Source organism: Abrus precatorius, unplaced genomic scaffold (genome assembly GCF_003935025.1).
Source record: "Abrus precatorius isolate BTA unplaced genomic scaffold, Abrus_2018 Scaffold2, whole genome shotgun sequence".
Taxonomy (NCBI): Eukaryota; Viridiplantae; Streptophyta; class Magnoliopsida; order Fabales; family Fabaceae; genus Abrus; species Abrus precatorius.
The window spans coordinates 11,657,465-11,801,643 of record NW_020874362.1 but is presented as its reverse complement, the minus strand read 5'-3'; the positions used below and the strand labels follow the sequence as shown (position 1 = coordinate 11,801,643).

The following is a 144,179-nucleotide window of genomic DNA, read 5'->3' as shown; positions in this document are numbered from 1 at the left end:
GAACTCACGTGTACTACAAAGGATCCAAGAGGCAAGTTTCAATCTTTCCTCATTTAGTGCTTGTAACCGAAAAGTCATTCATGTCCAGGGGAGGGAGAGAATCGAATTTGATAGCCTAGGATTCTAGCCCAAATTAACTATACTTAATGCAATTCCATTGTTCCAGGTTACCCTAAATAAATACAGCCGCCACCTGTTAGACTGCTATATTTTAAATTGGACCTTATTTAAAAACTTTCCTTTTATAGTGCAACCGAGAATTTAAGGCTACAACCCTTTTCTAGAAGAATAGACTTTCCATATTCTCGACACTTACACATAATTGTTACCCTATTCATTAATGCACCTTATGATTTTATTCAATACCCCTCTTTTAAATAAGGTAATCAGATTTTCGTTAATTGTTTATGCAGGAGAGAGAAAAAATGGCCATAATGGCCTAGATTTAGAGCATGAAACATTGCATTTAATGAGATTACTAATTCCCTGGTTACCCTAATTAGATACAGTCGTTTTCCTTTCCCTAGACTGCCGTTTTAGTGTGATAAATATTATAACCCCCTCATTAATGGTGCAGCCATGAATTAAAGGAAATTAGGAGCCCCAAAATTGTTTCCCCAAAACGTAACCTTTCCATATTCTCGTGCTCTTAATTAGTCAGCCACTAAAATTCAATTTGATATTTATTCCAATGACCATTTATTAGAGAATTAATCATGATTGATTACTTCCATGACCAACCCTTCATCTAACCGTTAACATACACCCAATTGCCTTAATTACGTTCCACTCACCTTTAATTCCCTCGAGGAAAACGTACGGACACACCCCAATCTTCTCCCCCCAATTGCCTTAATTGCTTTGCATTCATGGCTAATCATTACAAGATTATGTGCGTGTACTACCCTAAAAAGGCGTCACTTTATGGGTAATTCAAAGAGACATTGCATGTTTATTCTCTTCTCCAACAACCTAAACTACCACCCACATTTAAAACGTTGTACCTAGAATAAATGTTCTCTTTGGAACCGTACCACCATTAAACCCCACTTAAAAGACCTTTTCATTTACACAGCCACACAAGAGACACAGCCCTTTCAATTTCGTGGGATACGAAGGGTTTAAACCTAATCCCTCCACAAATCAAAACCCTAGCTGCCAATATCCTCTAAACGCTCACTCTTGACCAAGTCAAAACCCTAATTAGTCATTCCATTATGATTGTTGGCCTATGGAGGCATGTGAAGCATTAATGGCTTGCTTCTTTTACACTCTGAGCATTTAATGCTCTTGAAGGGACATTTCGCATGCACCTGCACCGTGAGGCACGACCTTTCAAAAATGAAGGGGAGGCAAAAGGGTGTTTCACTTAACCCTAAAACCATTCCTGTACAACCCTTCACCGCCAACCTCTGGGAAACAAATGGACATGAGGTTTAGGTTACACTATATAAGAACCCCTTCATTTCTCATGCGCCCCTTTTCCCTTCTCATTTTTCAAAACACTCTAAACCTCATCTCTCTTTTCTCTCTCAAAAGTTCTTTTTTTCCCCACACCAAACACTCTTCTTCACTCTCGTTCTCGTGAGCGTCACCACCCCCTTGAAGGTACGAAGAACCCTAGAGAGTTCCCAACACAGCTTGCACCCCTCTTCCAACGATTGTGCCGCCATCCAAGATTCAAGCTGTAGTTGAAGTTCTTACCAACATCGAGGCTAAACCTTCCACTTCTCATCTCTTTTTTGAACCAAAGAAGGTTAGGGGAGTTCTTGATTATGTGTGAATGAATGTGTTTGCTAATATGTGCGTGATCAAATGTGATGAATATTCTTCCCAATGAGATTAAAAGTTGCATGCAAATGACTTTCTCTTCATCTTCTAACTTCTTTGTTCGAACACTACAAAAAAATGGCATGTGGTAACTCGAATGGGTGTGGGTAAGTGAAATTACTGTTTGCATGTCAATGATATTGAAAACCTTACACGATTCTTTCTTGTTTGCCCTCACTACTAAATAAAGTTGGTAACTTTGATGAATATCCGATTGCATGTCGAAATAACTCTATGAGTCCTTGTGTTCTTTTCGGTTTTCATCGACCACCCTCTTTCCTTTTTGTTTTAACTGAAAAATTTCTCACCTTTTTCTCTCGGTTTGGTTTTGTATGAACAAGGAACCCTTTTTCTTAACATTGAAAGAATTCTCTTATTACCTAATCACTATTTTACAAAAGTTTTGTGGTAAAAATGAGTTGCATGTGTGATTAAATTTGCGGTTATTTCCACGATTCCTTGATGATCATTTTGTTTGCGAAGGTACGTTTTGACTATGACATTTTAAAGGGATTTTTTTAACTATCTCTATCTTCTCTCCTTTTTCTTTTATTCTTGGACCGTGGATGAATGGTTCTTCTTTTCTTTGAATATACTAGCTCTTATGAGCATGGACTTGGTTATGTGGTTTGTGACCTTTGGGAATTAAATGTGTGTTAAAAAATGGTGATGTGAGAATGCGGTTACGAAACTTTTTATGTGCATGATATGGAGGATGGAGAGTCGAGGTCACAGTCTAGCATAGCTGAGGGATGTGAGTTCGAGGGAAGGACCTTAGGGGTAGTGGAGGGGGGGTTGCCCCAATGGTGCAGAATAGCTCACCGCGGCCAGGACACGTCGCCATTGAAACCTCAGCTAATCCTGATACGAGCAAGCATTATCGAGGATCGTGGAAGGACTCGTTCTTGAGGGACCGAAGTGGTTAAATGGGAGAATATTCTCAACGGATTACATACAATGTGTGCTTGTAGGGAACAAGGGCCTCCGATCACCTTGACTAGAGGAATGGTGGGAACAAACTGAGGAAGTAGTGACGTTTTAAGCGTTAGTGTTTAAATTATGTTGCGATGAATCTCTATGACTCCGCCTGCATTTTGTAACTATTTATTGGACATTTTGTTATGACTGTGTGTTTATTGAAATGTGACTTCGTAAGTGCTTGATACTACTCTGATTTTCTTCCTTACTTAATATCTGATGACTGATTGTATTGGAGCTCACCCTTTCTGTTCGTGTTCCATTGTTGTGTGTTTGTGTGTATTGCATGAATGTATGACAGATGGACCCTCAGCGAGCAATGATATGGGGAGAGGATTTCAACAAGAAAGCAGTATGGAGATATAACCAGGCAATGCGTCATCTCGTATACCAGGGGATGGTCTCCCTGAACATGGGGCCTCTCACTGAAGGCGACTGTTACTTTTACAACTACTATTGCACTGAAAGTAAACTGACTAGCAAGTGTACTAGTGTTGTTGTAGCAAGTTATAAAAAATCTTAGAATCAAATTGAGTTCCAAGTATCGTCCTCAGGGAATAAAGTTTTCAATTACCACTTCACAAGATCACAATTAGTTGAGCTTTACAGATTTCAGATGGATTTGGTATGAATATATCAAAAACGAAATTAGAAAGTAAAACAGAACATTTAGTACAAAAGTGTATAGTAAACAGATATAGAAAGAGTAGTTAGGAAATTGTTTCACCAAAACTTCAACATTGAATCAATAAAGTTATGAACTTCCAAGCATTTAGATGGAATAACAATCAGTTTCACATTATATTAATCAAAGGACAATCCCTTGCTTCAATGAATCTAGCATCTAATCAAATCACTCTAATCCCTTAGATCTAATCCAATCAAATGCTGCATTAAGTTTGAGAAACCAAAAGATTGCAAGATTAAGATATCTTATCCCTAAGAAACCAATAACCTTGGCAATTAATTCAGATTTGAGAAACAAAGTCAATTCCCATTGATAAGAGTTCCTCTATGATTAGTTGATCAAATTTCTATTCAATCACTACTTTAACAGCAGAATCAATCACTCAATCCAATCCAAAACTCAAAGTTTAGATCCAAAATCAATTCAACATTTCCATTTCAGATTCACAATTCCTAACCATAAAGAGTTTAAGCAAACATTACAAAAAGAGAAGAGAAGAGGAGAAAAGAATAAACAAAGAAGAAACATCTTCAAGCCAATCTCCAATCTGATCCCTCAAGAAATGAAGCTTGGTGTTCGTCCTCAATCTCCCTCTCTAACTCTCTCAACAACAAAAACAAATGGAAAATGAAAAATGAATCAAAACTCCCTAAATTCCTGAGCTAACTGTCTTTTATAGAATTCCTGCTCTGCTGGCGTGATCATTTTTTCCAGCAATAGTAATCACGCAGAGGCTAAATCTTTATTTCCACTTGCGCGTGTTCACTTTTGCTGGTGATAGTGGCCACGCGCACTTCAAAGTATTCACTTTTGTTGAAAATAGTAGCCACGCAGAAGCTTCCCTTACTAATGTCATGCGCGTGTTCACTTTTGCTAGAAATAGTGAACACGCAGAAGCTACCTTCTTGCGCGTGTTAACTTTTGTGGATAATAGTGAACACGCGCAGCTACTCTTCTTGGAGGACTCTCTGGAACGCTCACTTTTTCCAGAAAAAGTGATTACGCAGAAGCTCTTCTCATTGCAACGTCTCTGGAATGATCACTTTTGCCAGCAAAAGTGATTACGCAGAAGCTCTTCTTCATTTTATGGTTCGGGAGTGATCACTTTCACCAGTGAAAGTGAATTATTAAAGAAGGGAAAGCTAGAGAATCTATTTTTCTCTTAAGGATGTCCAGAATGCATCCACTAATCAGTTCTCCTACATCTATATAAAAATCATTAACTATAGCATATAGGAGTTCAGCTCTCTTCACTGCTAAAGTGGAGCTATGCCTAATAGGCATGAATGAACTAAAAATAAAGGTGCTCCACACTTTTGCAAAGGGCAAAAGGTTCTTGGTTGTGATGCATTTGGGCTTTTCTGATAGATTCAACTCCCAAGTAGTCCCTGGTTTCCCAATCCTCTCAAGGACTTGAACATAGTCCTTATCTTCAGCATCCCTGAACACTTTAAAGTCTTGCTGCCGAGGTTGTTTTTGAGTCTTAATGTTGAGGACTCTATTGATGTTAGCAGCAGAAAAATCAACTGTTGTCCCCTTGACCATTGAATGATATTTAGGCAGCTGATCTCCCTTGAATCTCATGGCATTTGCACAAAATTCCTGTGTAATGTCTCTCTAGCCAATGCCAGCCATCATGCAGAATGATTCTCATTCTCTTTTCTGAATTTCCTCCTTATATTCTGGATAATGGTCTTCAGCTATCTCAATTGCTCTATCTTGGGCAATCTTTCTTCTCAAGATATTAGCTCTGAAATAATTCTCATGAGCTATGCTCCTGAACCTTGGATCATGTTGAGGATTTGGCCTTGATGAAGAAGCTACTGCTAATCTTCCTCTCTTTGTTCTAGGAGTACCTCTAGAAGAGCCAACTGGAGTGTTGTCTGATGTCCTTACCATTTTTTTAAAAATTTCCTGTATAAAAAGAATATTTCAATACACTGAAAGATATGAATGCAATGCAATAAAAATTTTGCAGGACATTTTCAATTTCAGAATAGCAGAATATGAACAATGCAGAACGTAAGAATATCATAACAATGTAGAATATGGTTCCTTAAAGCATTTAAACTCAGATATTAATGATTTTGAATGCAAAATGCTAGAGTTCAAGAGTTACATTTATGCAGAAATTTCTTTCAAACTATTTTTCACTTTAAGTCCTAAGGTTAATTCATGCAATCTGTCAATATAGGTTTCTTTCATATAAAAATCTATCAATTGAAGTGAGAAATACTCTACATTGCCTTGTAATTGCATATTCAGATTAGTTATTAACAAGAAAATTTCTATTTTTCCATTACTCAGTGTTTTCCACAATTCTGCAAAATGAAGAACCCTAATTTCTAAATCAGAGAAGTAGAATATTGACCTAGATTTGGAGAAATGTGTAGAATGAACTTCAATTGATTGCTTAGAAACAAATTTTGTTCAGCAAAAGGTCAGAAAGATCAAGAATTTGAGAAATGAGATGAAGAAATGAAGATTTGAGATTCTAAAAATGGCTCTGCGTGGTTCCTTTTATGCATTTTAATGGACACGCTTACTGCACGTGGCCACTTTTTCAGAAAAAATGGAAGTTGTAGAGATGATGCTGTGTGCGTGTCAACAGTGAACACTTTGAGGGTAAATAGCATACGCGTGTTCACTATTGCTAGAAATAGTGAACGTTCCAGAGGGCTTTGCATTGAGTAATTTGAAATGAATTGCGCGTGTTCACTTTTTCTAGAAAAAGTGATCACGCACAGGTAGTATCCTTCTGCTTGATTACTATTCCTAGAAAAAGTGGTAACGCGCATCAACCTTAACTTGTAACTACACATTACTGATAGCTCATATTTTGTTCCGACATTTTTAGTCTTATTGCATCCTTTGCATGTCTTTTCATTCCCTTATTTCTTCCATTTAATATGTTTTTGCATTTATCTTGATAATTAGGAATTTTCGTAAATACTATACTTTTGTTCATATTTTCTATTCTGACCTTTGGTTACTAATTTGACCATAAATTTTTTCCTGTAGATATCCTTTTTGGTTGATTCTTTTTGTATTGGATTCCTTACTTTTGGGGCTTTAATTTGGATATTTGGATCATGTTTTTGGAGTCCGAAGCTATTTTCTAGGAATTTTAGAAGTTTAGACTTTTAGTTGACTATTGTATAGTTTTTATTTTGCTTTTATTTTGCAGTTCTTTTGTATTTAATTTCGGCCTAACTTTGGCCCACTCGATTTTTGCTCTTTTAGAATTAGTATTTATAGAGGTCAGGGGCTGATTGGGAAGGACTTTTGATTCATTTTTTTCATTTTTCAGTTTGCAATACCTTTCCTGCTTCCAATAAAACCTCTCATTTTTTTTACCATTCTTCTTCTTTTCTTGCATTTTTCCATTCGAATTCGTATGCATTTGCAATTACAATTGAAAGACGTTTAAGATTCTACAAAGTCAAGATGATTTCTGCTATGTTCCCACTTCAATTTCACTGCCAAAGTCCAAATCGCATTTGTTCAAGATGTTTCTGATGCTCCGAGTTTATTTTCCGATCTCACATTTTTACGATTGTATAGAAGCATTGTTCGATTGAATTGTGCATTGTTCTTAATCGTATAACAATCAATTGATTAATTGTTTGTTGTGCAGAAGAGATTTAAACAAATTCAGTTTTCATTCAATCTTAGTTTTGGATTTTTGTGCTCTGGATTTCAATTTTAACTTTCGGTTCCAATTCTGTGCAATTTCATTTGTTGCATTTCAATTCTGTGCGATTTCGTTTTCTGTAATTTCATTTTCTGCATTTTAATTTTGCAATTCAGTTTTTGCATAATTGAGATTAGAGCAATGTGCATTTGCATCCTTGTGAGATATGACCTAGGGTTCTCCCTAAACTGCATGTTTTTGTGAGGAATTTAGTAGTTTTTGATACCACTGCGACATGGCTATCAAAATGGGCGCCATTGCTGGGGATGCATTTCGTATTGTTTTGATTTAATGGTGCATTGTGTTTTCTGTATTCTGTGTTTGTGTAGTTCAATTGTGAATTCTGTAAATTCTGTTTTCTGAATTCTGTAATTATGCATTGTAGTGTATTTAGTGTCTTGTGTCTAGTATAGTTCGTATGTATTTGGTTATGTTATACAATTGTAGTTCTGTGATTTGTGATTCATGAATTGTTCAGTTGCATATGATATGGTGTGTTCTGTTCTGCTTTGTTCTGCAATGGTGTGATTTGGTGTAATCTGTTATGATTCATGTTGCATGTGTTTGTATTGCATGATATATAGGTGTTGTGCTTCAATTCGTGTTTGAGTGTGTGACTAGGTTCAATAGATCTGTGATAGCATTTTGTGTAAGTTGCAGTTTAGTGTATGCATGCTGAAAACAGAGGACTAGTAGAAATCATGTTTGCCTTGCTGAATTGCTGAATTGCACTATTCTTGCACTATTCATCCACTATTCATCATATTTTGGAAAATCTCAAAAAAATAGTAAATGGTCGAATTTTGGCCTGAATTTTTATGTCCACATTACATTTAGTGTATATTAGTGTGTAGAGTTGGTAGAATTGAAAAATCATTTGTAGAGAAAGAGATACACCTTGGTGGTAAAGAAAAATTTTGTGCAACTTAAAAGTGTCATAACTTTTGCTAGGAGTGTCAGAATTTTTTCCACCACACATGACTTTGGGATAGAATAAAATTTCCTATTCACTGTAACCCGCTTTGCTGGTTGAGGTTTCCCCGATTTTCAAAAATCGCATGTCTTCTAAATTTTTTTTATTTTTAAGCATTTATTGACCTATTTTTCTTAACTTTAGGCTTCCAGTTTCCATATCAGATCAATTCAAAAAATTCTGAAGATTTTTGTGGTTTTATCCTATACCATTTGGGGATTTATCATGGTCTCACTTCAACCATTGCTTGTGTTTTGATGGTACTTGATGAATCCATATTTTTACTGATATTTTAGCATAATTCTAGCTCATTTAATAAGGAAAATATATGAAGAAAGCAAAAAAACTCAGAAAAAGAGAATGATTGAAAGTTTTATCTCAATTTGTAGTTATTTTTGCATTTGTAGAATTTATGCTTAGTTCTTAAGGAATTTATCTTGTTTTTGAAGGAATAATCTGAGCAAAAGTCATGGAAATGGATTATCAATGGAAAGGAAGAGGAAGAATGGCAATGTTGGACTCCAAAATACAAGAATTATGGGATGCAGCCTGGGCGTGATCACTATTGTTAGTGAAAGTGATCATTCCAGAGCCTAAAGGAGAAGAAGAGCCTGTGCGTAATCACTTTTATTTACAAGAGTGAGCATTGCCAGTGTGCATTATCACTTTCGCCAACGAAAGTGAGCGTTCCAGAGGCACTTGTATCAGGACAGCTTGCGCGTGGTTACTATTACTCATGAAAGTGATCATGCGCAACCCTCGACCTCCTGCGTTGCCACTCTTATGAATTAAAGTGAATGTTCCAGAGAAGCCTTCAACTCTGCAAGTTGCGCGTGGTTACTCTTGCTCTTGAAAGTGAACACGCGCACTACATAAAGCTTCTGCGTGGTTACTCTTGTGAAGAAAAGTGACAACGCGCAGAACTGGGGTTTCTATAAATACATGATTGAAGCGCGAAACTAGGGGTCTTTTGCTCATTTTCTGTTTTGTTAGTTAGATTCTCGTTGAGAGAGAGTGGAGAGAAGATTGGGGTCGAAGCTTGAAGCTCCAAGAAGAGGGATCGGATTGGAGCTCGTGGCCATGGCTGCTCTGCATTCTTCTTCATCTTCTTCTTTCTCTGTTTTTGTTGCAATGTGTGCTTAATTTCCCATAGTTAGGGGTTTATGGAACTCGAATTGATGTATTGATTCGACTTTATCTTCTGAACTTTAAGTTCTTAGATTAATTGAGTTGTTAATTGTGCTTTTCATGCAATCTTTGAATGGAAATTCATTTGATTAATCAAGAGGAATCTTTACCAATGGGAATTGGATTGTTTGCTCCGATCTGAATTGGCAACCAGAGTTTAGGGATTTCTTAGGGATAAGGAGACCTAATTCTGCAATCTTATAGTTCTAATTCTTAATGCAACCTAAAATTGAATCTCACCTAAGGGATTAGGGAGGTTTAGTGGATTGTTAGGGTCGATGAGTTAAGGAATTAACCTTTGGCTAGGTATATGTGAAACTGATTGTCAATTATTCAATTGCTTGAATGTTCAGAGGATTTAATTGGATTGATATTGATATTCTTGTGAAGTAAATTCCTAACTATTCTTCATTCCTATCTCATTTCATTACATACTCTATTTTTCTGCAAGTTCTTTACTTTAATTGCTTTTGTTTACTGTTGTTATATGTTACAAATCTCATTCCAAAATTCGTATGGCTCAAATGGTTATAATTCTGTGAAGTGGTACTTGAAACCTAAATTCCCTGTGGAGACGATATTCTGATCTTAAATTTACTCATCACTTGCTGCAATCCTAGTGCACTTGCTAGTGTTAGATTGCAAACAACAGTACTTGCTTTGTTAACTGATTATGTGCATTCAGGATTTGTGTGTTGTTTCTTGTGACCCTAACCTTGTATGACTAGATCTAATCCAGGCATACTGCATTCATTTGACCCTGAGATAGAGAGGACAAGATTGAAGCTTTTGAAATTGAGGAAAGAGCACAACACTACTCATAGTCAGTTTACTTCACAAACAAGCAACATGGCAAACAACCAAGAGAGAACCTTGAAGGAGCTTGCTGCCCCTGATGTTGGACATCAACCTTTATGCATTCAGATACCACAATTACAGGGGGGAGTAGCAAGTTATGAATTGAAGTTTGGTCTTATTCATTTACTTCCTAAATTTCATGGTCTTGCAGGAGAAGATCCACACAAGCATTTGATGGAATTCCATGTGGTGTGTTCTACCATGCGACCAGTGGATGTGCCAGAGGACTTTATCAAGATGAAGGCATTTCTATTTTCATTATGTGACATAGCCAAGGACTGGTTGTACCTGCAGCTAACTTCAATCTGTACATGGAGCGACATAAAGAGGCGATTTTTAGAAAAATTCTTCCCTACGTCCAGAACAACAGCAATAAGGAAGGAGATTAGTGGCATTAGACAGCTGCAAGGAGAGAGTTTATATGAGTACTGGGAGAGGTTCAACAAGTTGTGTTCGACCTGCCCAAACCATCAGATAAATGAGCAGTTTTTGATTCAATATTTCTATGAAGGATTGATGCCTATGGAGCGCAGCATGATTGATGCAGCTAGTGGAGGTGCTCTGATGGACAAGACTCCAGCAGCTGCAAGATATTTAATCTCTAACATGGCAGAAAATTCTCAGCAATTCAGTTCCAGAAATCTTACCACTAGAGATGTACATGAGGCATCCACAAGCAGCGTTGCTGCAGTTGATAACCAAAGGCTGGAAAACAAGCTTACAGAACTGACTTCTTTGGTGAGGCAATTAGCCATGGGCCAGGCAATTCCACAGATCCAGCAGACGTGTGGCATTTGTGCTGGTGACCATTATACTGATTCTTGCCCTCAGCTGCAGGAGACAGCCCAACCTTCTCATTTGGTAGCAGGCATACACCTTCCTTACCAGAGTCACCAGCAGTAACCTCAGCAATATAACCCTTTCTCCCCTACATACAATCCAGGGTGGAGAAGTCATCCCAATCTGAGGTATGGTCCTCCAGCACCACAGCAACAGCAGAAATATGTGTACCAGCAGCAGTCTGCACACCCTTTATACCACCAGCCACAACATCACCCTGTGCAGCAACAACAACCAAAGTATCTGCCTCCTCCTATGAGACAACAACAACAGCCTGCACAGTAAAATCAGACTCAACAACAACCTCCTCCACAGCCCAGCAGTAGTGGACCTTCTTTGGAGGAGTTGATGAGTCAAATGGCCACTCAAAGTCTGCAGTTTTAGCAGAACGTTTCAGCCACCATTCAGGACTTACATACCCAAATTGGGCAGCTGGCAACTTCAGTGAATAATTTACAACAGCAAGGGTCTGCAGCACTTCCTTCGCAGCCTATAGTTAATCCGAAAGGTAATGTAAGTGCTATTACTTTAAGAAGTGGCAAGGAACTGACCAATTATCCAATGCAGGCTAGTAAAAGTAGTGGAAGTGAAGAGGGAGTCCGAGATAATTTACCACATCACCAGATTCCCCTTCCTTTCCTAACCAGAGTTCCTCCACCAAAGAAAATAGAAATGGACCAAGAGTTGTTGGATACCTTCAAGAAGGTAGAGATTAATATTCAAGAAGGTAGAGATTAATATTCCTCTGCTGGATGCCATCAAACAGATATCTCGATATGCGAAATTCTTAAAGGAGCTCTGTACTTATAAGAGGAACTTAAAGAAGAGGAATGTCCAGCTAGTTTCATCCTTGTCCCAGTCTAGCCTTCCACAGAAATGTGGTGATCCAGGAACTTTCTCCATTCCCTGCACAATTGGAGAGTCCTCTTTTGCTAGTGCCTTGCTGGATTTGGGAGCTTCTATCAATGTTATGCCTTCAGCCGTATATAAGTTGTTGCATTTGGGAGACTTGAAACCAACCAACGTGATTATCCAGTTAGCAAACCGAACCACAGCTTAGCCCTTGGGAGTGCTCGAAGACGTGTTGGTAAAAGTTAAGCAATTGATTTTTTCGGCTGATTTTTACATTCTTGATATGCAAGATGAGAACTCGACCTTAATTTTGGGTAGACCATTCTTGATGACTGCGAAGACAAAGATTGATGTCCATACTGGCACACTGTCCATAGAGTTTGGAGATGACACAGTTCATTTCAATATCTTTGATGCCATGAGACATCCGACTGAGAGCCATTCGATGCTTTCTAAGTGTTCTGATTTTTCTGTTTTTCTTATTAATGTAGTAGATAGAAATTCTGATTTAGATTTTGATACAGTTCATGTAATTGATTCTGAATTTGATTCTGATTTTGATTCTAATATTGATATTGCTGTAGATTCAGATTTTGACTTGTCTCAGTTTTCAGACTTAGATTTAGATTTAGATGCTTTACCAGGATGCACCTGTGATAGTGGCATTTGTTCCATTTGTGCTGAGATTAATACTGCCATATCTTCTGCTGTTTTGCCTTCCATTGCAGGTACAGATCTAGATTCTGTGATATCCATGGCTGCTGCAGCCCCACAGTCTCCATTATCAGTTATAGAACAGCAGCCAAGTTCATTAGAGTTGAGCCCTCTGCCAAATCACCTTAAATATGCTTATCTAGATGCAGAGCAGCAGAGGTTTTCGGTAATTATATCCAGCAGCCTTCTGGAGGATCAGGAAGAGAAGTTGCTACAAGTCCTGAAGGTGCACAAGAAAGCCATCGGTTGGAGCTTGAGTGACATTCCTGGGATCAGTCCAGTTGTATGCATGCACAGGATTCACTTGGAGGATGAGTCTAGGCCAGTGAGGCAGCCCCAAAGAAGACTCAATCCTACCATTCTGGATATAGTGAAGAAGGAGGTGACCAAGCTATTGATGGCTGGGATCATCTACCCCATTTCTGACAGTACATGGGTGTCACCTGTCCAAGTGGTACCTAAGAAGTCTGGGATTACTATGGTGCAGAACCAGGAGAATGAGATGGTTGCCACCAGAGTCGCCAACAAATGGAGAGTGTGTATTGACTATAGGCGACTCAACTAGGCTACTAGAAAGGACCACTTCCCTCTCCCATTCATTGATCAGGTCATTGAGAGGTTAGCAGGTAAATCCCATTATTGTTTTCTGGATGGTTTCTCTGGCTACATGCAGATTCATATTGCTCTTGAGGACCAGCACAAGACCACTTTCACCTGTCCTTTTGGCACTTTTGTCTATAAAAGGATGCCATTCGGCCTAAGCAATGCACCTGCCACTTTTCAGAGGTGTATGTTAAGTGTTTTTTCTGATTTAATTGATAATTGCATGGAGGTGTTTATGGATGATTTTACTGTTTACAGTTCTTCATTTGATTCATGTCTGCATAGCTTAACCAGGGTGTTAGAGAGATGTGTTGAAACTAACCTCGTGCTGAATTATGAGAAATGCCATTTTATGGTAAAAGAAGGTGTAGTTTTAGGACATCTTATTTCTGAGAGGGGAATACAGGTTGATAAGGCGAAAATTGATGTTATTTCCTCTCTATCTTACCCTGCGTCTGTGCGGGAGGTGCGTTATTTCCTTGGACATGCAAGTTTTTACAGGCGATTTATCAGAGATTTTAGTACCATTGCACTGCCGCTGTCTAGTCTTCTGCAGAAAGACGTACCATTCTTATTCTCTAATTCGTGTAAGGAGGCTTTTGAGGAAAAGACTCACCACAGCACCTATCATGCAGCCACTAGATTGGGAGCTCCCTTTTGAGTTGATGTGTGACGCCTCTGACTATGCACTTGGAGCTGTTCTATCTCAGAGAGTCGGTAACTTTCCACATGTTATTGCCTATGCCTCTAGAACTCTCGATGCAGCCCAGATAAATTATACCACCACTGAGAAAGAGCTGCTGGCTATTGTTTTTGCACTAGATAAATTCTGTTCTTATTTGCTTGGCTCTAAAATTACTATCTTTACAGATCACGCTGCACTGAAATTCCTATTGAAGAAGCCGGATGCAAAACCTATGATTAGATGGATGCTTCTTCTGCAGGAATTTGATATTGAGATAAAAGACAAGAGTGGTATTCTGAATCAGGTTGTTGATCATTTGAGTCGTATTGAAGGGACTATAGACCCTTTACCTATTCATGATAGTTTTCCTGATGATTATTTATTTGCTCTGAACTCTATAGATTTTATTCCCTGGTTTGCTGATATTGTGAATTATTTGGTTACTTCTGTTGTACCTCCTGATGCATCTAGATCCCAGATCGATAAATTGAAAAGTAATGCTAAATATTATGTCTAGGATGATCCATATCTGTGGAAATTTTGTAATGACCAGGTCATCCGTCGATGTGTTCCTGACCACGAATTTCAGGACATTCTGTATTTTTGTCATGGCACATCTGTAGGAGGCCATTTTGGACTGCAGAGGACAGCCAGGAGAGTTTTGGACAGCGGATTCTATTGGCCTACCATTTTCCGAGATGTAGCCAGATTTTCTGAGAGCTGTGAGATATGCCAGAAGGCGGGAGGGACTATTACTAGGAGACATGAGATGCCTCAACAGCCCATTCTTTTCTGTGAGATCTTTGATGTTTGGGGCATCGATTTTATTTGTCCTTTTCCTGTTTCTGCTGGATACTCTTACATATTACTTGCTGTTGACTATGTGTCTAGATGGGTGAAGGCAAAGGCCACTAGAACTAATGATTCTAAAGTTGTTTCGAATTTTCTCCGTACTCATATTTTTTGCAGGTTCGGTGTGCCTAAGGCTGTCATCAGTGACCAGGGAAGTCATTTCTGTAACAGGACCATTGCAGCCTTGTTCCAGAAGTTTGGGGTTACACACAGAATTGCTACACCATATCATCCCCAAACTAATGGGTAAGCTGAGGTATTCAACAGGGAAGTCAAGCACCTGTTGCAGAAATTAGTGCACCCGAATAAGAAAGATTGGAGTAAGTTTCTGGATGATGCTCTCTAGGCTCAGAGGACAGCTTATCGGACACCATTAGGCATGTCTCCATTTCGAGTGGTGTTTGGTAAAGCATGCCACCTTCCGGTGGAAATTGAGCATCGATCATATTGGGCTGTGAAGAGTTGTAACATAGCACTTGAGCAGGCCAGAATTGAAAGGAAGCTCCAGCTTCAGGAGCTTGATGAAATACACCTGCAGGCCTATGAAAATTCTAGATTGTATAAAGAGAAAGTTAGGAGATTTCATGATACATATATTCTGAGGAAAGAGTTCTCTGTAGGCCAGAAAGTGTTATTGTTTAACTCTCGATTGAAATTGATTGCAGGTAAGCTTCGATCTAGATAGGATGGACCTTTTGTGATTACTCATGTTTTTCCCCATGGTGCAGTTGAGATTCAAGATGAAGCTACCAGCAGGACTTTTAAAGTCAATGGTCATCAACTGAAATTATTCCAGGAGAGTAGACCAGTGGAGCCGGCTCAGAACATAGTTGATCTATCCTTAGTGGAGCCTACTTTGCTGGAGGATATGTTTTCTTAGGCACTTGGAGTTTGGAGCATTGTGTTCTTTGATCTTTGTTTCTTTTCCTTATAGTTTCCTTTACTTTCTCATATATAGTTTTCATTCTATTCTTGGATTGTTTGCATGTTTTACATTTTATATTTCCTTTTCCCACATTGTGGACAATGTGTGTTTTAAGTGTGGGGGGACGGAGTAGTCCTTAGCATATTTTTCATTGGATTCCCTTGCTTTTAGAGACTTCATTCTTGTGAGCATCTTTTCATTTGCCATTCTTAGTTGGAAGTTTCATAACATCAAGTTGTGTTTCTTGCATTTTGAGTTTAGCTAGTTTTTCATGATGATTAGGTTGTGGATCATTAATTGGTAGAATACATGCCTTAGTGAGATTTGAGCTTATCTTCTTTCTTATGTGATTCACTCATGTTTGTAGGTATTTTAGAACTTGAATTGACTCTTTTTGATGTCATCTATTCACATGCACTTTTGATATGATTTAGGCCTTCTTTTGATTTTAGCCACTTGGCCAAATTGACTTACCTTGCATGTATTCCATTGGTTATCCCCTTTGAGCCTTATTGACCTTTTTCTTGATGATTTTGCAGCTCATTACAAGCCATGTAACTTGAAAAACCATGATGTGCCCAACCTTTGGGAATAGATGAGCTTTGGAATTGTTTTAGGAATTGGTTAAAAACAAGTGTGGGGGTGTTTTGTACATATTGCTTTGAGCATATTTTGATGCATTGTAGGTTGACTAGAAAAGTGGATTGTATAAAAATAGTGCAGTACTTACAAAGTAAAAAAAAATTTGAAAAAAAAGAGAGAGTAAAAGTACTATTCTATTTCTAGCTTTTGTACATGTGTTCTTGATTGTTGTGATGTGTTGCTGTTTTGCTTTTACTTGTTTTTAATCCATTCCCCATTGCTCTTCGTTTCTCTTTGGTTTTTAGCTTTGTTCATGATAAATGCTTTCTATACTTGATCCTACATTGTAATTCATGAATGATAATTGAGAGTTTTAAGCTATTCATTGATAAAATTTACTATTATTAATTTCATTTTATTTATATTTCAGGAAAAAGGATCAAGAAGTGAAAGCTTTAAAAGATATTGAGACTTGAAACACATAATGAAGCCAGAGATATACACGAGCAAGTACATGCCCATGTATATGAGCGTGTATCTCACTAGTCTCGTCAATTGAAGTGTATCATCAAAACCAGAGATGTACACGGCCAGATACATGGCCGTGTACATGAGCGTGTACTTTTATGGAAAGCTTTGAAGGGCGTCTATTAGAAAACAGAGATGTACACGGCCAAGTACATGGCTGTGTACTTGGGCGTGTACTTTTACGTGCGTCAGAAATTTAACTTTTGCGAGAAAATTAACCCTAGGATAATTCCTATAAAAGGAGAACTGAACTCAAACCTGGGGAGGCAGTTTTTGGAGACGAAAGACTCAGAGACGGCAAGAGGATGGGATTAAGCATTTTATTTCATCTCTTTTGTAATTTTAATTTGAAGATGTTTAGGTTCTAATTTTCCTTTGAGTATCTAGACGTAATGAATCCTAATTGACTAATTTTCTGGAATTCTTCTAATGCTATTTCATGTTCCTTTCTCTTGGGTTTAATTGAGTAGTATCAATTTTCTTCTATCTTGTTTTCTTGTTTGAATTTGAGTAAAATTCTTGCATGAATTTAACATTGCTCAATTAAAAAGACTTGAATGTATTTCAAGAGATAGAAAGACGTGAGTTTTCTGTATTAGGATTAACCCTAATTATGGAATTCATAATGAACTTAATGCAACCTAGGAGTATTAATTAAGGAAGAGATTCTGATTAATCAACTGAGGGTTAGGAATCATTATCCTTGAGAAAGGTATTGATTTAAATTAGAATTTCCTGCAGCGATAAGGGTTTGGAACTAAGTAGTTGAAGAAGAATTTCAGTTATTTGGACACTTAGGGGGATTTACAGTCTAGATACTTGCCTTTTTACATTGAATACCTTTAGTCATAATTTTCTATAATTTATTTTCACTAGAATATCTGTTCCTTTTAATTTATTATTCTTTTACTTTTAGCAATTTCATCAACAAGGTTTATTTTTCATATTTATTAACAATTACGCAATTAAGGAACAGTTTCTTAATAACAGTCCCTGTGGATACGACACTTGGTACTTTAATTTTAATTTTAATAATATTACTTCGACAACGGGTACACTTGCCCAGTGATCAGATTTTTACACACCAGTTCACTTTCTTACCTTTACCTTAGCCACATTACAAGCTTAATTAAAGTCCTATTGATCTTTGGTGCATGTGTTTTAAATGGTAGAAATTAGAGGTTCTTCAAGCTTATGGAATTACTTACTTTCATGATGTGCTTTGAGTGAAATTTCTTGCCTAGACACTTGAGAGATTAAGTGATACACATCTATGTGAGAATTCTATCAATTGTGATCCATAATTTGATTTGATTGAAACTCTTCTTTACTTTTAATGTTGGAGCATATTCTTGATTGTTTTGATTCTTCCATACTTTGATTGCTGGCTGATTTTTGTTGCTCACATTACTTACACTTTGGGAACCATTGAAAAATTTTGCTTTGTATTCATTTCATTTCATTTCTTTTCTTTTCTTTTGCTTGGGATTGCAAAAGCTTATATGTGGAGGTATTTGATAGCTCATATTTTGTTCCCACATTTTTAGTCTTATTGCATCCTTTGCATGTCTTTTCATTCCCTTATTTCTTCCATTTAATATGTTTTTGCATTTATCTTGATAATTAGGAATTTTCGTAAATACTATACTTTTGTTCATATTTTCTATTCTGACCTTTGTTTACTAATTTGACCATAACTTTTTCTGTAGATATCCTTTTTGGCTGATTCATTTTTCATTGGATTCCTTACTTCCGGGGCTTTAATTTGGATATTTGGATCATGCTGTTTGGAGTCCGAAGCTATTTTCTACAAATTTTAGAAGTTTAGACTTTTAGTTGACTATTGTATAGTTTTTATTTTCCTTTTATTTTGCAGTTCTTTTGTATTTAATTTCGGCCCAACTTTGGCCCACTCGATTTTTGCTCTTTTAGGAATAGTATTTATAGAGGTCAGGGGCTGATTGGGAAGAACTTTTGATTCATTTTTTCATTTTTCAGTTTGCAATACCTTTCCCGCTTCCAATAGAACCTCTCATTTTTTTTACTATTCTTCTTCTTTTCTTGCATTTTTCCATTCTGAATTTGTATGCCTTTGCAACTACAATTGAAAGACGTTTAAGATTCTACAAAGTCAAGATGATTTCTGCTACGTTCCCCTTTCAATTTCATTGCCAAAGTCCAGATCGGATTTGTTCAAGACGTTTTTGATGCTCCGAGTTGTTTTCCGATCTCACATTTTTACGATTGTATAGAAGCATTGTTCGATTGAATTGTGCATTGTTCTTAATCGTATAATAATCAATTGATTAATTGTTTGTTATGCAGAAGAGATTTAAACAAATTCAGTTTTCATTCAATCTTAGTTTTGGATTTTTGTGCTCTGGATTTCGATTTTAACTTTCGGTTCCAATTCTGTGCAATTTCGTTTGCTGCATTTCAATTCTCTGCGATTTCATTCTTTGTAATTTTGTTTTTTGCATTTCAATTCTCTGCGATTCCATTCTCTATAATTTTGTTTTCTGCATTTTAATTTTGCAATTCAGTTTCTGCATTTAAACCCCCAAACATACAACCTTTTATGCATAATTGAGATTAGAGCAATGTGCATTTGCATCCTTGTGAGATATAACCTAGGTTGCTCCCTGAACTGCATGTTTTTGTGAGGAATTTAGTAGTTTTTGATACCACTGCGACATGGCTATCACTTACATGACAGCAAATTCTATGTGTGGGAAGACCCATACTTGTTCAAAATTAGAGTAGATGGGTTACTTAGAAGGTGCATTCAACAAAGTGAGCAAGTTGAGATACTATGGCATTGTCACAATTCAGAATATGAAGGCCACCATGCAAGTTCAAGGACTGCTGCAAAAGTTTTGCAAGCAGGTTTCTTTTGGCCTACACTTACATGCAAGTTCAAAGCCAAGAGGTATGTGGAAAACTGTGATAAATGTCGAAGAACTGGAAATATCTCAAGAAGACATGAGCTGCCATTAACCAACATCCTAGAAGTGGAACTATTTGATGTATGGGGGATTGATTTCATGGGACCATTTCCCCCATCATTTTCACACGAATACATTCTAGTGGCAGTGGATTATGTGTCTAAATGGGTAGAAGTAATTCTCACCAGATCAAATGATGCAAAGGTATTGATTTCTTTTATAAGAAAGAACATTTTTTCAAGATTTGGTGTGCCTAGAGTGCTGATAAGTGATGGAGGTACTCACTTCTGCAACAAGTATCTTGAAGCTATATTAATGAAATATGGTGTGAAGCATAAGGTTGCTACTCCATACCATCCACAAACAAGTGGACAAGTGGAGGTTTCAAATAGAGAAATCAAGCAAATTCTAGGGAAAGCAGTGAATAGCTCAAGGAAGGATTGGTCAAAGAGGCTGGATGATTCATTGTGGGCATACAGAACTACTTTTAAAACTCCAATTGGTATGTCTTTATATCAGTTAGTATTTGGAAAAGCCTGCCACCTACCTCTAGAGCTGGAACATAGAGCATATTGGACTACAAAATGGCTTAACTTTGATCTGTCAAGTGCTGGAAGGAAGAGAGTTCTGCAGCTGCATGAATTGGAGGAATTCAGATAGCAAGCTTATGAGAATGCAAAGTTGTACAAAGAAAGAACTAAGAAAATCCATGACAAGTTCATTCTGCAAAAAGATTTCAGACTTGGCCAGCAAGTGTTGCTATTCAATTCAAGATTAAAATTGTTTCCAGGGAAACTGAAATCTAGATGGTCTAGACCATTTTTAATTAAGGAGACTTCTTCCTTTGGAGCAATTCTTATAGAAGATCAGAAAACAAGGAGGGAATTCAAGGTCAATGGCCAAAGATTGAAGATCTATCATGGAGAAGAGTTTGCAAGAAACATATCATGCTTGAAATTGGTTCCTCTTGAGTGAGGAACCACTAATGTCAAGCTAGTGACATTAAAGAAGCACTTTGTGAGAGGCAACTCACATTTCTAACCCAGTTTAAGCTTTCTATAGTATTTTTAGAATTCTGCATATTAATGTTCTGTAAATTTCTGCTATTCTGTAAAAACTCTGCACAAATACTGCTGAATCTGATTTTCTGAGGTGCATTTGGATGCTTAAATTGAGAATTGATGAGGTGAATGTGTAGTTAAGAGTTTAAGATTCTGCATAATCAAATTTTACCAATTTCTAGAAGTTTCTGCATAATGTATGTGAATATTCTGCTGAATCTGATTTTCTGAGGCACAATTGGGATACTTGAATGAGATTCAATGTTTAGAGTGTGTATTTGATGGATTCGAGAGTGAAAATTGAATTAATTGAGGTTTTATAGGTATTTGATTAATGAGAGGAGTCACTATTTTGCAGAAAATAAGCTACACAGAGAGTTCAATTTGGAAGATCCATGCTGGAACAATCACTTTTTCTGATAAAAGTAATCACGTAGAGACAGATGGGAAAACTAGCTCTCTGGATCGTTCCCTTTCATTGGCAAAAGTGACTATGCACAGGTAAGTAAACTTCCAATATTTCTGCGTTAGTACTTTTATTGAAAAAAGTTATCACTTTGCTGTGCGTTATCACTTTGCTCAATAATATTGATAACACGCGCCTCACTCTGAAAAATCCACTCTCTGAAACATTCACTCTTACGAATAATAGTGATTACGCTGGGAACAATTAATTTTACAACGTTCATTTTTGTTTAAAACTACATCTCTTTCTGAGTTTTCTCTGCAAATCTCACTCTCTGTGTGCGTCGACCTAGAATCAACCAGCATTTCTCATTCAATACTACATCTTCTTGCAAGGTACACTTACTCTCATCCCTCTGTAACTGTATTTAGGGTTTTCTCTGTTTGAAGTTTTTGGAAAATTGTGGAATGGGGTACTAAGGCACTGTAGGAACAATACACTGAAGAAGTCTTCCCTGTCATTTATTGAGCATTTGAATCTGCATTGTACATATTTGAATAAAATTTCTGCAGAAATTGGGATGACCTAAATAGAATTCAGTGAAAATGTTTGAACTAAGACTGTTGAATAAGATTAGCTGCAACCATACACTGCATGTAATACAATCGAATGTTTGGAAAATACCAGGACAATCAATTCTGCATTACTTTGATAAAATAACTTTTTACTGAGAATGATTGGGTTGCAAAATATGTTTGAAAATTAGTTGAAACTTGAAAATATTGCTCTACGCCACCCTAATTCTTTATGACAGTGAACACATCATGAATTTCCAAATTAGGAGTATCCAAATTTCTCTGAATGTGATGGATTAATGTTGTGCATCTGTATAATACATGTTCTGACAGCAGACTTAAATTAACACTCTGAGGCTATTTGGTTCAAAATAGAATGAATAATAATCTAAATACCTGTTCTCTGTCATGTATGTTAGTTTGATGAGATGGTTGAAATCGCATTGCACTATATGAACCAAATCTCTGCAGAATCTGAACCGATAGCAAATTTTTTTTCTGAAACTGTGGAATTGGAAATTAGAATACATAACTGTGCTGAAAGTGAGTTAGACATTAAATTGGGAATATCTGAAGTGCATACTTGATTGCAAAATAAATACAACCTGTGAATTTTTGCTGTCAGTACAGAATTGTTTTGAAAATCTGGTCAAGGCATGTAATAATCCTTCTGCGTTACCCTAATATTTTATAAGAGTGTGCACTCTGAAATTATACTCTTAAATTTTGCATGTTTTGACTAAGTTGTGCAATTGGGTGTTGGTATTTGAATGTGAATGATATTATTAGCATATTGCATGATGTGAAGTATTAGAAAATTTAAATTTCTGCAAACTGCTTGATTGCACTTTCTGCAGTATAGGATTATTCTATGGTTCTAAAATTTTAAACTAACAATTACTCCTTTCTTGCAGAAAAGTACAAAATGGTTAGGACTTCATTCAACACACCTGTAGGTCCTCCTAAGAAGAAGCAAGCTGCATCTTCTACCACTCCTAAGAAGAAGCGAGCTGCATCTTCCACAACTCCAACAAGAAGATCCAGCCGAAATCTCCAAGCTGCAGCATCAAAGAGGACCAGAACTGATGGTGTCTCAAGTTCCTCACCTATTGAGATCTCTGAACCCTCACCTTCTCCCTCACCTCAGACAAGATCCTCTACACCTGCATCTGAACCTTCACCTTCTCCACCACGTCAGACATGATCCCCTGCACCTTCACCTACACCATCACCCCCACCAAGAACAGCTGCACCCTCAGGATCTTCACCACCTGCCACACATGATCCCAGAATCAGAAGTTTGGCTCATGAAAACTTTTTTAGAGCCAATATTCTAAGAAGAAAAATTGTTCCTGACAGAGCATTCCAAATAGCTGGGAACAATTACCCTGAATTCAAGGTGGAAATCCAGAGAAGAGGCTGGGAATTCTTCTGTGCAACAACTGGCCTGGGTTGGAGGGAAATCACTCAGGAATTCTATGCCAATGCCATGAGGTTTAAAGGAAAAGGAATCCCTAAGTTCAGCTCCATGGTCAAAGGCATGAGGATTGACTTCTCACCAGCAAACATCAACAGGGTGCTGAAAATTAATTCTGCACAACATGCTACACAACTGGACTTCAAAACATTTAAGGAAAGTCCAGATATTGATTTTGTACAAATTCTGGAAAGGATTGGGAAACCAGGCACCAGATGGGAGCTTAACCAATCTAAGAAGCCAAAGCACATTGTCACCAAAAATCTTCTGCCCTTTGCAAAAGTATGGAGCATGTTTATCTTAAATTCTTTCATGCCTGTCAAACATAGCTACACACTAGCTGTCAAGAGAGCTGCTCTGCTTTTTGCCATAGTCTCCGACGTCTACATAGATGTGGGAGAAGTAATAAGTGAATGCATTTTGGGAATACTGAAGACAAAAAGGGATTCATTAGCCTTCCCTTCAGTAATTACATTACTTTGTGAAGACGCAAGAGTAGAGTTTGGTGATTACCAAGAGAAAATCAGAGTTGCACCATCCATTTCTGCAACTCTGATAAAAGAGACTTATGCAACTGTTTCTTGCACCTCTGCAGCCCCAATTCCTTCACAATTCAAGAAAGAGAAACCGATGATGATGAAGGACACTCTGAAACAGCTAGCTGAAGGGCAAAATCAATTGGCTGAAAGGCAGACTGAGCTGCACAATAGCCTCAAAGCTGGAGTTATGTTAATGGAATGTATTATGCTGAACATTGGTCAGAAATTGGGAATGACCAAAGATGAAATGTATCATACTCTAGACTTGGCAGAGAAGGCCCAGTGCCTTCATTCTTCTGTTTTCAAGAATATGCCAATATATAGAACCCACTTTCCTCAGACACCATTTGAAGAGGTAGTGGAAGAAGAAGAAGAAGAAGAAGAAGAAGAAGAATAAGGTTCTGAAGAGGAAAGCTCAGAGGAAGAAGATGCAACAGAAGACTAGTTTAGGAATTTATTTTCTGTTATTAGAAGTTTGTAAATTTCTGGTAGTTTTAAACTTTTTGGGTTGTAATCACTATTTGGTACAATTTGGGTTAAATTTCACTTACTTGTTCTGCATTTATATTAGTTTTCTAACTAATTACCTTTCTCTTGCTGCGAATTGATGGAATTCTGGTGTTTTTGTGCAGAGAATGACACACACACAACACACACACACATTGGATGGTGACTCTTGCACAAGCTGCCATGAAAGGGGGGTTTCATTCTCTACATCTTGTTCATATGTTAGCTTCACATTACACTGAATTGTTTTTGAAAAACACCAAAATACTAGAATAAATAATAAATTGCTGGCTGTGAATTCTATGTGAATTTCTTTTTAAGTTGTTTTTCCCATTCTCAAAATGAGATCACACTTGTATTTTCAAAAATGAGGCAGTTGCCACTAGGTGCATATATTTCTGAAAAGTGCATTGTGTTTTCATTATTCTATATGATCACTTATAAATACCTAGTGAGATTTGAGCTGTCTAATTCTTTTTCTTGTGTGATTAATCATATTTGACTACATTCTCTAGAACTTTCCCTTGTTCTTAATTGAATATGCATGTTACATTTTTCACCCACATGATAAAGGCCATGATTGATATCCTTAGTTAGCCTAAAATGCCTTCCTTTATGCTTATTTGCCCTAGTTCACCTCTTTGAGCTTAATATTCCTTTTTCTTGAATTAACTTCATTACAAGCCTTGCTGAAAAACCAATTTTACCATTAAAAAAAAAAAATCAGAGGCATTGTAAGTTTAATCAAGAATGAGTTTTAAAACTAAGTTTGGGGTAGCATCCACATTTTAATTACTTGAGGACAAGCAAATATATAAGTTTAGGGTAGGGGAATAACAGGCTATCTAAAGTCAGAAAAGCTATCTAAAGTCAGAAAATAAAAATACAGTGTTGCAAAAAAAAAAAAAAGAAATTATGCAGAAAAACTGGCTGCAGGAAATTCTGAAAAGTGAAAAAAATGGAGTATGATACATTCCCTTTTTCACATGGAGGTTCATTACCTCAAATCATAACAATTATAACATAATAATATAACATCAACATCTCGACATCACTGAATAATTCCATACGATAAAGTAGTGAAATAGTTAGCAACATAATCCAAAGTACTCAAATAAAACCACATAGTTGGAGGCATATAAAATAAAGTAATCTGACTCCCTAAGAGCAGTTCCCCTAATACAAAATCATCTCATCACCCAATCTCACAAAATATGGAGCATAATCTCCTATCGAGTCAGATTCCTCGAAAGAGGTAGGGGAAGAAGCTGTGGCAGCAATAGAAGGCTCTCCATCACTATCATCAATCCAACCAGCAGCGCGAGGAGGCAAACGGGAGGTGGCAAGAGGTGAATGAGGAGGTGGATAGGTAGGAGGTGGAGAGGAAGGTCTAGCCTCACACCTAACTGAGAATTCCACCACATGGACATCCTTCTCAACAGGTGCAGGTGCGGTCACAGGGGTAGGTGTATGGGGATTAACAAAGGTGGGTGATAGAGAAATGGGTGGAGCAGGGTAAGGTAACTGCGGGTCTCCAGGGGGTGCAGAAAAGATGATCTCAACAGGGGTATCAGCTACATACTCAGTGATTCATGAGCTTCCACTATACTTCCCATTAACGACGAGTGCGAAGCCATGGAAGATACTCTGATGGGTCGCGGCGTCGAACTCCCACATGTCTTCCTCAGACGGAAGGGCCATCACCCTCGTGCTGTGCCTGGCTATCTATAACATATAGAAAAGGGATACAAACAACACAAATCCAAGGGGTGAGTTCTCCAAACACAAACATCATATAATTGCCATACCCCAAGGAAGGCGGCATTTCAAGCGCAGGCAGATCAATCACCACAATTCATAGCAGTCTCAGAATAATCAGGGCATTCCATCATCATAGGACATATAGATATATATGGAAGAAATCGAATGAATACTCAATACTAGCACTCACAAGCAATTCCATAATCACAACCAATTCACTACCTAACAGTAATGCATATGATGCATGGATGCAAGTTTCAGCCTCACAGAGATATTCTCTCATGTTTCAACAATGTGTATATGAATGCATAGGGATCCCATCCTCTATGACTGGCGACTCTCTCAGTTGGTACCATAGAGTTCAACAATTGAGTCGGAAAGGCGATCGGAGGACTCCATTCCCTGCATCGTTCTGCACAACAGTATAAAATTTATACATACATCGGATGCGCTCAGCATCAAACACCAATGGTGTTTGGCCCCTCAGTGGGTCTCTTCGGGAATGGACCTCGACGACCATAGAATGCGCGGTCCTTGTCGGGTTTGGCTAAGGTCTGCAGGTGGATCATGACTCGGCCACAGGCGCGCCTCTTACCTGTTACCACTTGAGTCTCCAGATCCCCTTTCACCACCCCCTGTAGGTCAATCTCGGGACCGAACCAACGACACCTTCAAGCTATGCAGTTGTAAGTGCCTTCGAGTCGTTTCAAGCAATAAAATGATGCATGAGGTGGCATCTTTAGTCTTATTCAATAGTTTTCTCATTTTATCAAAATTAGCACAGCAGCATAGCATCGAATAAAATAGAACGATGCACAACACAAGCCAATGGCTTAGCAAACATGGATAGGTTCCATGAGCCTCATTAATCACATGGATAGATTCTATGGTATTTTAAACATTCTCGTGGATAGATTCCACAATCACAGTCATTCAAGTGCAGCAAAATACATTCCAATGTGGCAATCCATTCAATTCATTACTTATCATTCGAATCGAGTATAACTTTTTACTTTTACATTCTCGCTATTCAAGGTTCACCCTAAATGATTCCCCAATTGAATTAACCTCTAGCTCCATCTAAGTTTCCAATAATTTTCACTAAGTTCCACACTCACTTGGTTTCTTCTCTCGGTTGTTCACTCTCCAATTAATAAATTCCAACCAAACTTAAGCTCCCTCTAATCCTTTAATTAATTAGACTAATCCACATAAATTCTAAGTATTTTACCTCTCGGTTTTTCACACTCAATCAAAGAGAATTAGTCAATCTTACCTCCTTCTAATCCTTTAAACAATTCAAGCAAACTCACAACACTCTTAATCATCTCTCTTGGTTCTTCTTTCTTTCCTCACAATTCATACACTCCACCAACCATTCCACATTCTCGGTTTCATTACATAATTCACCTCATCCATTCATCAAGCCACAATTCAATCCCATTTCCAAGCCCCAAGGGCACAAGTTCATTATCATCATAGCACTTTTAATGTCAAGGTTGCACTTTTTCCACATTCATCAAATTTATCAAGATTTCATTCCATTGAGATGCAATGATGCATGATTGAACTATTAGGTGAGTTCATGGCACATTCATGACTCTTAGCACGCAATTCATATAATTTTCAGCCATGTATTAAACCATACAACCACTATTTCACTAACACATTTCAGCACACATGTCACTATTTTTCACGTAAGAAATACCAAGCATAGCTAGTAATATTTTCATATCATGCACACTTTTTCCAGCACCTCACACATAGGTAGAAATCAAAGTTTTCACATATCCTTGCCATGATAACACTTCACATCATACAGCAAAATGCACACCAACAAAACACAATTTCTTACCATGATTTTTCCAAACGTCTCTTTACACACATCAAGTAAACTTTCCTAAATTTCAGCCAAGTAAAAGTCTCTTTCTCCTTTGATCAAAACCTTATTTTAACTAAGGCATATAAGGAAATTTTTTATAAAAAGTTTTGGAATAATCTAGCCATTCCAAGGATAAAAACCGAGGCAAGCAAGGCCAAGTTTTGGTAACACATTTTCGTAAGACACTTGCCTTATGTTCACACATCATTTCCAAAGGTAATCACACCAAATTACAAGAGATAATCCACCTTTTGCTTAAAAAATAGCGTTCTGTCCAGCCACTAAATACCATTAAATTCCTCTAAATTTCTACACTTACACATTTTAGAATGAACATGCATTCACTTCCTAACATCATCCAAGTACCAATTTCATTAGATATGGAATTCAAGGAGAAAACACAAGGAACAAGGTTCAAATAGCCATGCAAGGTCACGACTTTACTATTCCAAAGAAAGGGTACATTTTAAACAAGAATGCAAGCACAAAGAGATCAAAACCGAGGCATCCACTATATGAAATCAACGTGCAAGGCCAACAAATGGAAACTTTTTGAAGATCTAACACATGCAAGAGGAAAAATCAAGACTTTCTAAATGGAAAACAACATGCAAGGGTTGCCATGGACGCACACACTTTCGAATCACCATTTCAAATATTGGAAGCATTCTAAATAAAATTTCAGCAAGGTACAAGTCAAAAACCGAGACAAGGTTCAAAGAGAAATGGGCATGCAATCATAAAAATCGTAACTTTTAAGGGTAAATTTACATGCAAGGGTAAAGACTAGGACTTTGAGGCAAGAAAATTCCAAAACCATCATGCAAGGATTCATTCACATCACCAAAGATTTCCAAGAGGCAAAGTATAGAGCTTTCATGGTACAATCACGAAAAACACAAAGAAAATGGCAAATAAATGGAAGCAAGGTGAGAACTCCCCCTTGCCTTGTTTTGGACGTGAAAAATGGATGAAGAAAAGGCTTGAACTCCAAGATCTTCAAGTGCAAAGCTGAATCCGAGAAAAGGTTGCACCAAAGACTCCAAAATTCTCCACCAAAAATGTCCTTTGAAACCACCAAACTCAAGGGAATGAAAAGATGAACTCTTGGACAAAACTCCCAAGGCTTGAACGAAAAAGAAAGGGAAAGGAATCTCGGCTTACCTTGAGAGATTTGCACGAAAATGGAGGAACTTGGAAGGGTTGGTCCTCTCGGTTTTTGCCTTGAGAAAAGGAAGGGAAAAGAGTGCTTGAGAGGATGGTGGCTCTCGGCTTAGTCTTTGAGAGAATGGGTGAGATTGAGAGAAAGTTGCATGTGTTTGGTGGTGTGATGGATGCAAAGTGAGGAAGAAGTGCTCATGGTTTTGGGTGGCCAATTGGGTTATCTTTGCTTGCTGAAATTGGTTTAGTGTGCTTCTAAATTTGCAGGTTTCCCATGGTGCAAAAGTGGACGTGAAGGGTGAGGGGTCCAAGGGAATATTGGGTGCAAACTTTCAAGGAGAATAGTAATTTAGGAACTTGTGAATATTTGAAACCATCCTCATGGATTCTAGCTCCCAAAAGCAAGGAGAAATGTGTTAATTTTGTGTGCAAAGTGACAAGAATCAAGCATGGAATTTTCGGCCAGCCAATGAAAACTAGGGATAGGATTCCATGAAGCTATGCACACAATTTTAACAAAATAAGGTTGAATGAACAAATTCGGCAAGAAACAAGTGTGGAATTTTTGGCTACCAAAAATGGAAATTGGCCTAGGTTAGTACAAGATCACGCACGCGGTTCAAGGGTTCAAACTTTTAGGTTGCATGGATTTTCTAAAGCTAAGATTGCATGCAATGTGATTGGTCGTCATAAATGTGACGAGACTTGGTACAAATTCTGAAAAAGGTAAAATTTATAATGGCGGCTCCTCAGAAAACACAAAAGAAAGTTTCAAATTTCAAGGCGTCCTCGAATCGGAAAACGAGACACTTGCATGAAATTCTATTGGCCAGAAATAGATTTTGGAAGATTCGGCGCAATGATTGCAGCGGCTCGGCACTGACTACGATGAAAAAGTGCAATCATTGCGACGGCTAAGTAATGATTATGGCGAAAAGTGCAATCATTACAGGATCCAAGTAATTATGGCAAAATCTAAGTAATCATTACTAACTTTGCACGTCTTTTGAGGCAAAAGTAACTTTTTTGAAAAGTAAAGGTAAAAACACTTTTTGGCATAATTTTCAAAGCGTTTTCTCAAAATTCACAACGGAACAAGATTAGGGATTATTGGACGATGTCGGGACCGAGTATCATGCATGCAGTCATTCTAAAATGCAGGGCTCTCTACGAATTGAGATGATCGATTCGAGTCTAATATCTAACTATCTATTCCGACAGTGGCAGGTCGGAACTACGAGAAATTCACGACTCTATCAGATAACAATTAGGCTACAAAAATCGGGGCGTTACAATACTCCCCTACTTAGAAAAATTTCGTCCTCGAAATTTCTAACCTGGTTCGAACAAATGCGGATAAGCTTCTCTCATGTCTGTTTCTCTTTCCCACGTAGCATCTCCTTCGTCAGCAGCATTCCAGTGTACTTCACCAATGGAATCTCTTTATTCCTAAGCTTCTTGATCTTCCGCTCACTAATTTGGTACGGTGCTACCTCGAAAGTCAGGTTCTCTTTCAAAGGAATTTGGTCAGGCACCACCACGTGCGAAGGGTCCGGAATGTACTTGCGTAGTTGTGATACGTGAAACACATCGTGAAGGTTGGATAGCTCTAAAGGCAGCGCGACTTGATAAGCTGAATTCCCAATCTTCTTCAAGATTTGATAGGGACCAATGAATTTTGGATGAAGTTTACGAGACTTTAGAGCTCTTCCAATGCCAGTAGTCGGACTCACTTTCAAAAATACATGGTCTCCTTCTTCAAATACCAGAGGTTTCCTCCTTTCATCATGGTAGCTCTTTTGCCGATCTTGAGCCATCTTCATCCTTTCTTGAATTTCCTTGATTTTCTTGGAGGTTTCTTGAATCTTATCGGGTCCAATAAGCAAGTTATCACCAGTTTCATACCAGCACAAGGGCGTTCTACATCGTCGTCCATACAGTGCTTCATATGGTGCCATGCCGATGCTCGAGTGATAACTATTATTGTATGTGAACTCGATCAACGGGAGGCGTTGATCCCACTGTCCGCCTTGTTCAAGCATACAAGTACGCAAAAGGTCTTCCAAAGTCTGGATGGTTCTCTCTGATTGTCCGTCGGTCTGCGGGTGATAAGTCGAACTAAGCTTCAATTTCGTTCCTAATGCTTGATGAAGACTCTGCCAGAACCTTGAAGTAAAATGAGGATCCCTATCCGATACGATACTTTCTGGCGCACCATGGAGTCTCACCACCTCCTTGATTTAGATTTGAGTCAATCATTCAAGAGAGTACTTTAAATTCACCGGAAGAAAATGAGCTGACTTGGTGAGTCGGTCCACTATTACCCACACAGCGTCACATCCAGCCTTAGTCTTTGGAAATCCGGAGGCAAAATCCATCGCAATGTCGCTCCACTTCCACTCGGGAATGCTCAATGGTTGCAATTGTCCAGCTGGTCGTTGATGTTCTATCTTCACTTTCTAACACGTCAGGCATGCAGCCACAAACTCTGCTACAGCCTTCTTCATTCCAGGCCACCTTCTGGCATATCTCACAGCTCTCAGACAATCTGGCTGCATCTCGGAAAATAGTAGGCCAATAGAATCCGCTGTCCAAAAATCTCCTGGCTGTCCTCTACTGTCCAAAATGGCCTCCTACAGATGTGCCATGACAAAAATACAGAATGTCCTGAAATTCGTGGTCAGGAACACATCGATGGATGACCTGATCATTACAAAATTTCCACAGATATGGATCATCCCAAACATAATTCACAATAGGAGGTACAACAGAAGTAACCAAATAATTCACTATATCAGCAAACCAGGGAATAGAGTCTATAGAGTTCAGAGTAAATAAATAATCATCAAGAAAACTATCATGAATAGGTAAAGGGTCTATAGTCCCTTCAATACGACTCAAATGATCAGCAACCTGATTCAGAACACCACTCTTGTCTTTTATCTCAATATCAAACTCCTACAGAAGAAGCATCCATCTAATCAATCTAGGTTTCGCATCTGGCTTCTTCAGTAGGAATTTCAGTGCAGCATGATCTGTAAAGACAGTTATCTTGGAACCAAGCAAATAAGAACAAAATTTATCTAATGCAAACACTATAGCCAGGAGTTATTTCTCAGTGGTGGTATAATTTATCTGGGCTGTATCGAGAGTTCTAGAGGCATAGGCAATAACATGAGGAAATTTACCGACTCTCTGAGATAGAACAGCTCCAAGTGCATAGTCAGAGGCGTCACACATCAACTCAAAGGGGAGCTCCTAATCTGGTGGCTGCATGATAGGTGCTGTGGTGAGTCTCCTCCTCAACTCCTCAAAAGCCTCCTTACACGAATCAGAGAATAAGAATGGTATGTCTTTCTGCAGAAGACTGGACAGCGGCAGTGCAATGGTACTGAAATCTCTGATAAATCGCCTGTAAAAACCTGCATGTCCAAGGAAAGAACGCACCTCCCGCACAGACGTGGGGTAAGATAGAGAGGAAATAACATCAATTTTCGCCTTATCAACCTGTATTCCCCTCTCAGAAATAAGATGTCCTAAAACTACACCTTCTTTTACCATAAAATGGCATTTCTCATAATTCAGCACGAGGTTAGTTTCAACATATCTCCCTAACATCCTGGTTAAGCTATGCAGACATGAATCAAATGAAGAACCGTAAACAGTAAAATCATCCATAAACACCATGCAATTATCAATTAAATCAGAAAAAACACTTAACATACACCTCTGAAAAGTGGCAGGTGCATTGCATAGGCCGAATGGCATCCTTTTATATGCAAAAGTGCCAAAAGGACAGGTGAAAGTGGTCTTGTGCTGGTCCTCAGGAGCAATATGAATCTGCATGTAGCCAGAGAAACCATCCAAATAAATGCAAAAACATATTAAATGGAAGAAATAAGGGAATGAAAAGACATGCAAAGGATGTAATAAAACTAAAAATGTGGGAACAAAATATGAGCTATCAGTAAGAACTTCTTCTTTTGCTGCCAAGTAAACCTCTTTGGAATGAATTGAGTGGCTTTAAAATTTGCAATGTCAGCAAACCAAGGCATGTTTTCCACTGCAAACAGCTTTTCATCTAGAAATTCTTCATTTATTTCTAATGATTTAGTGGTTAAACTCTCCAAAGGTAATCTGGATAGGTGGTCAATAACACTATTTTCTTTCCCTTTCTTGTCTTTGATCTCTAGCTCAAATTATTGGAGGAGTAGAATCCATCTTAATAATCTGAGCTTTGCATCCTATTTTGTCAAAAGATATTTAAGAGTAGCATGATCAGTGTATACAATCACTTTCGAACCCATTAAATATGATCTGAACTTATCAAAAGCATATACAACAGCTAAAAGTTCTTTTTCTGTTGTTGTGTAATTCACTTGTGCAGGATTTAACACTTTGCTTGAATAATAGATAGCATGTAATTTCCTATCTCTTCTTTGTCTTAACACAACACCCACTGCACTATCACTTGCATCACACATGAGTTCAAAAGGTAATTTCCAATCTGGTTTTGCAAGAATAGGTGCAGAAATCAGTTTCTCTTTTAAAATAGAAAATGCATGTAAAAAATTATCATCAAATATGAAATCTGCATCCTTTATAAGTAAATTACTCAAGGGTTTAGCAATCTTGGAAAAATCTTTTATGAATCTTCTATAAAAACCAGCATGTCCTAAAACACTTCTAACTCCCTTAACATTGATAGGTGGAGGCAATTTACTAATGACTTCTATCTTAGCTTGGTCCACCTCCATTCCTTTCTCTAAAATTTTGTGACCAAGGACAATGCCTTCTTGTACCATAAAATGGCACTTCTCCAAATTCAACACAAGGTTAGTGTCTTGACATCTCTGCAAAACAGTGGATAGATTAGCTAAACAATCATCAAAAGAATACCAAAAACAGAGAAATCATCCATGAATACCTCTATGATGTTTTCTTCCAAATTAGAAAAAATAGAAAGCATGCATCTTTGGAAAGTGGCAGGGGCATTACACAAACCAAATGACATTCTCCTATATGCAAAGACTCCAAATGGCCTCCCTGGGATCAAAGGAATGTTAGAATCCACTTCCATGTCCAAAATTACAAAATCTGCAAGAAAAATGAACTTATCAACTTTAACTAATAAATTTTCAACAACTCCATATGGATAAGTGTATGATCTATCAGCTAGTTGCAGTGTAATGTTGGTGGGCTTCACATCCTCTATGCCAAGTTTCTACAGAACAGCTAATGGCATCAGATTTATGCTTGCTCCCAAGTCACACAATGCTCTTCCCACAATGTAGTTTCCTATTTCACAAGAAATGCTAAATGATCCAGGATCTTTTAGCTTTTGAGGAAGCTTTCTCTTGAGAATGGCACTGCACTCCTTTGTCAAAGGTACTGTTTTATCATGCTCTAGCTTCATTTTTTTGGAAAGTAGTTCTTTCATAAACTTTGCATATGAAGGCATTTGCTCCAAAGCTTCTGCAAAAGGAATGTTAATTTGTAATTTCTTAAAGACATTCATAAACCTTTCAAATTGTTCCTCTTGTTTAGGATTTTGGATTCTTTGAGGATAAGGCAGCCTCTTGTATTTTTCTGGATCTATTGGCTTACAAGCTTCCTCAAAGAGTTGCTTTTTGGTTTTCCTCTTAGAATTCATAGGAACATCTACTTTTTCTTCTGAATGGTCTTTCTTCAATAGCTTAAAATTTCCTTGTTGCAGATCTTGTTCAATTTTTCTCTCTGCTGCATCATTTACTTTCTTTTCTGCTGGTTTAGGACTTGCAACTACAGCTCCACTCCTTATAGTTATGGCTTGACATTGCTCTTTAGGATTGATTACTGTATTGCTTGTAAATCTTCCTTCATCCCTGCTGGATAGTTGTTCAGCTAATTATTCGATTTGTGTTTCTAGTTTCTTCATGGAAGCTTCTTGGTTCTTGAAGCTTGTTTGAGTCACCTTCATGAATTGCAGCATAGTTTCTTCCATCTTAGTCAACCTCTCATTCATAGGCTTGGAAAATTTTTGATTTTCTTGAGGTTGAGTGGATGAATTCCTCTGAAAATAAGACTGTTATGTTGCTGGACCTGCATTAGAAAAAGGCAAATTTGAGTTAGAATTCTTTGCAGCAGAATATTGATTATTCCAATTAGAATACTGCTGAGTTCTATTATTCGAAAATTGAAATCCAGGGGGATATGATGGCTCTTGTCTCTGAAAATTATTCATATAATTCACTTGCTCTTATGGTTCACTTGTAGATGCCTCGCATGCACCATTTACATGGTTTCTGATGAGAACATGACCATGAGCAAGGGCAAGGATCCTCTTGAAGGACTTGGAGGACCTATGACAAGGGCTAGAGCAAGGAGAGCAAAGGAAGCTCTTCAACAAGTGTTGTCCATATTAATTGAATACAAGCCCAAGTTTCAAGGAGAAAAGACCAAGGTTGTGAATTACATCATGGCCCAAATGGAGGAGAACTAAGGCGCCACTTTGCTTCAGTTTTTAAGTTTTTAGTTTGTTTTAAATAATGGCCCAATCCTTTGTAAAGTTGGCTGACCAAATTATGTTTTGCGGTTAATCAACTAATGGGCTTTGGTTTGGTTTTATTTCAAGTTGTAATAAGGGCCCAATTGGCAACTTAGGCATCAGCCTTTGGGAGACCAAGAGGCGCATAACTAGTGGCTGTTGGGTGACTTTTTGGTTGCCACAATTTCAGTTACAATCAGCCATCAAGTAGTTTCATTTCCTAGCTTAGTGGATCAGTATCTAAGTGGAATATATTTTCCGTTACGGAACCTTTGTAATTCTGATGGTAAAGCTTCTATATAAGCTGAACCATTCTTATCAATAAGACAAGTTAAGTTTGATTCAGAAATATTAGAGTTTATCTCTTTTATCTTAGTGAGAGTGATTCTCCTAAGTTCTTGAGTGATTCAAGAACACCTTGGCTGTATCAAAGGGCTTTCACATCCCTTTGTGTGTTGCCTTCCTTGGAAAGAGTGATTCTTTCCTTCCCCCATTCAATTCTTCACCAAAATTCCAAAAAAACTCAAATCTGCCCAGAATTATCTCGTTATCATAACTCTCGTTCTACTCAGCCAAATTGAGTGATTCTTGAGCCTAAATTGAATTTCAGAACGAGAGCTTTCACCTCGTTTTGGAATCACCTCAATTGGAGTTCTATAACTCGAGATACCATCATTTCTAAAATTCTGTTCAGCCACCACCAAACCAACGTTTTTGCTTCCTTTTTCACTTATTTTAACACCATGGACCAACACCTAATTTGCCCAGAAATTCATCACTAAATTTTCAAATTTTTCTACAAGGTTCTAACCCTAAAGATCCTAAGTCATCCCTTGTGCAAATGGGGTTCATATCATTTGGTATCAGAGCTCCGGTTTAAGGGTTTGAATGTCAAATTGGTAACATCCTTCCTTCATTCTCTTTTTTCCAATTGATTACCTTATTGTTCATATTATTTGTGATTGTACTGAATCACTGCAAAAGTTAGGCCCTTGTGAAAATTCAAAAAAAAAATCGTATAAAACAACAAAAAAAAAAAGAAGAAAATTTTGGGCTGAATGATTCATGCTTTTCAACAATTTGTTATAAGGTAATATATTGGTGTTCTTAAAGGATTGTTGCTAATTCTCTTGTTTACCAATTTTCCTTTACCCCTTTGTTTTTGTGACTTGTTAGCCTTTTCTTTGTCTACCTAGCCTTACCTTGCACATATTGGTGGATTGTTCTTTGTTGTGGCCATAATATCTTGAATTGCCTAAGAACCCAAGGAGAATTTGAGTGGTAAAAGGAAAGAGTGTTTTCATTAGAGAAAAAGCCATAATTGTGTGATACACTTGAGTGTGGTGAGGTTTCAAATTCTACTTTCTATTTGCTTGTTACGTTTAAATTTGTTTGTTTGTGATGGCTGAAGGAAATCCTAATCAAGGAGGAGGACTTTCTCCTTTCCAAATGCAAGCCTTGACACAACATTTGGAGAGATTGATGAGGCAACAAAATGATGAGCTCCATTAAAGATTGGACCAATTGGAGAATAGAGGTCATGATGAAGAAGAAAGGAGGAGAAGAGGTAATGACGGTGCTCCTAGACAAAACCGAATTGATGGAGTCAAAATTTCTATTCCTCCATTCAAAGGAAGAAGTGACCCGGAAGCTTATTTGGAGTGGGAGATCAAAATAGAGCATATTTTCACTTGTAATACCTATGAAGAGGCCCAAAAGGTAAAGCTTGCAGCTATGGAGTTTTCTGATTACGCTCTTGTGTGGTGGAACAAATTGCAAAAAGAGAGAGCTAGGAATGAGGAGCCATTGGTGGATACATGGGTTGAAATGAAAAGGATCATGAGGAAGAGATATGTGCCGGCAAGCTATTCTAGGGACTTAAAATTCAAACTTCAAAAATTGTCCCAAGGTAGCAAAGGCATTGAGGAGTACTACAAGGAAATGGAGGTGCTCATGATTCAAGCCAAGATAGAAGAGGATGAGAAGGTAACTATGGCTAGATTTCTTAGTGGTTTGAATAATGATATTCGTGATATTGTTGAACTGCAGGAATTTGTTGAAATGGAGGACTTGCTTCACAAAGCAATCCAAGTGGAGCAACAATTGAAAAGGAAAGGTGTGGCCAAAAAGAGCTCCACTAATTTTGGTTTTTCTAGTTGGAAGGATAAGGGAAAAGGGGCTGCCACTTCTAGTGCAGCGCCTACACCAACAAAAACTCCTCTAAAAACTCAAGAGCAACCCTCTAAAAGGAGTCGGGATGTGAAGTGCTTTAAGTGCCAAGGCTTAGGACACTATGCATATGAGTGCCCTAACAAAAAAACCATGATTCTTAGAGATGGAGAGTATATAAGTGAGTCTGAAATTGAAGAGGGAGAGGAGAATGAGGACGTGGAGGAGGAGGTGGAGAAAACACCAGAGGGAGACTTGTTGATGATAAGGCGGTTACTTGGTAGCCAATTGAAGCCTTTGGAGGAGAGCCAAAGAGAAAACATCTTCCATACTAGATGTTTGATCAATGGTAAACTTTGCATGGTGATCATTGATGGAGGGAGTTGCACCAATGTGGCGAGTGCAAGACTTGTGTCTAAATTGAATTTAGTTACAAAGCCACATCCTAGGCCATATAGGCTTCAATGGCTTAGTGAGGATGGAGAGGTGCAAGTAAGGAAGCAAGTAGAGTTGGATATTTCCATTGGAAGATACAATGATAAGGTGCTTTGTGATGTTGTTCCTATGGAGGCCAGCCACTTACTCTTGGGGAGACCATGGCAATTTGATAAAAAAGCCAATCATGATGGTTTCACCAACAAAATCTCATTCATGCACCAAGACAAGAAGATAGTGCTCAAACCTTTGAGTCCGCAAGAGGTGTGTGAGGATAAAAGAAAAATGAGAGAAAATATTGTCCAAGAAAAGAAAGAAAAAGAAATCCAACCACTTGAGAGCTCAAAAAGTGAGGACAAAAAGAGAGAAAGACATGAGAGGAAAAAGAAGAGTGAAACACTTGAGGTGAAGGAGAGCTTTTTAGCTACAAAAAGTAAGGTCAAGAGGTTGTTTCTATCTAAACAGCCCCTATTTTTGTTAATTTGCAAAAACTATGTTTTGACCACTAACACTTTTGATAACCTTGATTTGCCTTCTAGAGTGAAGTCTCTTTTGCAGGAATTTGGAGATGTGTTTCCAACAAGTGTACCAAGTGGGTTGCCACCATTAAGAGGTATTGAGCATCAAATTGATCTCATTCCAGGAGCTTCTTTGTCTAATAGGCCAGCCTATAGAAGTAATCCTCAAGAGACCAAGGAGATCCAAAGACAAGTGGATGAACTCATTGGTAAGGGATGGGTAAGAGATAGCATGAGTCCTTGTGCTGTCCCGGTAATTTTGGTTCCTAAAAAGGATGGGACATAGCGCATGTGTTCTGATTGTAGAGCCCTTAATAACATCACCATTAAATATAGGCATCCTATACCTAGGCTTGATGATTTGCTTGATGAATTGCATGGTGCATGTTACTTCTCTAAAATTGATTTAAAAAGTGGATACAATCAAATTAGGGTTAGAGAAGGGGATGAATGGAAAACTGCTTTCAAAACAAAATATGGTTTGTATGAATGGTTGGTTATGCCTTTTGGCTTAACTAATGCTCCTAGCACTTTCATGAGATTAATGAACCATGTTTTGAGAAAATTCATAGGAAAATTTGTTGTGGTGTACTTTGATGATATTCTTATCTATAGCACTTCACTTGAATTGCATGTTGATCATCTAAAATCTGTCTTGTGTGTGCTTAGAGAAGAACAATTGTATGCCAATCTTGAAAAATGCATCTTTTGTACTAACCATGTTGTGTTTCTTGGTTTTGTTGTAAGTTCAAAAGGAGTACAAGTGGATGAGGAAAAGGTTAGGGCTATTCAAGAATGGCCTACACCTAAGTCTGTGACCGAAGTAAGAAGTTTCCATGGTTTAGCAAGTTTCTATAGGAGATTTGTGAAGGATTTTAGCACATTGGCAGCACCTCTCAATGAAGTGCTTAAGAAAAATGTTGGTTTCAAATAGGGAGAGAAACAAGAAGAAGCTTTCAAAGTTCTTAAGCAAAAGCTAACTAATGCCCCCATACTTGCTTTGCCAAACTTTCAAAAATCTTTTGAAATTGAGTGTGATGCTTCAAATGTTGGGATTGGGGCTGTGTTGTTGTAAGAAGGCCATCCAATTGCTTATTTTAGTGAAAAGCTAAGTGGTCCTACCCTTAACTATTCAACTTATGATAAAGAGTTGTATGCCTTAGTGAGAGCTTTGAAAACATGGCAACACTACCTTTATCCCAAGGAATTTGTCATTCATAGTGACCATGAGTCCCTCAAATATATCAAGGGACAAGGCAAGCTTAACAAAAGGCATGCCAAGTGGGTGGAATTTCTAGAGCAATTCCCTTATGTTATCAAACATAAAAGAGGAAAAGGTAACATTGTAGCTGATGCTCTTTCTCGGCGTCATGCTTTGCTTTCTATGCTTGAAACAAAATTGATTGGTCTTGAATGTTTGAAAAACATGTATGAAAGTGATGAAACTTTTGGTGAAATTTTTAAAAATTGCGAAAAATTTTCAGAAAATGGTTTCTTTAGACATGAAGGCTTTCTTTTCAAAGAAAACAAATTGTGTGTGCCTAAATGTTCTACAAGAAACTTGCTTGTTAGTGAAGCACATGAAGGAGGTTTAATGGGGCATTTTGGGGTCCAAAAGACTCTAAAAACATTACAAGAACATTTTTTTGGCCTCATTTGAAAAAGGATGTGCAGAAATTTTGTGAACATTGCATTGTTTGTAAAAAGGCAAAGTCAAAGGTAAAGCCTCATGGATTGTATACTCCATTGCCAATTTCGGAGTATCCTTGGATTGATTTATCCATGGATTTTGTTTTAGGGCTGCCAAACACAAGTAGTGGCAAAGATTCAATTTTTATGGTTGTTGATAGGTTTTCTAAAATGGCTCATTTTATTCCATGTGAAAAGGTGAATGATGCTTCTCATGTGGCTGATTTGTTTTTCAAGGAGATTGTGAGACTCCATGGTTTGCCAAGGAGCATTGTCAGTGATAGGGACTCTAAGTTCCTAAGCCATTTTTGGAGGACCTTGTGGGGCAAGTTGGGCACTAAATTGTTATTTTCAACCACTTGTCACCCACAAACCGATGGGCAAACGGAAGTTGTTAATAGGACGTTGGGAACATTGCTTAGGACAGTTTTAAGAAAGAACTTAAAGACTTGGGAAGTTTGTTTACCCCATGTTGAGTTTGCTTACAATAGGGCTGTTCATAGCACTACTAATTGTTCTCCTTTTGAGGTTGTTTATGGTTTTAACCCACTAACTCCTTTTGATCTTTTGCCTATGCCTAATGTTTCAGTTTTTAAGCATAAAGAAGGTCAAGCAAAGGCGGACTATGTGAAGAAGCTTCATGAAATAGTCAAAAATCAAATTGAGAGGAGAAATGAAAGCTATGCTAAACAAGCCAACAAAGGGAGAAAGAAGGTTATCTTCGAACCCGGAGATTGGGTTTGGGTGCACATGAGAAAGGAAAGGTTTCCGGAACAAAGGAAGTCAAAGCTTAAACCAAGGAGAGATGGTCAATTCCAAGTGCTTGAAAGAATCAATGACAATGCTTACAAAATTGAGCTGCCGAGTGAGTATAATGTTAGTTCCACCTTCAATGTGTCTGACTTATCTCTTTTTGATGTAGATGGAGAATCTGATTTGAGGACAAATCCTTCTCAAGAGGGAGAGAATGATGAGGACATGACCATGAGCAAGGGCAAGGATCCTCTTGAAGGACTTGGAGGACCTATGACAAGGGCTAGAGCAAGGAGAGCAAAGGAAGCTCTTCAACAAGTGTTGTCCATATTAATTGAATACAAGCCCAAGTTTCAAGGAGAAAAGACCAAGGTTGTGAATTGCATCATGGCCCAAATGGAGGAGAACTAAGGCGCCACTTTGCTTCAGTTTTTAAGTTTTTAGTTTGTTTTAAATAATGGCCCAATCCTTTGTAAATTTGGCTGACCAAATTATGTTTTGCGGTTAATCAACTAATGGGCTTTGGTTTGGTTTTATTTCAAGTTGTAATAAGGGCCCAATTGGCAACTTAGGCATCAGCCTTTGGGAGACCAAGAGGCGCATAGCTAATGGCTGTTGGGTGACTTTTTGGTTGCCACAATTTCAGTTACAATCAGCCATCAAGTAGTTTCATTTCCTAGCTTAGTGGATCATTATCTAAGTGGAATATATTTTCCGTTACGGAACCTTTGTAATTCTGATGGTAAAGCTTCTATATAAGCTGAACCATTCTTATCAATAAGACAAGTTAAGTTTGATTCAGAAATATTAGAGTTTATCTCTTTTATCTTAGTGAGAGTGATTCTCCTAAGTTCTTGAGTGATTCAAGAACACCTTGGCTGTATCAAAGGGCTTTCACATCCCTTTGTGTGTTGCCTTCCTTGGAAAGAGTGATTCTTTCCTTCCCCCATTCAATTCTTCACCAAAATTCCAAAAAAACTCAAATCTGCCCAGAATTATCTCGTTATCATAACTCTCGTTCTACTCAGCCAAATTGAGTGATTCTTGAGCCTAAATTGAATTTCAGAACAAGAGCTTTCACCTCGTTTTGGAATCACCTCAATTGGAGTTCTATAACTCGAGATACCGTCATTTCTAAAATTCTGTTCAGACACCACCAAACCAGCGTTTTTGCTTCCTTTTTCACTTATTTTAACACCATGGACCAACACCTAATTTGCCCAGAAATTCATCACTAAATTTTCAAATTTTTCTACAAGGTTCTAACCCTAAAGATCCTAAGTCAGCCCTTGTGCAAATGGGGTTCATATCAGTTTCCTCCACAAAAAGCACAACTTAGCTGACTGGTAGGCATACTCCCTGTTTGCAGATTGCTAATTTGTTGTGTTAAGGCAGCTAATTGTTCTGAAAACATTTGATTTTGTAGCTAATTTTGTGCAAGAAAAGTTTCCAGAACCTTAGCTTCATGACCAGAGTTTCTTCCTTGATTTCTTGAGTTTGAATTCTGATACATTGAAAATGCCATCATCTCAATAGTTCTCTGAGCTTCTTCCAAGGACTTTGTATTTAATGAACCTCCAGCAGCAGCATCAATCATTGTTCTTGTTGCTGCATTCATCCCATTATAAAAAGTTTCCATTTGCATCTAATTTGGGATACAATGATGTGGACACCTTCTAAGTAATTCTTTGTATCCTTCCCAAGCTTCATACAATGATTCTCCTTCTTGCTGCACAAAGGATGTAATTTCTCCTCTCAACTTAGCAGCTTTGGATGGAGGGAAGTACTTAGTTAGAAACTTATTCACAAGTTCTGTCCAGGTTGTGATGCTTCCTTGTGGTTGAGCTTGTAACCAAAATTCTTCTCTATCTCTCAAGGAAAAAGGAAATAGTCTCAATCTGATAGCTTCTTTACTAACTCCATTCATTCTTATGGTGTCACATAGCTGCAGAAAATTTGAAATATGTAAGTTAGGATCATCTGAATTTCCTCCATAAAACTGATCCTGTTGGACTAAATGTAGTAGGGCAGGTTTAATCTCAAAATGGTTGGCTTGAATAGTTGGCCTAATTATAGAAGAGTTAAAACCTTGCATGTTAGGAATAGCATAGTCCCCTAATGTTCTAATTCTGTTTTGCTCTGCCATTTCTATTGCTGGATTTGGTTGTCTCAAAGGTGTAGGTGTTCTTTTCACTCTAGGATTACTCTAAAATTCTAGAGAATGGACAGCTTCTAATTCACTATCACTCCCTATGACTTTTTCTGCTCTAGACTCTTTTCTCAATCTTCTCAAAGTTATGTCTATGTCAGGATCAAAGACCAGAATTGATTTATTCTTGTTTTTACCACGCATATACAAATCAGATTAAAACAAAATTAGACTACAATCAATATTCAGAAATGTACAACAGAAATCATGCAACATCTATCAGTAAAAGCATATAGAAACTTAAATCTAGCAGTTGCAGAATTGTAAAATCATGTAAAAATATGCAGAATGGAAATTACAAATATGAAGAACAATGAAAACTGAAATTATGCAGATAAAAAGGATGTAAAAACTTAATGCAGCAGACAGCAATATTATGCAAAATACTACACAAGGTGCAGTAAAATTATGCAGAAAGCAATTTGAAAGCAAAACAACAAAATAAATGCTCAATCTAGTTACTTTTCTACTACTAATGATATTGAAATTCAAAATTCCCCGGCAACGGCGCCAAAAACTTGTTGTTCGCAATCTAACACTAGCAAGTGCACTAGGATTGCAGCAAGTGATGAATAAATTTAAGATCAGAATATCGTTTCCATAGGGAATTTAGGCTTCAAGTACCACTTCACAGAATTATAACCATTTGAGCCATACGAATTTTGGAATGAGATTTGTAACATATAACAGCAGTAAACCAAACCAATTAAAGCAAAGAACTTGTAGAAAAACAGAGTATGTAATGAAATGAGATAGGAATGAAGAATAGTTAGGAATTTACTTCACAAGAATAGCAGTATTAATTCAATTATGCCTCTGAACATTCAAGAACTTGGTTAATTGACAATCAGTTTCGCATAGCAATAGCCAAAGGTTAATTCCTTAACTCATTGACCCTAACAAGCAACTAAACCACCCTAATCCCTAAGGTGAAGTTCAATTTCAAGTTGCATTAAGACTTAGAACCTTAAGATTGAAGAATTAGGTCTCCTTATTCCTAAGAAATCCCCAAATTCTGATTGCTAACTCAGATCGGAGAAGCAAATCCAACTTCCATTGGTAATTGTTCCTCTAAGATGAATCAAACAAATTTCCATTCATAGATTGCAAGAAAAACAGAATTCACAATTTAATTAATCCAAGAACTCAAAATTCAGAAGCAAGAGTCAAATTAATACATCAATTCGAGTTCCATAAACCCCTAACTACAAGAAAACTACTTAGATATGGGAGAAGAGAAAGAGAAAGAAGAAGAAGAAAAACTCCAAGAAGCCATAGCCGGAAGCTCCAATCCGATTCCTTTTTGTGGAAGCTTCAAGACTTGACCCCAATCTTCTCTCTCAATCTCTCTCAACGAGATCTAACAGAAAAAATGAAAAAATAAAACTGAACTGCTGAAAAATCTGCACGTTTCTGTTATTTATAGAATTTCCCAGATTTGCGCGTTATCACTTTTATGAGAAATAGTAGCCATGCAGAAGGTTTATGGTGTCGCATTTAACACTTTTATGAGAAAAAGTGACCACGCGCAACTTTCCTGATATTGAGGGCTCTCTGGAACTATCACTCTTGCTGATAAAAGTGATTATGCAGAGCTTTTCCTGATTATTTGCCTCTCTGGAATGCTCACTTTTACTGATAAAAGTGATAACGCCCAAGCTTTCTTCTTCTTTGAAGTCTGGAGTGATCACTTTTACTGTCAATAGTGATCACGCCCAATCTGTACTTTCTTAGTCTTGTGTTTTTGGAGTCCAGACTTGCTTCTTTCTTCTTCCTTGTCTTCAAGCCTCCATTTCCATGATCCTTGCTCAATTTATTCCTTCAAAAATAAAATTGAAAACTTAATTTCTAAGCAAAAATTCCATAATTGCTAAGATAACTACAAATTTAAACAAAACTTCAATTCCTTCTCTTTTTCTGAGTTTTTCTTCTTTCTTCATATATTTTTCTTATTAAATGTGTTAGAATTATGCTAAAATATCAGTAAAAATATGGATTCATCAGACATACAATAGTATACTATTTCAAAGTCATCATTTTTATTTAATAAAACGGCAAGAACAATCAAGGATCATGAAAATATCACAAAATCAGCGATATGTAAGTATCGTTCACTCCACTCACACTCATTCAAGTTACAAAATGTCATTCTTAAAGTGTTATTCAAGTAAAATAGTTAGGAGATGAAGGAAAACCACTTGCATGTGAACCTTTTAACAAAAATCAGAGATGAGGATAAGGGAGAAGAAGACATACACACCACATTCAACAATACACATTCAAGCACACACATTCACACGCAAGTAAGCACTCTCCTTACCTTGTCAGAAATAAGGATAAGAGAAAAGTCAAAAGCTTGTTCTTGTTGCTTGCAAAAGTTTGTCCACAGAGTAGCTCCTTGGTGGCAGTGTGAACGTTGAAGAAAGCGAGAGTGAAGAGCGTAGAAAAGGTCCTTCATATTTGCTCGATTCCCTTAGAAAAGTACGGTGTTGAGGAGGTCTTCACGAAAGAGAAAGAGGAGGAGATGTAAGAATGAAAGTGAATGGTTCAAGGCATGGTGAAGGTAGATTATGGCTCTTCGTTTCTCCTTAGTAGGTCACGGTGATGGAGATAGAAATTTTAAAAGAAAGAAAAGGGGTGCATAGAGGCAAAGGGAGTTTATATAGTGTGAGTATGATCCAAGGGTTGCATGGGGTATCCCTTCATTTCAATGGTCATGATGGTCAGGAAACCACATATGGAGAGTCAGGATGGGTGTGTGTCTTTCTGTTACTTTTACAACTGTTGTTGCACTGAAAGTAGTCTGACTAGCAAGTGTACTAGTGTTGTTGTAGCAAGTTATAAAAAAATCTTAGAATCAAATTGAGTTCCAAGTATCGTCCTCAGGGAATAAAGTTCTCAATTACCACTTCACAAGATCACAATTAGTTGAGCTTTACAAATTTCAGATGGATTTGGTATGAATGTATCAAAAACAAAATTAGAAAGTAAAACAGAACAGCTAATACAAAAGTATATAGTAAACATATGTAGAAAGAGTAGTTAGGAAATTGTTTCACCAAAACTTCAACATTGAATTAATAAAGTTCTGAACTTCCAAGCATTTAGATGGAATGACAATCAGTTTCACATTATATTAATCAAAGGACAATCCCTTGCCTCAATGAATCTAACATCTAATCAAATCACTCTAATCCCTTAGATCTAATCCAATCAAATGCTGCATCAAGTTTGAGAAACCAAAAGATTGCAAGATTTAGATATCTTATCCCTAAGAAACCAATAACCTTGGCAATTAATTCAGATCTGAGAAACAAATTCAATTCCCATTTATAAGAGTTCCTCTATGATTAGTTGATCAAATTTCCATTCAATCACTACTTTAACAGCAGAATCAATCACTCAATCCAATCCAAAACTCAAAGTTCATATCCAAAATCAATTCAACATTTCTATTTCAGATTCACAATTCCTAACCACAAAGAGCTTAGGCAAACATTACAAAAAGAGAAGAGAAGAGAAGAGAATGAACAAAGAAGAAACATCTTCAAGCCAATCTCCAATCTGATCCCTCAAGAAATGAAGCTTGGTGTTCGTCCTCAATCTCCCTCTCTGACTCTCTCAACAACAAAAACAAATGGAAAATAAAAAATGAACAAAAACTCCCTAAATTCTTGAGCTAACTGTCTTTTATAAAATTCCCGCTCTGCTGGCGTGATTACTTTTTCCAGCAATAGTAATCACGCAGAGGCTAATTCTTCATTTCCACTTGCGCGTGTTCACTTTTGCTGGAAATAGTGGCCACGCACACTTCAAAGTGTTCACTTTTGTTGAAAATAGTAGCCACGCAGAAGCTTCCCTTACTGATGTCATGCGCGTGTTCACTTCTGCTAGAAATAGTGAACACGCGCAGCTACTCTTCTTGGAGGACTCTCTGGAACGCTCACTTTTTCTAGAAAAAGTGATTACGCAAAAGCTCTTCTCATTGCAACCTCTCTAGAACAATCACTTTTGCCAGCAAAAGTGATTACGCAGAAGCTCTTCTCCATTTTATGGTTCTAGAGTGATCACTTTCACCAGCGAAAGTGATCACTCAGAGGCTGTTCTTCAATTATCAACTTCTTTCCTCCAATTTTTGCTACTTTTCTTCTATTTTTCTTTGATCATCCAATCCTCATGAACTTAGCTCAGAATTCCCTACAAAAGCATACTTGAAATGTCACTTTTTACATAGAAAATCAATGAATTTTAAAATAACTATGTTTAAAAGTGACATGCAACATTTTATTATTTTTTTAAGGGTTTTCTACTATTTCTAGCATGTTTTCTTTATTAATTGCACTAAAAACTATTGTAAAATACTAGTAAAATATGGATTCATCACTACCCCAAACTTGAATTTTTGCTTGTCCTCAAGCAAATTAGAACATATCAAGGGTGTAAATTCTTATTAATTGGAATCCAAAAACTTTTTACATTTTTCAGAAAAATTTAGATTAAAAATCCATTTTATTTCAATGCATTCTAATTGTTTTCTCACTAAGTCATTCACCAATTCTTCATCATGATAGTCACACTTGACTTATTTGTTTTGTGCACAATCTCATTCATTTCAATCAAGCAAATCATTAAAGGTACATGCAAACAGAGTTGAGAAACATTATCCTAGCTCTCAGAAAGTGTTTCTCTAACTCAATCAGTGTTTAAGCTTGTGTTTGCTCTCAGAATCACCAAATTCATCAAACTCTGCCATAAGCTTGCCTATATTCTCTACCTCCTATGCAAATTTACAATTAATCACATATTAAGAGGATTTTTTAGGTAATATTAAGGCTCAGGGACAAGTATGATTTCAATGAATTCAGGATATCAATGCAGCTAATTTCAAACAGAAAAAGATGCAAATTGAGTAGATAAGCATTTAAACTTAGTAAGGGCTGCGTCAACTGTTTCTATTCTTAATCAACTTTCAATCACAGTTTAAATTTTTGTAGAATTATCCACCAATTTCCTTTTCCTTTTTGATTTGCTGATTTCTTTTTATTTCTTTTTCATTTTTCTATTTTTACTTGCAGCTTTTTATTTCTTTTTCATATTTTCTCTGCATGACTTTTCCTAACTTTCTTAATGCACTAGAAACATGATGTTACCCCAAACTTAATTTTAAAACTTATCTTTGATTCAACTCAATTTGCCTCTTTTCTATTTGAATAGGTAAAATGGTTTTTCTAGAAAAGCTTGTAGTGAGGTTAATCAAGGAAAGGCTATCAGCTCAAAGGGGCTAACTAGGACATTCAAGAATGAAAGACAGTCTATTTGGCTCACTAGGTAAATCTGAATAATGGCCTCCATCCTTTATGTGATTAGTGCAAAACAGCATATTCAGTTAAGAAACAAAGCAAGTTCTAGAGAGTGAATTAGAATTTGAGATTAGTCACACATCAATGAATGAAATGGTTCAAGTCTCACCAAGGAAGTAAATGGATAATATTCATCAATTTAGTTCACTATTTACTTCAAGAATTTGCATGAATAAAATGGCAAGATTGCTTTATTTTTTAAAAATACAAGTATGACAATCATGTTAAGAATGGGAAAAACAACTTATGTAATTCAACAATCAGAATTTCAATAAGGTGAAAATCAGGTTTATTTATCAAGAAAACAAAATCTAATGCAGTTTAATATTTTTCTAACTTGTGAATATTTTATGCAAAATGTAAGTTGTACACATGAAAATAGAGGTACAAAATTAAACTCCCCTTTCATGGTAGCTGTGCATATTTCAATCATTCCATGCGCTCCTTGTTTAGAGTTTGAGAGCATGGTCTGCACAGAAACATCACAAGTTGTTCATCAATTATCAGATAAAAATTCAATAAAATTCAAAGCTAGTAGATATTTAAAACAGAATTGTTCATAACCAAAATAAAACTAAAATGTAATTACAACACTCAAAAGTCTGAAATTCTAATTACAATCTTTTTACAAAAATTAAACTAATGACAGAAATTTAAATTCCTAATCTACTCTTCATCTTCATCCTCATCCTCATCTTCCAAATCATCATCTTCTTCCTCTTCTGCAGCAGCTGCTGGTGGAGGAAAATGATTTCTGTAGATGGAGAGGTCTTTGAAGACAGTTGACCTCAGGCATTAGGCATTCTCTGCTTGATCTGGAGTGTGGTACAAGTCTTCTTTGGTCATGCCCATCTTTTGACCAATGTTCATGAGAACACCTTTCAGAAGCATGATGCCAGCCTTTAGACTGCTGTGCAACTCATTCTGCCTCTCAGCTAAGGAGTTTTGTCTTTCAGCCATGAAGGCTATCTTCTCCTTCATTGTGGTTGGATTCTCTCTTTTATACTGGGAGGGAATTGGGGCTGCTGATGTGCAAGAGACAGTAGCATAAATCTCCTTCACTATAGCTACTGTAATTAGAGGTGCAACTCTAATTTTAATTTGATAATCTCCAATTTCAATACCTACATCCTCACAAAGAACAGTTATTAACGAAGGGAAAGCTAAAGAATCTCTTTTCCTCTTAAGGATGTCCAGAATGCATCCACTAATCACTTCTCCTACATCTATATAAAAATCATTAACTATAGCGTATAGGAGTTCAGCTCTCTTCACTGCTAAAGTGGAGCTATGCCTAACAGGCATGAATGAACTCAAGATAAAGGTGCTCCACACTTTTGTAAAGGGTAAAAAGTTCTTGGTTGTGATGCATATGGGCTTTTTTGATAGATTCAGCTCCCAAGTAGTCCCTGGTTTCCCAATCCTCTCAAGGACTTGAACATAGTCCTTGTCTTCAGCATCCCTGAACGCTTTAAAGTCTTACTGCCCAGGTTGTTTTTGAGTCTTAATGTTGAGGACTCTATTGATGTTAGCAGCAGAAAAATCAACTGTTGTCCTCTTGACCATTGAATGGTATTTAGGCAGCTGATCTCCCTTGAATCTCATGGTATTGGCATAAAATTCTTGTGTAATGTCTCTCCAGCCAATGCCAGCCATCATGCAGAAGGAATCCCATTCTCTTTTCTGAATTTCCTCCTTGTATTCTTGATAATGATCTTCAGCTATCTCAAATGCTCTATCTTGGACAATCTTTCTTCTCAAGATATTAGCTCTGAAATAATTCGCATGAGCTATGCTCCTGAACCTTGGATCATGTTGAGGATTTGGCCTTGATGAAGAGGCTCCTGCTAATCTTCCTCTCTTTGTTCTAGGAGTACCTCTAGAAGAGCCAACTGGGGTGTTGTCTGATGTCCTTACCATTTTTTAAAAAAAAATTTCATGCATAAAAAGAATATTTCAATACACTGAAAGACATGAATGCAATGCAATGCAGGACATTTTCAATTTCAGAATAGCAGAATATGAATAATGCAGAATTTAAGAATATCATAACAATGCAAAATATGGTTCCTTGAAGCATTTAAACTCAGATATTCATGATTTTGAATGCAAAATGCTAGAGTTCAAGAGTTACATTTATGCAGAAATTTCTTCCTAACTATTTTTCACTTTAAGTCCTAACGTTAACTCATGCAATCTGTCAATGTAGGTCTTTTTCCATCTAAAAATCTATCAATTGAAGTGAGAATTACTCTACATTGCCTTGTAATTGCATATTCAGATTAGTTATTAACAAGAAAATTTATATTTTTCCATTACTCAGTGTTTTCCACAATTCTGCAAAGTGAAGAACCCTAATTTCTAAATCAGAGAAGTAGAATACTGACCTGGATTTGGAGAAATGTGCAGAATGAACTTCAATTGATTGCTTAAAAACAAATTTCGTTCAGCAAAAGGTCAGAAAGATCAAGAATTTGAGAAATGAGATGAGGAAATGAAGATTTGAGATTCTAAAAATGGCTTTGCGTGGTTTGATGAATCCACATTTTACTATATTTTTATACATTATTTATTACTTTTTATAGAAAAGAATAGACTTAGATAGTGTAAATAAGATGAATATTCCAATTAGGCTAAATAATATAGGTTTCTTAGTTTTTTGTTAATTTACATGAATTTAGATAGTTTATTTTACATATTTTGATCATTTGAATAATATGGCAGGAATCCCCAAGCTTATTTTGCAGAATTATTGGAATTTGAGGAATTTGAGGTGAAAGTAACTACTTTCAATATTGATAGTGACAACTACAGCAAGCCATTTCCAGCAAAGAGACCAAAGTGATCACTTTCAAAGCTTAAAGTGACAACTACAGCAACCCAGAATCCACTAAACCTGCGCGTGGTTACTATGAATATTCATAGTAGTCACTCCAGAGCATGCAGAATTGAAGGTGCTGTTACTATCAAAATTCATAGTGATAACTCCAGAGAGTCCAAAATGTCCCAGTGTTGCGCGTGATTACTATGAATATTCATAGTAATCACTCCAGAGAGGCAAAACCCAACTGATGCTGCGCGTGTTTACTATGAAAGAATGAGAGTAACTACTTTGGAGGGCGCCAGCTTTAGTATAAATAGATTTTTACCAAATTAGGGTAGGGAGTTCTTACACTTTTTGAACCTTTTCTCTTCTTTACTCAATTTAGGATATTTTCCAGAGCCTAGGGCAACCTTGGGTGACAGCCAAGGATCCAACCTAGGGTTTGGTTTCTCATTTCTCTTGCTTTTACATTAATGTTAATGAGTTTTCTGCATTTTCCAACTGCGTTTTTGACCCCCATTTCCATGGAGGGCTAAATTTTGTGTAATCCTTAGTAAGTTCACATAGATTCTTGAGTTCCTTGAATTTAATGATAATATAATTCCTTTCTTTTCATGAATTACTTCTTCCTTGTCTCTTGAATTGAATTAATGGTGAATGAGGGGGGTATTGTTCAATTAACCCTAATTTTGTTTTAAGGAGATTCTAAACTAAGGATTGCTTAATCCTAGGTTTAATTCTAAGGTTGCGTAATTTTGGGATGAGAGATTAGAGCCTAACAAATTGCGTAATTTTGTTGGGACCATAAGGTTGATTTTCGCTTGTTAAATTAACCTAATTCATGGAAGAGAGGATGAATGTTAAATCTTGAGTGAAATGAGGATAGAATCTATGTGGATGAACTAAGGATTGCTATTTTCTATTGTTTTAATTAATTAAACTCATTTGCTTATTGCTCTTTATTTTGATTTGAAACCACAAAACCCCTCATTTTAATTGCTTGTTCAATTAATGCCTTCAACATGTTTAATGAAGATTAATAACCAATGTTCACGGGAGACAATCTAGGGTTACCCTAGTACTACATTAATTTGTTTAAATTTTGATGAGGATTTACGACAAATCTTTTAAACACCTTAAAATAAACCATCATCATGGTTCCTTTTATGCATTTTAATGGACGCGTTTACTGCACGTGGCCACTTTTTTCAAAAAAAATGGAAGTTGTAGAGATGATGCTGTGTGCGTGTTCACTATTGCTAGCAAAAGTGAACACTTTGAGGGTAAATAGCATGTGCGTGTTCACTATTGCTAGAAATAGTGAACGTTCCAGAGGGCTTTGCATTGAGTAATTTGAAATGAGCTGCGCGTGTTCACTTTTTCCGGAAAAAGTGATCACGCGCAGGTAGTATCCTTCTGCGTGATTACTATTCCTAGAAAAAGTGGTAACGCGCATCAACCTTAACTTATAACTACACATTACTCATGCGCGTGATCACTATTATTGGAAAAAGTAACTACGTGCATCTCATTACCTCTATTTAAGCCTGGGCGTGGTTACTTTCACTGGAAAAAGTGATTGTTCCAGAGAATGGTGTCTTCCAAAGGGTTCTGCGTGTTCACTTTCATCAGCAAAAGTGATTGTTTCAGAGAAGGGTCTCGTTCCTTACTCCTCTGCGTGATCACTTTCATCAGCAAAAGTGATTGTTCACAATAGAACCCTGTAATTGAAGCTCTGTGTGATCACTTTTCCGTAAAATAGTGACTCCTTTTGTTATTCAAAGCTCCTTAGAAACTTAATTGCCTCATGCATTCAATTTCAATCATCTCATTTATGCATCCACAGCATGAGCCTTCATTGAATCAACACATTATTCCTAAAACACATATAAAACAGAATCTAAAATCAGAAAATTGCATAAATTGAAATAAAGAATTAACAAAAGTTTAAGTAAATTGCAAATAGAGTAAAAATGGTTCAGAAATGTGAGTTACCTCTCACAAAGTGCTCTTTTAACGTCACTAGCTTGACGTTAAATGTTCCTCACTGCTGAGAAACCAAGTTAATGCAAAAAGTATTCCTATTGAATACTCCTCCATTGTAAATCTTCAGTCTTTGGCCATTGACTTTAAACTTTTTCCCTTCTCTCTGATCTTCAAGTAACACAGCACCAAAGGGAGATACTTCCTTTACCATCTTGACTATCTAGACTTGAGTTTTCCAGGGAACAACTTCAATCTAGAGTTGAATAGTAGAACTAGCTGCCCTGGTTTGAATTCTCTCTGCAGGATGAATCTGTCATGTATTCTTTTAGTCCTTTCTTTATACAGTTTTGCATTTTCATATGCAATTTGTCTGAATTCCTCTAGTTCATGTAGCTGTAACATTCTCTTTTCTCCAGCCTTGGTTGAATCAAAATTCAGCCATTTAGTAGCCCAATATGCTCTATGTTCAAGTTCCACAGTAAGATGACATGATTTCCCAAACTGTGACGCCTAAAAATAACAGGATTTTTTTTTTTTTTGAAACAGGAGAAGCGGAAGGATAACACATTCTTTGAATTCACCTCTAGTATATCACATTTCTGTTTAGGGATTTGTGGTCTCAACGTACAATATCAAAACTAAGTAAAACAACAACCACAACAATAATGCTCCATCATAACTGAATAACCTCATGCAATGGATAGGGAAATATTTAGTGATAATCTCAGAGTACTACACCTTGATAAGGTAAAATGACATAATTAAAATGCACAAAATCAACATAGTTCAGAGATACATGGAATGAAACAGACTGACTCCCTAAGAGCAGTTCCCTAAAAACAACAAAAACAAACTATCCCAATCAGTCGAGAGGAGAATAATCCTCAATGGGATCGGACTCCTCAGAAGATGTCGGGGAAGCAGAGCTAGAAGAAGCAGCGTCCTCTGTGTCCTCTACAATCCATCCAGCAGTGCGAGGTGGTGAATGAACTGTGGTAAAGGGCGAATAAGTGTTTGGGTAGGTAGAGAGCATGTGGGGCAGTACATCATCATTCCTCACTAAGGGTTCTGCCATATATGTATCTCTCTCAGTGGTCACAGGGGGTGGAGTAGGTTCCTCAGTAGGGAATGGTACAGGTGTAGGTACTGGTCTAGAACTGGGAGTACGGGGATCAACAGACATGGGAGAAGGAGTAGCTGCAAGTGCAAGATAAGGTAGGTGGGAGTCTCCAGGTGGGGTGGAGAAAACAAGCTCGATGGGGGTGTCAACCATAAAGTGGGTGGTCCACGAGTGTCCGACATCTTGTCCATGAATCACCCGTGCCATTCCATGGAAGATGCTTTGTTGTGCTGCCGCGTCGAACACCCAAACATCCTCCTCAGATGGCAGGATCCATACCTTCACTCGGAAGCTGGTCATCTGTACAATACATATACAAAAGTACAACAACACACACAAACAGGGGTGAGTTCTCCAAACACAAGCAAACATCCAATAGCCGTACCCCAAGGAAGGTGGCTTTTCACACCATCACTCAAGTCACATCATTATCCAATCTCAGAACAAACATCAATACAATATAGGTCGGTTCATACTTCTCACAGACAATTCCTAGGTTCATCAAACTAATAATGCTCATGATGCATGAATGCAAGTTTCGTCTCTCACTATCCATCCCTCAAATTTTCGTGTTAATGCACATGGTATGCATGGGGATCCCTTACTCTACTGCCAGCGACTTGCCCAGCATTTAGTGTAGAGTTCACAATTTCATATCCAAGTCGTATGGCGATCGGAGGACTCCATTCCCTGCATCACAATCGCACAGAAAAGAATTTACATCATTATTCAAAAACACCCAAACTGGTGCTGGCCCCAAACTGGGTCTCTTCGGGAATGGACCTCAACGACCCTAGGATGTGGAGTTCTTGTCGGGCTTGGCTAAGGCTTGCAAGTAGGGTCACGACCCGGCCACAGAGAGCTCTGCTGCACCATCTAGGTCGACTGTTCCCCCTTTCGCCACCCCCGTAGGTCTACTCGGGACCGAACCTCCAATACCTACAATTGTGCCTCTGTTATGCCATCAAGTCGTTCCAAAGAAATGTTATGATGCATGGAGTATGATTCTCCTTTCTTTCCTTAACATTTTCTCAATCTTGGGTCATATGGAATTCAAGCACAGAAACAAAGCCCTCACAAGGCCTGCTCAATCACTATTCACTTTCTCATCTAGCATATAAATTTGTTAAACAATAAGGTTTAGGAATCACACACAAACTTCCAATCCCACCAATGCACATCCATTATTTCCCAACACATAATTCTCAATGATTTTGACACAACCCTCTCAAATTTTCCCACCCAAATCCTATTACATTAACTTACTATATTAACACTACTCAATTTATCATTTCCATTGTTATTAACCATACTACCTCCTACTTTAAATATGACTTGTCTCCACTTTTCTCTATCTCTCTGGTTTTTCCATTTAGTTATTTTCTAATTACGTGTATTGATTCCCGACTACCTATTTAATTCAAGGTTACTTAGTTTCGTTCTAATTCTTTTTAGGTTCATTAATATTAGTCCTCACGCGATAGGTTCCATTAAGCTAATGGTGAGATCTTTTCTAAGGATAACTTTTATTGATTAACTACTATATTCAGTCCCTTAATTACCATCTCCATACCTTTATTTACTATCCTTTTAGTTTAGGTAAACTTTCCATCAAAAAAGGCTGCGCTTGATTCTCTCCTTTTATTCCTTGTATAATGTAATGAACATGATGCATGATTCATCTTAGTGCTCACGGATTCAAGTGCAGACAGCAAACACACCGTATCATTATGCAGTCCTTATCACCCATATTTCATCAAAATTATTACAATTTTAAGTACAACTTTTAGGATTTCTCATCATCAAAACCGAGAATGAATAGTTCTCACTTTCTTGTCCACCACAAATTTCCAAAACACCACATACATAAAGCTTTTCAAACCAAGTGAACACATCCATCACAATCAATTCAATCATCCATCATCCAAACTAACAAGCAACCATTCTCATGCAAATTACACAAAGTCCAACACGGTTTTCAATTTCTAAGTGTAGTTCAATATTCTAGGCTTTTTCCATGCAAGATCAAATCTGTCCAGCTTTTCCACTAGATTTTTATCAAATTAAAAATTATGTAACGTAAAGGAAACTAACATGCAATGACATAGTTTCATCGTCCAAGTGGAGGGACAACATTTCCAAGTGACATTCAAATTTCTAAGAGAAAACCGAAACACTTAGGGGCTGAAATCAACATGCAATGGCTTCCATTTCACATGCAATCCAAGTTTTATTGATTACAAGGGTCAATCAACATTTTAAACAAAGAATCCAGCCAAACAAAGGTGAAACCGAGGCATGCACAAAGAGATCCAAAGCATTTCATGGTTAAAAATTAACATGCAAGTGAAAGAATATGTTGATCAAGTTCACGGTTCATGGTTTCAAGAAGGAAATGTCATTAATTCAAAGGTTCCACCAAGGGAACATAAAAACCGAGACATGCAAGGGAAGATCCACATCCACACATCAAAGTTTCAAGCTTTTTAGGAATTAAAGTTGATTGAAAGTGAAATCAAACTCTTTAGGAAGTAACCGAGACATGCAAACAAGGAAATCTATACTCTTTTTGGATAAAACTTAACATGCAAGTTCAGATTTGAAGTTCTTCCAACATGCAGTCCAACACACACTACTTTTTTTCAAGGAAAAATGTGTAAAAACAGCCAAGAGATGGACATGCAAACACATCAATTGTGAGAACTCCCCCTTGCCTTGATTGTGACAAAAATTTAGGAGCAAAAGGAGTTGATCTTGGCTGGTTCTTCAAAGGAGAGTTGCTGGACCGAGAGGATGAGTTTCAAACTTCAATCTTTCTCCTCTTGGTTAGGTTGTCTTCCTCGGTTCTTTGAAGAGAAAAAAGGGGAAAAGCTTCAAATGGTTAGGATCAAGTGAAAAAGGAAGCTTTTTAGGAGTTTTTGGTGTTATGCTTCCATGGATCTTCAAATCAAAGAAGGAAAAAGGATGAGAAAGCTTACCTCTTTGAAGGAATGGTCACGGTTTTGAAGAATCAAGCAAGAGAATGCAAAAGTGAAAGCTTGGAGCTCCTTGGCTTGTCTTGGAAGGTTGAGAGGATGAGAATTTTTTGAGAGATTTAGGGAGGGAGGGTCTCGGTTTCTTTGAAGAAATGGAGAGAATAGGAACTTGAAAAGATTTTTGAGAGGAAGGGTGGAGGGCTCACGGTTTTTGAGTGAAAAAAGAGAGAAAATGAGGTGGTTTGGTCTATTTATATGGAGTGTTTAATTTCCCTTTGCCAATTAGAACTTAATGCTCACGGTTTGGGCTTTGTGGGGCAATATTCAAATGCAAAACTGCACCAAATTAATTTGAAGCAATTTGGAAGTGGAATTTGGTGAAAAACTTGAATAATAAGGGTGTCACGATTTTTTGTGCATGAATAGTGAATTCTTTTGCAAACTTGTAAGTTAAGCAATCACATTTTGGCAAGCAAAATGCATGGAGGAGTGTGGAGGCTACATGCACACGGTTTGGAGTAAAACATTCCAAGAATTGCGCAAAATTCCAAAGGCTAGATTCTAGGCAGCAATTGCATGCAATGTGATTGGCCGACGAGGAATTTGATGTGATGAGATTGACTTTCGAAGGGACATTTGACATGGTGCAGATTTCAAGAAAAGCATTTAATTGGAGTAATCATGATGCCGGCCTTTTAGAAGGCACGATTAGAAAGCTCCGGAATAATTTTTTCTACTAATCGGGAGGCAAGAATCTTTTGCATGAATTTCTAGTGGTCGATACTAGATTTGGAAATCTTTACAATAATGATTTCTAGATTTCGTGAGATTCCGTGTAGAATTTTGACGGCTAAGGAATGATTACAAAATCTTAGCAATGATTACAAAATCTCACGTTTTTCAAGGCGAATACCTTTGATTTGACAATTTAAATAAGATAAATTTTTTAACTTTTGGGATAAAATTATCAGGGGCAGTGTGGACAGTCAGTTGAACATACTCAAGAAAATCCTTGGACGATATTGAAACTATATGTTTGCATGCAGTTACCTTAAAATACCGAACTTAGAAATAATTCAATATTCTTATCAAAATAAAATAAAATAATTCAATTTAACCTCCATCTAATTATTCCGATACTAAAGAAGCAGAGTAAGCAAGCAAGTACGATTCAACGGTCGCTAGCTGAATCAGGAGAATCGGGGTGTTACACAAACACTAATTGATATGGTGACATACCAATTGGTGTTTTGAATGCAGTTCTGTATGCCCATAATGTATCATTAAGCTTCCTTCTTGAGTTACTGACTACTTTCTCTAAGATCTTCTTGATTCCTCTGTTTGAAATTTCCACTTGTCTGCTTGTTTGAGGATGATAAGGAGTTGCTACTCTGTGTTTTACTCCATACTTATCCAGAACATTATCAAGGTATTTATTGCAGAAGTGTGATCCTTCATCACTAATCAGAATTCTTGGCACTCTAAATCTTGAAAAAATGTTTTTCTTTATGAAGGAAATCACCACTTTGGCTTCATTTGTTCTGGTTGGTATAGCTTCCACCTATTTAGACACATAATCCACTGCCACAAGTATGTATTCATGAGAAAAAGAAGTTGGAAAGGGTCCTATAAAGTCTATTCCCCATACATCAAACAGTTCCACCTCCAAGATATTGTTCAAAGGCATCTCATGTCTTTTGGAAATGTTACCAACTCTTTGGCATTTATCACAGTTTTCTACATAAATTTTTGCATCTCTGAACAATGTAAGCCAGAAAAATCCAGCTTGTAATACTTTGGCAGCTGTTCTTGATCCACCATGATGGCCTCCACAATCTGAATTGTGGCAATGCCATAGGATATCAGCTTGTTCTTTCTGTGGAATACATCTTCTCAAAATGCCATATACTCCAATTTTGAATAGATGAGGATCTTCCCAAATATAGAACTTGCTGTCATGAAGAAATTTCTTTCTTTACTGCCAATTCATTCTCTTTGGAATGTGCTGAGTGGCCTTAAAATTCGCTATATCAATAAACCAAGGTAATTCATCCACAGTTACCAGCTTTTCATCAGGAAATTCTTCATTAATATCCAAATAATCTGCTGGAAATGTGTCCAATGGAATTCTGGATAGATGGTCTGCAACACCATTCTCTTTTCCTTTCTTATCTCGAATTTCTAACTCAAATTCTTGAAGTAGTAGAATCCATCTCAGCAGTCTTAGTTTAGCATCCTACTTAGAAAACAAATATTTCAGAGCAGCATGGTCAGTATATACCACAACCTTGGACCCTACTAAATAAGACCTGAATTTATCAAAAGCAAATACTATACCAAGCAACTCTTTTTCAGTGGTTGTGTAATTAATCTGTGCAGAGTTTAGGACTCTACTAGCATAGTAAATCACATGTAGTCTTTTTATCTTTTCTTTGTCCTAATACAGCACCCACTGCATTGTCACTTGCATCACACATTAGCTCAAATGGTACAGTCCAATCAGGTTTAACAAGAATTGGAGCAGAAATCAATTTTTCTTTTAAAATAGTAAAAGCATGCATACAAGATAGATCAAATACAAATGCTGCATCCTTTACAAGCAAGTCACTCAGAGGTTTGGCAATTTTAGAAAAATCTTTAATGAACCTCCTATAAAACCCAGCATGGCCTAAGAAACTTCTAATTCCTTTCACATTCACAGGTGGAGGTAATTTACTAATCACTTTTATTTTAGCTTTATCAACCTCCATCCCTCTAATTAAAATCTTATGGCCAAGCACTATTCCTTCTTGCACCATAAAGTGACATTTCTCCCAATTCAACACCAAGTTGGTGTCTTGACATCTCTACAAAACAATGGACAAATTAGATAAACAATCATCAAATGAATTTCTAAAAACAGAAAAATTGTCCATGAATACCTCAATTATTTTCTCAACCAAGTCAAAAAAAATAGCTAACATGGACCTTTGAAATGTAGCTAGAGCGTTACACAGCCCAAAAGGCATTCTTCTATATGCAAATATTCCAAAGAGCCAAGTAAAAGCATTTTTTTCTTGATCAATTGGATCTACAGCAATTTGATTATAGCCAGAATATCCATCTAAAAAGCAGTAAAATGCATGTCCAGCTAACCTTTCTAGCATTTGGTCTGTAAAAGGTAGAGGAAAATGATCTTTTCTGGTTGTATCGTTCAGCTTTCTATAATCTGTACACATCCTCCATTCTGTGACAGTCCTTGTTGGTATCAACTCATTCTTTTCATTTGGTACTATAGTCATTCCACCCTTTTTAGGTACCACTTGCACAGGACTTACCCAATTGCTGTCTGAAATAGGATATGTGATCCCTGCATCTAATAGGTTAATGACTTCCTTCCTTACCACTTCCTTCATGGTAGGGTTTAATCTTCTTTGAGGCTGCACAACTGGTTTAAAATTTTCTTCAAATAAAATTCTGTGCTTACAAAAGGATGGATTTATACCTTTTAAATCTGAGATGTTCCACCCTATTGCTGATTTATGGGTTCTCAAAATTCTCAGGAACTTCTCCTCCTCTTCTTCCTTGAGTTCATTCCTTATGATAACTGGATTTTCATGTTTATGATCCAAGAATGCATATATCAAGTGAGATGGAAGTTGCTTTAATTCCAGCTTCTGACCTTTCTCTTCTTCTCCTTCATTTTTCAACTCCTCTTTGATTGATTCTTCTGCAGGTATTAAAATAGGTAGAGTTTCCAATTGCTGCTCCATTTCAAATACGTTTTCATCTTCAAAATGCAGAGATTTAGTATTTCCTACAGCTATGGTTTCTCTCAACACAGAAATTTCATCAAATCCATTCAAAGAATAAGGAGTGATCATAGAATCCAATGTATCTACTCTCATACATGTGTTATCATCAATTGGATATTTCAAAGCTTCAAATACATTAAATATTACCTTTTCCTCTTGAACTCTAAGCATTAACTCTCCTTTTTGCACATCAATGAGAGCTCGTCCAGTTGTAAGGAAAGGTCTGCCCAAGATTAATGGTATGTTTGCATCTACCTCCATGTCCAATATGACAAAATCTGCAGGAAAAATAAATTTGTCAATCTTAACCAACAAATCCTCTACTACTCTATATGGATAAGTATATGATCTATCAGCTAATTGCAATGTAATGTTGGTTGGTTTCACTTCTTCTATCCCCAATTTCTTCATAATGGCTAATGGCATCAAATTAATGCTTGCCCCCAAATCACACAATACTTTTCCCACAGTACAATTTCCTATTTCACAAGGTATGCTAAAGGATCCTGGGTCTTTTAATTTTTGAGGAAGTTTTCTTCTAAGAATAGCATTGCACTCCTCTGTTAAGGGTACAGACTTATCATGTTCTAACTTCCTTTTCTTGGAGAGTAGTTCCTTTATGAATTTGGCATAAGATGGCATTTGCTCCAAAGCTTCAGCAAATGGGATGTTAATTTGCAGCTTTTTGAACACGTTTAGAAACCTCTCAAACTGCTCCTCTTGTTTAGAATTTTGCACTCTTTGAGGATAAGGCAGTCTCTTATATTTTTCTGGATCAATTGGCTTGTAAGTGTCCTCAAATAATTGCTTCTTTGTCTTTCTTTCAGGACTTTTATGAACTTCTTCATTCTTTTCTGAATGTTCTCTCTTTAGTAGCTTGAAGTTCCCTTGCTGCAATTTGTCTTTTAAATCTCTTTCCTCTGCTGCATTTTCTACTTGCTTTTCTGCTGCAATATTATTTAGTTTCTTTTCAGTTGGTTTTGGACTGGCTACAACAGCTCCACTTCTTGTAACTATAGCTTGACATTGTTCCTTTGGATTCACCACTATGTTGCTTGAAAATCTTCCTTCATCTCTGCTTGTTAATTGTTCAGCCAGCTGTCCAATTTGAGTTTCTAACTTCTTCATAGAAGCTTCTTGATTCTTGATGCTGGATTGAGTGACTTTCATGAATTGTAACATTATTTCCTCAATCTCGTTCATTCTTTCACTCATTGGTCTAGCTGAATGTTGACTCCTTTGAGGTTGAGTAGAAGAATTTCCTTGAAAGTACTGCTGTTGTTGGTGATTTCCTGTATTTGAAAATGGAAGAGATGTATTAGTGCTTTTCATTGCAGAATTCTGAGGATTCCATTTATAAAATTATTGATTCCTATTATTAGAATACTGAAATCCAGCAGGAAATGATTGTTAAGGATAAGATTGTTGCTGTCTTTGATAATTCCCCATATAATTGACTTGCTCTTGTGGTTCAAGGGTAGGTACATCACATGCACCATTAGCATGATTCCCTCCACAAAAATCACATGTCAACTGACTTGTTACCACATTTCCAGTCTACAAATTATTAATTTGCTGAGTCAAAGCTGCTATTTGATCAGAAAATAATTGGTTCTGTAGCTGATTCTGTGCAAGAAAAGTTTCCATCATCTTTGCTTCATATTCATTGCCTCTTCTTGTATTCCTTAAGTTGGAATTCTGATACATGGATGAAGCCATCATCTAAATGATTCTTTGGGCTTCTTCCAAGGATTTCATGCTCAAAGATCCTCCTACAGCTGCATCAATCATAGTTCTAGTTACTACATTCATTCCATTATAAAAAGTTTCCACCTGCATCCATTCTGGAATACAATGATGTGGACATCTTCTCAGCAACTCTTTATATCTTTCCCATGCTTCATAAAGTGATTCTCCTTCCTGCTGCACAAAAGATGTTATTTCTGAGGCTGTGCTTGTAACCAACATTTGGCTTTGTCTCTTAAAGAAAATGGAAATAGCCTCAGCCTTATAGCATCTTCACTTACTCCATTCATCCTTATAGTATCACACAACTGTAGAAAATTAGAAATATGCAGATTAGGATCATCAAAAATTCCACCAGAAAATTGGTCCTGCTGCACTAGGTGAAGTAAGGCTGGTTTTATCTCAAAATGATTGGCTTGAATGGTTGGTCTAACAATTGAAGAATTATAGCCTTGCATATCTGGAATTGCATAATCTCCTAGTGTTCTCATTCTACATTGTTCTGCCATTTCAACTTTTGGAGTTGGTTGTCTAAAAGGTGAATGTTTCCTATTTGCAAAAGGAGTGACTTGAAATTCTAGAGAATGTATAACCTCTAGATCATTGTCACTTCCTAAAGATCTCTCTGCTCTAGTCTCTTTTCTTAATCTCCTAAGAGTTCTATCAATGTCAGGATCAAAGACAAGAGTAGATTTATTTTTGTTTTTGCCACGCATATACAACTAAATACAGATATAGTATAATGAAAACAGAAAATTGCACATGTAATGTAATATTTGCAGAAAATTTAAAGAAACAAATGCTCAATCTAGTTATTTTCCTGTTACTAATGATATTGAAACAAATTATTCCCCGGCAACGGAGCCAAAAACTTGTTACTTTTACAACTGCTGTTGCACTGAAACTAAACTGACTAGCAAGTGTACTAGTGCTGTTATAGCAAGTTATAAAAAAATCTTAGAATCAAATTGAGTTCTAAGTATCATCCTCAGGGAATAAAGTTCTCAATCACCACTTCACAAGATCACAATTAGTTGAGCTTTACAAATTTCAGATGGATTTGGTATGAATGTATCAAAAACAAAATTAGAAAGTAAAACAGAACAGCTAATACAAAAATATATAGTAAACAGATGTAGAAAAAGTAGTTAGGAAATTGTTTCACCAAAACTTCAACATTGAATTAATAAAGTTCTGAACTTTCAAGCATTTAGATGGAATGACAATCAGTTTCACGTTATATTAATCAAAGGACAATCCCTTGCCTCAATGAATCTAACGTAATCCAATCAAATGCTGCATTAAGTTTGAGAAACCAAAAGATTACAAGATTAAGATGTCTTATCCCTAAGAAACCAATAACATTGGCAATTAATTCAGATCTGAGAAACAAATTCAATTCCCATTGATAAGAGTTCCTCTATGATTAGTTGATCAAATTTCCATTCAATCACTACTTTAACAGCAGAATCAATCACTCAATCCAATCCAAAACTCAAAGTTCAGATCCAAAATCAATTCAACATTTCCATTTCAGATTCACAATTCCTAACCACAAAGAGTTTAGGCAAACATTACAAAAAGAGAAGAGAAGAGAAGAGGAGAAGAGAATGAACAAAGAAGAAACATCTTCAAGCCAATCTCCAATCTGATCCCTCAAGAAATGAAGCTTGGTGTTCGTCCTCAATCTCCCTCTTTGACTCTCTCAACAACAAAAACAAATGAAAAATAAAAAATGAACAAAACTCCCTAAATTCCTGAGCTAACTGCCTTTTATAAAATTTTTGCTCTGCTGGCATGATCACTTTTTCCAGCAATAGTAATCATGCAGAGGCTAATTCTTCATTTCCACTTGCACGTGTTCACTTTTGCTGGTGATAGTAGCCACGCGCACTTCAAAGTGTTCACTTTTGTTGAAAATAGTAGTCACGCAGAAGCTTCCCTTACTGATGTCATGCGCGTGTTTACTTCTGCTAGAAATAGTGAACACACAGAAGCTACCTTCTTGCACGTGTTCACTTTTGTGGATAATAGTGAACACGCACATCTACTCTTCTTTGAGGACTCTCTGGAATGCTCACTTTTTCCAGAAAAAGTGATTACGCAAAAGCTCTTCTCATTGCAACCTCTCTGGAACAATCACTTTTGCCAGCAAAAGTGATTACGCAGAAGCTCTTCTCCATTTTATGGTTCTGGAGTGATCACTTTCACCAGCGAAAGTGATCACTCAGAAGCTGTTCTTCAATTATCAACTTCTTTCCTCCAATTTTTGTTGCTTTTCTTCTATTTTTCCTTTGATCATCTAATCCTCATGAACTTAGCTCAAAATTCCCTTCAAAAACATACTTGAAATGTCACTTTTTACATAGAAAATCAATGAATATTAAAATAACTATGTTTAAAAGTGACATGCAACATTTTATTATTTTTTTAAGGGTTTTCTACTATTTCTAGCATGTTTTCTTTTTTAATTGCACTAAAAACTATTGTAAAATACTACTAAAATATGGATTCATCAATTTCCTCCTTCCATATTCCAAGTGTTTGAATGGGTGTGACCTTCAGTTTACCTCTCCAAAAAGTGGCGTGTCCCTGTGAGCCTTGTGCATGCAAAACACATTCATAATGAGCAATAAATGCAGTGAATTTTGAGAATGTGGGAAGGGCAAGGATTAATGTCATGTGCATGTTTCCAGAATTAATCATTATCAAGAGATAATTTTGAGTGGTGGATTGGCCTTGATTGAGGTGAGCATTTAATGCAGGCCGACGGTTTTGAATTTATTTTGGGAGGGAATAAGTGCATATCCTTCCATATTCCCCTGGGGATTTAAATATAGGTGAGAGGAAATTTAAATGGGCTTAGTGGCGATTTAAATAGGGTAAGGGAGAGGTTTTTCGGTTAAGTGAAATCAAGGCATGTTTATTAGGGAATTGTCTCATTAAATGACTACGAGTTTAATGTGGAATTATGGGAAACAGATCAGCCATAAATGGTGTTCTGGAATAGGAAGAGTATATATTCAAGAAGAAGAGATAAGGGCTTTAAATTCTGGTGGTTAAGGCTAATCTCTTTTCTCTAAACATTAATGAAATTCCGGCCGCACTATCAAGAGGGAATAGCATTAAATACTATTATTAAGGGTATGAATCCGGGTCATTAAGGCTGATTCTATCTCCCTCTCTCTAACATAAATGAAAATTTGGTTACCACATTTAAGAGGGAAAGGTTTAAATAGGTAAGGTGTCTCTTGGGCTCCCTTTGCTTCACATGAAACATAGTGTGAAAAGGAGTGATTTCACAATAAATGGTTGATTTAGTGTGCATGGTGGTATAGAAAAATGAAAAGGCTCATGTATATTTTGACTAGGGTTAAGTGGGTATTTAATGGTAGAGAGAGTGTGTCATTAATAACGGCTAGGGAAGGCAAAAAGTGTAACAACGTGTTCCATGTATGCCAACCTAGGAAGTATATTCCTGACCCGTCCCATGTTATTAAAGTTGACCACGTACCCCTTAAGGAGAATTTGACCTTTGAGGTTACACCTCACTGGATCGGTGATCGCAAGATCAAGCGACTTCGAAATAAGGAGATTCCCTTAGACAAAGTAATGTGAAACGCAACGAATGAAAGTCAAGCCATGTGGGAACGTGAAGAAGGAGTTAGAAAACTCTACCCATGTCTCTTTACATCAGGTCAGTGTCAAATTTTGAGGACAAAATTTTCTAAGGGGGGAAGTGTTGTAACATCCCCAGTTTCAGTCTACTTATTATGGATTGTTCGAGTTAGTTAGTGTTTCTTCACTTCATTTCTTTTACTCTAGTTTGGCCCTTATTACAAATTAAAATATCTTGAGTGATTAATTAATTTTTTTTTAGCTCATAAAATTTTTTTTAATATGATTATCCGATTGGTTTGTGTTTCTTGTTGCATAATATTTCTTTTATGATGATGAGATACTGCTAGATGTGCTTATATATATATATATATATATATATATATATATATATATGAATGTCATTATTGTCATGTAGTGAAATGTCTTGAAAACCCTAGGACATTCAGACAAACCCTAAGACGAAGTTGTCCGTTGATTTGGCTGAGTGGACCTCACTTTGTTATTATTACTATTATTGTGTTATTATTATTTTATTATTATTTCCCTAATTCATTTTATTTGTTTATATTGTATTTTCCTATTTGAGGAAAGAGCTACATGTGTGGCTCTTTGCATACCGTAACCATCATTTATGACACACTCTCTACCATTAATACTCATTAACCCTAGCCACCATATCCCCAAGCCTTTTTGTTTTTCCCTATCACCATGCGCACCAAATATTTCCATTATTATGAATCAACTCCTTTCACACTATGTTTCATGTGCAGCAAAAGGGAACCTAAGAGACACATTCCCTATTTAAATCCTTCTCCTCTTAAATATGGTAACCGAAATCTCATTCAATGCCTGGGGGGAGAGAAAAAGAATCGACCTTAATGGCATAGATTCAAACTCTTAACGATTTCATTTAATGTAAATTTTTCGTTTTCAAAGTTACCATAATTATGAGAAACCGTTTCACCATAAACCGCCACAAATCACATGGCAACCATTTGAATTTCTCCTTAAATGTACAGCCAAAAACTTCATCAATGTTTGAAGAGAGAGACTAGCCCTAACCACCAAAATTTAAACCCTTATCCTCTTCTCATTAAACACATACTCTTCATATTCCTACGCACCCATTTATGGCTCCATAATTCAGCATTAAACTCATGGCCATTTAATGAGGCAAATTTCTAAGAAGTGCACCTTGACTTCAATTGACCGAGAACCTCTCCATTACCCTATTTTAAATCGCCACTAAAACCCCTTTAATTTGCCTTTCACTTGCATTTAAACCCCCAAGGGAATATGAACGGACGGCTACCCTATTCCCTCCTCAAATGAACCAAGCCACCAGCCTACATTTAATGCACAACCCAACCAATATTTTGAAATTTACCACCTAAAGCATTAATTCTAGAATCTGTGCCCTTATTTAATTACCTATTCCAATTTCCTATTTTATTGCATTTATTACTCATTACGGGACATTTCGCATGTGCACGACTCTAAGGGAAGCGCCACCTTTCACAACTAAACCAAGAGTCACGTCCTTTCAAGTGCATTAGACTTGGAGGGAGAAGATGCACACTTGCCCTGACCCTTCATGTGCAACCTCCCAACCGTCATGCCCATTGGAAATGAAGGGACACAAGCACTACACTCACACTATATAAAGACCTACTTACTCTCATGTGCCCTTTTTCCTTCTTTTTCCAAAAACCCTTTCAAGCTCACCGTAACCTATCACATTTTGAACCATTCTCTCTCGCTTTTGCATCTCCTTCTCTTTCCCTCTCATGAACGTCTTTTCAAACTCACCTCTCAAGGGAACCGAGCAGACACGAAGAAACCTTTTTCATAGCCTACACTTCAACCTTTCTCAACCATCACTAAGGGAGTCACTTCATGGATGAGTTCTACAAGCAACGAGGACGAACCTTTGACCTTTTTCTCATTCTCATTTCCAGCAAGGTAAGGGGAGTTCTTGTTTGTGTTTGACTGTGTGTGACTATTCGTTTCAATAGTAAACATTGCATGTACCCTCTTTTCTCATCCTCAACTCTAGCTTTCACTAAAAACCTACATGTAAAATGATTTTCTTTCATCTCATAACGATTCCGTTTGAATAGTGTTGTAAAAATCACATTTTGTGGCTTACATGAACTAAATCATGGTTGAGATACCTTTGCATGTCAACGATTGCTTAATATTTGCACAGTCCCTCATTATTTTAGCTTTTTGGTTGGGTATAGAGGATGATTTCAAAGTAACACGTATTGTTCATTATTTTTGTAAAGTTCTCTATCTCTCTTTTGGTCAATATTTTTCTTTCACCGTTTGCATGTGGTTTTCTTTGTGAAATTTTCCTGTTTCTCTCTATACCTACACATTTCTCGACAAAAACAATAGGAAGAACCTAAACCTCCTTCTCGGTTCTGTTTGGCCGAGAACTTGATGAATCCATATTTTACTAGTATTTTACAATAGGTTTTAGTGCAATTAATAAAGAAAACATGCTAGAAATAGGAGAAAACCCTTAAAAAAAAATAAAATGTTGCATGTCACTTTTAAACATTCGTTTTCTATTTTCCATTTTTTTTCATTTTCTGTTGTTTTTCAAATTCTGCAGTTTGTGCTTCTATTTTTCTGTTTTGATGAAGTTTTGTTGGAGTTTTCATCCTTTCTTTTTAATTTCTAGATGTAGGAATTGTGAAAGTTGTTACACCATTTTTAGTTGATAGGTTGCAATACTTGATATGAGTCATTTTTACATTTTTGGTTGAGCAAGTTGCTTGAAAAATTTGAGTTTGATTCATTAATGATAGAATATGAACCTTGTGAGAATTTTGAGCATATTTTTCTTCTTTCTTGTGTGATTTCACTCATGTTGCTAGATTACCTTTGGTTTTGCCTTGTATCTTTTTGCAGCTTCTTGTCACATGCATTATTGATATGATTTAGGCCTTTCTTCAAATTGTAGCTATTTTGCCAAATTGACTTACCTTACATTGATTCCTCTTGTTTACCCCCTTTGGGCCTTTATAACCCTTCCTTGATTTTAGCTAATTATAAGCCATATAGTGAAAAACCATGATATTCCATAACCTTAGGGATTATAGGAGCTTTGGAATTGTTTTGGGAATGGGTCTTTAATAAGTGTGGGGGTGCCTCTAGGAAATACTTCTATATTGTGGATATTGAGTTGTTTGGTATTTAAAAAAAAAAAGAAAAAAGAAGAAGAAGAAGAAGAAGAAGAAGAAGAAGAAGAAAGAAAGAAAGAAAGAAAAAAAGAAAAGCAAGCAAAAGAAAAATAAAAATAAAAATAAAAATATATATATATATATATATATATAAATATGTGGAAAACCATTGGGGTTAGGAGATTTTTCTAGGGATAATCTTTTTGCTTATTTAAACTTATTCCCCATTGCTCCTCTTTTCTCTTTGGTTGTTTAAGCCTAAATGTCTTTTCCATCTAACCTTTACCTTGGCCATATTACAAGCTAAATAAAAGTCCTTTTGATCTTTAATAGCATGTGTTTCAAGTTGTGGAAATTAGAAGCTTGTCAAAGCTTGATTGTGCTAGTTTTCATGTTGTGTTGAGCGTAAATACTAGCCAAAAATATTTGAGAGTTGAGAGCTATACACTATCCTGTGAGGTTCTATCATTTTTGAATCTTTCTTTATTTTAACTTGCCTTTTTGCTTACTTTTAATGTTATTTGTGTCTCATTGATTGTTTATTGCCTTGATTCTAGAAATGTTTGTTCTCTTTCTTTATTCTTTGCATTGGAAATTCATTAGAAAGTTTTGCCCTAGAGTGCAAAGGATTAAGTGTGGGAGTATTTGATAGTCATATTTTAGTACATCTTTCTCTCCATGTTTTTGGTTTAATTGAGCTTCATTAGTGCATTATTTTGATGTGTTAGTTTATATTTGTATTAGTAAGTAATTTAGGATTTAAATATAAATCTTTCTTAATTCCTGCCGTTTTGATACAGTTTCTTGCAAAGACCATATCTAGAGCTGCACTATTCAGAATTGGACAAAATTGGTGTCCCTGGAAAGATAAGACAGAGATCTACAACTTCTCTGTTGGGAGAAAAGCCCATTTTGAGCATCTTCAAGTCCAAAATTGCATCACAATGTTCCAGCCCTGCACTGAAATTTTCAAAATTTGATTGTATTGTTGATTTTACTTAGTTAGGGAGTTGGGTCTTAATTAAGCCCAATTATTATGTCTTTTACTTAGTTAGGTGTTTAGGAAACTCATTAGGGAGTTGGGCCTTAATTAAGCCCAATTATTATCTTTAAATAGAGGTTATGACTCTATGTACGAATCTTTGTTTTTCTTTTCCCGCAATTTTTCAGAATTCAAAAAGTCTTTATTTTAAATTCTTTCCTTTATTTTCGTCTCTCTACCTTCCATCTTTTTGTATTTTCTGGTTTTGGCCGAAGCAAGCATGATCATGAAGCAAGGCTAATCCATCAATCAGTTCAAGGTTTTAAGAACTACATTGTATTTGAGTTTCGGGTTAGGTTCTATCGAATTCTCGCTCTTCCTCCTCTTTTCTGATTAGGATAATTACGTTTTTCATGATATTGATTTTTCGTTTGCATTCTAAACAGAAAATGAGAATTTCATTTTTGAAATAAATGAATTCTCCTAATTCAATAAATCAATTTTTTTGAATTTCGTTAGAGCATTGGATTTGCGATTGCAATTCTTGTTTTGATGGAATTCATAATCTAGATTTAGATTTCGGGTTATTAATGTCGTATTGAATTAGTGTTGATTGGAAATTCGTTGGAATTATATTCGTGTAACAATGAGAATTGCGTTGTAGTGATTGAGATCTTGATTTGGTTGAATTTCATATTTCATTTCGTTATAATTATTCTTTGTTCTTTTCTTTTCTGCTGTTTACAATTTAATTCAAAACAATCCTTCCCTAAGCTAATATGAAATTACATGATGGAACTAGAAACAGAATGTATCTTATGTCCTTGTGAGATGACCTAGGTTTACTCCTTCTATTGTAAATTTTTTAAGAAAATCTAGTTTGTTTGATACCATTGTGACGTGGTTATCAGCCAGCAAAGCGGGAATTCTATAAAAGACAATTAGCTCAGGAATTTAAGAGATTTTTTCATTTTTTTCATTTTCCATTTGTTTTTTCTTGTTGAGAGAGTCAAAGAGGGAGATTGAGGACGAACACCAAGCTTCATTTCTTGAGGGATCAGATTGGAGATTGGCTTGAAGATGTTTCTTCTTTGTTCATTCTCTTCTTCTCTTCTCTTCTCTTCTCTTTTTGTAATGTTTGCTTAAACTCTTTGTGGTTAGGAACTGTGAATCTAAAATAGAAATGTTGAATTAATTTTGGATCTAAACTTTGAGTTTTGGATTGAATTGAGTGATTGATTCTGCTGTTAAAGTAGTGATTGAATGGAAATTTGATTAACTAATCATAGAGGAACTCTTATCAATGGGAATTGAATTTGTTTCTCAGATCTGAATTAATTGCCAAGGTTATTGGTTTCTTAGGGATAAGATATCTTAATCTTGCAAATCTTTTGGATTCTCAAACTTAATGCAGCATTTGATTGGATTAGATCTAAGGGATTAAAATGATTTGATTAGATGCTAGATTCATTGAGGCAAGGGATTTTCCTTTGATTAATATAATGTGAAACTGATTGTCATTCCATCTAAATGCTTGAAAGTTCAGAACTTTATTAATTCAATGTTGAAGTTTTGGTGAAACAATTTCCTAGATACTCTTTCTACATCTGTTTACTATATACTTTTATGCTAACTGTTCTATTTTACTTTCTAATTTCATTTTTGATACATTTATACCAAATCCATCTGAAATTTGTAAAGCTCAACTAATTGTGATCTTGTGAAGTGGTAATTGAGAACTTTATTCCCTAAGGACGATACTTGGAACTCAATTTGATTCTAAGATTTTTTATAACTTGCTACAACAACACTAGTACACTTGCTAGTTAGTTTACTTTCAGTGCAACAGCAGTTGTAAAAGTAACAAGTTTTTGGCATCGTTGCCGGGGAATAATTTGTTTCAATATCATTAGTAACAGGAAAATAACTAGATTGAGCATTTGTTTCTTTAAATTTTCTGCAAATATTACATTACATGTGCAGTTTTCTGTTTTCATTATACTATATCTGTGTTTAGTTGTATATGCGTGGCAAAAACAAAAATAAATCTACTCTTGTCTTTGATCCTGACATTGATAGAACTCTTAGGAGATTAAGAAAAGAGACTAGAGCAGAGAGATCTTTAGGAAGTGACAGTGACTGATGAATCCACATTTTATCATATTTTTACTTGTCTTTTAGTTTTCCTTAATAGAAAAATTAGACTTATATAGTGTAAATAGTACAAAAATTACATTTTGAGTAAAAATCGTAGGTTTATTAATTTTTAGTTAATTTGCATTTAATTACATAGATATAGATTGCAATTTTAATTATCTTGATAATTTTGCAGAATCCCCAAGTTAATTCTGAGATATCTTGGCCCTTGTATGAAAGTTGCCCCCAAAGCAGCCACTTTTAGGAGCAAAAGTTGCAACTAGAGCAAGTCTGGGCATTAAAGGTTCCAAAGTAGCCACTTTCAAGTCCAAAAGTGGCAACTCCAGAGAGCTCCAGGAACGCCAATTTTGAAGCACTATTGCCTTTCAAAGTGGCTACGCGCATCCAAAGTTTCCACTTTCAAGACCAATAGTAGCAACTCCAAGAAGCCCAGGATGCCACTCTCTGAAGCATGATGCGCGTGGCCACTATTGCCTTTCAAAGTGGCTACGCGCATCCAAAGTTCCCACTTTCAAGACCAATAGTGGCAACTCCCGAGAATTGACAAACTTACAAGAATTGCGCGTGGACACTTTCAAGGCCCAAAGTGGACACTTTCAAAGGCAAAAGTGGACACTTTGCTGACATGTCATCCACTATAAATAGATTTTAGGAATTAGGGTACGGGACTTTTTTTTACACTTTACACAATTTTTCCTTTGCCAAATTGAGACATTCTTCCAGAACATTGGAGTCGTGGGTGACAACCAAGGGTCCTCTATAGGTTTTAATTTCTAATTTCCCTTTTGATTTTGGTTGAATTTACATTAATGTTACTTACGTTCTTGCATTTCTTTCTTTCATTTGTGAAGCTCATCCACATGGAGGGCTAAACTTCCTTGTAATTCCTAGTCAATGCACATGAATCTTGAATTCTTGGGATTAATTGCAATACAAATCTTTCTTTCCTTGAATTTATTGACCCCAATCTTTGAATGAAATGGAATTTGCATGAAGGGAACATTGCTTAATGAACCCTAAATTACCCAACGAAATTCTAATTCAAAATTGCTTAATTTTGATTAATCCTTGAGGTTGCTTAATCTTAGGGATAGAGATTGGAGTCCATTAAGATGCTTAATTTTAATTGGGATGTTAAAGTTAATTTTCACTTGTTAGATTAACTTAATTCAAGGGAAAGAAAGGGGATTGTTGAATCATTTGAAAGAATAATGATGGAACTCATTGATTGACTAGGAATTACTCATTTTAATTGATTGAATTTCACTAGTTTACATTTTGCTGTTGATTAAAATCTGGAAATTGACAAACCTCCCCCCAATTTACTTGCTTTAAAATACATGTTCACACTTGTTCGATGTGTGTTCTCAACCAAAAATTTCTTGGAGACGACCTAGGACAACACCCTAGTACTGCATTTATTTCTTTGCATATTTGATGAGGATTAACAACAATCTTTTGCATGACGAGTAGCTAAATTCGTTTCATCAGTGACCTAGAGGTTATACATTCTCCAGAATTTCATGTCACTCCTTTTGCAAATAGGAAACATTCACCTTTTAGACAGCCAACTCCAAAAGTTGAAATGGCATAACAACATAGAATGAGAACACTAGGAGATTATGAAATTCCAGATATGCAAGGCTATAATTCTTCAATTGTTAGACCAACCATTCAAGCCAATCATTTTGAAATAAAACAGCCTTACTTCACCTAGTGTAGCAGGACCAATTTTCTGGTGGAATTTATGATGATCCTAATATGCATATTTCTAATTTTCTGCAGTTGTGTGATACTATAAGGATGAATGGAGTAAGTGAAGATGCTATAAGACTAAGGCTATTTCCATTTTCTTTAAGAGACAAAGCCAAATGTTGGTTACAAGCACAACCTCAGGGAAGTATCACCACATGGACTGAACTTGTGAATAAATTTCTAACAAAATATTTTCCTCCCTCAAAAGCTACTAAGTTGAGAGGAGAAATAACATCTTTTGTGCAGCAAGAAGGAAAATCACTTTATGAAGCATGGGAAAGATATAAAGAGTTGCTGAGAAGATGTCCACATCATTGTATTCCAGAATGGATGCAGGTGGAAACTTTTTATAATGGAATGAATGTAGTAACTAGAACTCTGATTGATGCAACTGCAGGAGGATCTTTGAGCATGAAATCCTTGGAAGAAGCCCAAAGAATCATTGAGATGATGGCTTTATCCATGTATCAGAATTCCAACTTGAGGAATACAAGAAGAGGCAATGAATATGAAGCAAAGATGATGGAAACTTTTCTTGCACAGAATCAGCTACAGAACCAATTATTTTCTTATCAAATAGCAGCTTTGACTCAGCAGATTAATAATTTGCAGACTGGAAATGTGGTAACAAGTCAGTTGACATGCGATTTTTGTAGAAGGAATCATGCTAATGGTGCATGTGATGTACCTACGCCTGAACCACAAGAGCAAGTCAATTATATGGGGAATTATCAAAGATAGCAACAATCTTATCCTCAACAATCATTTCCTCCTGGATTTTAGTATTCTAATAATAGGAATCAACAATTTTATAAATGAAATCCTCAGAATTCTGTAATGAAAAGCACTAATACATCTCTTCCATTTTCAAATGCAGGAAATCACCAACAACAGCAGTACTTTCAAGGAAATTCTTCTACTCAACCTCAAATGATTCAACATTCAACTAGACCAATGAGTGAAAGAATGAACGAGATTGAGGAAACAATGTTACAATTCATGAAAGTCACTCAATCCAGCATTAAGAATCAAGAAGCTTCTGTGAAGAAGTTAGAAACTCAAATTGGACAGCTGGCTAAACAATTAACAAGCAGAGATGAAGGAATATTTCCAAGCAACACAGTGGTGAATCCAAAGGAACAATGTCAAGCTATAGTTACAAGAAGTGGAGCTGTTGTAGCCAGTCCAAAACCAGCTGAAAAGAAATTGAATAATGTTGCAGCAGAAAAGCAAGTAGAAAATGCAGCAGAGGAAAGAGATTTAAAAGAAGAATTGCAGCGGGGGAACTCCAAGCTACTAAAGAGAGAACATTCAGAAAAGAATGAAGAAGTTCATAAAAGTCCTAAAAGAAAGACAAAGAAGCAATTATTTGAGGAAACTTACAAGCTAATTGACCCAAAAAAATATAAGAGACTGCCTTATCCTTAAATAGTGCAAAATCCTAAGCAAGAGGAGCAGTTTGAGAGGTTTCAAAACGTGTTCAAAAAACTGCAAATCAACATCCCATTTGCTGAAGCTTTGGAGCAAATTCCATCTTATGCCAAATTCATGAAGGAACTACTCTCTAAGAAAAGGAAGTTAGAACATGATAAGATTGTACGCTTGACAGAGGAGTGCAGTGCTATTCTTAGAAGAAAACTTCCTCAAAAATTAAAAGACCCAGGATCCTTTAGCATACCTTGTGAAGAGGAAATTGTACTGTGGGAAAAGCATTATTTGACTTGGGGGTGTAACACCTAAATTACTACCAAGATCCTATCTCCTAAAAATGTATGTATTTAGACTTCCCTAAGATAGTGTACCCAAATGAACATGAACAAGGAATTATTCATTCGACATTAGTGTGGAGTTAAACAACAATTTCACAATTTAATTCATAGGTGAGGGTACATTATCCTCCATTTCGTTATCCAATCTATTCGTTACCAAACTATGCATATTGTATTATGTTTTACTATTGTACTTGAAATTTATTTTTTTTCAAATTAATTTCTTTTTATGAAAGGGATAAAGGTGAGTGCTCAACATCACATGCTTCGTGGAATGGAATTCTGAAATCATAACGAGAGACATATAAATAGAGAGAAATTTTTGATTTTGTACATATACGTCCCTAGTTTAAACAATTCAAGGTAAACCATCATGAAACGAACAAAAGAGAAGACCACATGGTTCAGTATTTCAAAATTAATTATAAACAGCCCCCAAAAAGAAAGGAAAGTATAAAACTTAAGAGCAGTGTTCATCCATGACAAAAAAAAATAAAACATCTACATATAAAACTCTGGTGGAAAGGAATCCTCACTAGGATCAGATTCCATTCCATCAGAATCAGGTGCAGCATCCACAGGCTGAGGGCGAGGAGAGGGTGGCAAGTCGTCCGGGTCGCTGTCAATCCAACCGATGGTAGGCGGTGGCGATCTCGAGGTGGGTGGCAGTGGTGGAGAAGGGTGTCGGGTGGAAGGTCCAGCTTCGTCGGAAGGTGGCGCCTGAATATCGAGAGGTTGACGAGGGACTGGCCTGACGGAAGACGCAACCACTCCAATGACTTTCCATTCAGGTGCGGGCACAGGAGTAGGGCTAGGACAAGGGCTGGGTTCAGGGTCAAGGTCAATGATAGTTTTACCTTTATCCACAAAAGTCTTAAGACGTTTGGCGGGAGGTTCATGAGACGGTGGAGAAGAGGGAGGTGTATGAATGATGATACTCCGTTCGGGTGGTAGGGGCACGGAGATTTCGGCAAAAATGTGGTCCATCTAGTTGGGCTTCCATTCGCCTTCAGTGAGAGGTCCCATGGTCATGGAGACCATTCCCTAGTACGTCAAGCGGCGCGTTGCTGGGTCGTAGATCCATCCCTCCTTTCCTCCCGAATCCTCTCCCCAAATCCTCGCTCGGAGTGGGTCCATCTGCCATGCATTCATGCAACACACAACAACAGCAAGACAAGACGCAACACCAGACAAAAACAGAACAGAAAGGGTGAGCTCAATACATTCAATTATCAAAAATCGAATACGTAAGAAAATCAGCATAATAGTAACGAACCTAGTGACTCATAGTTCAATAATCACATTATCATAACATAATATTCATCAAACAGCCACAACGCAAATAAAGTGAATGAGTTCCTCATAACATAATTATACTCAAGGTAATTGAAACGTCACTACCTCTTCAGTTTGTCCCACTATTCCTCCAGTCAAGGTGATCGGAGACCCTCGTTCCCTACAACCACACATTGTATGTAATCCATCAAGAATATTCTCCCAACTTAACCATTTCGATTCCTCAGGAACGAGTCCTTCCACGATCCTCGGTAATGCTTGCTCGCGTCAGGATTAGTGGAGGTTTCGATGGCGACGTGTCCCAGCCGCGGTGAGCTATTCCGTACCATTGGGGCAACACCCCTCCACTACCCCCAAGGTTCTTCCTTCAAACCTGAACACTCACATCCCTCAGCTGTGCTAGACTGTGACCTTGACTCTCCATCCTCCATATCATACACATAAAGAGTTTCGTAACCGCGTCCTCCTTACACCATTTTTGAACGCACATTAAATTCCCAAAGGTCACAAACCACATATCCAAATCCCTGCTCATAAGAGCTGGTACGTTCAAAGAATAAAAGAACCATCCGTCCACGGTCCAAGAATAAAAGACAAAGGAGAGAAGATGGAGATAGTTATAAAAATTTTGTTGAAATATCATAGTCGAAATGTACCTTCACAAACAAAACAATCATCAAAGAATCATGGAAATAACAGCAAGTTTAATCACACATGCAACTTATTTCTACCAGAAATTTTTCGTAAAATAGTGATTAGGTGGTAGGAGAATTCTTTCATGGTTAAGAAAAAGGGTTCCTTGGTCATACAGAATCAAACCGAGAGAAAAAGGTGAGTAATTTCTCAGCTAAAACAAAAAGGAAGAAGGGTAGTCAATGAAAACCGAAAAGAACACAAGGATTCATATAGTTACTTTAACATGCAATCGGATATTCATATAAGTTACCAACTTTATTCATTAATAAAGGTAAAAAACCGAGACTCATACAAGGATTTCAATATAATCAACATGCAAAACTATTTCAACCTAAATCAAGTTCACGTAAGTTACAAAACATGGATTTTTAAAACACCATCCAAATAGAATCACCACGAGATGAAGAAAATAGTTTGCATGTAAATTTTATTGATGAAGATCGGAGACGAAAACAAGAAGAAGAGAGTGCATGCAGAGTTTACAAGTTAGCGAACAACCACATGCATTCAAGCGCAAACAAGAGCTCCCCTAACCTTGTTTGGTATGAGAAAGAGAGATAGAATGGAAGGCTTGGTCTTGGTACTAGCAGGATCTTAATCACAACTTGAGTCCTTGGTGTTTTGTCGCCTCCTTGAGGTTGGTGATGGAATGTGTTGTTCACCAGAGAAAAAGGTGAGTAGAGGTTTTGTGAGAGGGTGAGAATGTGTCGAGAGAGAAGAGAAGTGGTGAGATTGAGAGTGTTTTTGGAAAATAAGGGGAAAAGGGCGCGTGAGGATTAGAAGATGTTCTTATATAGTGTGGCTTAAAGCTTTGCCCATTCGTCTTCCAAAGGCTGGCGGTGAGTGCACAAGAAGGGTTTTAGGGTTAGGTTAGGCGAAGTGGCACACCCTTTCGCCTTCTCACTTGAATAGTCATGTCTCATGGTGTCCAGGTGCAGGTGATGCGCCTTCTCAAGAGCATTCAATGCACAGAGTGTAAAAGAAGCAAGCCGTAGGTGATCCACACATCTCCACACGCCATTCATCATGATGGAGTAACCGAAATAGGGGTTTGACCTAGGTAAGAGTGGGTAATTAATGCACGTTGGCGGCTAGGGTTTGTTGTGGAGGGAAGCGGGTTCAAACCCTTCGTGTCCCACAAATTGAAAAGGGTGATGTTATTTTGAGTGGTTAGTGAAAAGGTGGTACCTTCCTCTTTGCCTTGGACGTGTGGCTAGTGTCATAAAATAGGAAATAATTGCATGCGATTAATGGAGCATAATTTCCAGAAATATGTTGCTAAGTTTTTGGCTGTACATTAAGTGCAGGCTGGCGGCTAGGTCAACTCCAGAAGGAAGTTGAGTAGGTTTTCCTTTGTTTTTCTCATGAGGTTAAATGCGGCTAAGAGGTAAATTAGGTAACTTGAATGATGGTTTAAATGAGGCAAGAGAGGCCCCTCGGTTTTAAGCAATTTAAAACATGGTTATTAGGAACAAAATAATGTGAATGATTGATTGTTTTCGGTAATGCCATGCAATTAATGCAGGGTGGCTACTTAAATTTTCTGATGGAAGGTGGCGCCACTTTTGGCCATGCATTCACACAAATCTCCCTAGGGTTTTGCCATAAATGCAAGGTAATTAAGGAAGGAATATATATAGTTGATGTCAGGCACGGTTCTGGGGAATTAATTGCCTCAGGTGGAACGTTTCAAGCTGATTGGCACGCCCACTAAATGCATGTAACCGATTGGATTAATGTGGAGGGAATCAAGCAGGCGCCTTTTCACTCCCCTATGGTATTTAATGTAGGTGGGTAATTAAGGGAGTTTAATGGCGGTTAAATGAGGAAATGGGGGGTTTCTTCGAGTAAATGAAAATGCAAGGGTATCTTCTCTAATTAACTACAAGATTCTCGCTAATTTATGATTAATAACCTACCTTAATTAAATGTGCACGAAAATATGGAAAGTTTAAAAATTAAGGAAAGGAATAAAACTCCATCCTCGATTACACCTAATTAGAGTAACTAGGGAATTGATAATTGTATTAAGTGCAATTATTTAGGCTCAGAATCTAGGTCATTATGGCCAGTGTCTTTCTCTTTCCTACATAAACAAATAACGAAAATCTGATTACCTTATTTAAAAGAGGGGTATTAAATAAAATCATGAGGCGCATTAATGAATAGGGTGGCAATTATGTGTAAGTGCCGAGAATATGGAAAGTTTCCTTCTAGAAGAGGATTGGGGCTTTAAATTTTCGGTTGCACCATATAAAAAAAAAAGAAAAGTTTTTTTTTTAAATAAGATCCACTCAAAATATGGCAGTCCAAGAGGTGGCGGCTGTATTTATTTAGGGTAACCTGGAACAATGGAATTGCATTAAGTATACTTAATTTGGGCTAGAATCCTAGGCTATTAAATTCGATTCCCTCCCCCCCTGGACATGAATGAATTTTCGGTTACTAGCACTAAATGAGGAAAGATTAAAACTTGCCTCTTGGGTCCTTTGTAGTACACGTGACTTCTAGGGTAAAAAAAAAATAGCTGGTGGCTCTCATTAATGGTCTAACTTAGTGTGCATGGTACCAGAATAATGGAAGACTTAAGTACATCCACTATTAGAACCTAATGAACATTCAATATAAATAAAGAAAGTTACATGTGCAGTTCCACTTAAATTTAAGAAAACATATCACACAATCAAATAATAAGAATTAAAAGAACTATGTAACATTAATAACAATCATCAGAGGAATGAAAGACATAGGGTCCATTCATCTGACTCAAAAGACTATCTCGCCCCCAGGCTAATCTCACTAACCTTGGGTTAAGTCAAGGTAACTTCATCACATTAATCATATAGACATACATATACGAAATTAACTAAACACACCCTGGGAGAAATAATTATGCAAGCAGGGAACATAATATGATTAAACAGTTGTAGCAAGAACTAAACTAGAGTACTAAAAATCAAACAAAAGAGTCACTAATTAATAATTAACACTCTCTGCCATGTAGACCGAAATTTGGGATGTTACAGGGGGCAAGCATTAATTTGATGCCATTAGCCATTATGAAGAAATTGGGGATAGAAGAAGTGAAACCAACCAACATTACATTGCAATTAGCTGATAGATCATATACTTATCCATATGGAGTAGTAGAGGATTTGTTAGTTAAGGTTGACAAATTTATTTTTCCTGTAGATTTTGTCATATTGGACATGGAGGTAGATGCAAACATACCATTAATCTTGGGCAGACCTTTCCTTGCAACTGAACGAGCTCTCATTGATGTGCAAAAAGGAGAGTTAATGCTTAGAGTTCAAGAGGAAAAGGTAATATTTAATGTATTTGAAGCTTTGAAATATCCAATTGATGATAACACATGTATGAGAGTAGATACATTGGATTCTATGATCACTCCTTATTCTTTGAATGGATTTGATGAAATTTCTGTGTTGAGAGAAACCATAGCTGCAGGAAATACTAAACCTCTGCATTTTGAAGATGAAAACGTATTTGAAATGGAGCAGCAATTGGAAGCTCTACCTATTTTAATACCTGCAGAAAAATTGATCAAAGAGGAGTTGAAAAATGAAGGAGAAGAAGAGAAAAGTCAGAAGCTGGAATTAAAGCAACTTCTATCTCACTAGATATGCATTCTTGGATCATAAACATGAAAATCCAGTTATCATAAGCAATGAACTCAAGGAAGAAGAGGAGGAGAAGTTGCTGAGAATTTTGAGAACCCATAAATTAGGAATAGGGTGGAACATTTCAGATTTAAAAGGTATGAATCCAGCCTTTTGTAAGCACAGAATTTTATTTGAAGAAAATTTTAAACCAGTTGTGCAGCCTCAAGGAAAATTAAACCCTTCCATGAAGGAAGTGGTAATGAAGGAAGTCATTAAACTATTAGATGCGGGGATCATATATCCTATTTCAGACAGCAATTAGGTAAGTCCTGTGCAAGTGGTACCTAAAAAAGGTGGAATGACTGTAGTACCAAATAAAAAGAATGAGTTGATACCCACAAGGACTATCACAGGATGGAGGATGTGTATAGATTATAGAAAGTTGAATGATGCAACTAGAAAAGATCATTTTCCTTTACCTTTTGCAAACCAAATGCTAGAAAGGTTATCTGGACATGCATTTTACTGCATTTTAGATGGATATTCTGGCTATAACCAAATTGCTGTAGATCCAATTGATCAAGAAAAAACTACTTTTACTTGTCCCTTTGGAATATTTGCATATAGAAGAATGTTTTTTGGGCTGTGTAATGCTCCAGCTACATTTCAAAGGTCCATGTTAGCTATTTTTTCTGACTTAGTTGAGAAAATAATTGAGGTTTTCATGGACAATTTTTCTATTTATGGGAATTCATTTGATGATTGTTTATCTAATTTGTCCATTGTTTTGCAGAGATGTCAAGACACCAACTTGGTGTTGAATTGGGAGAAATGTCACTTTATGATGCAAGAAGGAATAGTGCTTGGCCATAAGATTTCAATTAGAGGGATGGAGGTTGATCAAGCTAAAATAGAAGTGATTAGTAAATTACCTTCACCTGTGAATGTGAAAGGAATTAGAAGTTTCTTAGGCCATGCTGGGTTTTATAGAAGGTTCAGTAAAGATTTTCCTAAAATTGCCAAACCTCTTAGTGACTTGCTTGTAAAGGATGCAGCATTTGTATTTGTTGAATCTTGTATGCATGCTTTTACTGTTTTAAAAGAAAAACTGATTTCTGCTCCAATTCTTATTAAACCTGACTGGACTGTACCATTTGAGATAATGTGTGATGCAAGTGACAATGCAGTGGGTGTTGTATTAGGACAAAGAAAAGATAAAAGACCACATGTGATTTACTATGCTAGTAGAGTCCTAAACTCTGCACAGATTAATTACACAACCACTGAAAAAGAGTTGTTTGCTATAGTATTTGCTTTTGATAAGTTCAGGTCTTATTTAGTAGGGTCCAAGGTTGTGGTATATACTGACCATGCTGCTCTGAAATATTTGCTTTCTAAGCAGGATGCTAAACCAAGACTGCTGAGATGGATTCTACTACTTCAACAATTTGAGTTAGAAATTCGAGATAAGAAAGGAAAAGAGAATGATGTTGCAGACCATCTATCCAGAATTCCATTGGACACATTGCCATCAGATTACTTGGATATTAATGAAGAATTTCCTGATGAAAAGCTGCTAACTGTGGATGAATTACCTTGGTTTGCTGATATAGTGAATTTTAAGGCCACTCAGCACATTCCAAAGAGAATGAATTGGCAGCAAAGAAAGAAATTTCTTCATGACAGCAAGTTCTATATTTGGGAAGATCCTCATCTATTCAAAATTGGAGTATATGGCATTTTGAGAAGATGTATTCCACAAAAAGAACAAGTTGATATCCTATGGCATTGCCACAATTCAGATTATGAAGGCCATCATGGTAGATCAAGAACAACTGCCAAAGTATTACAAGCTGGATTTTTCTGGCCTACATTGTTCAGAGATGCAAAAATTTATGTAGAAAACTGTGATAAATGCCAAAGAGTTGGTAACATTTCCAGAAGACATGAGATGCCTTTGAACAATATCTTGGAGGTGGAACTGTTTGATGTATGGGGAATAGACTTTATGGGACCCTTTCCAACTTCTTTTTCTCATGAATACATACTTGTGGCAGTGGATTATGTGTTTAAATGGGTGGAAGCTATACCAACCAGAACAAACAAAGCCAAAGTGGTGATTTCCTTCATAAAGAAAAACATTTTTTCAAGATTTGGAGTGCCAAGAATTCTGATTAGTGATGGAGGATCACACTTCTGCAATAAATACCTTGATAATGTTCTGGATAAGTATGGAATAAAACACAGAGTAGCAACTCCTTATCATCCTCAAACAAGTGGACAAGTGGAAATTTCAAACAGAGAAATCAAGAAGATCTTAGAGAAAGTAGTTAGTAACTCAAGAAAAGATTGGTCAAGGAAGCTTGATGATAAATTATGGGCATACAAAACTGCATTCAAAACACTAATTGGTATGTCACCATATCAATTAGTGTTTAGGAAATCATGTCATCTTCCTGTGTAACTTAAACATAGAGCATATTGGGCTACTAAATGGATGAATTTTGATTCAACCAAGGCTAGAGAAAAGACAGTACTACAGCTACATCAACCTGAGGAATTCAGACAATTTGCATATGAAAATGAAAAACTGTATAAAGAAAGGACCAAAAGAATACATGACAGATTCATCCTGCAGAGAGAATTCAAACCAGGGCAGCTAATTCTACTATTCAACTCTAGATTGAAGTTGTTCCCTGGAAAACTTAAGTCTAGATGGTCAGGACCTTTTATGGTAAAGGAAGTATCTCCCTTTGGTGCTGTGTTACTTGAAGATCAGAGAGAAGGGAGAAAGTTTAAAGTCAATGGCCAAAGACTAAAGATTTACAATGGAGGAGAATTCAATAAGAACATCTTTTGCATTAATTAGGTTTCTCAGCAGTGAGGAACATTTAACGTCAAGCTAGTGACGTTAAAAGAGCGCTTTGTGAGAGACAACTCACATTTCTAAACCATTTTTATTCTATTTGCATTTTACTTAAACTTTTGTTAATTCTTTATTTCAATTTCTGCAATTTTCTGATTTTTAGATTCTGTTTTATGTGTTTTAGGAATAATGTGTTAATTCAATGAAGGTTCATGTTGTGGATGCATAATGAGCTGATTAAAATTGAATGCATGAGGCAATTAAGTTTCTAAGGAGCTTTGAATAACAAAAGGAGTCGCTATTTTGCAGAAAAGTGATCACGTAGAGTAATTTTCTTGTTAATAACTAATCTCAACATGCAACTACAAGGCAATGTAGAGTAATTCTCACTTCTATTGATAGATTTATTAGATGAAAAAGACCTACATTGACAGATTTCATGAGTTAACCTTAGGACTTAAAGTGAAAAATAGTTAGAAAGAAATTTCTGCATAAATGTAACTCTTGAACTCTTGCATTTTGCATTCAAAATCATGAATATCTGAGCTTAAATACTTCAAGGAACCATATTCTCCATTGTTATGATATTCTTATGTTCTGCATTGTTCATATTCTGTTATTCTGAAATTGAAAATGTCCTGCAGAATTTTTATTGCATTGCATTCATGTCTTTCAGTGTATTGAAATATTCTTTTTATGCAGGAAATTTTAAAAAATGGTAAGGACCTCAAACAACACTCCAGTTGGCTCTTCTAGAGGTACTCCTAGAACAAAGAGAGGAAGATTAGCAGGAGCCTCTTCATCAAGGCCAAATCTTCAACATGATCCAAGGTTCAGGAGCATAGCTCATGAGAATTATTTCAGAGCTAATATCTTGAGTAGAAAGATTGTCCAAGATAGAGCAATTGAGATAGCTGAAGACCATTATCCAGAATACAAGGAGGAAATTCAGAAAAGAGAATGGGAATCCTTCTGCATGATGGCTGGCATTGGCTGGAGAGACATTACACAGGAATTTTATGCCAATGCGATGAGATTCAAGGGAGATCAGCTGCCTAAATACCATTCAATGGTCAAGGGGACAACAATTGATTTTTCTGCTGCTAACATCAATGGAGTCCTCAACATTAAGACTCAAAAACAACCTGGGCAGAGCGTTCAGGGATGTTGAAGATAAGGACTATGTTCAAGTCCTTGAGAGGATTGGGAAACCAGGGACTACTTGGGAACTAAATCTATCAGAAAAGCCCAAATGCATCACAACCAAGAACCTTTTGCCCTTTGCAAAAGTGTGGAGAACTTTTATTTTGAGTTCATTCATGCCTGTTAGGCATAGCTCCACTCTAGCAGTGAAGAGAGCTGAACTCCTATATGCTATAGTCAATGATTTTTATATAGATGTAGGAGAAGTGATTAGTGGATGCATTCTGGACATCCTCAAGAGAAAAAGAGATTCTCTAGCTTTCCCTTCGTTAATAATTATTTTTTATGAGGATGCAAGTATTGAAATTGGAGATTATCAAATCAAAATTAGAGTTGCACCTCCAATTACAGTAGCTATGGTGAAGGAGATTTATGCTATTGTCTCTTGCACATTAGCAGCCCCAATTCCCTCCCAGTTTAAAAGAGAGAATCTAACCACAATGAAGGAGAAGATAGCCTTCATGGATGAAAGACAAAACTCCTTAGCTGAGAGGCAGAATGAGTTGCACAGCAATATGAAGGCTGGCATCATGCTCCTGGAAGGTGTTCTCATGAACATTGGTCAAAAGATAGGCATGACCAAAGAAGACTTATACCACACTCCAGATCAAGCAGAGAATGCCCAATACCTGAGGTCAGATATCTTCAAAGACCTCCCCATCTACAGAACTCATTTTCCTCCACCAGCAGCTGTTGCAGAAGAGGAAGAAGATGATGATTTGGAAGATGAGGATGAGGATGAGGATGAAGAGTAGATTAGGAATTTAAATTTCTGTCATTGGTTTAATTTTTGTCAAAAGATTGTAATTAGAATTTCAGACTTTTGAGTGCTGTAATTACATTTTAGTTTTATTTTGGTTATGAACAATTCTGTTTTAAATATCTACAAGTTTTTGAATTTTATTGAATTTTTATCTGATAATTGATGAACAACTTGTGATGTTTTTGTGCAGACCATGCTCTCAAACTCTGAACAAGGAGCGCATGGAATGATTGAAATATGCACAGCTACCATGAAAGGGGGGTTTAATTCTGTACCTCTATTTTCATGTGTACAGCTTACATTTTGCATAAAATATTCACAAGTTAGAAAAATATTAAACTGCGTTAGCTTTTGTTTTCTTGATAAATAAACTTGATTTTCACCTGATTGAAATTCTGATTGTTGAATTGCATAAAGCAGTCTTGCCATTTTATTCATACAAATTTTTGAAGTAAATAGTGAACTGAATTGATGAATATTATCCATTTACTTCCTTGGTGAGACTTGAACCTTTTCATTCATTGATGTGTGACTGATCTCAAATTCTGATTTACTCTCTAGAACTTGCTTTGTTTCTTAACTGAATATGTTGTTTTGCACAAATCACATAGAGGATGGAGGCCATTATTCAGATTTACCTAGTGAGCCAAATAGACTGCCTTTCATTCTTGAATGTCCTAGTTAGCCCCTTTGAGCTAATAGCTTTTCTTTGATCAACCTCAATACAAGCTTTTCTAGAAAAACCATTTTACCTATTCAAATAGAAAAGAGGCAAATTGAGTTGAATCAAAGATAAGTTTTAAAACTAAGTTTGGGGTAACATCATGTTTCTAGTGCATTACTTGAGGACAAGCAATGTTCTAAGTTTGGGGTAGAAAAGGATTGAGAAAAGGGTTGAAATGAAATAAGAAAGTAAGAAAAAGTCATGGAGAGAAAATATGAAAAAGAACTAAAAAGCTGCAAGTAAAAATAGAAAAATGAAAAAGAAATAAAAAGAAATCAGCAAATCAAAAAGGAAAAGAAAATTGGTAGATAATTCTGCAAAAAAATTTAAACTGTGATTGAAAGTTTATTAAGAATAGAAACAGTTGATGCAGCCCTTACTAGGTTTAAAAGCTTATCTACTCAATTTGCATCTTTTTCTGTTTGAAATTAGCTGCATTGATATCCTGAATTCATTGAAATCATACCTGTCCCTGAGCCTTAATATTACCTAAAAAGTCCTCTTGATATGTGATTAATTGTAAATTTGCAAAGGAGGTAGAGAATATAGGCAAGCTTATGGCAGAGTTTGATGAATTTGGTGATGCAGAGAGCAAACACAAGATTAAACACTGATGGAGTTAGAGAAACACTTTTTGAGAGCTGTGATAATATTTCTCAACTCTATTTGCATGTAGCTTTAATGATTTGCTTGATTGAAATGAATGAGATTGTGCAGCAAACAGATAATTCAAGTGTGACTATCATGATGAAGAATTGGTCAATGACTTAGTGAGAAAACAATTAGAATGCATTGAAGTAAAATAGATTTTTAATCTGAATTATTCTGAAAAATGTAAAAAGTTTTTGGATTCCAATTAATAAGAATTTACACCCTTGATATGTTCTAATTTGCTTGAGGACAAGCAAAAATTCAAGTTTGGGGTAGTGATGAATCCATATTTTACTAGTATTTTACAATAGTTTTTAGTGCAATTAATAAAGAAAACATGCTAGAAATAGGACAAAACCCTTAAAAAAATAATAAAATGTTGCATGTCACTTTTAAACATAGTTATTTTAAAATTTATTGATTTTCTATGTAAAAAGTGACAATTCAAGTATGCTTTTGTAGGGAATTCTGAGCTAAGTTCATGAGGATTGGATGATCAAAGGAAAAGTAGCAAAAATTGGAGGAAAGAAGTTGATAATTGAAGAACAGCCTCTGAGTGATCACTTTCGCTGGTGAAAGTAATCACTCCAGAACCATAAAATGAAGAGTTTCTGCGTAATCACTTTTGCTGGCAAAAGTGATTGTTCCAGAGAGGTTGCATTGAGAAGAGCTTCTGCGTAATCACTTTTTCTAGAAAAAGTAAGCGTTCCAGAGAGTCCTCCAAGAAGAGTTATTGCGCGTGTTCACTATTATCCACAAAAGTGAACACGCACAAGAAGGTAGCCTCTGCGTGTTCACTATCTCTAGCAGAAGTGAACACGCACATGACATTAGTAAGGGAAGCTTCTGCGTGGCTACTATTTTCAACAAAGTGAACACTTTGAAGTGCGCGTGGCTACTATCACCAGCAAAAGTGAACACGCGCAAGTGGAAATGAAGATTAGCCTCTGCATGATTACTATTGCTGGCAAAAGTGATCACATCAGCAGAGCAGGAATTCTATAAAAGACAGTTAGCTCAGGAATTTAAGAGATTTTTTCATTTTTTTATTTTTCATTTGTTTCTGTTGTTGAGAGAGTCAGAGAGGGAGATTGAGGACGAACACCAAGCTTCATTTCTTGAGGGATCATATTGGAGATTGGCTTGAAGATATTTCTTCTTTGTTCATTCTCTTCTCCTCTTCTCTTCTCTTTTTGTAATGTTTGCCTAAACTCTTTGTGGTTAGGAATTGTGAATCTAAAATGGAAATGTTGAATTGATTTTGGATTTGAACTTTGAGTTTTGGATTGGATTGAGTGATTGATTCTGCTGTTAAAGTAGTGATTGAATGGAAATTTGATCAACTAATCATAGAGGAACTCTTATCAATGGGAATTGAATTTGTTTCTCATATCTGAATTAATTGCCAAGGTTATTGGTTTCTTAGGGATAAGATATCTTAATCTTGCAATCTTTTGGTTTCTCAAACTTAATGCAGCATTTGATTGGATTAGATCTAAGGGATTAGAATGATTTGATTAGATGCTAGATTAATTGAGGCAAGGGATTATCCTTTGATTAATATAACGTGAAACTAATTGTCATTCCATCTAAATGCTTGAAAGTTCAGAACTTTATTGATTCAATGTTGAAGTTTTGGTGAAATAATTTCCTAACTACTCTTTCTACATCTGTTTACTATATACTTTTGTGCTAACTATTCTATTTTACTTTCTAATTTTGTTTTTTATACATTCATACCAAATCCATCTGAAATTTGTAAAGCTTAACTAATTGTGATATTGTGAAGTGGTAATTGAGAACTTTATTCCCTGAGGACGATACATAGAACTCAATTTGATTCTAAGATTTTTTATAACTTGCTACAACAACACTAGTATACTTGCTAGTCAATTTACTTTCAGTGCAACAGTAATTATAAAAGTAACAGAACTAACAAACCAAATTTTTGTAAAGAAAAAGGGATTTTATCATCAACTCTAAATTAAAAACAACTTAGTCTACACTTAAATTCTGATTTCTTTGATTGGTTGTTTTAGAAATTGATTTCGTGTGGAGTTGAAATTGTGGCTACCCTGTGTGATAATTTTAATATTTTTCTAAAAAGTTGTTGTAATTAGTTCCATTTTCCCCTCTTATTCTCCTTTCAATTTCGTTCTAAAATTATGTGTGTGCCCATGATTGTTTCTCTTTCAACATGTTTGAAATTTGTTTTAGAAAAGAAAAAGGCTTGAAACAACTAAATACTTCTATCCTATTTCGATTGGCATGATTATTTCATGGTGGGTGATTGTTCAAATTTGATTGTTATGAATTGCATGTCGTATTTGATTTATTCGAGATAGTGATTGCCAAGTACAATGATTTCTCTACTACTTGAGTGTGCCATCCGAGAATCATAACATTAAAAATTTAGTCATTTTAAGTGTGTATATGATTGTTTGAGTTATTCATGTGCATGGAGGTGAAAGGGGGAGTCAAGGTCACAGTTTGGCACAGCTGAGGAATGTGGAGCATTCAGGTTTAGGAGAAGGACCTTGGGGGTAGTGAGGGGGGTTGCCCCAATGGCGCAGAATAGCTCACCGTGGCTGGGACACGTCGCCAGTAAACCTTCACTAATCCTGACGCAAGCAAGCATTGTCGAGGATTATGGTAGAACTCATTCCTGAGGAATAACGATGAATTGGAAGGGAGGATACCCTTAAGTATATGCGTATTTGGTGTGCTTGTAGGGAATGAGGGTCTCTGATCACCTTGACTGGAGGAATGTTGGAAACTTGAGGAAGTAATGATTGCATGAGCGGCATACATTTTCTTTATGATTTTATTATTTGTATCAAATTTGATTTTGTGAAATTGGATGTGGATTCCGAAAATAATTGTTTCATTAAATTCTAATTCTTTTATTCCTTTTCATTCTTTTTACTTAATTCGATTATTGGTAAATTTCTATGTTGAACTCACCCTTTCTTTTGGTGTTCCGCTGTATTGTATTCTCTTGTATGTTTGCATGACTATATGGCAGATGGATCCATAACGAGCAATGATTTGGGGAACGGACTCCGCAGGGAAGGAGGCATGGACACACGACCCAGCGACACGTCGTCTCGTGTACCAAGGGATGATTACCCTGAATCTGGGACCCATCACTGAAGATGGTTGGAAGCCCTACTAGAGTGACTATCTCCTTGTTGACATTTTCGTACCTTTACCATCTGAGAGGAGTATCATTATTCATCCACCCCCTTCTTCTCCGTCAAACCAAGTATTATCCTCTGAGTCTTCCAAACCCCTTGACAAAGGTAAAGCCCCTATGAGTCTTGACCCAGCAACTACCCTTGACCCCAGTTCTTCCTCTACACCCAAGTGGAAGGACATTGAAATTGTTGAGTCTTCCATCCGCCCCGTAGCTTGTTGTTCTCTGAGAATCCCTATACCCCCTTTTAGTGAAGCTGGACCCTCTACACGACGCCCATCACCACCACCACCATCCATTTCTCATTCACCACCACCCACCATTGGCTACATTGATAGCGATCTGGACGAGTTGCCGCCTTCTCCTCACCCTCAGCCAGCAGATGATTCTCTCAACTCTGATAGAATGGAATTCGACCCTAGTGAGGATTCCCTTCCATTGGAATTTTATGTGTAGACTTTTCTTTTACATAGTGATGGGTTGATACTGCTTATAGGACTTTACTTTTAATTTTGAGATACTATACTTTTGGGGTTTAATTTTGCTGTTGTAATTACTTTGGGCTCTTTGGTTTGAATGATTTTTGGCTCATTCCTCTCATATGATTGATTTCTTTACGCTTTTCAACTCGATTTTAGAATTATGCGATACAAACATGCGTGTTCTTATCATTTAATGTGAGATTGTATTATGAATGATGAAATAGTCCAATGATTGATGATGATGCGAAGGGATAGGGAGGATTGTGTGTTGAATTGTTATTTAAAAAAAAATTAATAATAGATAAAATTTATAGTCATGAAGATTTCTCTCAACGGTTTGTTTGTGTGTGATACTGGGCTGAGATAATACTAAATTGTACAGAAAAACGATTATGATATGGAATTTTTATTTTTGAAATAAGCTAATGTTAAATAAGGCATGAGTACTCGAAGATGATTCTTTTATAATGATGTTCTAAGATGTTGAATAAATAGACTACGCTGATAATTGGACTAACTCCATGTGTGTATTCGTGTTGGCTCTTTATTTTATAAAGATTCTTATTCTGACTTAGTGAATTAGGACATAGTGGAAATTAGGTGTTACAAAAAGTCACACGAGCAACTCCTCTTTCAAATAAAAATAAATAAGGAAAATAACAATTATAATAGATTAGAGGAGTAATAATAATCACAACAGAGTAGAGTCCACTCATTCTAATTACCAAATAATTTTACTCTAAGGTTTGCCTTGCTATCCCTAGGGTTTTCAAAACATATTCTACATGACCATATAGACACGCATATACATAAATAAATACACATACACTAGGAAAAATAATTATGTAAGCAAGAAACACAAGACAATTGGACAATCAACACAAAAAAAATATAAGCTAAAAATCAACCAATCTCAGAAAACATCTTAATTTGTAACAAGAACTAAGTCAGAGTAAAAAAAAAAAAGGTGAAGCGAAGAGTCACTAAATAACAACGAACAATCCATGTCGAGTAAATCAGAATTGGGGATGTTACACAATTATTTATAAAATATTATTTCCTTTTGTTTTTTGCATTTTTGTATTAAAGAAATTTATAAAAATTCAACTTGATATTTTACTTTCCTTAAAGTAAAAATTCATTTTTATATTTTTTTTAATGAAGAGAAACAATAAAAAAAATTTAAATTGAATTGGGAGAATGGATCATTTATAAAATATTATTCCCTTTTTTTGCATTTTTTGTATTAAAGGAAATAATTTTAGAATATTTTATTTTGATATTTTATTTATTTACTTTTTTGAAATAAACATAACAATTTCATTTTTTTTAAAAAGAATTATTTTAAATTAATTTTTTAAAATAATTTAGACCTGAAAAAGAAAAAATAAAAAGATTTCAGACTTGATGGGTCAGATTCCCACTCCTACATATCCTCCTCCGTGTGCACTGGAGAAATCAAAGCCACGTAGCTCTTTTTTTAAAATTAGGTTTAGGACAAGTTGCAAGGATTTTTTTTTAGAAAATTTGATTTTTTATTTATTTTAGTGAAACTTTTTTTAGATTTTGGGTAAGTTTCAAAGATATTTTTTTGAAAACTTAATTTTTACTTTATTATTATTATTTTTTAAGTAAATTCACTCTTACACAGGTTCAAGTTAGCGACAAATCTTTGTTCATCAAATTGGCGCCGTTGCCGAGGAATCATTGGTGCTTGATTATATATGAAACATGTTTTATGTTCTTCTTTTTTTTTTTGTGTTCTGCATGTTAGTATATTAGTTTTGTTTTAATTTTTGCATTGTGGTAGGATAAACATAATTCTTAATTTGTAGTTTCTCTATTATACGAATTTTGCTGCATAATTTTTGTTTTTCACTCTTTCACAAACCTGCATCTGTTGCATACATTTTGCATAATTCCCTTCATTCTGCACTTTTGCATTTAGTAATTTTTGCATTTTCTACATTTTCTGCATTTCTTTTTTGGCTTTAACTTTTTGCACTTTTCTTGTTGCATTCTGTAGATGTCTGCACTTTTTTTGCTTTGTTTTTGTTCTATTTTTCTGCATTCTGCTGCATAATTTTCTGTTTTCTCATAAATTTTGTTACATCCTGCATAGTATTCTGCATTTCTGCATGCTGTTTTCAAAATTCTGCTACATAGTTTTATGCAATTCTACATTCTGCACTTCGCATTTTGCTTAATTTTGCATTCTCTATTCTACACAATTTCATCAAATTTTGCATAATTATTTTTAGCATTTCTGCATAATTTTGCAGATTTCTATGTACATACTACTATAACTCTGCATTATTTTCTGCACTTCCATTCTGTTTCTGCATGATTTTTCTGTTTTAATTTTCTGCATTCTACATTTTGCTGCTACATCATTTTCTACATATATTTTTCTACATAATTTTCTGCTACATCATTTTCTGCACTTTTGTATTTTGCATAGCATTCTGCATAAATTTTTTGCATTCTATTTCTACATAATTTTTTGCACTTTGTATTCAACATTCTGCATAATTTCTCATTCTGCTCATCACACTCTGCATAATTTTCACTATCTAGTGATTCTATTTTTGTTTCTTTTACTACTTCCTCCTCTTTTCATTCTGATTTAGATGTTATGACTGAGAGAACTTTAAAAGAACTAGCTTCACCTGACTCATTTGTTGCCCAAGTTTCATGATCTTGTAGGTAAGGATTCATTTAAACACCTCAAAGAATTCTACATTGTTTGTACCACCATGGGACCAGCTGGAGTTCCTGAGGATCACATAAAGTTGAATGTAACACCTTAATTTTACTTTCCAAAATAATGAATTTCACAAAAATAAGGGGAATAAACTTTTTCATTCAAGTAAAATCCTCATTAAAATATAAATTTAAGGAAAGGGGTTACAAAATTCATATCAAATCACTGCTACAGGATTATTTCAAATACATAAATTTCAAAATGATATCCTAAGTCCTATAGCAGTTCCATCCACCCCTTCACTAAGACCAGTGCTGATCGTCTTGATCACCTGAAAAATGAATGTAAGAGTGAGTACTCTACACTACTCATTATACAAACAAATACAGAGTCTCACCTTGTGCATATTTACATCATTTCTAATACTATTCATATAAATATATTCACAGGCAGCATTACCACTCAATTCATTTTTAATTCAACTCCGATGCACTCACGGCACCAAACAGTTTACACACACGTAATTATCAAACAATAATCCCATGCACTCACTGCACGCCAGCCACACTCACTGTGGCACTGTGATCACAGATTTTCACTATAGATGGTCGCCGGTTACCTCTACCTCACAGATACCACGTGGGCAGTCACGGGTCGCTCAGCACAGGTAGTGGTCAAAGGTCTAGTCAGCAAAAAAGTGTGTGGCCCGTGGTGCACCCATACTCACTATTGGTGTCACCACCACTTTCTCTTCACCAAAATATTTCTACCGTCTCCATCTTCCACACCCCCAGTGTATTGCTAAATCGTTCATAGTACAATGTAACAGCATTAACATGCCCCATCCATATACATTTTAGCATTTAGTCACAATTAATGGCACAAAGCCCACAATCATTTATTTTACACAGCTCTTAGGCCCACATTTGTTCGCAATAATCGTTCTCAATACACGACACAAGTCCCCACATGCATTTACAACATAATTCATTTCAACCACAACACAATATTCACTATTTCACAAGGCTTTTGGCCTACACTTATTCATATTGCACGGCACACACATTGCCCTTATTTACTCACACAATATTTTCAACATAGTTCACATTTACATTTCTCATTTATCAAGTATTAGCATACTCACACCACACAATCACCCATCACGGGTTTCCACATGCTTTCACACCTCACAACACACAGCAAATTCCATCAAATACATATTTCCTACCCTCTATCTCAACCACATTGCAATATTCATCAAAATACATGACAATCAAACCCAAAGAGATAGGGTAAAGTCCCCCCTTACCTTGGATTGAAGACCCACACTCGAATTCAATCACGAAAGTGCTCCCCACACAGATTTCAACCTAAATACATAGAAGAACTCCATGAGGATACAAGGAAACTGAGAAACAGAAAAAGGGGATGAAAAACAAAAATCCTAACCATTAAAGCTCACTTTCAAGCGTTCCCAACATGAATCCAACCTTCAATCAAGCTCCTGAACGGCTTTAAAGGCTATTTAATTGGTGGAGTAGGGTTGTGGATCAAGAGAATCGAAGAAATTTCGAAGGAAAGGTGAGAAATAACCTTTCTCGAACCCCCCCTTTAAATCCTTTTTGGTCGTGACACTCTCGCTACAGCGAGATATTCTTGCTACAGCGAGGGCACCCTCTCTGGTTTCTGCAGCGAAAAACTCAGACAAAACTGCACTCTGGTTTCTACAAAATCTTGCTACAATGAGGCCTTCTCGCTACAGCAAGACTACGCTAAGAAATGCACCCGAAACTGTGGCTTTGTCTCTACAGCGAGAATCCTTTCGCTACAGTAAGAATGCCCCAGTATTGCACCCTTGACCTGTTTTTCAGTCCAATCATAGAAAACTAGAAAACTAGAGGACAAGCTAGATGATTTAGCTTCTCAGATGGAAAATACTCATGTTGCTGGTCATAGAAAACTAGAGGACAAGCTAGATGATTTAGCTTCTTTGATCAAGCAATTGGCATTGTCACAGAGAGCTGCAAGGTTGTGTGACATTTGTACTTCACAAAAACATCCCACTGATTTTTGTCCTACATTGTATGAACTTGCAGGTTAGATGAGTCATCCGAACTTGAGATGGAGGAATTTTACATAGCAACAACAACATCAACTTCCACCATAAATTGTTGCACCTTCCAAGAGTGAGCCTTCCCTAGAAGAATTAATGAGAGAAATGGCAGTTAACGATCTAAATTTCCAGCAGAGAACAGAAGCAACCATTCAAAACTTGGAAAATTAGATTGGACAGTTGGCTTCTGCTTTGAATCAATTGCATTCTCAAGGTTCTGGTAATCTATCTACACAACCAATTATCAATCCATATAATGTTAATACCATCACCATGAGATCAAGAAAGACCATTTAAGACTCTCAAGAGTAGCAACCAACAAATGAAGATCTTAATGCTACTACTCTAACAAGTGATTACAGTCCAACAAGTGCAAAATTTGTTGCTACTCCTCAAGCTACTGCTACTAATGCAGTAGAAAATTTTGAGTAACCTATTCCTCATTCATTTCATTTGGTTTGTCATATTGATTTGTTAAATAATTTAGTGGATGATAATTTGACCGATTTTTTAGATTATATTGATTATCCTAGCTTAGCTAATTATTTTGATTCCTTTACTTGTGATGCTTGTACTAATTTTGCAAAATGTAGCTTTTATGCTAAGATTGATACATATATGTATGGTGATTTTGATGCAGCTATTGCAGATTCTAAGAAAGTAAATCATGATGCAGCCATTGCAGATTCTAAGGAAATGAATCATGATGCATTTGTTGAAGTGCAAGCTGCACATTTAAATCTAATTTTTATATTGCCAACTGCATCAGAATTGAAGCCTTTTCTTGAGCAGTTGAAGTATGAATATTATATCAACGTATATCCAAGAGAGCAGCAACCTAAATACAACAGAAGGACACAATATTCTGCATATCAAGGCAATAAAGAGCATGAAGAGAAGCTCATTGAGTTTATCAAGCAGCTGAAAGCCCCTTCATAGTTATTTCTTCCACATTCCCAATTAAATGAAGTGCCACATCATCCTGACGTCACATACGCGTACAGTGCGTGTACAATACAAGTGCATAGTATTTTTGGCGTGAACAATGTTTCCGGCGATAAATAGTAATTTTCGGCAGTGAACAGTAAATTTTGAAAATTTTCTATAAAAAGGGGGCTTCACACGAAATTTTCATTTCTTTACTCATATCGAAGGTTCTCAAAGGTTCTAAGGCCATATATTGCCATTTTCTCCCATAATAAACCCTCCTAAACTTAGATTTCTTGCCAGATCTGAGATTCTACGTCTATTCTGAAGGATTTGAAGTAAGTTTCTATAAGTTTGAAGTTAGATTTACCGTTCGTTTCTCTTCTACTTCTCTTTCTTATAGATAGTTGATGATATCTTAGGAGAAACTCTGTTCTAAAGCCGAATCTTTGGTGAATCTTGCATTAAAACAAGTAATACTCGGTAGATCTGGTGTGAATCATTATTCTGAGCTAAGGGGAGCTTACTTTAACCTATGAACTACGTTTTGTACGGTTTAATATGCTATTTCAAGATATTTTGTAACACCTAATTTCTACCAAAACCCCATATACTAATAATATGACTTAAGATTCTACAATATGGCACACCTAAATTAGACGAGTGAGAGAACTCAATCAAACAGTATTCATATTCCAACTCAATTTTTCAATTTATCAGAATAGCTCGAATTAACTAGAAGAGAACGATTATAACAATATACTTGCATCGAGTTCACTCATCATAATTTAATAATTTTATTTATCTCACATCTCAACAATATACAAGTCATTTATGTTAATTACCCCAATTATTCGTGGGATGACTTTAAAATGACGATACCGTTAAAGATAAAAAAATTTGGAAATATAATAAAGAGTATGTTGGTGAAAGAAAAGTGTATATATATATATATATATATATATTAAAAACCATTCAACCAAAGTGTCCAAGGTAAACAAAAATCAAAGCCAAATAACCCCAAAGTTTAGTGTTTCAAAATAATAAAAACAACCTAAGTCCTACGAGCAGTATTAATCCATGATAGAATAAAACAACTACAAATAAAACTCTGACGAAAAGGAATCCTCGCTGGGGTCAGACTCTATTCCGTCAGAGTCATGAAAGTCGTTCACTGGTTGAGAACGAGGAGAAGGCGGCAGGTCATCCGGGTCGCTGTCAATCCAGTCGATAGTGGGTAGGGGCGATCGAGAAGTAGGTGGTGGTGGTGAAGGGCGTCGGACAGAGGGTCCGGCTTCATCGGGAGGAGATGCTCGAATCTGTGGGAGGTGGCGAGATGCTGGCCTGACGGAGGACTCGATAACCTCGACGTCTTTTAACTCGGGAGCAAGGGTAGGACTGGGAGGAGGGGTAGGCTCGGGGTCAGGATCGATAACGGTCTTACCTTTGTCAATAAAAATTTTAAGACGTTTGGCTGGGGGTTCTTGTGGTGGAGAAGAAGGGGGTGAGTGGATTATAATACTCCGTTCTGAAGGTAGAGGTACGGAGACGTCTGCAAAAAGGTGGTCACTCCAAGTAGGCTTCCAGTCGCCTTCAGTGAGAGGCCCCATGGTCATGGAGACCATCCCTTGGTATACGAGACGACGCGTGGCCTCGTCGTATCTCTATACTGCTTTCTTGTCGGAGTCCTCTCCCCATATCATTGCTCGCTGAGGGTCCATCTGTCATACAATCATGCAATACATACAAACACACACAACAATAAAACACGAACAGAAAGGGTGAGCTCCAATACAATCAGCCATCAGATATTGAGTAAGGAAGAAAATCAGAGTAGTATCAAGCACTTACGAAGTCACATTTCAATAAACACACAGTCATAAAAAAATGCCCAATAAACAGTTACAAAATGTAGGCGGAGTCACAGAGATTCGTCGCAACATAATTTAAACACTAACGCTTAAAACGTCACTACTTCCTCAGTTTGTTCCCACCATTCCTCCAGTCAAGGTGATTGGAGGCCCTCGTTCCCTACAAGCACACATTGTACGAAATCCATCAAGAATATTCTTCCATTTAACCATTCCGGTCCCTCAGGAATGAGTCCTTCAACGATCCTCGGTAATGCTTGCTCGCGTCAAGATTAGTGGAGGTTTCGATGGCGACGTGTCCCAGCCACAGTGAGCTATTCCGCACCATTGGGGCAACCCCCCTCCACTACCCCCAAGGTCCTTCCCTCGAACCTGAACACTCACATCCCTCAGCTGTGCTAAACTGTGACCTTGACTCTCCATCTTCCATATCAGGCACTTAAGAGTTTCGTAACCGCATTCTCACTTCATTGTTTTTGAACGCACATTAAATTCCTAAAGGTCACAAACCACATAACCAAATCCACGCTCATAAGAGCTAGTACGTTCAAAGAAAAGAAGAACCATTCATCCACAGTCTGAGAATAAAAGAAAAGGAAGGAAGATGAAGATAGTTATAAAAATTTCGTTGAAATATCTTAGTCGAAATGTACCTTCAAACAAAATAATCATCAAAGAATCATGAAAATAACCGCAAGTTTAATCACACATGCAACTCATTTCTACCACAAATTTTTCGTAAAATAGTGATTAGGTGGTAGGAGAATTCTTTCATGGTTAAGAAAAAGCGTTCCTTGGTCATACAGAATCAAACCGAGAGAAAAAGGTAAGTAATTTCTCAGTTAAAACAAAAGGATGGAGGGCAGTCGATGAAAACTGAAAAGAACACACGGATTTATATAGTTACTTTAGCATGCAATCGGATATTCATCAAAGTTACCAACTTTATTCAATAATAAAGGTAAACAACCAAGACTCGTACAAGGATTTCAATATAATCAACATGCAAAACTATTTCAGCCACAATCAAGTTCACGCAAGTTACAAAACATGGATTTTTAAAATACTAACCAAATAAAATCACCACGAGATGAAGAAAAATGGTTTGCATGTAAATTTTATTGATGAAGATCGGAGACGAAAACAAGAAGAAGAGAGTGCATGCAGAGTTTACAAGTTAACAAACAACCACATGCATTCAAGCGCAAACACGAGCTCCCCTAACCTTGTTTGGTTTGAGAAAGAGAGATAGAGTGGAAGGCTTGGTCTTGGTACTAGCAGAATCTTGATCACAACTTGAATCCTTGGTGTTTTGTCGCCTCCTTGAGGTTGGTGATGGAGTGTGTTGTCCACCAGAGAAAAAGGGCATAGAGGTTTTGTGAGAGGGTGAGAATGTGTCGAGAGAGAAGAGAAGTGGTGAGGTTGAGAGTGTTTTTGAAAATAAGGGGAAAAGGGCGCGTGAGGATTAGAAGGTGTTCTTATATAGTGTGGCTTAAAGCTTTGCCCATTGGTCTTCCAAAGGCTGGCGGTGAGTTGCACAAGAAGGGTTTTAGGGCTAGGTTAGGCGAAGTGACACACCCTTTCGCCTTCTTAATTGAATAGTCACGTCTCATGGTGTCCAGGTGTAGGTGATGCGCCTTGTCAAGAGCATTCAATGCACAGAGTGCAAAAGAAGCAAGCCGTTGGTGATCCACACGCCTCCACACGCCATTCATCATGATGGAGTAACCAAATGGGGGTTTGACCTAGGTAAGAATGGGTAATTAATGCACGTTGGCGGCTAGGGTTTGTTGTGGAGGGAAACGGGTTCAAACCCTTCGTGTCCCACAAATTGAAAAAGGTGATGTTATTTTGAGTGGTTAGTGAAAGGTGGTGCCTTTCTCTTTGCCTTGGACGTGTGGCCAGTGTCATAAAACAGGAAATAATTGCATGCGATTAATGGAGCATAATTTCCAGAATAAATGTTGCTAAGTTTTTGGTTGTACATTAAGTGCAGGCTGGCGGCTAGGTCAACTCCAGAAGGAAGATGAGTAGGTTTTTCCTTTGTTTTTCTCATGAGGTTAAATGCGGTTAAGAGGTAAATTAGGTAACTTGAATGATGGTTTAAATGAGGCAGGAGAGGCCCCTCGGTTTTAAGCAATTAAAACATGGTTATTAGGGAAAAAAAATAATGTGAATGCTTGATTGTTTTCGGTAATGCCATGCAATTAATGCAAGGTGGCTACTTAAATTTTCTAATGGAGGGTGGCGCCACTTTTGGCCATGCGTTCACACAAATCTCCCCAAGGTTTGGCCATAAATGCAAGGTAATTAAGGAAGGAATATATATATGGTTGATGTCAGGCACTGTTCTGGGGAATTAATTGCCCCAGGTGGAACGTTTCAAGCTGATTGGCACGCCCACTAAATGCAGGTAACCGATTGGATTAATATAGAGGGAATCAAGTAGGCGCCTCTTCACTTCCCTATGGTATTTAATGTAGGTGGTTAATTAAGGGAGTTTGATGGCGGTTAAATGAGGAAATAGGGGGTTTCTTCGAGTAAATGGGAAGGCAAGGGTATCCTCTCTAATTAACTACAAGATTCTTGCTAATTTATGATTAATGACCTACCTTAATTAAATGTGCACGAGAACTTGAAAGGTTCATAATTAAGGAAAGGAATAAAACTCCATCCTCGGCTACACCTAATTAGAGTAACTAGGGAATTGATAATCGTATTAAGTGCAATTATTTAGGCTCAGAATCTAGGTCATTATGGCCAGTGTCTTTCTCTTTCCTATCTCAGGCATTAAATGAAAATTGACTGCTCTAATTAAGAGAGGCATATTGGATAAAATCCTAATTAAATGTACAAGAATATGGAAAGTCTATACTCGAGGAAAGAATTGAAGTCCTATTTCTCGGTTGCACCATATATGGAAATTTTTCAAATGATGGTCAATCAAAGTGTAACGGTTCAAAAGGTGGCGATTGTATTTATTTAGGGTAACTAGGAACAATGGAATTGTATTAAGTATAATTAATTTAGGCTAGAATCCTAGGCTATCAAATTCGATTCTCCCCCTCTTGGACATGAATGACTTTTCAGTTACTAGCACTAAATGAGGAAAGATTGAAACTTGCCCCCTTGGATCCTTTGTAGTACACGTGAGTCCTAGGGTAAAAAAGATGGCGGTTCTCATTAATGGTCTAACTTAGTGTGCATGGTACCAGAATAAATGGAAGACTTAAGTACTCCCACTATTAGAACCTAGTGAACATTCAATATAAATAAAGAAAGTCACACATGCAGTTCCACTTAAATTTAAGAAAGCATATCACACAATCAAATAATAAGAATTAAAAGAACTATGTAATATTAATAACAATAATCAGGGGGTAAAAGAAGTGGGGTCCATTCATATGACTCAAAAGACCATCTCGCCCCAGGTTAATCTCACTGACCTTGGGTTAAGTCAAGGTAACTTCATCACATAATCATATAGACATACACATACGAAATTAACTCAACATGCCCTGGGAGAAATAATTATGCACACAGGGAACATAATATGATTAAACAGTTATAATCAAGAACCGAACTGGAGTAATAAAAAAAAAATCAAACAAAAGAGTTACTAATTAATAATCAACACTCTCTACCATGTAGGCCAAAATTTGGGATGTTACATATTTTGATATGATGTTGGTAGATCTATTGAATAAAAGTTATTTTCTAAGTTGTAACTGTTGTTAATTGATTTAAAATGTTGAGATTTTGGCTGATCTATTATAAACTTGCCTTAGTTGAGCTGTTAAAATAACTTTGGCGGTGTGCATCATGTTGAGATATATGTTTTGCATCATTATAGAGCCGAGTTACATGTTTAGGTGGGTAGACGTGTAATGGTAAGTTCATGCTGAGCTGCTGTGCTGTGCTGTCTGGATCCAAATACGGGAATAGGTCGCTCCCAGACCGGCTCGGTTCCTTCTAGATTACTTAGGCTATGAAACCAGCTGGAAACCGTTTTCATTCTGTGCATTAGATGGGCTGGAAATGCATGGGGTTATTGTTGTGAGAAATATTTTGCTCTATATGATACACCTTTTCTTATCTCAGTACTTAAATGATGTAATTCACTACTAGCAAGTGTACTAGGTAATTGTAGCAAGTTATAAAATGTGGAAATCAGATTGAGTCCCAAGTATCGTCCTCTAGGATCTTATTTTCAATCACCAATTCACAAGATAATAACCATTTACACCAAACAATTCATTGAACAAATTTCAATATGCAAGAAAGTAAATTTCAGAATTAAAGAAATGAGAAATTGTTAGAAACAGAATGTTAATTTGTACTATTCGAATGAATTACGAATGGAAGAAAAGTTAGGAATTTATTTCGCTAGAATATCAATATTAATTCAGTTCTGCCTGTGAATATTCAAGCAATTGATTGATTGTCAATCGGTTTCTCTTTACAATAACCAAAGATTGATTCCTCAATTCATTGGTCCTAATATTCAACCAAATCTCCCTAACTCCTTAGGCCAAATTTAGTTCAATATTGCATTACGAATTAGAACCAAAAGATTGCAAAACTAAGACCACTTATCCCTAAGAAAATCAATAGTTTTGGGAATTAATTCAGATCCAAGCAACAAACCCAATTTCCATTAGTAAAGGTTAATTTTTTATTAATCAATTGAACTTCCATTCAAAAAATCAAGTAAACACAGAATTAATCCCTCAATCAAATCAAACACTCAAAGTTTAGAGTCAAAACGAAATCAATATATCAATTCTAGATCCATAAATCCCTAACAAAAAAAGTTAGAAACACATTACAATGAAATGGAGAGAAGAAAGAAGAAAAGAAGATAAAAAGTAGAGAGCCATCTCCATCACTTTGTCTTCTCCCAGATTCCTCTAGCAAAGAAGAACAAAAGTCGCTCCTATCTTCTCCCTCTGACTTCCCTTGGAAGTTAAAACGGTTACAACTGAATACCAAAACTAAAAAATGACCAAAAAGCTCTCTTTTTTCAAAGTTTCTAATTCCTATTTATAGAGTTCCTCTAATTTTTTGACTTAACCCTTGGAATTCTGAAAGTTAGTTATCCCCAAGTGTTCTGGAATCTTCTAAAAGTGATACAAAAGCTCCAAACGTCCAGATTGGCGGGAAAAAGAAGTTATAAAAATTTGCAGAGTTTTGCGCCAAAACGCGCAGTGACTGAAGTGAAGGCGCACAGTTGCGCGCCTTGGCTGCAAATGATGTGAGTTACAACTCTCAATTGCGCGCCAAAACGCACATCACTTCAATGAACGCTTCTTCCATATGCTCAGCTCTGCGTTGCTACGCCATCTGTTATGAGTTGCCACTCTCTGTTGCGCGCCAAAGCTCCAGGTAATGTGCGTTTCAACGCGTAACACTCAGACTAGCCACGCAGATCCAATGCTGTATTTTCTTCTTTCCACATTCAAACGCCAATCACTTGGAGTTTTAACACCCAGCTCTTAGGATTTCTTCCAGCTTGATTCTTTAACTTTTCTTTTTTAATTTCAGCTTTTAATCCTTCCTTTAAGCACTTTCAACAACTTTCCATCTTTTGCATGAACTCTTACAAAAATCTAAACAATTTTTAATATTTCAACAAAACAACAATTTATACTAATTATTTTATTTTTGTGATCTTTTCAAGTTATTTTTAAAACTATTTTCCTAATTATTAACCAAAAACTATGTTAAAACATGGTAAAATATGGATTTATCACTATATATATGATTTGATTTTATGTTTGGTAAGCTCACCCTTGTATTTCTTCTATGTCATTGTGTGTGTACTGCGATGATCGTACGGTGGTACGTGAGCAGATGTTGCATCTACTTCACAGGCTGAGGGGCCAGTGGAGAAATGTAACAAGCTGGAGTTGAGTAATCTTGCATTAAAGTCTCTTTTTCTTTATATTTTGAGACCTCATATAGAGGGAGCTACGTAGTATAATTTTAGTTATTTTGAATATTATGAACTAAATGTAATATTATGTTGTTCTGTTGAATATTTGTTGTAAGGAACTTTATTTTACTTTGAATGAGAAGTGAATTTTATACTTATATTCTCTATTATTTACCTATTTTAAATAAGTATGTGGTGTAGAAACAATGTTCTCGGTTCCTTATAAAAGGGGGTCGTGACATTTTAGTGGTATCAGAGCATGGTCTAGGTAAACCTACGGGGTGAGGTTGTTAGGCGTCAATTGTGCATATTAGACATGTGACTTTTAGCTGTGAATCATATATCATAATTTCCATTTATCAAGTTGTGAGGGAACGAGCTTGATCACCTCAGTTCTCAGACATGACTGATGTAGGAAACTTGGTATATGATACTTGGGTGAGCTATAGGTGAGTCGTACTGTGTAAATAAGAGAATGTTAAGCTAAGTTGTAAATGATTGTTGAGATTAGTGCGTTTGCTATGCTATATGAATGCTGATATGATGCTATGCTCAGTGCTAAATTGATTGAATTGTTATGATATACTAAATATGAATATCTTACTGTAAGCTGAATCTGTGAATATAGCTATGTTGTGGTATTGTTGAATGTGTTAAACGTTAGTAAACTAACCCAGTCTATATATTAGGATGGCTAGACCAAGAAGATCTGCTGCAAACCCTTCTCCTGCTGATGTGAACCAAATGGCTCACGCCATGGAGGCCATGGCAGCCACTGTTAGGCAGAGTCTAGATATGATTCAGCAACAGCAAGCTGCAAATCAAGCCGCTGCTGCAGCACAGGCAGCAGCAGCTACTGCCTCAACTGCACCTCCTCCTGAATACCATGGGTTGTTAGAGTTCAGGAAGAATGATCCTCCTCAATTCACGGGGGTGGATGGACCAGATGCTGCTGAACTCTAGATTAGGGAGATTGAGAAGATCTTCCTAATCATGGGTTGCACTGAGGAGAGGAAGGTGTTATATGCTACGTATATGCTAACAGGGGACGCAGAGATATGGTGGCACGGAGCTTGTGCTATGCTGGAGGCCTGAGGTGAAGTCATCACTTGGGTTGTATTTAGAAGTAGTTTTCTGGGAAAGTTTTTCCCTTCTCATATTTGTGCTGCCAAAGAGCGGGAGTTTCTAAACTTGGTACAGGGAAACTCATCAACTTATGAGTATGCAATACAGTTTGAGCGGCTCTGCAGATTTTATTCTCACCTGACCTCGGAGGAGTGGAGATGTTAGAGGTTCTTAGATGGGCTGAGAACTAACATAAAGAGAATTTTGATCCCACTCAGGATCACAGAATTTTCTGATTTGGTGGATCAAGCCACCATTATAGAGAGTCTTAAGGCAGAGAATGTTGGTGGAGTTGGGAAGGCTCCATCTAGTAGAGCTACTAGTAGCTATGGTAATGGAAGTAAGGGTCCTAAGAAGGGCCCCTACAATCGGTCGCTATGTGTAACGCCTTATATTTCTTTTCTCAATAAATAAATAATAAATCTTCATAAAAAGTTAAATAGTAGAGTAATTTTTATTTTTATTTTTCAAAAACTCTCTAAATAGAAACAGACATGGAAATGATATAAAGTTTATAGATTAAAATTTTATTAATTTATAAGTACTTTAGAAAAACAAAGATTCTAGAATTTTCATCAGCAATAAAAAGAAATAGTAGTTTTACAACTGTTTCAAAAGAATGCTATAGAACTGAAAATATTCATTACATAACTCAAAATAACTAAGTCCTATAGCAGTTCTCATCCATCCATGCACTGTGAGCCTGGTACTATTCGTCCTAGTTTCCTGAAAATGTTGTGTAAGGGTGAGTCTCTACCCTACCACTCATACATAACATATACATTCTTCACAAAACACATCTTATCACGATTAAAGAAAACATCATGGCATTACATATCACAGGGTCATATAAAGCATATTCTCATCTCAACGTGTATTACAGATTCACAATTTCTTTTACTTTTATCTGCGCTTACCGCGCCTTGTGGCCACAGTTATCCGATGCCTCTATCCCGAGGTCTTACACATCCATGTAAATAGTCGCCGGATGGCCCAATGCAATACGGATACAACGCATTCAATAGACGGCCCCTTAGCAAAGGTAATAGTCAGGAGTCAAGTCGAGAAATGAGTGTGTGGCCATGTGGTGCATTCGAACACAATATTCCGTGCACAATCCTGAATGTCACTCACCACCCTGCATTTCCCCAAGATATCCCATATCGTCTCCATCTTCCACTCCCCAGTGTATCTCTGTAACTATTTACATCATATCTTTTTCCATGTCATACTCTTTCGAGTATATTCACATGTTCACATATGCCATTTATCATGTTTACACATATTTTTCATTATATTTCTACATACTTTTCATCATATACATCAAACCATGGCATATTCACAATACACATCATTCTTACATAAAACACAATATATTCAAACATGAAACATCCATCTCTTCGTATATTTCATATCACAAAATCATAAAATCCTATCAACCATCCTCAATATACCTTATCATGCCCATAATATCACAATTTCACCATGTACTCATCATAAAATCACATAAACAACTAATTATTCTCACTTTTCACTGATTATTTCTCATAAAACAGGGATTATTCCACATATAATCACATACATGACAAGATCTATGAGAATACAAGTAATAAACATAACAAAATGATAAAGTAGAGCCCCCCTTACCTCAAAACAGAGCTTTTACAAGGATTTAACCGAAGATTTAACTCTAGAACGGAGGTTTTCCTAAGAACATCATGAACATCTATAAGAAAAAGAAGAAGAACAGAAACGAACGGTAAATCTAACTTCAAACTTAGAGAAACTTACTTGAAATCCTTTAGAACGGACGTAGAATCACAGATCTTAAGAGAAATCTAAGTTTAAGAGGTTTAATATGGGAGAAAATGGCGAGATATGACCTTAGAACCTTTGAGAACCTTGGGTGGGAATGAAAATTTCATATGAAGCCCTCCCTATTTATAGAAAATTTTTTGAAGATGTCAGCGTCAATGTGATGTAAGCGATGATGTCAGCATGATGAAAGCGATGATGTCAGCGTCAATCATGATGTAAGCAATGATGTCAGCATGATGCAAGCGATGATGTCAGCGTCAACGTGATGTAAGCGATGATGTCAGCGTGAGATCACCGATGACATAAGCAATGATATCAGCATGATGTCACTGATGATGTAAGTGATGATATCAGCGTGAGATCACCGATGACATAAGCGATGATATCAACATGAGGTAAGCGATGATGTAAGCGATGATGTCAGCGATGACATCAATGTTATGTCACTATTGACATTAGGGGTTACTGTACATACACGATTTCTTTCTGCTCACAAAGTATTACAGATTTTTCTCATTAATATACTACAGGCATGACACAAAGCATAGGATGTTACACTATGCCAATAACAGTCTCGACCATCTCAGTCGAGGGGATCGGTAGCATCAGCACTGGTGCCAGTAGGGACTGCTACTTCTACATTTCAGCCTAGGGGAGCAACTTCTTCCGATCCTAGAGCCTCAGTGCCGCAGATTGTCAGATGTTTCAGGTGTGGTGGGCCACACTACCTGAGCCAGTGCCTACAGGCTGATGTCAGAGTCTACTTCTCGTGCCAGCAGGTAGGACACCTTGCTAGGGATTGTCCTACGCCTAGTGGGGCAGTTTCGTCTTTTGCTAGCGCCTTGCACGCTGTAAGGCCCAAAGTGACTAGAGCTCCGACGACAACCAGATCGAGAGCAGAGGGACGTGTATTCACTACTTCTGCATCAAAGGCAGCCCAGACGACAGATCTTATTCAGGGGACAGCGGTAGTGGCAGGTACTTCTCTTTTTGTATTGTTTGAATCTGGAGCCACGTGCTCTTTTATTGCGGACATTTGTGTGAGAACCTTAGGGTTACCGGTGAGCGATCTAGGATGTGAATTGGTAGTATCGACACCTACTTTAAGTTCAATTAAAACTTTGACAGTTTGTGTTAGGTGTCCCATAGTAATTGAGGGACGAAAGTACAAAGTAAATCTTATTTGTATTCTGATGTCAGGGTTAGATGTAATCTTGGGTATGGATTTGCTAACTGCCAATCGTGTGCCAATTGATTGTGGCCGGAGGTGTTTTGTCTTGCTGAGCAGCAAGGTTGTGTGGAATTGATTTCTACTCGCCAAGTGGAAACATCCTTAGGTGAGGGAGTATCTTGTTTTGTTTTGTTGGGAGTTATGAATATAGAAGTGGAGCAAAGCCTTCAGTCAATACTAGTTGTACGTGAATTCCCTGAGATTTTTCTAGAGGATATTCCTGGAATACCTCCACGTAGAGAGGTAGAGTTTGCTATAGATTTGATTCTTGGAGCTGAGCCAGTGTCTGTAGCACCTTATAGAATGGCACCGAAAGAGTTGATGGAGTTTAAGGAGCAGATTGAGGATCTAATGCGGAAACAAATGATTAGGCCAAGTGTATCGCCTTGGGGAGCACTAGTTCTCTTGGTAAAAAAGAAGGACGGAAGTTCTAGATTATGTGTTGATTATCACAAGTTGAATAAGTTAACAATTAAGAATAAGTACCCGTTGCCGTGGATCGATGATTTAATGGACCAGTTGAAAGGTGCTAAGGTATTCTCTAAGATTGATTTGAAGTCTGGGTACCATCAAATCTGAGTGAAGGATGAAGATATTCCTAAGACTGCTTTTCGTACTAGATATGGCCACTATGAGTATATAGTGATGCCCTTTGGAGTCACAAATGCTCCAGCTGTGTTTATGGACTACATGAATCGGATCTTTAGACCTTTCCTGGATCGATTTGTGGTAGTCTTTATTGATAATATTTTGATTTATTCTAGTTCGTCAGAGGAACATGCAGAGCATTTGAGGACTGTACTTAGTGTTTTAAGGGAGAAACATTTGTATGCTAAATTGTCTAAATGTGAATATGCCATGATTTGATGAAAAGTATGTGGAAAAATGATGAAAAATATGTGTGAATATGAGAAATGGCATATGTGAACATGTAAATATACTTGAAAGAGTATGAGATGGAAAAAGATATGATGTAAATAGTTACAGAGATACACCGGGGAAGTGGAATATGGAGACGATATGGGATATCTTGGGGAAATGTAGGGTGTGAGTGACATTCAGGATTGTGCACGGAATATTGTGTTCGACTGCACCACATGGCCACACACTCATTTCTCAACTTGACTCCTGACCATTACCTTTGCCAAGGGGCCGTCTATAGCATTCTTTTGAAACAGTTGTAAAACTACTATTTCTCTTTGTTGCTGATGAAAACTTTAGAATCTTTGTTTTTCTAAAGTACTTATGAATTAATGAAATTTCACTCTATGAACCTTATATCATTTCAATGTCTCTTTCTTATTAGAGAGTTTTGAAAGAAAATTTACTTTACCATTTAAATTTTTATGAAAATTTATCATATATTAAGGAAAGAAATATAAAGCGTTACAATTTTGGTATCAGAGCAGTTCATCCAGACCAAACTGGGGTATGGGACTAACATGTCTATGTTGTGTGATAGATATGCTAGAAATATGAAATGATTATTTGCTAATATGACTTGTTAGATGTGAATTACCTGAGCTAGATGTATCTATGTGTATGTGAATGATAGATTAATAAGTGATTTGAGTTTATTGCGAGATTAGAGCTATGGCTGGTAGAGGTAGACCTGCTGGTGCTAAAAATGAACTCCTAGAGTGCATGCCCAAGTCTTAGAGACTTTGGCACATAACCAGGAGGCTGAACCAGCTGAGTATAGAGGACTTTCTTCTTTTACTAGGCATAACCCTCCAAAATTTGAAGGAAAGTTTGATCCTGAGCGAGCTCAGAGGTGGATAGCAGATGTGGAGAAGATTTTCCATGCCATGGGATGTAGAGAGGAGCATAAAGTAACTTATGCTACTTATATGCTGAGTGGAGAAGCTGAGAACTGGTGGTGATTTGCTAGTCAAACTCTATTGCAAGAAGATGGTTATATTTCTTAGGAGACATTCAAGGCAACCTTCCTAGGAAATTATTTCCCTAGAGATTTAAAGAAACAGAAGGCTAGGGAGTTCCTTGAGTTGAAATAAGGAAACATGTCTATAGGTGAATATACTGCTAAATTTCATGAATTGATGAAATATTGGCCTCACTATCGACATAATGATGGAGAGGAAGATCTATGTGCTCAATTTGAGCATGGGCTAAGGCCAGATATTCAAGCTGCTGTTAGTGTATTTCAGCTAACATATTTACTCACTTTAGTGAGTAAATGCAGAATATTTGAAGCCAATACTAAGGGTAAGACGGTGGATACCAGAATTGGTGGTCCTGTGAGGCAAGACCAAAGGCCTCCAAGATTTTCTAAAGGACCTTACTCTAGTTCAAATCAGTCTCAAGTGAAGGGGACTGTATCTCAAGTAGATAGTAGTGGTGGTTCTGGTTCTTTCAAAAGGCCACTAAAATGTTTCAAGTGTGGTGGACCTCATATTAAAAAGATTTGTCCTAAACTTCCACCAACATGTGACATTTGTGGGAAAATGGGACACTCTGCTAGTGTCTATTGGTCTGCTCCATAAAAGAGCGGAAGCATGAGTGTGGAACAAAGACCTGAATCTAAAGCAAGCACTGGAATAAAGCCAAATGTGAAAGGCAAAGTTTTTGCTATGAGTGGAGCTGAGGCTTCAAAATCAGATGAGCTTATTAGAGGTAAATGTATCATAAAAGATCGACTTGTAGATGTGTTGTTTGATTCTGGTGCTACTCATTCCTTTATTTCTGTGGATTGTATGAGATGTCTAGAATTACTTGTATCTGAATTGTCTTGTGATGTTATTCTACTCCTACGGGTAAGCCTGTAGCAACTTCTTCTGTGTGTTTAGGTTGTCCTGTGATGGTACATAGTAGGAGTTTTAGTATAGATTTGATTTGTTTACCTCTTTCCCAACTTGATGTAATTTTGGGAATGGATTGGTTGTCATCCAACCATGTTTTATTGGATTGTAAAGAGAAAGTTCGATTTTTGGCACTAAAGTATCAGAAAGTGCTAGACTCTTAGGTCCAGATCCATTGGAAATTGTAATGAGTGCTAAGGCTTTCATGGTTCTATTTTCAATTGAGACTGAAAAGGATATAAAGCCTGAGTATATCCAAGTGGTTAGAGATTTTTTAGAAGTTTTCCCTGATGATGTTACTGAATTGCCACCAGAAAGAGAGATTGAGTTTACTATTGATCTCATTCTGGGAGCAAATCCTATTTCTGTTGCACCATATAGGATGTCACCAGTAAAGTTGGCTGAGGTAAAGAAATAGGTAGAAGAATTATTGCAGAAAAGGTTTATAAGGCCAAGTGTGTCACCTTGGGGAGTACCTGTTCTTTTGGTGAAAAAGAAAGATGGGAGCATGAGGATGTGTGTTGATTATAGGCAGTTGAATAAGGTAACAATAAAGAACAAGTATCCTATTCCTCGAGTTGATGACTTGATGGATCAGTTACGAGGAGCTTCCATATTTTCAAAGATTGATTTGCGATCTGGTTATCATCATATCAGAGTCAAGAGTGAAAATATCCCCAAGACAGCGTTTAGAACCCGCTATAGCCACTATGAGTATCTAGTTATGCCATTTGGTGTGACTAATGCTCCTGCAGTATTCGTGGACTACATGAATAGAATTTTTCATGAGTTTTTGGATAAATTTGTTGTAGTATTTATAGATGATATTCTGATTTATTCCAAGACTCATGAAGAACATGCAGAACACTTGAGAATTGTTTTGCAGATACTGAGAGAAAGACAGTTGTATGCAAAATTCTCTAAGTGTGAATTTTGGTTACCACAAATCCAATTTTTGGGACATGTGGTATCGAAAGATGGCATTATGGTGGATCCAGTAAAGGTAGAGGCAGTGGCTCAATGGTCAAGGCCTACTAATCCAACAGAAATTTGCAGTTTTCTGGGACTAGCTGGCTATTATAGAAAACTCATTGAAGGATTTTCTAAAATAGCTTTTCCATTGACGAAGTTAACAAGAAAAGGAAAGGAGTTTGTGTGGAATGAAGAGTGTGGAGCTAGTTTCCAAAAGCTTAAAGAAAGGTTAACATCTGCCCCTGTCTTAGTTTTGCCTAATCCAGAACAGAAGTTTGATGTGTATTGTGATGCATCTGGGCAAGGGCTTGGTTGTGTCTTGATGCAGGATGGAAGGGTAGTTGCTTATGCTTCAAGGCAGTTGCGTCCTCATGAAGTTAATTATCCTACTCATGACCTAGAATTAGCCGCGGTGTTTTTTGCCCTTAAGATATGGAGACATTATCTATTCGGGGCAAAATTTGAGGTGTTTAGTGATCATAAGAGTTTGAAGTACTTGTTCGATCAGAAAGAGCTAAATATGAGGCAGAGAAGGTGGATGAAATTTCTAAAGGATTATGATTTTACATTGTCTTACCATCTTGGGAAGGCAAATGTGGTTGCTAATGCTTTAAGTAGGAAGTCCTAGCATATGGCAAGTATGATGGTGAAAGAATTAGAGTTGATTAAGAAGTTCCGAGATATGAATTTGGCAGTGGAGGTGCGACCTCAGAGTTTGTATCTTGGGACTTTGATAATCAATACTGATTTCTTGGTTAGGGTTCGTGATGCCCAACAAGAAGATATGTTCTTGTAGGAAATGATAAGGCAGAGGGGTGAAGAAAAGGATTTGGAGTTCCATTGTGATGCAAATGGACTGATTAAGTTCAAGAACCGTGTATGTATTCCTTCTAATGATGAGCTTAAGCAAATGATACTTGAGGAAGCTCATAAAAGTAGAATGAGTTTTCATCCTGGTGCGACAAAAATGTATTAAGACCTTCGTAATAATTTTTGGTGAAATAGAATGAAGAAAGATGTGGCTGAGTATGTAGCAAAGTGTTTAGTCAAAAGGCGAAGGTAGAACATCAACGTTCACCTGGGATGTTGCAGCCATTAGAAATTCCTGAGTGGAAATTGGATAGTATTTCTATGGATTTTGTGTCTGATTTGCCAAGAACCAAGAGTAATCATGATACAATTTGGGTGATAGTAGATAGATTGACTAAAACAGCTCATTTTCTTTCCATTAATATGAAGTACAAGTTGGAAAAGCTAGCAGATATGTATGTGAGAGAGATAGTCAGATTGCATGGAGTGCCAACTAGTGTTGTGTCAGATAGAGATCCAAGGTTTACATCGAGATTTTGAGAAAGTTTGCAGAAAGCCTTGGGTACTAAGTTAAAACTTAGCTCAGCTTATCATCCACAAACTGATGGTCAGACTGAAAGAACAATACAGTCTTTGGAGGATTTGTTGAGAGCTTGTGTGATGGAACAACAAAGAACTTGGGAGGAATGTCTACCTTTGGTGGAATTCACATATAATAACAGTTATCAAGCAAGCATTGGAATGGCTCCATTTGAGGCTCTGTATGGAAAGAAGTGTAGAACACCTTTGTATTGTTATGAAACTAGAGAGGCGATCTTATATGCACCAGATATGGTTCAGAAGCAACATGAGCAAATCAAATTGATTAGAGAAAAGATGAAAATAGCACAAGATAGGCAAAGGAGTTACTATGATAAGAGGAGAAAATCTTTGGAGTTTCAGGTGAGTGAGCATGTGTTTTTGAAAGTTTCACCTGTGACTGGAGTTGGAAGAGCTCTAAAGTCCAAGAAGTTATCTCCTAAGTTTATTGGGCCATTTGAAGTGCTAAGCAAAGTTGGCCCTGTTGCTTATGAGATTGCTTTGCCTCTAAATCTCTCAAACTTGCATCCTGTATTCCATGTATCGCAGCTTAGAAAGTATATTCCTGACCCTACTCATGTAATAGAACTTGATCTTGTTCAAGTGAGAGAGAATTTGTCAAATGATGTACAACCGGTGAAAATTGTTGATCGTCGTGTTAAGAAATTAAAGGGTAAGGATATTTCACTAGTTAAAGTAATATGGAATACTAGTGATGAGGGAGATGCCACGTGGGAAACTAAGAATAAGATGAGAGAATTATATCTTGACCTTTTTGTAACTTAGCGAATTTCGGGGACGAAATTCCTTAAAGGAGGGGAGAATTGTAATATCGATCATGTGCTTTGTGTCATGCCTGTAGTATATTATTGAGAAAAATCTATAGTACTTTGTGAGCAAAAAGAAAACGTGTATGTACGGTAGCCCCGAATGTCAATACTGACATCACACTGATGTCATCGGTGACATCATGCTGATGTCATCGGCGACATCATGCTGACATCATCGCTTATGTCATTCGTGACCTCACGCTGACATCATCGCTTATGTCATTGGTGATCTCACGTTGACATCATCGCTTACATCACGTTGACGCTGACATCATTGCTTGCATCATGCTGACATCGTCACTTACATCACATTGACGCTGGCATCTTCAAAATTTTTCTATAAATAGGGGGCTTCACATGAAATTTTCATTTCTTCACTCCTATCTAAGGTTCTAAGGCTATACCTCACCATTTTCTCCCATACTAAACCTCCTAAACATAGATTTCTCTTCAGATCTATGATTCTACGTCCGTTCTAAAGGATTTCAAGTAAGTTTCTTTAAGTTTGAAGTTAGATTTATCGTTTGTTTCTCTTCTTCTTCTTTTTCTTATAGATGTTCATGTATTCTTAGGAAAACCTCCGTTCTAGAGTTAAAATCTTCGGTTAAATCTTTGTAAAAGCTCTGTTTAGAGGTAAGAGGAGCTCTACTTTATCATTTTGTTATGTTTATTACTTGTATTCTCATAGATCTTATCATGTATGTTATTATATGTAGAATAATCCTTGTTTTGAGAAATAATCGGTGAAAAGTGAGAATAATTGGTTGTTTATGTGATTTTATGATGAATACATGGTGAAAATGTGATATTATGTTCAAATAGGGCACGATAAGGTGTATTAAGAATGGTTGATATGATTTTATGATTTTGTTATATGAAATATACAAAGAGATGGATGTTTCATATTTGAATATATTGTGTTTCCTGTTAAAATGATGTGTATTGTGAATATGCCATGATTTGATGAAAAGTATGTGGAAAAATGATGAAAAATATGTGTGAATATGAGAAATGGCATATGTGAAGATGTGAATATACTTGAAAGAGTATGAGATGGAAAAAGATATGATGTAAATAGTTACAGAGATACACTGGGGAAGTGGAAGATGGAGACGATATGGGATATCTTGGGGAAATGTAGGGTGGTGAGTGACATTCAGGATTGTGCACGGAATATTTGTGTTTGAATGCACCACATGGCCACACACTCATTTCTCAACTTGACTCTTGACCATTACCTTTGCTAAAGGGCCGTCTATTGCATGCGTTGTATCCGTATTGCATTGGGCCATTCGGCGACTATTTACATGGATGTGTAAGACCTCGGGATAGAGGCATCAGATAACTGTGGCCACAAGGCGCGGTAAGTGCGGTTAAAAGTAAAACAAATTATGAATCTATGGAATATAATGTGTTTGTGTGTTGAGATGAGAACATACTTTATATAACACTGTGATATGCAAATGCCATGATGTTTTCTTTAATCGTGATAAGATGTGTTTTGTGATGAATATGTGTGATGTATGAGTGGTAGGGTAGAGACTCACCCTTACACAACATTTTTCAGGAAAATAGGACGAATAGTATCAGACTCACAGTGCATGGATGGATGAGGACTGCTATAGGACTTAGTTATTTTGAGTTATGTAATGGATAATTTCAGTTCTATAGCATTCTTTTGAAACAGTTGTAAAACTACTATTTCTCTTTGTTGCTGATGAAAACTTTAGAATCTTTCTTTTTCTAAAGTACTTATGAATTAATGAAATTTTACTCTATGAACCTTATATCATTTCAATGTCACTTTCTTATTAGAGAGTTTTGAAAGAAAATTTACTTTACCATTTAAATTTTTATGAAAATTTATCATATATTAAGGAAAGAAATATAAGGCGTTACATTACCAAGATGTATCAAGATTTAAAACAGATGTTTTGGTGGCCAGGCATGAAGCGAGAGATAGCTGAGTTTGTTAGAGCCTGTTTCACTTGCCAAAAGGCAAAAACGGAGCACTAGAGCCCTCCAGGAGAGTTGCAGACGATAGAAATTCTAGAGTGGAAGTGGGACCATGTGACTATGGATTTTGTGTCCCATCTACCTAGAACAGTTAAAAATCATGATGCCTAGTGGGTCATAGTTCATAGGCTAACCAAGAGTGCGCATTTCTTGCCAATTAACATGACCTTTAGCTTGGAGAAATTAGCAAAATTGTAAATCAGAGAGATTGTCAGGTTACATGGAGTACCTTATAGTATTATCTCTGATAGGGATCGTCGATTCACTTCTAAGTTTTGGCAAAGTTTCGAAGAAGCTATGGGCACACAGTTGAGGTTGAGTTCTGCATATCATCCGCAGACAAATGGTCAATCTGAGCCTACTATTCAAACCTTAGAAGACTTATTGCGGACTTGTATTATAGAGCAGAGGAGTAATTGGGAGGATATGCTTCGTGTGGTAGAATTCACTTATAATAATAGCTATCATTCGAGTATAGATATGACACCATTTGAGGCTCTGTATGGTAAAAGGTGTAGAACCTTTATCTGTTGGTTCCAAGATGGAGTATGTAACATCCCTAATTTTTAATTTGTGTACTTAGGGTTATCCGAGTTTAGTTAGCCTTTATTAGTACTACTATTATTATATTGATTGATTTTCGTGCATTTTTTGATAATTTTGTGGATTTGTTGATTTTATGAATGTTCTCTTTTAATGATGATTATTTAAATTACTAGGGTCCCTACTGCACGATAGAGCTTGTTATTTTTGTGGTAATGTTTGATGTGAATTTTTATGTGCATGTGTTATAATAATTACATGATGAAACTATCTTAAATAACCCTAGGTTAGTGAGATTAACCTTAGGGCAAAAATGTCTTTTGGTCAAATAGGAGGACCCCATTTTACTTCATGACCATTGCGATTAATGCTTACATTATCTTTTTTTTTATTCATGTTATTTAATTTTTTTTTGCTAGATATTTTCTTAAACTAGTAGAACTACACGTGTGGCTTTTCCTCTCTAACTTTAATTAGCCACTTAAGGAAAGCCACCCTTTTTGCCCTAGATTCCACGTGCAAAACAAAATTTCAAGAGACACTTTTCAATCTTTCCTCATTTAAGTGTTGTAGCCAAAAAGCCATTCAATGCCTAGGGGGAGGGAGAAATTCAAATAGACACCTTATGATTTGGTTCAAATATATCCCTCTTAATTAGGGCAACCAATTTTCGTTAATGCATGAGATAGGAGAGAGAGAAATCGGCCATAATGACCTAGATTCTGAGCCTAAATAATTGCATTTAATACAATTATCAATTCCCTATTTACCATAATTAAATGTAGCCGTTTGTCCTTTCCTAAACCGTTACATGTTAAATTGCAATCAATTGAGATTCCCTCATAAAAGGTGCAGTCGAGAATTAAAGGAAGATTAGAGCCCAAAATCCCTTCCCAAAACGTAAACTCTTCCTAGTCTCGTGCCCTTTATTATAGCTGACTGATGAATCCATATTTTTACTGATATTTTAGCATAATTCTAGCTCATTTAATAAGAAAAATATATGAAAAAAGCAGAAAAACGCAAAAAAAGAGAATGATTGAAAGTTTTAATTCAATTTGTAGTTATTTTCGCATTTGTAGAATTTATGCTTAGTTCTTAAGGAAATTATCTTGTTTTGAAGGAATAAGCTGAGCAAAAGTCATGGAAATGGAGAATCAATGGGAAGGAAGAGGAAGAATGGCAATGCTGGACTCCAAAATACAAGAATTATGGGTTGCAGCCTGGGCGTGATCACTATTGTTAGTGAAAGTGAGCGTTGCCAGTGTGCGTTATCACTTTCGCTGGCGAGAGTGAACGTTCCAGAGAGACTTCATTCCTGATGAGCTGCGTGTTGTCACTTTCGCCAACGAAAGTGAGCGTTCCAGAGGCACTTGTATCAGGACAGCTTGCGCGTGGTTACTATTACTCACGAAAGTGATCACGCGCAGCCCTTGACCTCCTGCGTTGCCACTATTATGAACAAAAGTGAATGTTCCAGAGAAGCCTTCAACTCTGCAAGTTGCGCGTGGTTACTCTTGCTCTTGAAAGTGAACACGCACACTACATAAAGCTTCTGCGTGGTTACTCTTGTGAAGAAAAGTGACAACACGCAGAACTGGGTTTCTATAAATACCTGATTAAAGCGCGAAACTGGGATCTTTTTGCTCATTTTCTGTTTTGTTAGTTAGAGTTTCGTTGAGAGAGAGTGGAGAGAAGATTGGGGTCGAAGCTTGAAGCTCCAAGAAGAGGGATCGGATTGGAGCTCGTGGCCATGGCTGCTCTGCATTCTTCTTCATCTTCTTCTTCTTCTTTCTCTGTTTTTGTTGCAATGTGTGCTTAATTTCCCATAGTTAGGGGTTTATGGAACTCGAATTGATGTATTGATTCGACTTTATCTTCTGAACTTTAAGTTCTTGGATTAATTGAGTTGTTAATTCTGCTTTTCATGCAATCTCTGAATGGAAATTCATTTGATTAATCAAGAGGAATCTTTACCAATGGGAATTGGATTGTTTGCTTCGATCTGAATTGGCAACCAGAGTTTAGGGATTTCTTAGGGATAAGGAGACCTAATTCTGCAATCTTATAGTTCTAATTCTTAATGCAACCTGAAATTGAATCTCACCTAAGGGATTAGGGAGGTTTAGTGGATTGTTAGGGTCAATGAGTTAAGGAATTAACCTTTGGCTAGATATATGTGAAACTGATTGTCAATTATTCAATTGCTTGAATGTTCAGAGGATTTAATTGGATTGATATTGATATTCTTGTGAAGTAAATTCCTAACTATCCTTCATTGCTATTTCATTTCATCACAAATCTTATACTCTGTTTCTCTGCAAGTTCTTTGCTTTAATTGCTTTGGTTTATTGCTGTTATATGTTACAAATCTCCTTCAAAAATTCGTATGGCTCAAATGGTTATAATTCTGTGAAGTGGTACTTGAAACCTAAATTCCCTGTGGAGACGATATTCTGATCTTAAATTTACTCATCACTTGCTGCAATCCTAGTGCACTTGCTAGTGTTAGATTGCAAACAACAAGTTTTTGGCGCCGTTGCCGGGGAAATTAGAGTTTCAATATCATTAGTAACATAAGAATAACTAGATTGAGTATTTTGTTCTCTGAATTTCTGTAGTAGTAATCCGTAGTTAGACATTTTGTCCATTCTGCATAATTCTGCAACTTTTTAACTTGTGTTTCAATTACTTTTACTGATAATTACTGCATAATTTTCGTGGTGCAGTTCTGAATACTAACTTGTAGTTTACTTTTGCTTTATTTTGAATTGTATATGCATAGCAAAAACAAAAACAAATCAGTTCTAGTCTTTGATCCTGACATAGACATAACCTTAAGAAGATTGAGAAAAGAGTCTAGAGCAGAAAAAGCCATAGGGAGTGATAGTGAGTTAGAAGCTGTCCATTCTCCAGAATCTCAGAGTAATCCTAGAGTGAAAAGAACACCTACATCTTTGAGACAACTAAATTCAGAAATAGAAATGGCAGAACAGAACAGATTTAGAACATTAGGGGACTATGCTATTCCTAACATGCAAGGTTTTAACTCTTCTATAATCAGGCCAACTATTCAAGCCAATCATTTTGAGATTAAACCTGCTTTATTACACTTAGTCCAACAAGATCAGTTTTTTGGTGGAAATTCTGATGATCCTAACTTACATATTTCAAATTTTCTACAGCTATGTGACACCATAAGAATAAATGGGGTTAGTGAAGAAGCCATCAGACTGAGACTATTTCCTTTTTCCTTGAGAGATAGAGCAAAATACTAGTTACAAGCTCAACCACAAGGAAGCATCACAACCTGGACAGAACTTGTGAATAAGTTTTTAACCAAGTACTTCCCTCCATCCAAAGCTGCTAAGTTGAGAGGAGAAATTACATCCTTTGTGCAGCAAGAAGGAGAATCATTGTATGAAGCTTGGGAAAGATACAAAGAACTGCTTAGAAGGTGTCCACATCATTGTATTCCAGATTGGATGCAATTGGAAACTTTTTATAATGGGATGAATGCAGTAACAAGAACAATGGTTGATGCTGCTGCTGGAGGTTCATTAAATACAAAGTCCTTAGAAGAAGCTCAAAGGATTATTGACATGATGGCATCTTCAATGTATCAGAATTCAAACTCAAGGAATCAAGGAAGAAACTCTGGTCATGAAGCTAAAGTTCTGGAAACTTTTCTTGCACAAAATCAGCTACAAAATCAAATGTTTTCAGAATAATTAGCTTCCTTAACACAACAAATCAACAATCTGCAAACAGGGAGTATGCCCACCAGTCAGCTAAGTTGTGATTTTTGTGGAGGAAACCATGCAAATGGTGCATATGAGGCATCCACAAGTGAACCACAAGAGCAAGTGAATTATATGAATAATTTTCAGAGACAACAACCATCATATCCCCCTGGATTTCAATTTTCGAATAATAGAACAAGCAGTATTCTAATTGGAATAATCAATATTCTGCTGCAAAGAATTCTAATTCAAATTTGCCTTTTTCTAATGCAGGTCCAACAACACAACAGCCTTATTTTCAAAGGAATTCATCCACTCAACCTCAAGGAAATCAGAAATTTTCCAGACCTATGAATGAGAGGTTGACTGAGATAGAAGAAACTATGCTGCAATTCATGAAGGTAACTCAAACAAGCTTCAAAAACCAAGAAGCTTCCATGAAGAAACTAGAGACACAGATTGGACAATTAGCTGAACAATTATCCAGCAGGGATGAAGGAAGATTTCCAAGCAATACAGTAATCAATCCTAAAGAGCAATGTCAAGCCATAACTACAAGGAGTGGAGCTGTAGTTGCAAGCCCTAAACCAGCAGAAAAGAAAGTGAATGATGCAGTAGAAAGAAATATTGAACAAGATCTGCAACAAGGAAATTTTAAGCTATTGAAGAAAGACCATTCAGAAGAAAAAGAAAAAGTTCCCATGAATTCTGAAAGGAAAACCAAAAAGCAACTCTTTGAAGAAGCTTATAAGCCAATAGACCCAGAAAAATACAAGAGGTTGCCTTATCCTCAAAGAGTCCAAAATCCTAAACAAGAGGAACAATTTGAAAGGTTTATGAATGTCTTTAAGAAATTACAAATTAACATTCCTTTTGCAGAAGCTTTGGAGCAAATGCCTTCATATGCAAAGTTCATGAAAGAACTACTTTCCAGAAAAAGGAAGCTAGAGCATGACAAAACAGTACCTTTGACAGAGGAGTGCAGTGCCATTCTCAAGAGAAAGCTTCCTCAAAAGTTGAAAGATCCTGGATCATTTAGCATTCCTTGTGAAATAGGAAACTGCACTGTGGGAAGAGCATTGTGTGACTTAGGAGCAAGCATAAATCTGATGTCATTAGCTGTTCTGCAGAAACTTGGAATAGAGGAAGTGAAGCCTACCAACATTACACTGCAGCTAGCTGATAGATCATACACTTATCCATATGGAGTTGTTGAAGATTTATTAGTTAAAGTTGATAAGTTCATTTTTCCTGCAGATTTTGTAATTCTGGACATGGAGGTGGATTCCAACATTCCTTTGATCCTAGGGAGGCCATTTCTTGCAACTGGAAGAGCTTTAATAGACGTGCAAAAAGGTGAACTTATGCTTCGAGTTCAAGATGAGAAGGTAATATTTAATGTGTTTGAAGCTTTAAAATATCCAGTTGAAGATAATACATGTATGAAGATAGATATACTGGATACTTTCATTACACAACATTATATGAAAGAATTTGATGAAATTGCTGTGTTAGAAGAGATAATATCTGCAGGGAATGACAAATCTGAAACTCTGAATGAAGAAGATATCATGGAAGTGCAGCAGCAACTAGAAGCTCTGCCAATTCAAAAACCTGCAGAAAATATAGTGAAAGAAGAGCTGGAAAAGGATGCTAAAGAAGAAGAAAAGCAAAGGCTAGAACTGAAACAACTACCTTCACATTTGCGGTATGCATTTCTGGATGAGAATCATGAAAATCCAGTCATCATCAATAATGAACTTGAGGAAGAACAAGAGGAAAAATTGCTCAGAATTTTGAGAGAACACAAATCTGCAATTGGCTGGAGTATTGCAGACCTGAAAGGTATAAATCCTTCATTTTGTAAGCACAGAATTTTATTTGAAGAGAATTTCAAACCTGTTGTGCAGCCACAAAGGAGGTTAAACCCAGCCATGAAAGAGGTAGTTAAAAAAGTGGTCATAAAGCTGTTTGATGCAGGAATAATATACCCAATTTCTGACAGCAATTGGGTAAGTCCAGTCCAAGTTGTTCCAAAGAAAGGTGGTATGACAGTGGTACCTAATGAAAAGAATGAACTTATCCCTACTAGGACTGTGACTGGATGGAGAATGTGCATAGACTATAGAAAATTAAATGATGCAACCAGAAAAGACCATTTCCCACTACCATTTGCAGATCAAATGTTAGAAAGACTTGCTGGACATTCATTTTATTGTTTTCTTGATGGGTATTCAGGATATAATCAAATAGCTGTAGATCCTTTAGATCAAGAGAAAACTGCATTTACATGTCCATTTGGAGTCTTTGCATATAGGAGAATGCCATTTGGTTTGTGTAATGCCCCTGCCACTTTCCAAAGATGCATGCTTTCTAATTTTTCTGATATGGTAGAAAACATCATAGAAGTGTTCATGGACGATTTCTCTGTTTTTGGTGATTCTTTTGATGATTGTTTAGCTAATCTATCCACTGTTTTGCAGAGATGTCAAGATACTAACCTTGTGTTAAATTGGGAGAAGTGTCATTTCATGGTACAAGAAGGCATTGTCCTTGGTCATAAAATTTCAGAGAAAGGAATGGAGGTGGACCAAGCTAAAATAGAAGTCATTAGTAAATTGCCTCCACCTGTCAATGTTAAAGGAGTTAGAAGTTTTCTAGGACATGCTGGTTTTTATAGAAGATTCATAAAAGATTTTTCCAAGATTGCTAAACCCTTGAGTAATTTACTTGTAAAAGATGCAGATTTCATATTTGATGATAACTGTTTGCATGCATTTTCTGTTTTAAAAGAGAAACTGATTTCTGCACCTATTCTTGCAAAACCAGATTGGAAATTACCTTTTGAACTCATGTGTGATGCAAGTGATAGTGCAGTGGGTGCTGTTTTAGGACAGAGGAAAGATAGGAAATTACATGCTATCTATTATTCAAGCAAAGTGTTAAATCCTGCACAAGTGAATTACACAACAACAGAAAAAGAACTTTTAGCTGTTGTACATGCTTTTGATAAGTTCAGATCATATTTAATGGGTTCAAAAGTGATTGTATACACTGATCATGCTGCTCTTAAATATCTTTTGACAAAACAGGATGCAAAGCCCAGATTATTAAGATGGATTCTACTCCTCCAAGAATTTGAGCTAGAGATCAAAGACAAAAAAGGGAAAGAAAACAGTGTTGCTGACCACTTGTCAAGATTACCACTTGAAGTCATACCATTTGGAGTGGAACAAATTAAAGAAGAATTTCCAGATGAAAGCCTATTCAAGATTGAATCACAGCCCTGGTTTGCTGATATAGCCAACTTTAAAGCTACACACCACGTTCCAAATTGGATGAATTGGCAGCAGAGAAAAAAATTCTTCCATGATAGCAAATATTATGTTTGGGAAGATCCACTACTGTTCAAAACTGGAATAGATGGATTGCTGAGAAGGTGTATACCAGAGGAAGAGCAGCAAGATGTTTTGTGGCATTGCCACAGTTCAGAATATGGAGGACATCATGGAAGTTCAAGAACAGCAGCAAAAGTTTTGCAATCTGGTCTTTTCTGGCCAACTTTGTTCAAAGATGCTAAGAACTATGTGGAAAGGTGTGATAGATGCCAAAGAATGGGGAATATATCTAGAAAACATGAGATGCCATTACAAAATATACTTGAAGTAGAATTGTTTGACATGTGGGGAATAGACTTCATGGGTCCTTTCCCTACCTCATTCTCGAATGAGTACATGCTTGTAGCAGTGGACTATGTGTCCAAATGGGTGGAAGCAATTCCTACCAGAACCAATGATGCTAAGACTGTTATTGCATTTATCAAAAAGAACATTTTTTCAAGATTTGGAGTGCCCAGAATTCTGATAAGTGATGGAGGAAGCCATTTCTGCAACAGATATCTAGAATCAGTCCTAGAGAAGTATGGAGTAAAGCATAGAATAGCTACACCCTATCACCCTCAAACAAGTGGTCAAGTGGAGGTTTCCAACAGAGAAATAAAACAGATTTTGGAGAAAATAGTTAGTAGTTCAAGGAAGGACTGGTCTAAGAAAGTGGATGATGCTTTGTGGGCATACAGGACAGCTTTCAAGACACCAATTGGCATGTCTCCTTATCAATTAGTATATGGAAAAGCCTGCCATTTACCAGTGGAACTAGAACATAAAGCTTTTTGGGCTGTGAAATGGTTGAATTTTGATCAAGTGAATGCAGGAAATAAAAGATTGTTACAGCTGCATGAATTAGACGAGTTTAGACTCAATGCATATGAAAATGCCAAAATATATAAGGAAAGGACCAAAAAGCTGCATGACAAGTTTATTCTAAAAAGAGATATAAAACCTGGGCAGTCTGTTTTGCTTTTTTAATTCAAGATTGAGATTGTTTTCAGGGAAATTAAAATCTAAGTGGTCTGGACCTTTTGTGGTGAAAGAAGTATTTCCATATGGTGCTGTACTAATAGCAGATCCAAAGGATGGGAGAGAGTTCAAGGTGAATGGACAAAGATTAAAAATCTATCATGGAGGTCAGATTGAGAAAGTCCAAGTATGCTTGAAATTGGTTCCTCTGGAGTGAGGAACAACTAATGTCAAGCTAGTGACATTAAAGAAGCGCTTTGTGAGAGGCAACTCACATTTCTAACCCAATTTAACTTTTCTGCATTAATTTTGAATTAACAGTGTTCATAAAAGCCAAAATCTGAACTTTTCATCTTGGTTACCTTGCTGAATTTGATGTTTGGAATAAATCTAGTGGCTGAAACAAGAATGCAGATTGGAATTAATTAGAATGCTTAAAGTTCTTGTACAGTCTGAATAATAGTTATCAAATTCTGCAAATTCTCTGAAAAAAATACAAAGTTCTGCATCATACTCATCATATTCTGTAAATTTGATACAAAAGGTAATTTTTGAAGCATGTTAAATCTGTCATTTGTAGTGAATCTGATAAATATAATTGGACTTCATGCTATAATGTGTTATGGAAAAGTCAGAATTGCATTGTGAATATGTTAAGCAGAAATTCTACAGAATTCAGCCTTGGATGAATGTTGCATATGTAATTAAAGGTGAACATGATGAGAGAAATAGGTATTTTATATGGTGAGTGTGTATTGGAATGATTATGATTTGTTAAGTGAGCCAATTAAAGTTTGGAGAACTTGGATTGATGAAAGAAATCACTCTTTTGCAGGAAAGCAATCAAGCAGAGATGGAATTCTGAGATGTCCCCTCTGGAACAATCACTCTCACTGATGAGAGTGATAACGCAGAAACTGATTGGGAAACACAGCTCTCTGGAACAATCACTCTCGCTGATGAGAGTGATAACGCAGAGGCAGATGAGAAAAACACACTCTCTGGATCACTTCCTTTCCTTGTCAAGAGTGATCACGCGCAGGTAAGTATGGAATATTTCATAGCGCGTTACTCCTTTTACTGATAAAAGTAACCACGTTCAAGCAAAAAGCTTGCGCGTTATCACTTTGCCCAGCAATAGTGATAACGCGCATTGCATTCAAATTTCCAAGCTCTCTGGAACACTCACTCTGTTTGACAAGAGTGATAACGCAGAATCTTGTTAATAAGGGAACGTTCACTTCTCACTTAAAAAGTGGGCACGTGCACACGCGTGACCCCAAATTCCATATAAAGGAACCACGCTCACATCCATTTAAACCTAAATCACATTTCCCTCTGAAATTCCTCTGACTTTCAATCTTTCGTGAAGCAACCAGCAAGCAATTGTTCCTTCTTTTTCACTGTCATTCACATTTCTGAAGCTCAAGGTACGTTCTCTGCATTCTCTGAAATTGTATTTAGGGTTTTTCTTTGCTGCAACTCTAGAAAAATGTCAAAAATGGCAAATGGGGAAATATCTTGAGCGTAATTGATATAAGTAACTTTAAATACTGTGAATAGGATTTCAAAGTCATTCAATCTCCTCTGTTAACATATGCACATCTGCATTATGCGAAAAAAATCTGAAAATGACTTTGAAAGAAATAGAAATACTCCAGTTGTCATCAACGAAAATACTCCTTGCATGCAATATTTGAATGTTGATGTCTGAACTGAGTTGTATGGAATGAGTTACTGTTGTATATTGCACTGCATGATTGTACAGATACCATACTGATAGTCCTGCATTAAGCTGATCTTTAGTCTTTGATGATAATGAATGAGTGCACTGTCCTAATTGTATGTGATTCAAAGAAATAATAGGCAATATTCTGGATGAATTTCACTGTCAGAAGAAAATTTCTTTTAGGAATCATTAGTAGTTGAAATTTGGTTGAAAATTGTGATTCTTTTTCTGCATTCTTGGTGAAATTGTGAATGTTGAGTTTACAAATTATGAAGGCCAGTTCAAAATTCCCTGAATATGGTTTGATTAATTTTGTACCTAAGTTCTGGTGTATCTGAAAAGTTAAGAGAGCATGTAAAAAAAAAATATATGCTGATGACCTATAATAGCATCTCTGTGTTAACCTGATGTGCTTTGAGAGTGTGCACTCTAAACTACAAATTTAAAGGTTTAACCAATTTTGATTGTGATTGCTTAGTAATTTGCAATAGTGCTTGTGTATTGATATGATTACATTCTCATGACAGCAACTAATTGTAAATAGATACATACTGCAAGTTGGAATTCTGCACATGGATTGATTGAAATTATCTAGTAAAGAGATGTATATTGTCACAATTCTGTGTCTTGAATTTTAAACTGTCAAATTACTTGCTTGTTTTTGCAGTCACTTCAAAATGGTCAGAACTTCTTTGAATACACCAGTTGGACCTTCTAAGAAGACCAAAGCTGGATCTGCCAGCAACACTCCAAGAAGGAGATCTATCAGGAATCTGCAAGCTGGAACAGCCAGGAATTATTCAACCACTAAAAGAGCAAGAACTGATGGTGTCTCACCTTCCTCACCCATTGAAATTGCTGACCCTCCTCAGCCAAGTGTAACCACACCTGCAACCTCTTCACCACCTCAGCCGACCAGAAGAAATGCTCTTTCTACCTCTACCTATACTGATCATGATCCAAGGTTCAGGAGTATAGCTCACGAAAATTATTTCAAGGCAAATATTCTGAGGAGGAAGATTGTCCCAGATAGAGCCTTTGAAATTGCTGAAGGTAACTACCCTGAGTACTCAGAAGAAATCCAGAAAAGGGGATGGGACAACTTCTGCTCTTTGGCTGACAAAGGTTGGAGAGAAATTACACAGGAGTTTTATGCAAATGCAATGCGGTTCAAGGGAGACCAAATTCCCAAATTTCACACAATGATCAAGGGTATGAGGGTGGATTTCACTGCTGCCAACATCAATCGAGTGTTGGAAATTTACACTGAAAGACAACCTGGGCAGATGGACTTCACTGACTTTAAGAATAGTCAAGACAAGGATTATATTGAAATCCTGCACAGAATTGGAAGGCCAGGCACAACTTGGCAGCTGAACCTCGCCCAGAAACCCAAGTGCATCACCACCAAGAACCTACTACCATTTGCTAAAGTCCGGAGTACCTTTCTATTGAATTCTTTCATGCCAGTCAAGCATAGTTCAACCCTAGCAGTAAAGAGGGCTGAATTATTGTTTGCAATTGTTAATGATATGTACATTGATGCAGGGGAAGTAATTAGTGAATGTATCTTAAATATTCTGAAAACAAAAAGAGATTCACTAGCCTTTCCCTCATTAATCACTTTACTTTGTGAGGATGCAGGGGTTGAAGTTGGAGACTACCAAGAGAAAATCAGATCTGCTCCCCCTATCTCTGTCTCAATGGTAAAGGAAATCTATGCCACCACCTCCTGCACTTCAGCTGCACCTATCCCTACTCAGTTCAGAAAGGAGAAACCAATGAAGATGAAGGACATCCTACATCTTTTGGTTGAAAGGCAAAATCAATTGGCTGAACAACAAACTGAGCTCCACAACAGTTTGAAGGCAGGAACCATGCTAGTGGAATGTGTGTTGATGAATCTTGGTCAGAAGATGGGAATGACCAAAGATGAACTTTATCACACACCAGACTTGGCTGAGAATGCTCAATGTCTACGCTCATCAGTTTTTAAAGACTTGCCAATATACAAGACTCATTTTCCACAGCCAACTGAAGAAGTGGTGGAGGAAGAAGAAGATGAGGAGGATGAGGAAGAAGATGAAGATGAAATTTCTGATGAGGAGGATGCTCAAGATGACTAGCTTAGGATTTTTATTTTCTTTTCTGTTAATTCAAATTTTCTCTTGATGGTTTTGTAATTAAGTTTCAAACTTTTTGGTTTCATTTTAGAATTTGGGTTTGTAATTTGCACACTTGGTATATTTTGGTTTCATGCTAATTCTGAACAATTATGTTTTGAACACACATTAATTATGCAGAATTCAATCCCTTTTTCACTTGCTAATTGACAAAATTTTTGGTGTTTTGTGCAGAAAATGTCACACTCACACAACACTCACACACATTGGCTGATGACACCTGCACAAGCTGCCATGAAAGGGGGGTTATTCCTTACCTCTTGATTCATGTGTTAGCTACACAATACACTGAAGATTTACTGATAATAGTCTAGGTTATGAGCTGTTTTCTGCAAATTAACTGCAAGATGAGTGACAATTTTGTGAATTCTGTGTGAATTTTTTTTAGTTGTTTTTCCCATTCTCAAAATGAGATCACACTTGTATTTTCAAAAATGAGGCAGTTGCCACTAGGTGCATAAATTTCAGAAAAGTGTATTGTGTTTTCATTAATCCACATGATCACTTATAAATACCTAGTGAGATTTGAGCTGTCTAATTCTTTTCTTGTGTGATTAATCATATTTGGCTGTATTCTCTAGAACTTGCCCTTGTTCTTAATTGAATATGCATGCTACAGTTTTCACCCACATAATAGAGGCCATGTTTGATTATACCTAGTCAGCCTAAAAGCCTCCCTTTATGATTGAATGTCTTAGTTCACCCTTTTGAGCTTAATATCCCTTTTCTTGAAATTACCTCATTATAAAGCCTTGCCTGAAAAACCAATTTTTACCATTCAAAAGATCAAAGGCATAATGAGTTTAATCAAGAATGAGTTTTAAAACTAAGTTTGGGGTGGCATCCAGATTTTAATTGCTTGAGGACAAGCAATGTTCTAAGTTTGGGGTGTGAAATAGGGAAATAGCATGCTATCTAAGTTGGAGTTCAACAAACCAGAAAGAAAGAAGAAAAGTGCTGCAGTAAAATGAAAAATATATGAAGCAAAGCTGTGAAAAGAACAAAAATGTGAGTTCAAAAGAAAAGAAGTGCAGCAAAGTGCTGCAGAAAAGAAGATAGTGACTGAAAGTAAGAAAAGAAGAAAAGAGATGAAAATTCTGCTGCAAGAAAAATTCTGTTTGCTGCATAAGTGAGAGAATTAAGGAGGAATAATGTAGATCCATATTTTTACTGATATTTTAGCATAATTCTAGCTCATTTAATAAGAAAAATATATGAAGAAAGCAGAAAAACGCAGAAAAAGAGAATGATTGAAAGTTTTAATTCAATTTGTAGTTATTTTCGCATTTGTAGAATTTATGCTTAGTTCTTAAGGAAATTATCTTGTTTTGAAGGAATAAGCTGAGCAAAAGTCATGGAAATGGAGAATCAATGGGAAGGAAGAGGAAGAATGGCAATGCTGGACTCCAAAATACAAGAATTATGGGTTGCAGCCTGGGCGTGATCACTATTGTTAGTGAAAGTGAGCGTTGCCAGTGTGCGTTATCACTTTCGCTGGCGAGAGTGAACGTTCCAGAGAGACTTCATTCCTGATGAGCTGCGTGTTGTCACTTTCGCCAACGAAAGTGAGCGTTCCAGAGGCACTTGTATCAGGACAGCTTGCGCGTGGTTACTATTACTCACGAAAGTGATCACGCGCAGCCCTTGACCTCCTGCGTTGCCACTATTATGAACAAAAGTGAATGTTCCAGAGAAGCCTTCAACTCTGCAAGTTGCGCGTGGTTACTCTTGCTCTTGAAAGTGAACACGCACACTACATAAAGCTTCTGCGTGGTTACTCTTGTGAAGAAAAGTGACAACACGCAGAACTGGGTTTCTATAAATACCTGATTAAAGCGCGAAACTGGGATCTTTTTGCTCATTTTCTGTTTTGTTAGTTAGAGTTTCGTTGAGAGAGAGTGGAGAGAAGATTGGGGTCGAAGCTTGAAGCTCCAAGAAGAGGGATCGGATTGGAGCTCGTGGCCATGGCTGCTCTGCATTCTTCTTCATCTTCTTCTTCTTCTTTCTCTGTTTTTGTTGCAATGTGTGCTTAATTTCCCATAGTTAGGGGTTTATGGAACTCGAATTGATGTATTGATTCGACTTTATCTTCTGAACTTTAAGTTCTTGGATTAATTGAGTTGTTAATTCTGCTTTTCATGCAATCTCTGAATGGAAATTCATTTGATTAATCAAGAGGAATCTTTACCAATGGGAATTGGATTGTTTGCTTCGATCTGAATTGGCAACCAGAGTTTAGGGATTTCTTAGGGATAAGGAGACCTAATTCTGCAATCTTATAGTTCTAATTCTTAATGCAACCTGAAATTGAATCTCACCTAAGGGATTAGGGAGGTTTAGTGGATTGTTAGGGTCAATGAGTTAAGGAATTAACCTTTGGCTAGATATATGTGAAACTGATTGTCAATTATTCAATTGCTTGAATGTTCAGAGGATTTAATTGGATTGATATTGATATTCTTGTGAAGTAAATTCCTAACTATCCTTCATTGCTATTTCATTTCATCACAAATCTTATACTCTATTTCTCTGCAAGTTCTTTGCTTTAATTGCTTTGGTTTATTGCTGTTATATGTTACAAATCTCCTTCAAAAATTCGTATGGCTCAAATGGTTATAATTCTGTGAAGTGGTACTTGAAACCTAAATTCCCTGTGGAGACGATATTCTGATCTTAAATTTACTCATCACTTGCTGCAATCCTAGTGCACTTGCTAGTGTTAGATTGCAAACAACACTGACCAATTTAATCCCATTTGACATTTATTCCAAAGATCATTTATTGAGAAATTCCCCATACTTAATCACTCTCACGAGAAGCCCTTTCACCTAGCCGTTATATGCACCATAATTACCTCAATTACCTCCCACTTACCTTCAACCTCTCGAGAAAATGAATGGACACGCTCAAATTCCCTTTCCTATATAATTGGAACCGCCAGCTGCATTTAGGGAGTGATGATGTTAGCTTGAGAAGTCGCCACCTAAGGCATTTAAAACCCAAAACCGTGCATGACATTAATTGCATATTCATCCCTTAATTGCAAACTTTTTAGATTCTCATGCGTATTTAATTGGTGTTAACCGGATTGTCATAAATTAGCATGATTCTTGCAGACAATCATTAAGGATGCCCTTTCCATTCCCACTTACTCGAATAACCTTCCATTTCCCCATTTAACTGCCACTGGATTTATTTAATTACCCACCTGCATTTATTTAGACGTGTCAATCAGCCTGGAATGTTTCAAATGGAGCCATTACTTCCCCAAATCCGTGCCTGACATTGATCATATTTACCTTCCTTAATTACCTTGCATTAATTGCATGAACCAACTAACCATTCACATTATTTTCCCTAATAACCGCGTCCTAATTGTGTTTAAACCGAGGGGACCTCACCTGCCTCATTTAAACCGTCATTCAAGTTACCTAAATTACCTCTTAACCGCATTTAACCTCACGAGAAACTTAAACAGCAACATTTATTCTGGAAACTATGCCTCATTAATTGCATGCAGTTATTTCTTGTTTTATGGCACTAGCCACACGCCCAAGGCAAAGAGAAAGGCGCCACCTTGTCTCGAGGAGTCCAAGAGGCATCACCTTTTCACTAGCCACTCAAAAGGACATCACCCTTTCAAATTCGCAGCACACGAAGGGTTTGAACCCATTTCCCTCTACAAACGAACCCTAGCCGCCAACACGCATTGATTACTCACTCTTGCCCAGGTCAACCCACCACTCAGTTACTCCACCATGATGGCTAGCTTGTGGAGACGTGTGGGACATTAAAGACTTACTCCTTTTTCACTCTGTGCATTCAATGCTCTTGACAAGGCGTGTCACATGCATCTGGACATCTAAGAGGCGTGATTGTTCAACAAGAAAGGCGAAAGGATATGTCACTTCACTTAACCTAACCCTAAAACCCTTGTTGTACAACTCCTCACCGTCAACCCCTGGAAGACGAATAGGCAAAAGCTTTAAGCCACACTATATAAGGACACCTTATAATCCTCACGCGCCCTTTTCCCCTTATTTTTCAAAAACACTCTCAACCTCACTACTTCTTTTCTCTCTCGACACCTTCTCACCCTCACACCAAACCCTCTATGCCCTTTTCTCTCGTGGACAACACACTTCATCACCAACCTCTTAAGGAGGCGACAAAACACCAAGGACTCAAGTCGTGACCACGATCCTACTAGTACCAAGGCCAAGCCTTCTACTCTATCTCTCTTTCTCAAACCAAACAAGGTTAGGGGAGTTCTTGTTTGCGCCTGAATGCATGTGGTTGTTCATTAACTTGTAAACTCTACATGCACTCTCTTCTTCTTGTTTTCGTCTCCGATCTTCATCAATGAAAATTACATGCAAACCATTTTTCTTCATCTCGTGGTGATTCTATTTGGTTGGTGTCTTAAAAACTCCATGTTTTGTAACTTGCGTGAACTTGATTGAGGTTGAAATAGTTTTGCATGTTGATAATATTGAAATCCTTGCATAAGTCTCGGTTGTTTACCTTTATTATTGAATAAAGTTGGTACCTTTGATGAATATCCGATTGCATGTTAAAGTAACTATATGAATCCTTGTGTTCTTTTCGGTTTTCATCGACTACCCTCCTTCGTTTTTGTTTTAACTGAGAAATCACTCACCTTTTTCTCTCGGTTTGATTCTGTTTGACCAAGGAACCCTTTTTTTTCTCTTAACCTAAACGAATTTTCTCATCACCTAATCACTAGTTTACGAAAAATTTGTGGTAGAAATGAATTGCATGCATGATTAAACTTGCGGTTATTTCCATGATTCTTTGATGATTATTTTGTTTACGAAGGTACATTTAGACTAAGATATTTCAACGAAATTTTTATAACTATCTCCATCTTCTCTCCTTTTCTTTTATTCTCGGACTGTGGACGAATGGTTCTTCTTTTCTTTGAACGTACTAGCTCTTATGAGCATGGATTTGGTTATATGGTTTGTGACCTTTGGGAATTTAATGTGCGTTCAAAAATGGTGAAATGAGAATGCGGTTACGAAACTCTTATATGCATGATATGGAAGATGGAGAGTCAAGGTCATAGTTTAGCACAGCTGAGGGATGTGAGTGTTTAGGTTCGAGGGAAGGACATTGGGGGTAGTGGAGGGGGGTTGCCCCAATGGTGCGGAATAGCTCATCGCGGCCAGGACACGTCGCCATCGAAACCTCCACTAATCCTGACGCGAGTAAGCATTACCGAGGATCGTGGAAAGACTCGTTCCTAAGGGACCAAAATGGTCAAATGGGAGAATATTTCTGATGGATTTCATACAATGTGTGCTTGTAGGGAACGAGGGCCTCCGATCACCTTGACTGGAGGAATGGTGGGAACAAACTGAGGAAGTAGTGACGTTTTAAGCGTTAGTGTTTAAATTATGTTGCGACGAATCTCTGTGACTTTGCCTGCATTTTTATAACTATTTATTGGGCATTTTGTTATGACTGTGTGTTTATTGAAATGTGACTTCGTAAGTGCTTGATACTACTCTGATTTTCTTCCTTACTCAATATCTGATGACTGATTGTAATGGAGCTCACCCTTTCTGTTCGTGTTCTATTGTTGTATGTTTGTATGTATTGCATGACTGTGTGACAGATGGACCTTCAGCGAGCAATGATTTGAGGAGAGGATTTCGGGGAGAAAGCAGTCTGGATTGATAGCGACCCGGACGACCTGCCACCCCCGTCTTGCCCTCAGCCAGTGGATGACCATTCCGACTTCGATGGATTAGAATCTGATCCCAGCTAGGATTCACTTCCATTAGAGTTTTATTTATAGGCTGTTACTTTATTTTGTCATGGATGAATACTGCTTGTAGGCTTTGAGTTATTTTATTGCTTTTGGAAATACTAGACTTTGGGGTTTTACTTTACTGTGGACTTTACTTTGGACATTTGGCTGGATAATTTACAAGACGTTTTCTTTTACTCATGTTCTCTTCGCTACATTTCTATAATCTTACTCCAAATGATTTACGATTTTATGTACTTACTCTGATGTTGTTATAAAACCATTCTGGAAACTATTAATGTAGTTCACATAGAAGCATTGTATGTTGTATGAAATGAAATTAATTGAAAATATGATTCGTGATAGGTGAACTCGAATCAAGTATGTTGTTTTTTTTTTATTTCTGAAAATTGATTGGAGTTGTTATGATTAAATGAATAAATTCTTGAGGCAAAAATGTGAATACCAAAAGCTAATATTGTTAGCGTTAAATTGTACAATGAGGAATTGTATTGTGATTGTCTATGGAGGCATTTTGAACTAGCCATGGAGGATGTAAAGTCAGAATTGTGCCCTATGATATAAATTGTATGTAGCTGATAGAATCTCTCTATAATGCGGTTTTGACAATGAATTCTTTTACTCGTTAGTTCAGGTGTATCATCTTATAGATGCTAAAACCATAAGATAAATAGATGGGGTTTTGGTAGAGATTTAGGTGTTACAGAGTACATTTGATGGTTGGACCTGAAATGCTGCAAGAAACTAAGGAGAAAGTTGAATTTATTAGAGAAAAGCTAAGAGCTACCCAGAGTCGACAGAAATCTTATGCTGACTGACGCAGAAGATCCCTAGAATTTTAGGTTGGTGATCACGTATTCCTGAGAGTATCACGCACTACAGGTGTGGGGCGAGCCCTAAGAGCTAAGAAGTTAACACCTAAGTTCATAGGGCCGCATCAGATATTACATCGCAGAGGACCAGTAGCCTATGAATTAGCATTACCACCTCAATTGTCATGACTACATAATGTTTTCCATGTGTCGCAGCTAAGAAAGTATGTTCCTGATTCGTCTCATATAATCGAGCCTGATGTTGTGGAGTTAAGAGATGATTTGTCTGTGGAGGTTCCAGCTGCTCGTATTGAGGAAACTAGAGTTAAGGAACTTAGAGGCAAGTCTATTCGATTAATAAAGGTTGTTTGGGACCCAGTAACTGGTGATGCCACATGGGAGTTAGAGGAAAGAATGAGAGAGTTGTACCCTCATCTTTTCTCTGAGGGATGAAATTTTCGAGGACGAAAATTTATATTCGGGGGGAGAATTGTCAAGCTAGTGATTTATTATTCAGTAATCTATAATATTTTATACTTGTTCAATGCTAATTGAAAGAATATTTGGTATTGGAATAGATTTAGATGGAGTTTAAAATTATTTTAAAAAAAAAGTGAATAGTACTGTATGAACAGTGTTAGATGAATAGTACAAACCGTGTATGAACAGTAAAAACCGTATATGTACAGTGACCGCTAACGTCATCAATAACATCATCCTAACGTCACATACGCGTACAGTGCGTGTACAGTACGTGTGCACAGTATTTTCGGCGTGAATAGTGTCCTGAACATGTTTCCGGCGTGAACAGTAATTTCCGGCAGTGAACAGTAAATTTCAAAAAATTTCTATAAAAAGGGGGCTTCACACGAAATTTTCATTTCTTTACTCATATCCAAGGTTCTCAAAGGTTCTAAGGTCATATACTGCCATTTCCTCCCATAATAAACCCTCCTAAACTTCGATTTCTCGCCAAATCTGAGATTCTACATCTATTCTGAAGGATTTGAAGTAAATTTCTATAAGTTTGAAGTTAGATTTATCGTTCGTTTCTCTTCTTCTTCTCTTTCTTATAGATAGTTGATGATATCTTAGGAGAAACTCCGTTCTAAAGCCGAATCTTCGGTGAATCTTGCGTTAAAACAAGTAATATTTGGTAGATCTGGTGTGAATCATCATTCTGAGGTAAGGGGAGCTTACTTTAACCTATGAACTACGTTTTGTATGGTTTAATATGCTATTTCAAGATATTTTGATATGATTTTGGTAGATCTATTGAATAAAAGCTATTTTCTAAGCTATAACTGTTGTTAATTGATTTAAAATGCTGAGATTTTGGCTGATCTATTATAAACTTGCCTTAGTTGAGCTGTTAAAATAATTTTGGCGGTGTGCATCATGCTGAGATATATGTTTTGCATCATTATAGAGCCGAGTTACATGTTTAGGTGGGTAGACGTGTAATGGTAAGTTCATGCTGAGCTGTTGTGCTGTGTTGTTTGGATCCAGATATCGGAATGGATCGCTCTTAGACCGACTCGGTTCCTTCTGGATTACTTAGGCTATGAAACCAGTTGGAAACCGTTTTCATGCTGTGCATTAGATGGGCTAGAAATGCATAGGGTTATTGTTGTGAGAAATTTTTTGCTCTATATATATGATTTTATTTTATGTTTGGTAAGCTCAGCCTTGCATTTCTTCTATGTCATTGTGTGTGTGTACTGCGATGATCGTACGGTGGTACGTGAACAGATGTAGCAGGTGTTGCATCTACTTCACAGGCTGAGGGGCCAGTGGAGAAATATTAGAAGCTGGAGTTGAGTAATCTTGCATTAAAGTCTCTTTTTCTTTATATTTTGAGACCTCATGTAGAGGGAGTTACATAGTATAATTTTGAGTATTTTGAATATTATGAACTAAATGTAATATTATGTTGTTCTGTTGAATATTTGTTGTAAGGAACTTTATTTTACTTTGAATGAGAAGTGAATTTTATACTTATATTATCTATTATTTACCTATTTTAAATAAGTATATGGTGTAGAAACAATGTTCTCGGTTCCTTATAAAAGGGGTCGTGACACTTTGAATGTTGAACAACTTTACTACTGCTATCTTTTTCCTTTTTGCACATAACATGCCATGAAAAATTGCATTAATATTGCTAGAAGTAGGCTTGACCATATAGACCACACACACCCTTGTCAAAGTTTTGCATATCAAAAGTGGTCATTTTCATTTCCAATAGTGTTCACTTTGTGTGTGTATGTGTGTTTGTTTTGAAAACCAGAAGTAACTACTTTGGACTGCACTACACATCTTCTGTATGACTTTTCTGCAAATTGTTGCATAAACATTGCTTGTGACCTGCATTTTTGTTGACAACTACATTTCTCTGCATTGATTGCACCTATATTTGAGTTGTTGTTGCATAAGTACCATAATAGGTTCAAATTCCATAGTAATTACTATCATTCATGAACGTGATTACTCTACACTGCATTTTCTTATACAAACACTACATATTTGTTGTCACACACGCCTGATGTCATCTGCACATAATCTAACATGTGACTTGCATTCTTGAAGTTTTCTGTATCTATGTTGCTGCATAAAATTTGTCATGCCTGCACCCTTAAAGTAATCTCTATCACTGAGCATAGTGTTTACTTTGACAATGCCCTTCTTTACAGTAACCATTATGAATTGCATTTTCACTATGAATTTGGACATAATTTTGAAGTTGTCATTACAGTATCTACATAACTGTTGTGCACTATGCTGCACCTGCACTTCCATACTCTGCAGCATCAATTTTTCTAAAATTCTCTGCACATGTGTTGCACACCTTGGCTGCTTACTTATATAACTTGCGCATTCAACTCACAATTTTCTTTTCTCCCTTTAGCAAAATGGTGAATACACCTAGAAACACCCCAAGGACCAAAGAGGCAGGACTGCTGGAACACCTTCCTCCCTTTAAGCTCCATAGAGGAGGAAAAATAGGAAGAAGGAGAAGATGCAATTGATAGTCTTTCTTCCTTCAACTCAAATGAAGACCTCATCTAGATTTAGTTTCCTTTATGTTATTTATTTTTCAGCTATTTTCCTTTCATTTCCTTGGATATATTAACTATCATTTCCCTATAATTATTGAACTTTATTTTCCTCTTTTACTTTTACTTTACTACTTTACCTCTGAACGATTTCTTGACGCTTTCATGCTTTTATATCTTTATCATTTCAATTTCCATACTTCTTCTCTGTGCTGAATCCACTTTACGTCTTTGTGCAAAAAATGCCCTCAGTTCCATCAAGAGGAGCATGAATTTGATCTCTAAATTGTGGATCCATGATATCTTTGCCTCTGTTTCACATATTTTTAGTCTAATTTTCCTGCAAAGTTAACATATAAAATACAAAATATTTTTCTTATTTTTGTTCAGTTCTGTAATTCTGATCTTATATTCTTATTGCACTTTCCATTCAACTCAGATCTATTTTCTATTTTGTAAATAATTACCATTCCTGTCATACTGAATATATTTTCTTCTAAGGTGAACTGTACTCACATGTTGCCAAGTAATTATCACTTGTTACCATGGTAGAGATTTGGGCCTTAAATTTCTTTTCTGTGTGCACTTTACATGTATTTTTGCATCTATCCTCTAGAACTCGCCTTGTTTCTTAACTGAATATGCATTGTGCAATTTTTCATATAGATAATTGAGGCCTTCTTCGCACATACCCACCCATCCTAGAACACCCTTGTACCTAATTTCCATTGTTTTACATTTCCTTTTTTTGCCAAACTTAGTCTGCAAAAATAATTTTCCTACTTTGAGAAAGGTATTTGTTTTGAGTTGTATCAAGAGTGAATGCAAGAAACTAAGTTTGGGGTGCTAATTATGACTGTAGTTGCTTGAGGACAAGCAAACTCTTAAGTTTAGGATGGTGAACATCATACATGTTAAATATACATGTCAAAAAAAAAAAAAGGCTTGAATTTGAAGAAGAGAATGATTGTCAAAGTCCATAAAATCACAATTGATGAATGAATGAAAAACGTATATAGTAAGGGCCATAAGTTGAAAAGGATTCCCACATAAGGCAAAATAATGAAAAACATGGTGAAAGAATGCTTGAACCTCTCAAGCTGCACCATTTAATGCATTTCATTCTAGTTGTTGTGTTCATTCACTCAAAAAAAAACTCCCTTCTCTTGAAAACCCACTTGAGTTTTTGACCATCCTTGATCAAAGTTGGACTTAAATCCATTTGTGACCCACAAAGTCCTCTGGATATGTGATTCATTGTATCTAAGCAAAGGAGATTGAGAATATGAGCAAACATATGGTAGGGTGAGGCAAAATGCATGAATTAAGGAGAAACACTTCACCTGAAACATGATGAGTGAAGAGTGAAACACCATCCTGTGAGCTAGATAATTTCTTTGCATTGTGTGGATTGCATGAAACCTTGCTAGATTTTTGTTTTAGTCTAGTGGGACTTTGCATGAAAATAATTGATATGAGTGTGATTTCTTTGTTGAATGAATCCATGATTTTGGAAATATTGGAAATACCAATTAAAGTCTAAGATTGGAATGAAAATTTTTGAGAAAATTTTTTGTATAAATCCAACCTTTTATACATGCAAATTTTCTTGAGTTTTGATTTTCTTAAGGACAAGCAAAAGTTTAAGTTTGGGGTTGTGATGAACCCACATTTTATAGATATTTTGTTTATCTTTTTGTAGATTTTTAATAGAAAAATAGGCTTAGAAAGTGTAAATAGTATAAAAATCTCATTTAGGTCAAATATTATAGCTTTCTTAATTGATGCTGATTTTTGTAAATATTTCTTGCAATTTTACTCATTTGAATAATTGTGCAGAAAATTCCAAACAAAATTCTATGGATTTTTGGCCATTTGGAAAATATGAGGTGAAAGTAACTACTTTCAGACACTATAGTAATCACTACAGCAAGCCAATCCCAAGAGATAGGCCAAAGTAACTACTTTTAGAAGCAATAGTAATCACTACAGAACCCCAGAAAGCTGCAAACTTGCGTGTGGTTACTATCATTTACTATAACGCGCGTAGCTACTTTCATTTGCAATAGTAGTTACTACAGAGAGGAAGGAAAATTCTGGAAGTTGCACGTAGCTATTATTATGAACGATAGTAGTTACTCCAGTCAAGACAGCACTGATAGTAATTACTATCATTCATTATAGTAATTACTATGAAGGACGTCAAGTTTACTATAAATAGATTTTTACCATTTGGAGATTTTTTACAGAATCTTTTACTTTAGATATTTTAGGGTTTTAGGATACTTTTGGAGAGCCTAGGTCGGCCTTGGGTGACAGCCAAAGGTCCAACCTAGGGTTTGAATTCCATTTTTTCGTCACTTTTCTTTGATTTTTCATCTTGATGTTATTGATTTCCCTTTATTTTCATCTTGTAATAGTGAGACTCATCCTCATGGAGGGCTAAACTTCTTGTAATCCCTAGTGAGTTCATATAGATTCTTGAATTTTTGGGTTTTTAATGTTAATACAAATCCCTTTTTCATGAATTTTTCTTCTCTCAATCTCTTGAATTGAATTAAAGGTTGAATGAGGGGGCATTGCTTGATTAACCCTAATTCAACTTAATTTGCTTAATTCTAAGTTTATTTCTAAGGTTGCTTAATCTTGGGATGAGAGATTGGAGCCCATTGAATTGCTTAATTTCGTATGAGAATTTAAGGTTGATTTTCGCTTGTTAAATTAACCTAATTCAAAAAAAGAGGAAGTGTGTTAAATCTTAAGATGAATGGGAATAGAATTTATATGGATAAACTACAAGTTACTATATTCTATTGATTGAACTTTGATGAACGAAATATTTTCATTTCGTTTTACAAAAAGATTTGTCGTCAACCTTCATCAAAATATGCAGAAAAAGTCTGTAGTATCTAGGGTGCAAGCCTAGATTGTCTACAACGACTTTGGTTTGTAACATACATTGAACATGTTGTGAACATTTACTATAAAAGCAATTAAAACAAGGAGGTTTTGTGTAATTTCAATTTTAATGTAAAGGCAAGTGATGAAATTAATGAATCCAATCAATGAAATATGCAATCCTTAGTTTGTTCATGTAATTCTATCCCTATCCCTATCAAGATTCAATACTTTTCCTCTTCCTCTGAATTAGGGTAATTCAAAAAGCAAGAATTAACCTTAATATCCTATACAAATTAAGCAATTTACATGGGCTCCAATCTCTCATCTCCAAGATTACGCAACCTTAGAAATTAACTTAGGATTAAGCAAACTAAATTAAGAATTTCATTAAAATGAATTAGGGTTAATTAAGCAATATCCCCCTTATTCAACTATTAATTCAATTCAAAGAGTTGGAAAATGTAAATTCATGAAGAAAAGGGGATTATATTGACATTCATACCCAAGGATTCAAGAATCCATGAACTCACTAAGGATTACAAGAAAGTTTAGCCCTCCATAGGGATGGGTCTTACAAATTCAAGATGGAAACAAAGGGAAATCAACATCATAATGTAAGAATTAAAGGAAAATGAATAGAAATTGTAAATCAAACCCTAAGATTGGCCTTGGCTATCACCCAAGGATCCTAAGCTCTGCAAAATGCTCCCAAAGTGGCAAAAGAATCTAAAGTTATGTAAAAAACTCCCTACCCTAATTTCTCAAATCCTATTTATAGTGCAGAAATTTTCGCCCAAAGTAACTACTATGGTTTCACAGTGATGACGCGCAGCGCTCCATAGTGTTTACACTCACTCCATAGTGTTTACGCACAAGACCATTGATTTGGGTATCTTTGGAGTTGTCACTTTGGCTTCATAGTGATAATGCGCAACACTCCAAAGTGGTTACTCTCGCTCCATAGTATTTACAAGCAGGTCCTGTGTTTTTGGCCTCTCTGGAGTTGTCACTATGGGTTCATAGTGATCACTTTGATTTGCCCTTATGGATCTAGCTTGCTGTAGTGTTCACTATGGACTCTAAAGTGATCACTTTCATCTCAAACTTTCTCAAATGCTAAAAAT

The 144,179-nt window shown here is 36.7% G+C and overlaps 4 protein-coding genes, 4 non-coding genes and 1 pseudogene across 8 annotated transcripts; 5 read left to right on the top strand and 4 right to left on the bottom strand.

Moving 5' to 3' along the window:
• Nucleotides 1–15,134: 15,134 nt before the first annotated feature.
• On the top strand, nucleotides 15,135–15,635 carry LOC113859458. Its single transcript, XM_027492228.1, has 2 exons — nucleotides 15,135–15,420; nucleotides 15,484–15,635. The coding sequence occupies exons 1-2, from the start codon at nucleotides 15,135–15,137 to the stop codon at nucleotides 15,633–15,635; spliced, it is 438 nt and encodes a 145-aa protein (XP_027348029.1).
• A 21,396-nt stretch (nucleotides 15,636–37,031) lies between these two features.
• LOC113859457 lies at nucleotides 37,032–41,381 on the top strand (annotated as a pseudogene).
• Nucleotides 41,382–42,849: 1,468 nt separating this feature from the next.
• Nucleotides 42,850–42,956, top strand: LOC113860329. The gene has a single exon (XR_003503782.1). It is a non-coding gene; the product is annotated as a small nucleolar RNA R71 (small nucleolar RNA).
• A 20,355-nt stretch (nucleotides 42,957–63,311) lies between these two features.
• LOC113860338 lies at nucleotides 63,312–63,413 on the top strand. Its single transcript, XR_003503791.1, has one exon. It is a non-coding gene; the product is annotated as a small nucleolar RNA R71 (small nucleolar RNA).
• Nucleotides 63,414–75,127: 11,714 nt separating this feature from the next.
• On the bottom strand, nucleotides 75,128–75,234 carry LOC113860388. Its single transcript, XR_003503841.1, has one exon. It is a non-coding gene; the product is annotated as a small nucleolar RNA R71 (small nucleolar RNA).
• Nucleotides 75,235–77,184: 1,950 nt separating this feature from the next.
• Nucleotides 77,185–77,670, bottom strand: LOC113859456 (proline-rich receptor-like protein kinase PERK8). The gene has a single exon (XM_027492227.1). It carries the CDS (start codon nucleotides 77,668–77,670, stop codon nucleotides 77,185–77,187), a length of 486 nt encoding a protein of 161 aa, XP_027348028.1.
• Nucleotides 77,671–99,024: 21,354 nt separating this feature from the next.
• Nucleotides 99,025–99,537, bottom strand: LOC113859455 (proline-rich extensin-like protein EPR1). Its single transcript, XM_027492226.1, has one exon. The coding sequence runs from the start codon at nucleotides 99,535–99,537 to the stop codon at nucleotides 99,025–99,027; it is 513 nt and encodes a 170-aa protein (XP_027348027.1).
• A 14,804-nt stretch (nucleotides 99,538–114,341) lies between these two features.
• Nucleotides 114,342–138,659, top strand: LOC113859453. Its single transcript, XM_027492225.1, has 5 exons — nucleotides 114,342–114,452; nucleotides 114,791–115,029; nucleotides 115,231–115,864; nucleotides 137,315–137,499; nucleotides 138,608–138,659. Exons 1-5 carry the CDS (start codon nucleotides 114,342–114,344, stop codon nucleotides 138,657–138,659), a joined length of 1,221 nt encoding a protein of 406 aa, XP_027348026.1.
• LOC113860353 lies at nucleotides 121,845–121,951 on the bottom strand. Its single transcript, XR_003503805.1, has one exon. It is a non-coding gene; the product is annotated as a small nucleolar RNA R71 (small nucleolar RNA).
• Nucleotides 138,660–144,179: the final 5,520 nt, after the last annotated feature.

What these genes read in the sequence shown, in the direction of transcription:
- LOC113859456 (XM_027492227.1), bottom strand. Translation starts at nt 77,670, where the DNA reads ATGGACCACATTTTTGCCGAAATCTCCGTGCCCCTACCACCCGAACGG.
- LOC113859455 (XM_027492226.1), bottom strand. Translation starts at nt 99,537, where the DNA reads ATGGGGCCTCTCACTGAAGGCGACTGGAAGCCTACTTGGAGTGACCAC.
- LOC113859453 (XM_027492225.1), top strand. Translation starts at nt 114,342, where the DNA reads ATGGTGAAAGAATTAGAGTTGATTAAGAAGTTCCGAGATATGAATTTG. An exon ending in TAATCAATACTGATTTCTTG is followed by an intron (nt 114,453 to 114,790) that starts GTTAGGGTTCGT and finishes GGGATGTTGCAG; the next exon opens with CCATTAGAAATTCCTGAGTG. An exon ending in ACTGGTGATGCCACATGGGA is followed by an intron (nt 137,500 to 138,607) that starts GTTAGAGGAAAG and finishes GTTTGGATCCAG; the next exon opens with ATATCGGAATGGATCGCTCT.
- LOC113859458 (XM_027492228.1), top strand. Translation starts at nt 15,135, where the DNA reads ATGTCTCCATTTCGAGTGGTGTTTGGTAAAGCATGCCACCTTCCGGTG. An exon ending in TCGATTGAAATTGATTGCAG is followed by an intron (nt 15,421 to 15,483) that starts GTAAGCTTCGAT and finishes CCCATGGTGCAG; the next exon opens with TTGAGATTCAAGATGAAGCT.